This window comes from Pipistrellus hanaki, assembly GCF_964339955.1.
Source record: "Pipistrellus hanaki genome assembly, chromosome: 1".
Lineage (NCBI taxonomy): Eukaryota > Metazoa > Chordata > Mammalia > Chiroptera > Vespertilionidae > Pipistrellus > Pipistrellus hanaki.
This window is the reverse complement of record NC_140503.1, coordinates 38,133,611-38,277,789: the sequence shown is the minus strand read 5'-3', so window position 1 is coordinate 38,277,789 and position 144,179 is coordinate 38,133,611. Positions and strand designations below refer to the sequence as shown.

At 42.3% G+C, this 144,179-nt stretch overlaps 1 protein-coding gene across 10 annotated transcripts; it reads left to right on the top strand.

Annotated features, from left to right (window-relative positions):
- Positions 1-52,169: 52,169 nt before the first annotated feature.
- Positions 52,170-137,426, top strand: FRMD6 (FERM domain containing 6). Of its 10 annotated transcripts, none has more exons than XM_084887043.1 (15): positions 52,176-52,321; positions 53,644-53,741; positions 91,219-91,462; positions 98,076-98,166; positions 101,166-101,245; positions 102,228-102,304; positions 105,203-105,389; positions 109,186-109,341; positions 112,651-112,716; positions 113,481-113,549; positions 116,108-116,282; positions 121,019-121,354; positions 122,726-122,857; positions 124,855-124,946; positions 134,555-137,426. In XM_084887043.1, exons 3-15 carry the CDS (start codon positions 91,364-91,366, stop codon positions 134,837-134,839), a joined length of 1,845 nt encoding a protein of 614 aa, XP_084743169.1. In that variant the 5' UTR covers positions 52,176-52,321; positions 53,644-53,741; positions 91,219-91,363; the 3' UTR covers positions 134,840-137,426. The 10 variants fall into 10 exon arrangements, with proteins under 10 accessions (XP_084743171.1, XP_084743166.1, XP_084743169.1 ...); XM_084887038.1 differs by having other exon boundaries at positions 101,166-101,269; XM_084887042.1 differs by having other exon boundaries at positions 52,190-52,321; positions 53,655-53,741.
- Positions 137,427-144,179: the final 6,753 nt, after the last annotated feature.

Here is a 144,179-nt window from a genome sequence, read left to right as displayed (position 1 = left end):
GCTGCCAACTCAAGATAGATGAGAGTTAACACAAAACAAAAATCAACCCAAAACACAACCATTTTCTCCTGATGTTCACTGTATCTCCATCCCAGCCCCACCTTGCAGTCATTACACAGTGGTTGCTTTTTCTAGGTTGGTTTCTTTGCGTCGATTTGCATTACATTATTCATTCCATTTTTAGCGTGGGTTTGCACAGGCAGGCCTTGGCGACATCAAACAAGAGAAGTAAATCATTTTGTCTTAATGTGTTCTTGCCTGAAGTATTTAGAGTCTGTATAATTGCTCATGTCTTACCCCACAAGATATATGTTCTATTTAAATACATATATTTTCTTTCTCTCAATCTTCAGGATGCAGAGAGAGAGCATCTATCATATCGTAGAAGGCAATCCACTGAGGCGCCACACCTCCGTCTGCAGGAAAGGCACCCCATAGACCAGGCCTATACAGAAGTTACTGTCTTTTCTATGGGATCTGAGAGAGGCTCTTTCTCTCACTGGGCCCTCTGCAATTGGAGGTGGTACATGGGCCTGGCAATGATTGATAATGCGATGTGTTTTATTTATACTTGGGGAGACCTGTTCACTACATGGTCTATTCATCTGTAAAGGGAATTACAGTGGGTGGGTCCGGGGGAGCTAGAACCTCTGAGTCTCAGATCTCGTGTTCCTCCCGCTGCTGGTGCTGGGTATTATGAGCCACTGAAGGGTGATTATTAATTATCAAATGTCCATATGGTTGTTGCCAGAGTGTCAGAGGAATTGGTCTTAATTGAAAATTGGCAATATAGGCAGCAGTGAGGTGGGCCAGTTTCCATGGGATGGGGCAAGTGTGTTCCCTCCAGGGCAGGGTAAGAACCATCTCCTGCCACATTTTTGAGTTACAGTGAGGTGCCTGGAGGTCCTCTGGGAAGGGTCAAGAGTGTGGCATCATGCCAAAACCGGTTTGGCTCAGTGGATAGAGCATCGGTCTGTGGACTGAAGGGTCCCGGGTTTGATTCTGGTCAAGGCCATGCACATTGGTTGTGGGCACATCCCCAGTGGGGGATGTGCAGGAGGCAGCTGATCATTGTTTCTCTCTCATCGATGTTTCTGGCTCTCTATCCCTCTCTCTTCCTCTCTGTACAAAATCAATAAAATATATGTATATTAAAAAAATAAAAGAATGTGGCATCAGGTCTTCAAGCCCCTGGCAACACCTCCTTGGGCGCCTGGCTTTGAAAAAGAAAGCTCCTCCCATTCCACACACACACTCACTCACACTCACACACATACACATACAGACTCACACATTTCGTAATACACATTTATAAACATTCCCAAAGCGCATACATACATGCAGTCTCACATACATACTCACACATAAAAATACACATGCAGATACATATAAACACTCAAGCACAGAGACATACTTATACACACATATGTACATGCTGGCTGGGCACTGTGCAGACTTTTTCCAAAGAACTGTCTCTAGCCCCAGCCCTCTGCTACCACTCTGCCCTAATGATACACTGGTCTGAGCTAACTTCTAGGGGACCTGGCTCTCCTGGGCTCAGTCCATGAATTATTCCCATGCCAATAGCTCTAGCATTGAGTCTCTGAAAGGAATGATGAAAACCGGGAAGTGAGGGAATAACTTCCCTTTCTTCCTCAATAGAATTGTTGGACCCTGCCCTAGATGGTTTGGCTCAGTGGATAGAGGACTGGCCTGTGGACTGAAAGGTCCTGGGTTTGAATCCAGTTAAGGGCATATGTCCGGATTGTGGGCTTGATCCCTAAGAGGGGGTGTGCAGGAGGCAGCCAATCAATGATTATCTATCATCATTAATGTTTCTACGTCTCTCTCCCTCTCCGTTCCTCTCTGAAATTGATAATGTATATATAAAAAATTGTTGGACTAAATGAAACTACCGATGTTTGGTAGGCAGCTTGTGGTGGAGAGAGTATTATACATTCACAATTAAATTGAGCGGGACAACTGGGCGTAGTCATGAGGAGCACAAAGGGAACAGGCACTATCACAGAAGTTCTAATCCTGACAGAAACAACAGAGTTCAGCTTTCACTTTCTTTTTAAACCTATTTATTTATTCTGTTTATCATTACCTGATAATACGTGGCTATCATGGCCTTGTGAAAAATTTAGGCTATGCCAGTGTTTCCCCTGCACGTGGTCTGATCATAGGAGACAACTACCATGAACAGGTTGTGTATGGTCTTCCAGACTGTAAACTGTTTGGTGGGATTTTTCCTGACAAATGGTGCCCTATTACATAAACTGTCTTACATCTTGCCATGTTTCCCTCTAAATCACATGTCTTCAAGGTCTCTTGTTTTGTTTTGCTTTTTAATCCTCACCTGAGGATAATTTTCCATTGATTTTTAGAAAGAGTGGAAGAGAGGGAAATACAGAAAGAAATGTCAGTATGAGAGAAGCACATCGATTGGTTGCCTCCTGCACAAGCCCCAGCCGGGGTCCAGGCTGGAAGGAACCGCAACCCTTGACTGGAATCGAACCCGAGACCCTTTGGCCTGCAGGCAACACTCTATCCACTGAGCCAAACAGGCTGGCATCCATTGTCTCTTGAATAAGTGATTTTTATAAGAAACAAGTCAGCGACCTTCAAGGGGGCCCTTCCTACACTCCTGCCAAGTGCCACGCTGTACTTGAGGTTCCGTCAGGAATTCCTGAGCACGGGCTCCTGCTTTTCCCATCTCACAGTTACAGCACTCGCTCCGCAGTGCCTCTGGGCTCCCGCCTGTCTGCTGTGGCCATGTGAAGGAAGCATAGTCGTCTTACTGTAATTATTTGAGATTCTGGGCATTTTTCTGTGCATCAAATCCAGTAACACAAAACAGAAGAAAACCATTATGCCCCAAACCCAGCTATTTACTCTCCCACACAGCACTTTCTGGGAAAGGAGACTGTGGTAATCTGGGGAAGGGATTGGCCACCATCCTCAGCGAGGTCCCAGAGCCATGATTTACAGAGAGCACTCTGGCTCCCAATGGGGTCAGCCCAGCACGTGGGAACCTTTGCCCACTGATTAATACACCACAGATGTGCTCAGACTTTCTTCTCATATCCCCATTCCACCACTTCCTAGCTCTGAAACGTGGGTTCTAATACTTATTATCTATATGCCTTACTCTAATCATCTTGAAAATAGAGATAGTAAAAATTAGCACTATTTTATGGAATTTTTTTTTTTTTTTTTTTGTTAAGCCCAAGAGAGAGAATACATAAAAAGTCCTTGACACAGTGCCTGGCATATACTAATTCCTGAAGAAATATTATCTGCTGGGTGAGCTTTTCCCTCCCTTCCTTTTAGAATTCTTCATGGCTCCACCCGCTTGTGTCTACCCAGAGAATCACCCTTTCCAGCTCAGGCAAACTTGCAATAATGGGAACCTGCCTGCTGCCCCAGCCTGGATCTTCTCTAAGAGGTGCTCCCTGGATTTGCCCTCACCCCCCTTTTCTAGGAACCTCAGAGCTAGTTATTAGAGAGCTACCTCTCCACCCCAAGTCCAGCTGAAGCTTATCCTCACTCATTCATACATTCATCATTCATTCTTTCAAGACAGATGTATGCTAGTGCCTGCTCTGTGCCAAGCACTGTGATAGGTGATAGGGTAGGAAGAGAATCAGCCCCAGCTCTGAAGGAACCCAGTGTGCCGGGGTTCGGGGACCGGTAACCTGGCTATTACAATGCAGGGTAATAATTCATTTAGTCCAATAATTTTTTATATTATCAAATTTCAGAGAGGAAGGGAGAGGGGGAGAGAGGTAGAAACATCAATGATGAGAACTAATCGTTGATTGGCTGCCTCCTGCACGCCCCCTCCTGGGGATCAAGCCCACAACCCTGGTATATGCTCTTAACTGGAATCAAATACATGCTCTGATTAGAAGGTAAATCCAATGCTTCAAGGAGGGACATGCACACCAGCCTTACAGATGTTTCTCTATTTTTCTAGATCTCTCTAACTCTCTCTTCCAAACCTCCTAGTGAATTTTTTATGTCAGCAATTACATTTCCAGGTTGCCTTTCTTGTTCTAATTATTCTTTTTTCCCCCCTAGTAGTTCTTTAAAAGTGCATAGAAATCAGCCAGGGATGTACATTCGGACTGGGACAGATAATAATGACCTGAGCCGAAGCCAGTTTGGCTCAGTGGATAGAACATCGGTCTGCGGACTGAAAGATCCCAGGTTCGATTCTGGTCAAGGGCATGTACATTGGTTGCGGGCACATCCCCGGTAGGGGGTGTGCAAGAGGCAGCTGGTCGATGTTTCTCTCTCATCGACGTTTCTAGCTCTCTATCCCTTTCCCTTCCTCTCTGTAAAAAATCAATAAAATATATTTTAAAGATAAATAAATAAAATAATGACCTGAGCAGGAAACCCAGACTATCCCAGTCTTTCAGGGTCAGGTCCTTTGTATGATCCAGAGACAAATGGACAAGCTGATAAACAGTCATTCATCCCATCACTCAGTGTATCAGCATTATTGCTGTCTGCTGTTGCAGGTTATGGTTTAGGGTGGTGAGGGGCATGGTCTGTATTTCAAAGGTTTCACTGACAAATGAACAGTGAATGACATAACTAAGGAGTTAGCTTCACATGCATTGGTGTATGGATGGATCAGGGAACCACTGAGGAAGAATCTGGGAAAAGGAGAAAAGGCACAGTAGAAATGGCTTTTTTTTTTCCTGCCTAGTGTGGCTAAATAGTTGAGCATCGAACTATGAACCAGGAGATCATGGTTTGATTCCCATTCAGGGCACATGCCTGGGTTTCGGCTCCATCCCCAGTGTGGAGCATGCAGGAGGCAGTCAATTAATGATACTGTCTCATCACTGATGTTTCTATCCCTTTCTCCCTCTCCCTTCTTCTCTCTGAAATCAATAAAAAATGAGAGAGAGAGAGAGAGAGAGAGAGAGAGAGAGAGAGAGAGAGAGAGAGAGAGAGAGAGAGAGAGAGATGGTAATTTTACTGAGCTTCTAAGGATGAGATAATTCCTCAGGCAGAGAAAGGGCTGAGGAAGGGGCAAAGGGCAGACAGCATTCCTGGCAGAAAGGCGTGTATTGAATCAGAGAGGTATTAAAGGGCTTATGGCCTGTTTGAGACGGTGAGAACTTCTGTGACTGGAATGGAGTTTGCAGAGCAGGGAGGCCCGGGGCAAAGGCACTGCAGGAGGTGAGGCCCGAGAGGTGGATTAGTCTGGACTGTGCAGGGCCTCACCTGTCATGTTGAGGATTAGGGCTTTGTATGTGTGGTTCTCAAACACTCAACGTGGCCCCTTTGGAAAATGTGATGAAAATTTCGGGCCTTCTCACCCCCAAGAATGCACCTAATCGCAAAGTTGCAGGTTTCAAAGGCTCTGGAGCCCATTCCTGTCCCTGGAGCAGGCAGTAAAGAGCCCATGGAAGTTTCAAGCAGGGATGCCACCTTCAGACATAGGGCTGAGTTCTGGTTCTTCCTGGAGTGTGCGGCTGTAGTGTCATCTCCATGCCACCTTGACCTCCCCCCAGCCACCTCGGATTTCAGTGGCAGTCCAGGTGGACAGTTCTGTGCAAACACTGGTGTGTCAACATTGGCAGTCAGTCACCTGCTCTGTGGATCTCCACACAGGCCCTGTCCCAGGGCAGCCCTGACCTAGGGACCGAGGGGAGAGGGGTCAGTGCATAAATGCCCCAGCCCTCCCTTTTCCAGGCCACTGTTCCTCTAACCACTTTCTGTCTTTCTAGAGAATTTCAAAATCTCTCACAAGCTGATAGACCCCATCCATTCTCTTTTTACAGCATTTCTTTAAAAATCTTTAATGTATAGTGGCTGTCAAAAGGAAAAAGAGCTAAGTGCTTCTACTCAGTTGGCAATTACTAGCAAGACAGCTTAAATTTTTTTTGTACTACTTAGAGTAAAAAGTTTAAAATATAAACTTTAAAAAATGTTTTTATTGATTTCAGAGAGGAAGGGAGGGGAGAGGGAGAGAGAGATAAGAAACATCAATGATGAGAGAGAATCATTGATTGGCTGCCTCCTGCACACCCCACACTGGGGATCAAGCCCCAACCCAGGCACGTGCCCTGGCCAGGAATCGAACTCTGACCTCCTGGTTCATAAGTCAACACTCAACCACTGAGCCATGCCAGCTAGAAAATGTAAACTTTTCAAATAAATGTTAAGTTAGTAAACTAATTGTGGTGATCACTTTTAAGGTACATAAATGTTGAAGTACTATGTTGTACCCCTGAAACTAATATGAAATTGTTTAACTATAATTTAAAATAATAAAATAAAATAAAACACATTAAATTTTAAAACAGATATTAAATTGGGATTAAATAATGAAGAAATTAGAACCAAAATGGCTCAAGTCCCTAAAGCTGGGATTAAAGATTAAATAATTTAAAAATCAGTTTTAATTAATCAAGGGTAAGCCATGTGCCAAGTGTTCCATTATCACATTCTATTCAAAGGTCAAAACACTCAGAGTCTGTGCTATGATCCTAGTTTATATTAAAAAAGTAAACAAATGTTGAATTTTACTTTTGAAAATGTGTATCTCCTCCTGGTCCCAGGATTGAAATGGTGAAACATTCTGCAGGACTAGGGGACCAAAGGCTTCCAAAGTATTTGTTTTTCAAGTAGTTAATTCTTTTTTAAATTAACTTTATTGGGGTGACATTGGTTAATAAAATTATATAGGTTTCAAGTGTAGATTTCTATTATACATTATCTGTATATCATGTTGTGTACCCATCACCCAAAGTCAGATTATCTTCTATCACTATATATTTGGCTCCCTTTACTCTTTAATGAAGTGGTTAATTCATTGAAAAGAATGTATGACTATGACCTTGACTTTTCTGTCAACCTATGGAGAGAGCCAGACTTTCAAAATCCAAGGGCTTCCTTAAATACAGGCATATAAGAGAAATTCGATTTGGGGCTTGAGAGTGGGAAAATGTGCCAACACAAAATTATTGAGGAGAAATCAAGTAGTCTTTTTATTGCTTTTTGACTCTGTGATTCAGAAAACCCACTTTTTGTGGTCTTTGGGCATCTCCAGAGAATATCACAGCCAGGAATATCTTGGGAGAAGGGAAAATGGGAGAAAGAGGCTAGGGAGGGGCAGAAAGGAAAATGCAATGGGAAATTTAAAGCAAATTTTCTATTTAAATATTCTTAAAAGCATCATTGGGTATTATTTTGTTTTTATTGTTGTTGTTCTATTTTTTTTTTGCTTTGTCTTGTTTTATGAGACTTTCTCATAGACATTTATAGAATGATTTTGTTAAAACAACTCCAGTACTAGAGACAGAGGCTATATAAACATCTAATCAGTTTGTGTCAGGGTCTCAGTTTCTTCTCCTGTGGCTTTTGAGCACCTTGAAATCACCAGGACAGTGTTATAAAAGATTGATGCTTGAGTCTCCCTCCCATAGATTCTGGTTTAGTCTCTAGCATGACCTGGACATCATGATGATAACAATCTTCTCAGGTGATTCTAAGGTACAGACAAGGTTGAGATGGTTTTTAGTCACTGCCTCTTATATATTAACTAGAGGCCCAGTGCATGAATTTTGTGCATGGGGGGGGTAAGGGGGTCCCTGCTCAGCCCAGCCTAACCCTCTCCAATCTGAGACCTCTCTGGGATTTCCAACTGCTGGTTTCAGCATGATCCCAAGGATCAGGTTGAAATCGACAGTTGGACATCCCTCTCACAATCTGGGACCACTATCTCTTAACTGCTCACCTGCCTGCCAAGCTGACCACCCCTAACCACCTCTGCCTGCCAGCCTGATTGCCCCTAACTGCCTCTGCCTGCCAGTGTGATTACTCCTAACTACCCCTCCCCCCTGCTGGCTTGGTCACCCCAACTGCCCCCCTCTGCCAGCATGGTCATCCCTCACTGCACGTCCTCTCCCAGCCTCGCTGCCCCACACAGCCTGTTGCTCAGTCATTTGGTCATCCCCGCTAACCTCCTTGCTGACCTGGTCGCCCCATACAGCCTGTGTTTGGTTGTTACTGTGAGGGTGCCATGACCAATTTGCATATTACCGTTTTATTAGTATAGATGTGCACTCAAATCACCTGGGGATCTGGTTGAAAAGCAGATTAGAATTGAATAGGTATGGTATAGGGCCCAAGAGTCTGCATTGCTAACAATCTCCTAGATGATGCAGATGCTGTTGGTCGGAGGATCACACTTCTAGAAACAATGGACTAGAGATATCTGAAGTTTCTTTGAGCTATTATTGCTCATTCTATCAGGTTACTAGATTTTATGCGCGTAATTATCATTCTATTTGGACTCAGACAACTCTGAGCATTATGGCATCAGTAATGGGTAGACTATTATGCAGCCATGAAAAGTCATGCTTATGGAGATTATATAGGTAATGAAGAGGCAAGTTTATGTCATGATGAAAAATGAAGAATATAGTCACAGATAAAATGTTATATACTAACAAGTAGGTCAAACAAATAAAAAATGTATAGGAAAAACTGGAAATAGCCGAAGCTGGTTTGGCTCAGTGGTAGAGCGTTGGTCTGTGGACTGAAAGGTCCCGGGTTCAATTCCGGTCAGGGGCATGTACATTGGTTGCGGGCACATCCCCGTTGGGGGGTGTGCAGGAGGCAGCTGGTCAATGTTTCTCTCTCATTGACATTTCTAGCTCTCTATCTCTCTCCCTTCCTCTCTGTAAAAAATCAATAAAATATATATTTTTTTTAAAACAAAACTGGAAATAGTTGTCAAACATTAACAGTAATCTTGATGCTGATATTTTTCTTCTACTTATTTTTTGTAATTTTTTAGGATTCCATAATGAACTCCAATTATTTTTATAATGAACAGAATGGTTTCAAAATAAATGCCTAAACATTTGCAAGTTAAAATAATATGGTTATTATATTACTTTTATTATATATAGTTTATAGATATATATATATATATATATATATATTATTTAGCTTAATATAGATATATTAAACACTTTTACATATCTAATTTTATATTTACATATGCCTTTGTTTAATATTTTTTCCCAGATTTTGAGGAGTATAATTGACATGGAACATTATATAAGTTTAAGTTGTACAATGTGATTATTTGATATATGTACTTATTGCAATTTTTAAAAAATATTTTTTATTGATTTTTTACAGAGAAAAAGGGAGAGGGATAGAGAGTTAGAAACATTGATGAGAGAGAAACATCAATAAGCTGACTCCTGCACATCCCCCACTGGGATGTGCCCGCAACCAAGGTACATACCCTTGACCGGAATTGAACCTGAGACCCTTCAGTCCATAGGCCGATGCTCTTTCCACTGAGCCAAACCAGTCAGGGCCATATTGCAGTTTTGACTATCACATTTAAGTTAATTAACATCTCCATCATCTCACATAATTAACCTTTTTTTTGTGTGTGGCAAGAACATTTTAAGATATTTTCTCTTAGCACCTTTCAAGTATGTAATACAATATTGGTAACTATAGTCACTACGCTGTACATTACATCCCCAGAACTTATTCCTCTTATAACTAAAATTTGTATCTTTTAACTAACATCTCCCCATTTCCTCTAGCTACTGATAACCACCATTCTACTTGCTGTTTCTATTAGTATGGCTTTTTTAGATTCTATACATAAATTGCATCATTCAGTATTTGCCATTTTTTGTATGACTTATTTCACTTAGCATAATGCCCTCAAGTTTTATTCATATTGTTGCAAATTTCCTTCTTTTTATGGATGAATACTTTTCCATTATATGCATCATTTTTTACCTATTCATCCATTAGTAGACACTTAAGTGGCTTTCATAATATTTTATATTAATAAAGTATAGCTAGTATAAATCTTTTTAATACATAAGAAAATCTAAAAGAGATAGATGGAGGCTGAAAGTGTCCCATTGGTGATAGTGTGATTCTTTCCACTAAAACATTCTATCTCTCTGTGCAAAATATTATATTTGTCCCAAACAAGATGAACCCAAAAAAGCCCAACCCAAGACACATTATAATTAAAATGCCAAAGTTTAAAGATAAAGGGAGAATCTTAAAAGCAGCAAGAGAAAAGCAGTTAGTTACCTTCAAGGGAGCTCCCATAAGCTGTCAGCTGATTTCTCAACAGAAACTTTGCAGACCTGAAGGAATTGGCACAAAATATTCAAAATGATAAAAACAAGGACTTACAACCAAGGTTATTCTACCTAGCAAAGCTATCATTTAGAACCAAAAGACAGATAGAGAGCTTCCCAGACAATAAAAAGCTAAAGGAGTTCATCATAACCAAACCAGTATTACAAGAAGTGTTAAAGGGTCTTCTTTAGAAGAAGAAAAAAAAGATAAAACATATAATTAATAAAATGTCAATAAAAACATATCTATCAAAAGTTAATTTAAGTACAAATGGGTTTAATGCTCTAATCAAAAACATATGGAGGTTGGATGGATTACAAAACAAAACCCTTACAAATGCTGTCTACCAGAGACTCACTTCAGATTGAAAGATGCAGACTAAGTATAAAGGGATGGCAAAAGATATTTCATGAAAATAGAAATAAACAAACAAACAAAATTGACTTTAAAACAAAAGCTTTATAATAAGAAAGAAAAGAAGAACCCAGCAATTCCACTTCTGGGTGTTTATTCAATGAAACTCAAAACACTAAATCAAAAAGACATATGCATCCATATGTTCATTGCTGCATTAATTACAATAGCCAACATTTGGAAGTAATCTAAGTGTTTGTCAAATGATGAATAAATAAAGAAGTGATGTATATATTTAATGGAATATGACTTCATAGATGGACCTAGAGGGTATTGTGCTGAGTGAAATAAGTCAGACAGAGGAAGACAAACGTCATATTATTTTACTTAAATGTGGAATCTAAAAAACAAAATAAATAAAAAAGCAGAACAGAAATAGGCTAGATACAGAGAACATTTTAATGGCTGCCAGATGGGAGGAATTTTGGGGGGATGGGTGAAAAGGTGACGGGATTAAGAAGTACAAATTGGTAAGTACAGAATAGCCATGGGGATGTGAAGTACACATAGGGAATATAGTCAATAATACTGTAATAACTGTATGGTGTCAGATGGGTACTAGATTTATTGTGATGTCACTTAGTAACTTATATAATGTCTAATCATTGGGGCATACACCTGAAACTAATATAATATTGTATGTCAACTGTAATTTAAAAAATTATTTAAAGTTAATAAAATGTTATCTTTGTGTCTGATAAATAACTCAGGGAGCACCCCAAATTGTTAGTCATGTGAGACAAGGGAAAGAAGGTAAGACCAAGTACAAGGAGACCTGACGTCTTGTCTAACCTTGCCAGGTAATCAATTAGCTTTGTGACCTTGAGCACATGGCTTAAATTCTCTGAGGCCTCATTTTTCTTTTGTAAAATGGGTATTAATAGAAATGCCTACTTCATAGGTCACCACGAAGATGAAATGAGATAGCAGGCACTCAATAATTGATAACTTGTGTAACCTCTAAAAGTTTTGGTTTCCACTTCAAGGAATTAGAGAGTAATCTAGAAGGTCTCTAGGGATCTTTTGAACTCTAGCTTATGAGGTTAGAGAATTCTACTTTTTGAAAGATTACTTGGAATTTCTCTGGATATCAAATAAGGTCCTCCTGTATCTGGCAGCCAGGACAGAAACTGAATAACTCAAGGGAGCTCACAGTCAAACAATTCAATACAGTATGATATGTGCCATAATGGAGAGATATATAAAGTGCTATGAAGGTCAAAAAGTGGATGTCATAGAGATGCTGATAATGTGGGTCTTGAGAAGGAGGGGAACAAAAGGCACTCAGGCAGAGGGAAGCACATGTGCAAAGACTTGTAGATATGCAGACTGCAAGTCTGGTGTGGCTGAGGAGTATGGGTGGGGGAGCATAATAGAGATGAAACATGGACTGATACAGTTTAGGGAGGACTTTCTTGACTATAATGAGGACTTCATGATATAATCTTTGAACCAGGGAGCAATATAATCAGATTTTGATTTTAACATTAACTCTAATAGCAGTGAGGAAGATGATTTGAAAGAAGGCAAGTGAGGTGAGAGGTTATGACAATAATCTAGGCAGTGGTATAAAGAAACACAGAGGGCGTGTTAGAAAGACTGATAGGCTTTAATGACTGTTTGTTGGTGCTGACATGGGCAAGGAATGAGGAGAGGAGGGGTTCAAAGATGCCCGTGACCCAGACAGAACCTGCAGGAGGAGCAGGATTGGGGTGAGAAGTGCTAATACATTCAGTGTGAGATGGAGCATCCCGGAAGACAGTGCAGATTCACTGATAGGTGAACCTCTAAGGCCGGAGGGAGAGAGATTGCAGAATGTGTGCCAGTGGTGAAGTGATGGGTGGGTCAAAGCTTGTCTCTGAAAACACCAGCAGTGTTAGAGGTTTCCATGGCAGCATGTTTCCAAAAGTGAGCCAAGGGCAGTCTTGCCTGCATAAGGGCCTCTGGGGCTGGTTTCTACCCAGAGCCCTCGGAGACAGACTCTGGAGGTATGAGAGAGGACCAAGTCCCTCTTGGCTTTAAGAACAAGAGCCCTTTGAAACACTGATGGGAACTCTATATAGACACATTTCCATCCAATAGAAATGTATGAGCTACATTGTAGTTTTGGTTTTTCTAGTAGCCATATTTTTTAAAAAATAAAACAAAAAGAAGCTGGTAGGATTTGTTTTCATAATATATTTTAATTTAATACATACAAAATATTATCATTTCAATAATAATCAATATAATAATTGTAAATGCAGTCGTTTTTCATTCTTTTAATCACTCTAGATCTTCAAAATGCAGGGGAAATTTTATACTTCCAGCACACCCCAAATGAGGCTACAATATATGTAGTTAATTAGATGGTGTAGCCATACATACCTGTCTTCCCTCCCTGAAAAATATGCATACACACACAATTTTCTGTAAATTTGCAGGGATGCTCATAGCTTCTGAAACCTGTACGCTTGATTAAGAACTCTTGTTTTTAGGGTCTTTAGAGGTTTTAGAGACTGATTCCGAAAAAGAATGGCTTTCCTCAATATTGTGAGATTTAATTTTACATATTCTAGTCACGTAGGATATGAGATAGCATACACTGCAGAGTGAAAGGAATTTATTTTTGAAAAGTGAAGAATGAAGTAAGCAGACCGTTTTTGTTTTATAATGCTACAGTAGACTGTCGACTCGAGAGACGGATTTTTACATTCTCGGTCAGTTGCAGACTTGGTTTATTAACTCTGTGAATATTGTTTCTAGGCCAGACAGAAACAAAGCGTTATATGCACTGTTTTCCAGGTGGATAATTTTAAACGCAGTTTTAAATTTAGTGCATTTTTAAAAATTGGTTTTGGTGGTTTCCTTTCTCCTTGTCGTGGTTATATACATATTTCAAAGAAACGGCCCGAGGCACCAGTCCCTTTCCAAACCCCATATGTTGTTGCTGTAAAGCGGCACCCTTCTAAAGGACACTTCTTTCCGAATCTCAGACAGAATTATTTTTAGAGGCAGAATCATGTTGTATTGAAAGAATGACCCTTCCTGTAATTGGTCTTTGGGATGATTTGGTGGTGGCCTCGCATAATTACAGATCTGTGCCAACGGTCTAAGGGCCATCATCGTATCTCCAAGGCCTCTAAATCAAGGGTATTTGGTTAATTGCTCACAGGTGTTTTCTGATGTTTACGAATACACGCAGTCTATGAATTATACAAAACTTGGCACAAGGAAGGGCCATACGGTTGAGGAGTTTCTTAGATTTATCAGCTAATTAATCAGGCTGGGTTGGGACTTGGCTACTCCATTGAGGGAGTTTAGCGTTTGGATTAAGACGGAGGAGTAACCTGTACTTTTGAAGGAGAATTTTAGAGAAAAACAAAAGGAAACAGAAAAACTTGAGTGAGCTGCTGCCACTGAAAGCTGAGCCTAGCCTGACCAGCATGGCTGAGTGGTTGAGCATCAACCTGTGAACCAGGTCACGGTTTGATTCCCGGACAGGGCATATTCCCAGGTTTCTGGCTTGATTCCCAGTGTGGAGCATGCAGAAGGCAGCCTATCAATGATTCTTTCTCATCATTGATGTTTCTATCTTTGTCTCTCTTTTTCTCTGAAATAAATATTAGAACAAACAAATAAAAACAACTCAGCCTATTCTGGCTGCTTTGTGGAGTTAAGTCAGCTGTGCCTCCGCAAAGAAATGGTACTAGATTCTAAAATAAAATGGACTGTCGAATCTCAGCAGGAAGGCGGGGGTGGATTGGAAGAGATCAAACAAGGATCTTATATGATTATATGCATAATCCATGGACACAGACAATAGAGTGGTGGAGGCCTGGGGTGGGAGGACGGGTGTGGGCTATAGGGGTCAATAGGAGAAAAAGGGGTAATATTTTCAACAATAAAGGTTTAAAAGTAAATAAAATGGACTGCATTGGGGTACTCATCTTCATTTCTAGAAGCCACATTGTGATTCTTTGCTTAGTAATGAGCATTGTTGTTGGGGCCATCGCCTTGGAAAATGTGGAAATGCTGAGGAGAGGATTCCTGTGTTGGATTTGTTTAAAAATTCATCTTAAACATGTTAAAAATGACATTATTCTGTGGCATAGCATGAAATTCAAAAGAACATCCCAATAGTTACCCCAAATAATTTCTATGGCAATTATTCTTGGAAATAAGAACACAGAGGCCTGGTTCAATGAAATTCACCTATCGCAAGTTTGACCACATCGCTCTGCCCAAGAAGCTGGGTGGAAGGTGGTTTTCGGTCCAACAAGCCCAGGTGAATGCTTGCAGAAAGCCAGCAACCTCTTGTGCCCATGAAATAAAAAGCCAGGGCATTCTTCGTCCAGCCAGTGAATCTGGGAACCTTTCATTGAGGCTGCAACAACTGAGCCCAATTATGAAAGACTAGAGGCCCAGTGCACAACATTTGAGAAATGATAGGGTCTCTAGCAGCTGCCAGCTGCGGCTGCAGGCTGGGATATTCCCTCCCTTCCCACAGCCACCTTCCTTCCCTCCCCTTCATCCCCTCCCCTTCCTCCCCTCCTGCTCCCTGCTGCTAGTCACAGCCTGTGGGGCCCAATCACCCCGCCAATCTTCCCACTGCCTCCTGGCTCCCAGGTGCTGAGGGAGCCTGGAGGCAGCCCTATACCCCCACTGCTGCCTCTGGTCACCCTGTGATCAGATTGGCCCCTGCCTGGCAACCAGTGGCTCACACCCACCTTGGCCTGGCACCGCCCACTCACCTACTCCACCATCCTGCCCAAGTCCTGCTTTTGTGGGGGCGCATTGGGTCAGCAGTGCCTCCACTGCCACCCACTGCCAGCACCATGACTTCAACATCCACTGTGTTCTGTGCTGCCCCCGGTGGTCAGTGCATGTCATAGCAAGTGGTTGAACTCCTGATAGAACTCCCAGTCAAGGGGACAATTTGCATGTTAGGCTTTTATTATATAGGATGAGTAAGAGTTCATGCAGCTAAGAAAGCTTGATGTTCAGGGAGAATATTACCAGAATACAGAGAACTGAGTGGAGAGTGGATGGGTATGAGGTGGGGGGTATAAAGATGACAAGCTCCAGGGACACCTTCTCAAAGTTGGGGGAGCCTTAGTCCTGCTTATAATCCAAAGGGAAAGATCCAGTAGAGAGGAAGAGACTGGAGACACAAGCAGGTCTTAGAAGATATTGGAAGACACGGATATGAAGGAGAGAGTTTGAAAGAGAGGATGCCTCCGCCTCTGAGACTGGAGGGAAGGACAACAGGGTGAGGGTGCCTGGGGAAAAGCTTGTGAGCAAGTCGGCATTTGAGAAAGTTATGCTTTACCGACTTCCATTTTCTGAGGAAGCAGGAGTGAAATTATATGCTTAAAGCAATGGTTCTATTCCTTGGCCGTGCACTGGAATCATCTGGGGAGCTTTAAAAATACCGATGCTCAGATCCACTGCCAGAGAAGCTCGTATAATTGGTCTGGGATGCAGCCTGGGCACTGGGGTTTTTAAGAGGTCCTGGGGTGATTTTAGCAGGTTGGCATGGTTGAGAACTACTGGCTTCGACAGAGGAAGGGGGCTGTGGAAGTAGTGAAGAGGTTTGGAACAGCTGCTGAGGGGAATAGAAAAGGGAGCTGAGGATGAGCAAAATCATTGTGAGGCAATCTTAAAGACCAGGTGAGACTTAAGATCATAAATGTTTAACAGCCCCAATCTGAAAGAACTGGTTTTCCCCCAGCAGCAGTGTTATATCAGCAGAGGAGTGGGACTGGGGTAGGTTTACACAGGCTCAGGGGAACTGAGGCACGGGGTCATTTCCATGCAGTCTAGGCTGGGTTTGGACGGAAGGCAGAGATCAGCCCAATCCACTTCCACCGTAATCCTCAGGACAAAAAAAACAAAAACACACAAGTAAACAAACCCTTGGAGAAGCAAGGGGACCACACATTCCACCACCAATGTAGCTGGTTGCTGAATGACCTAGAGGTGACTGTCCATGCTTACTATGACTATGTATGATATGACATGTCAAGAACTCATTCCATGTTTATCCTTTTCTGAAAAATCACCTCTCGTGCCCATAAAATAAAAAGCCAGGACATGCTTTATGAGGGGTATGGCTTTCCCATGTGTCATAGGAAGCTTTTCCCAAATCATAGGAATGCTGTGAGCTGGCCCCCTCACTCTCCAGGGGGATGGGAGGCTGAGGTGTGACCTATTATTGAACCGTTTACATGTACACAGTGAGTCATTGTTCTGGCGGATGCTCTGCTCTGCACACACATTTCTACCTGCCTTTGGAATGTGGGAACATTGACCTTGTAGATGACAGCCTGACAGAGAAGTGGCTGTCAGAGATGTCACTGCCTAACAGCAAGGGGGGAATCCTGGAACAGGAGAAGGGAAGGGAAGTGGAAGGAAGAAAGAGCAACGATGGGGGGTGTAGAGAGGAGAGAGAGAATGGTGACCAAGAGGAACCAAAACCATTCTTCCACCCGCAGTATTCCTCAGTATGGGAATCTTGGTTGGGTAAAGCGCTCTGTGGTAGGACAGTGTTTCAGTGAGAATGCCACCATGAATATATGCCTATTGTGTAAAAAATATTTAATATGATTTGTGTATATGTTTGAGACCTTGGGCAAGTTACCTAACCTCCATGTTGTTACAGGGACTACATGAGTTAATGTAGCTGGAACATTCCTGGCACATCATAACAGAGCAATAAATGCTAATCGTTATAATTATTTTTATACAATTATTTTTATAGATATTAGGCAGCTCTGAACTTGAGGACCTTAAACTACCTTTCCTAACTTATTTTTCTTTAGCCTGTTTACTCTCTGAGCAAGGGGACAAAATCATCTTAGTCAATAGGTACATACACTTAAGAGAATTAGAACACTCATGCCCTTTAAACTAAAAAAAAAAAAAAAAAAAAAAAAAATTGAATGTACAAATGCATTATAATGAGGATCCATTTATTCACAAGTATTTTGTTGTTGTTGTTGTTGTTTTTGTTAATCCTCTCCCAAGGATATTTTTCCATTGATTTTTAGAGAGAGTGGAAGGGAGAGGGAGAGACAGAGAGAAGCATCAATGTGAAAGAGACATATCGATTGGTTGCCTCCCACATACACCCCGACCAGGGCCAGGAAACTTGCAGCCAAAGTACATGCCCTTGACTAGAATCAAACCTGGGACCCTTCAGTTGTGAGCTGATGCTCTATCCACTGAGCCAAACTAGTTAGGGCCACAAGTATTTCTTGAATGTGCCTGCACTGAGCCAGGATATACTGTCTTCATATAACTTATATTCTACAGAAGTTGGGCATTATATATAACACAAGAATAACATATCATTATACTACTAGTGTCCTGGTGCATAGGTTTGAAAGGAAATTAATTAGAAGGTGGCCAGTGGGGCAGGAGTGGGTAAGATGGGCAGATACACTCTGGAGCCAACCTCTCTCAGTCCCTCCCTGGCTGGCCCCACCTGGGTGCTGCTGCAACTCAAAGGTCATTGGCGGAGTGAGCGGGGTCCCTCCAGCAGGTGGGGTCCCTCAGCTTGGCCTGTAGGAACTGGGCCGAAACCAGCTCTCCAACATCCCCCGAGGGGTTCTGGGATTGTGAGAGGGCTGTTCTCAGGTGATGCACCTCAGAATCGGGCTCCCTCCTCTCTGGCGTCGCTGCCAAGTCACCACAGCTTGACAGCTCCTGTGTGAGTGTCTGCTCCCTGGTGGTCAGTGCTCATCATACCTACTGGCCAGTCACATGGTCAGACGGTCGCTTAGACTTTTATATATATATAAAATTATATATATATATAATTAGTTTAAAAATTCACAATTGTGGTGAGGATTTTGAAAGAGAACAACCAGTTGTTATGTTTGAGAATAACAATGGAAACTACATTAGTCTGGATACAAAACTTTTCTGAGAATTAACATTTTTGTTAAGCCCTGCCTGAGGATGAAAAGAGACTAATCATTGTCTGGGAGAGAGGGCAGATAGAGGGAAGAAGGAGGAACTCATCCAGATCACTTTACAGACCAAAAAGAAGGGAGGTAGGGTTTAGAGAGCTAGGGTTTAGGGAGCTAAGGAAAACATGCAAGAGAGCTGGACCCACATTTGGGACAATAGCACAAATTGTTCCTATTTACTTCTTTAGAAGGTCACTCTGCAGTGAGCAGAACAGATGGAAAGGGGCAAGTGTGGAAGAATAGAGACCAATAAGAAGTTATTAATGAGCGGCCCAGCAATGAAATGAAGGGTAAATGGGGATGGGAAGCAAAATAGGCAAAACCAAAATATATTGTGGAAAAGAAATTGACAGGACTTGGTGATGGGTCAGCTGTGAAGGGTGAAGGCTGAGACTTGTAGAGAATGACTCCCAGATTTCTAGCCCAAAATAGTAGGAAGATGGTGTAGCCACTGATGACGATGTAGGCTATAGGAAGAACAGGTATGGTGGGGATAATGATTACTTCTCATTGGTTTTCCAAATCATTTAATTGAAATGCAAAATATTTTAATCCATTGCAATCAGTAAAAAATTATTATAATACAAATATAAATATACTAGAGGCCTGGTGTATGAATTTGTGCATGGGTGGGGTCCCTCAGGATGGCCTGTGGTGATTGGACCCCAGCTCGCACCCTCCACCTCGCAGCCCCGCCTGGCATCCTGTCTTGGCCTAGCACCAGCCCTCTCACCTGCTCCACCATCCCACCTGCAGGGCAATCGATTGGGGCAGGATCCTCGGCACCTGGGAGCTGGGCGGTGGTGCCGCCCCCCACGATTGCCGCTGGTCATCATCAGCTGGGTGATCAGCAGGACAACTATGCCCCCACTTGCACCTGCCTTGCCCTGGCACCACCTGCTCACCTGCTCCACCAACCTGCCTGATGGTCCCCCTCTTGTCAGGGCCCATCATGGTCACCTGCTCCACCATCCTGCCTGAAGGTCCCACTCTTGTCAGGGCCCATCATGGTCAGCAGAACCTCCACTGCTACCCATTGCCTGCACCGCATTACCCACCATGTTCCACGCTACTTGCTCATGGTCAGCACACGTCATAGTGAGCAGTCGAACTCCCGTTCAAACTCCTAGTCAAGGGGACAATTTGAATATTAGGCTTTTATTATAGAGGATATTTTATGAAGAATTGACAAAAGTTTTCATTTGATGCAAATATGTACATTTATATTGTCAAGGAAGTCCAGATGATGCTTGGACTCCTGTGTTTATAGAATTTTAAGTAATTGACTGGGTGGTTCAGTTGGTTGAACTGTCATCCTGTACACTGAAAGGTGGGGGTTCGATTCCCAGTCAGGCCATATACTCAGGCTTCCAGTTTGATCCCTGGTCAGAGCACTTACTGGAGACAGCCAATTGATGTTTGTCTCTCATATTGAGGTTTTTGTCTCTTTTTCTTTCTTTCTCTCTCTCCCTTCCTCTCTCTCAAATTCATGGAAGACATAGCCTTGGGTAAGAATTAAAAAGAAAAAAAGAAACAAATACCTGATTTCTCATGGTAGTTATGTACTAAAACTTCTGGGTCTTGATTCTGTAAAACAAATCGTTTTCGAGTATTTATATTAATACACAAATATTCAAAGTATTTATATGAGAGCTCAGCAATATGAAGGAAGACTTATCCTATATAATAAAGAGGTAGTATGCAAATTAACCCTCACGCCATAAACGCCATCACAAGATGGCAGTGTGCACTGAAGGGGCAGAGCCGGCTGTTCCACATGCCTGCTGTCACAGTTCCTGCAGCCCTGCATGGGGGCAGGAGGTCCAACAGCTGCTCTGTGCATCTGCTGCTGGAGTTCCCTCAGCCCTGCTGGGGGGCCAAGTCCCCACTGCTGCTCCGGGAGTCTACCCCCGGGGGTAACCAGGCTGGCAGGGAAGGACAGTTGGGGCGATCAGGTCAGCAGGGGAAGGCAGTTGGGGGGTGATCAGGCTGGCAGGCAGAAGCATTTAGGGGCAATCAGGCAGGCAGGCAAATGGTTAGGAGCCAGCAGTCCTGGATTGTGAGGGAGATGTCTGACTGCCGGTTTAGGCCTGATCACATAGGCCTCAACTGGCAGTCGGACATCCCCCAAGGGGTCCCAGATTAGAGAGCGTACTGGCTGGGCTGAGGGACACCCCTTCAGTGCATGAATTTCATGCACCAGGCCTCTAGTTTTTAATATATGCATCGGAGGCCAGGGCTCAATAAGTGACCAACTGCCTCAGAAGCTCTTCCACAACCACCTACTATGGGCGATTGACTGCTTATTAAATAGCACAGCTGGGCTTTGAGGTATGATGGAGGAGGAAAAGAAGAAGAGAAGAACAAGGAAGACAAGAAGGGCAAAGAAGAGGGAGAAGGTAAGGGAGAGAAGGAAGAAAAGAAGGGGGAGGGAGGGAGAAAGGAAAGGAGAAAGAAAAGAGAATCCTGACTTTCACTTCTTATGAATTTGAAGCCAGTACATAAATTTTAAAAAATAGCATTTGAGAAAATTGTCATAAATATGACAAGAAAGATTTCTTCCCAAATCTCCCTCCCATCACCACCTCCCAGCACCTTCCCTAACAACTGTTAAAGTGCCAGAGACAGATGGGAGAACAGAGACTATTTCAGACTCAGAGCATAAAAGTTTATAGCTAATGGACAATTTACAACTGGAACCTAGGACACAGATCAGTCCAGATGTTCGAGGAACTTCGCACTTTGCAACAGCTGGTCCACTGCACCTACCGATACTACTACATCAACTATTTTGTATACGTTTTGGAATATCCAAAATAATCTCGACAGCTGGATTTCTCGTGTTTCCTTTAGGGATATAACATTACTCCATGAATAAACGTCAGGAGGTGAAAAGAAAGATGAACTTGAGAGAAATAGACCAGGCCTTTGCTTATGACAACTATTCAAGTTGTCCCCAAAGGGACTTCCTCTGTTGTCAAGCACGTCGCCCACATCCTCTCCCCTTTCCGAGGCGACCAGTCAACAGCTGCGTGATAAGGCAGGTCAGTTCACGTCTATGAGCCCCAGGCCCCTCATTTGTAAAAATGAAGTGACTGACCTAAACGGTCCCCAGGACACTTCGAGGTCTGTCCTGCAACTTGAACTTGCCTCCCTGGGAATGCTGTGTTCAAACCCCACGGGAACTGGCTTGACTTGCTCTGTGGAGGTCATCCAAACCCGGCTTCCACTCAGCTTGCTCTGTGAATTCTCCTCTTAAGTTGGCCTGGGAACGTCTCCTCTAAAATGTACAACTAGATGAAATAATTAGCAGCAATCGCGTTGCCAGCAGCAGCTTAAGAAGGAGGTTCTGTGAGGATAAAGGGAGGTGATCCTCCCCAGACACTGGAAAAATTCCACCGATCTGGCACGTGCGTGTGCCGAGACATAGGGCAGAGGGGTGGTGACATGGCCTTCTTCCCTGAGAAAGGTGTGTTTCCACAGTGGAAATAGATAAACCAGCCCCACTGTCCTTCTGCTTAGGACAAAGTTAGACACCAGTCAGCCTGGGCCCATCAAAGAAGGGCTTCTGCACCCACAGCAGGAGTCGTCCCCTCTTCCTTCCCAGGATGTCACCCTTCCCACGAAGCCTTGCCCATGCCACCAGCCTCCCTCTGGCTGGATTCCTCTGGCTTGCTGGGCAGTGGCTGCTCAGCCCCAGTAGGACCGGGCAAGACAGAGTAATGCCAGATCCAGGCCACTGCCCCTCCCACAGGCCTCAGCTATTGCCCAAGGGTTCCCTCTGGACATGAGTGACCACAGCTGCTACAGGCGAGGTCCCCAGGCCATCTTGCAAACAGACATATTGTTGGTTGCAAGCTGGCACCAGCCTTACAGAGCTGGGCAGTGCACAATTGTCCCCAAGTTCTGGCTTTCCCGGAGACAGTTCCCGAGGAGGAAGTAGTAAATGCAGGGGAAGCTGACTCACCAGAGTATGCTGAGAGTCGAGTCTGTTTGCTGCAATGGGGCTGGCGCATCACCACCGCCAGGGCTGGGATATAATTACCTTAAACACAGAGTGGCATCTAACCACGCCACTGTTGACGTGCCCAAATCAGCACTCAGAGGAAACTGCCGTTTAAACCTTCAAGTTTTGATGTTGCCTCCACATCGCATGTGACTTTGGTCGGGGTGGGGGGGGGGATAAGCCTGGTATCTTGTGATTGATGGATGACTCCAAGGCTCTGAAGTGGTGCGGTGGATCCGGTAGCCTGCCCACAATGGAGCCTCCTGTACTCACTGGTCCCGCCTGCAAACCAGCTTCCGGTGGGGTGGAGCTTTTCTGCCTGGCTTCCCTGCTTGTTTTCTCTAATAGTGATGAACTGGTGCAGCGGGATCCAAGGCCAGGCTATCGCCCAATAACACTGCTTTGGCTCCACAGCACGTGTAGATGCAATGTTTCACCCAAAGGTCAGGCACCCAGGTGATCACAGTGGCTAGGCTTGAATGTTCTCCACCCTTTAGATTATTTAAGAGGATGGGTGGGTCACCCGGCTAGCATGGCTCAGTGCTTGAGTGTCAACCTATGCACCAGAAGGTCACATGCCTGGGTTGTGAGCTTGACCCCCAGTGTGGGGCATGCAAAAGGCAGCCAGCCAATGATTCTCTCTCATCATTGATGTTTCTGTCTCTTTCCCCCCTCTCCCTTCCTCTCTGAAATCAATAAAAACATATTTTTTAAAAGAAGAAGGGTGGGTCTTCATGAAGCATAATAGAAAGGACTAAATCTTCTGGATTACTTACAGATTCTTGGATCTGTAAATGAAAGAAGACTTACACACCAACATAATGACTCTTCTGAAGACAGAAACCCACACAAGGAGAACCTTCCTTGCAGCCCTGCCTAACTAGGTCAGCGTGGAGATGGGGAAGCAGATCCTGTCAGGTTCGGCTGGCTCAGAAAGGCAATGAAGATGCTAAAGTTAGACCGGCGAGCCTCCCACCTGGACCCAGCTTGTGTGGTCACAGAGGCGAACGACAGAAACAGGGTGACCCTATAATTTATTGTGGAAACCCTGGCTGTTGTTTTTAGAAGGGAAAGGGATTATTAAAATGTAAACAAGGATGATAGGCATAAGCTGGGACGTTCTGGCAAGCCAGGAAGTATATCCAAGTCATGCTCCTGCAGCCTTCATCGGCAGTACCACATCTGGGTGAGCCATGGAGCCAGTGCAGCGCCAGCGCCACGCCCCTCGCTGCACGGGACCCTGGGGGTGCTGGGAGTGGCTGGGACAAGGGCGTTGTAGGTGTGGAGTGAAGGCCAGATTGCAATCAGGAAGCATTTCTGTGTAACAATAACTGGCAACTCCCCTTAACATATTTTTGCAAAAGTCCCTCATCTCCAAGGCTTCCTTACCTGTTTTTTGTTTCTTTCCTAATTATTCATTTTTGTACTTACGGGTGCATGCATAATTTTGTATTCTTTTCCTTCAAGGGCATCCCTCTTCTCACCCCCTAACCTTCACCCAAATTGTTGAAGCCTCAGATTCCACCCCTTGTGCTGGGGGCACCTGCTTAGGTGGGCAGTCTGGGGAGAGAAGCAAGGTTCAACGTTATTCCAACAGGGTGCGAATCAGGCCAGTTCTTACCCTCACCACGTCGATGCCAATGAAATTAGGATAAAATGGCCACAAAGGGCAGCTCTAGAGAAGAAAGTCAATCTCCCAGCAGCAGCTGAAGGTCACAGGTGAGAGAAAAAGGTGGCCATAGTCCTGACTCCCGGTCCTTGGTTATAGGAAGGAAAATAGGAGGACATGGTTCATTGTATGTTTGTGAGCTTCCAGTCTTTTTACAGTTTCCATGGGTAGAGTTATTTCTTGCCCTGGAGTGAACTTCTTCACTCTGAGTCACTCTCTGCCCCAGCTTCTGCTGCTGCCCAGCCCCCAACTCACACTCTGTCCTCAGGCTCCAGGGCATTTGCTCCTACTCAACAGCACCTAAAGGTTCATCCACACCAGCTGCGGGGGGCCTTCCATCTGATTCGTTCTCTGCACCGACTCATGTCTGTGGCTTTGTCATTTGGTGCTGGGTTTCCTTGGATATGTACGCTGCAAATAATCAATACTTGCTCCTCAAAATAAAAATTTTTGTAAAGGAGATCAGATTTTAAAATCAGCTGTCCTCTGTGCACCTGTGACAGCAGCACCTTAAGAGTATAGAATATGAGGAAGGAATAGGTGATTGGTAAAACAACACCAAAATGATCTTGCTGGCGTTCCTGATCAGACTCAGAAATGAAATAAGAGGCTGTTTTATCACCAGCTGGCTGCAAGGCAGACGCTGCCCTGGGAGCAATGCAGGCTGAATCAGTCCTCCATCGCGGTTCCTGACTGCCCATCAAGAAAATGCCCTTTCCGCCGGGCTCCCGAATTCCACGGGTGCAAATACTCAAACCCTTTAGAGTGTGAAAACTACAGCCCTGGCTGGTGACTCAGCCCTCTTTCAGCTCCGTCACCTTTCATATTTCTGCAAAGACCATGCATTTCCTTGTGCTTCTGGACGAGCGGCTTCTCTGTGTAGAATCCTCTTTACATACTCTCCACCCTGACGACGCCAAGTCATCCTTCATAGTCTCCCCGCCTCAGTTTCCTGGAAGACTCCCTGACCATTGCTGTCCTCGGCCCCGCCCCGTGGCACCTACTTCCTAACCCCTGCACCATCAAGATTTATCGAGGTTGCCAAAACCGGTTTGGCTCAGTGGTAGAGCGTCAGTCTGCAGACTGAAAGGTCCTAGGTTCGATTCCGGTCAAGGGCATGTACATTGGTTGCGGGCACATCCCCGATAGGGGGTGTGCAAGAGGCAGCTGGTCAATGTTTCTCTCTCATTGACGTTTCTAGCTCTCTATCCCTCTCTCCTCCTCTCTGTAAAAAATCAATAAAATATACTAAAAAAAATACATACAAAGTTAAATTTAAAAAATAAATAAATAAATAAATAAACATTACTTAAAATATATATATATATATCGAGGTGTCTGTTTCCCCCACGGGACTAAGCAATCTCAATGTTAGGGCTGTGCTTACCACGGTTGTAGTAGACGTTCAATAAATGCTGAGTGCGTGAACAAATTAATGAAAGTGAGAGGGCCTTGTAGAGCACCCCCAAGGCAAGAAATGTGGGTTAGTGGTTCTGGAAATAGATTCAAATAATTTCCTGTGACCATCCTGGTGTTTGCCACTGTAGAAATGGTAGCCCTCCTTGGGAACACCATAGGGAAATACTAGTCACAGATTCAGATAAATTTCAAGGTCCGGGAGCCCTGGCGTGATATACAAAAGGGTAAATTGGACTCTCCAGTTTCTGAGCCCTCCCTTTCAGGCTCTTTCATTCCTGCCCTTTAACACCGCCGCCTTCCTGAAAGCAAGATGCATTTGTAAGGCGAGTGTGTGTGAGCGAGTTATGGTGAGAATCTAGATCCCCTTCACCTGGGCCTCTGCCAGGCGCTGCTTAGTCAATGGATGTGAGCATCCCCATTGCTGCTTCCGTCCAGCCCCAGGAGCCCAGAGGGATGTCTTGTTCACCCTCTAAACCACATGTGTCAAACACAAGGCCCGCGGGCCAAATCCAGCCCGCCAGGCCTTGCAATGTGGCCCGCACCGCGCTGTCATCACTGCACTCCGCTGTCAGTTTATGACATTGTCAGTTTATGACTGTTCAGTAAACCATTCGGCCCGCGATTTAGGCTGGATTTTAGATTTTGGCCCCTTCTCTGATTGAGTTCGACACCCCTACTCTAAACTGTTGCACTGAGAGAACTAAATCTTTTATGCTCAGTAAGTTAGTAAAATTATTTTTTTTATCCAAATTAGAGCTGAGGGAGCATGGGAAAACTTATCTGGAAGCATAACTAGCCTTCTTAACACTCACTAGAATAATTGCTCACCCCAGCCTCGCACAAATTAAAAGCTGTGTAATTAAACCCATCGGAAAATGTTCAAGTTCTGCAGATAGCAGGAAAATTGTAATTTTAAAATTACACTCTGTCTAGAAACTATGCTTGAAAACTCTAAAGACAGTTGACACTCTCTGTCCTGCTGTACTAAAGATGGCAGCATGGTCTTAACTTTAAAACAACATCATTTACTGCCCACTGTGTCTCCAGCGTAGTATGAGCTAAAAGAAGTGAAACAGGGCAGTTTGAGGGCACTTTCATGACCAGAAATCAGTACTTTTAAGTCTTGGTATCTTACTCCCAACCTTTGGCACATTTAGAATGGGGTGAATTTATGGATGCTGGTTGCGGAGGTAGTTACATATATATTAGTTTCCCATTTAGCAGGAACTAATTCAGAAGATCTTGGATAATTTCTACTGTTGCATTGTTAGAGAATAAATGACTGAAATGAGCCCTGTAGCCCTTCTGGGATTCACCTTATCATTTTTCCTTAATGATGGCAAATAATAGACATATTTCTGCCCATGACAGGAAGCAGCACCTGGATAGCTACTCCCTGGACCCGGACTGGGATGTAATTTATTTAGGGTCACAGGGAGCTACATTAAAATCTCTTTGCTCCCCAGTATAACCCCCACCACATCCACCAGGTGGGGGACCTCTCTGATCTTCAAGGCGGCTTGTCCATGCCCAGTTCCAGGTCTTTGCAGAATGCTCCTTTCTTCTCTTCTTCCCCAAACGGAGCCTTCTATCAGCTCACCCAGCCTCTCTTCATCTGAGGAGGCTTCTCCATTCTCAGCTCATAACCATGTCCTTCTCTCCATTCCCCCAGCACTCACAGTTCTTAAAACTTAATTCTGTTCTCCTTTTCTCTTTCCTGAATCATGAGCTCCTGAAGAACAAAGTTTGTGCCTTATTTTGGAGGGCTGTCAGGCATTGAATAGGCAACTGATAATTGTTTGTTCAAGCTTCCCTCCCCCAGCCCCCCAAAAAATCATCTAATTCTTGGTGGTGTTCGAAGGATTGAGGAAGAGCAAGAGAGTATGATGAGTCAGACAGAATTTTCTGATCTCCCTTTGTTCCATTTTTGTTTTATGTTTTCCCGAATACAGGAATCAGAAGCCCTAACTGCCAGCTTATCAGGATTAGAAACAATAAATGTGAAAATGCCAAGTTCAGTGCCTTCTCTATAGTGGGCTCTCAATAAATGGAAGTTGCTCTTGGTTATATACCAAGGCCTGGAAAATGATTATCCTAATTTGTGTTAGCTTGTCAAACAGATGAAAGGTTTTCTAGATTTCTCTTATTGGAGGAAAATGCAAGTCTACTTGAACACAAGATCGGAGAACTATAGAGGGGAAGTGGGAAGGGCTGCAGTATGTTACAGGCTTGTCTGTGTGACTGTCTTTGCTCTTCATCCTGAGGGTCAGGACTGAGGTTTTCTGCATAGTAACTTTAGCAGCAGCCACATCTTCATGTCTGAAACATACCAAGGAGAGATTTATAAGGGAATTTGATATGTAATGATTTACCTTGAGTCAAATGGCTAGTTTTAGTTACACGTAAATATATATGCATTCTATCCGCTGTGTAATCATGTTCTTGATCCATCACCTCCTCTGTCTTTTCCTCAGTGGAATGAATGCCAAAATGTTTGCATTAAATGTAAACCAAACCAGGAGCTGTCCCCTTCCTGGGAGCACTCACATGCCTTCCCTCTCCTCCTCCTTCTCCTCCCCCTCCCCATGGGCCCTTTACCATTTCCTTCCTCACTCTCAAGCTCCAAGGGCCCTTTCTTGGCCACTATAACTTGTTTCCTAAGCCCATTTCTTCTACAAATTACTTCTACCTCTGTGATTTCCTACTAGACAAATGTTCTTAAAAAAAAAAAAAGTCAACCAGCTCTAGCTGGTTTGGCTCAGTGGATAGAACATTGGCCAGTGGACTGAAGGGTCCCAGGTTCGATTCCTGGTTTCAATTCCAGTCAAGGGTACATGCCATGGCTGCAGGCTCAATCCCCAGTGTGCAATGTGCAGGAGGCAGCCAAGATCAATGATGTTTCTGTCTCATTGATGTCTCTCTCTCTCTCTCTCTCTCTCTCTCTCTCTCTCTCTCTCTCTCTCTCTCTCTCCTTCCTCTCTGAAATTAATAAAAATATTTTTAAATAAAAATAAATTTTAAAAGTAACCAAACACACTGCTAGTTAATTAGCTCTAACTTAAACATGATTGGCCCTTGTATTTTCAGCTCCTCCACTGGTTTCCAGCAGAGAGAGAGTCTGAAGTTCCCTGCTGTCTGGAGGACCTGTAGCTGGGATTCAGGTGAGCACCCTGTGAGAGAAGAGAGTTCTGTTCAAGTCTTAGAATAACCTGGTGAACAGTTTATTTTATAAAGCAAATCTTCAAAGAGCCCAGCATTACTTATCCTTGTCCCCCTGTGGCTTCCCCATTTGTAAAAATGTTGGCAACGGTTTTTACAAGATATTATCCTGAGGGCTGTTAGATGCACAGGACACCGGGTTTGGAGTCAGAAAGACCTGGGCTTGGTCTTTCTGATCTGGGTTGTGCTGCTCATCCACTGTCACTTCTAGCAAAGAGCCTTTTTATGTCTTTTTCTTCTCCTTTGTAAAATGAGGGTAATTATCGTCCCTCTTTCATAGTCATTATGAAGATTAAATAAAGTGCCTGGAACATCACACGGAGAACTCAATAATTTTAGCTATTATTTGTAAAGTATCATAAGCTGCTTATTTTAAAAAACAAACAAACATACCATATAATTCAAAATCCAAATTATTCAACTGGCAGATAGGTTTGGGAGAGCATTTTCCATTTTAAATACATTTTGAATAAGCTTTATGCCAAATGAAAACTGTGCATCAATTTCTATGATATTTAGTTGACTCATTCAATTATATAAATGCCTATATATATGTAAAATAGAGGAATATGCTAATTAACCAGGGCACCATACCCGGTTGACCGGACAGGAGGAGGTAGCCCGCAGAGTGTCAGAGGGTAGGGTGGCAGGGGCCTCCAGGTGCCTGCGCTGGGGGAGGGCCTGATCAGCAATGGCCGTGGCTGCTTCAAGGGCCAGAGAGGGAGGCAGGGCCGGACTGGCTGTGGCCATTGCTGCTGCAGGGCCGGGGAGCGAGGCAGGGCTGGAACGGCGGCTTGAGGGTGGGTGGTGCCACGTGATTTAAAATCGTGCACTGGGCTCCTAGTGGAATTATAATCATCAGTATCAGGGATGTATCATATTTATCTGCATGATAACAGAGCTCCCTCTCTCTTGATAATTCCACTCTAAAATACAGATGACTAATTAAGTGAAAGGGAAAATTATTGAATTATCAAGCCCCGAACTAGTCAAACTTACAACTCTTTGAGATTCTCACCCACATTCATTTTCCTCAACAAGGTAAATTGAAAATTAAGGGTCTTAGCTTCTTAGGTATATGTTTATGAATGAGACTTATTCATAACTGAACAATAATAATTACAAGGTAGGATTTCCTTGTTTTGAAATGTTGCATACAGGGGTTAAAACACTTTAGAAGAAAGTCAAGCCAGATAGGACACATTGGTGCACAGATAACTGAGGGACTAATAGATGGAGAGGCACAGCCCTGAGGAGATTGGGAATCAAGAAAAAGCAGAAATGGGAGAAGCTGGGGCAAAGAGGGACTACAGCCAAGACAGAAAATGGCAGGATGGGCATATTGGGTCCTGGTTCTCAAAAGATCCTGCCATCCAGGTGTCCTGCCATCTCCAAGCCTGATGTGGGTAAAGAAAGTAGCTTTTGGCCTGCTCACCTTCTCTCTGTGCCCTCTCTCATATGGCCTCCATCATCTAATCCTGCTCCTCCCCTTTGCTCACTTTTCCATGCCTTACCCACCTGGGAGAGTGGAGCACTGAGGTTATTTATCATCAATCACAGAATAATGAATATCAGAACTGAAAGATAGCTGTGGCCTTAATTCCAAGACCACAGCCTGATTATGATGTCCTCCAGAACTGTTGATATGGAGATCATCTCATGAATTTCATAATAAGCATGCTTTTTAGAGAACTTTATTGATGTATAATTGACAACCACAAAATGTACCCATTTTGAGTGTACAATTTAATGATTTTTAAATAAATTTATAGAGTTGTATAATCATTACTGCAACCTAGTTTGAGAACATTTCAAACATCCAAAAAAAAAAGTTCTCTTATGCTTATTTTTAGTTAATCTCAATCCCTAACTCCAGTCCCAAGTGACAACCAATATTCTCTACAGATTTGCCGTCTCTATACATTTGAACAGAATTGTGCAATGTCGTTTGCATCTGGCTTCACTCACTTACCATAACATGTTTGAGTTTCACCCGTGTTGTAGCTTGCATCGGTAGTTTGTTCCTTGTTATTGCTTCATAGTACTTCGTTGTCCATGTACCACTTGATAGATGTTTGTATTGTTTCCAATCTTTGCTATTATAAGGAATGCTGCTATGCACATTCACATAAGTCTTTATGTGGATATGTTTTCATTTCCACATGGGTAGATTCTTAAGAGCAAAATTGCTGGATGGGATGGTAGGTTTGACTTCTTAAGCAACTTCCCAATTATTTTTTCAAAGGAAAACATGTTTTACATTCCCACCAGCAATGTAACAGTGTTCCAGTTTCTCCACCTCTTTGCCAACACTTACTATTGTCTTTTTAATTATACCCATTCAAGTAGGATCATAAGCATTACACAGTGACCAGAGTTCACTTATCAACTTGAAACAATCCCTTTGATATCTGTACAAGCAGGAAAGGAATGCTTAGCTGCTGTTTCTTGTTTGGGCCAATTAGAATAAGTTAAAAAAAATTAATAACAACCTATCACTTGATGTAGGCAGGGATAGAGACTTGGTCTTTTTCCTCCAGCCAACTGTCCAGCTGGTTCTCCTACACAAGTCCTCCTCTGCTCCAGCAAATTGAACTGGATCCCTAGGAAAAGTCTCTCAGGTCCATGAGGTTATTTCCAAGAAAACCAACAAATTCAGGGAACTTGTTTATTTTTTATTTTCTTCCCGAAACAATGGGATTTGATGATAGACAATGGATGCAGGCAGAAGAAAAGAAAGCAAAGAACCCAACTTCCCATACATTGAATAGGAGATAGTCATTTTCATATTGTTTTCATATCATAAAATGCTCACAACCCCTGAGAAAGTACTATAGCCACCATTTCAGAGGTGAAGGCACAGAAAGGTTAGGGAAACTGCATAGGATCACATAAACAGTAAATGAAGCTGGATTCAAGCCCATGTCTTCTAGTTCCAAGCCAATTTTATTTCACTATGCCAACTGAGAAATAAACAAAGAAATAAACAAAGGAGGAAAATTCGAGTGAATGGGGGGATTTCATGTAAATGAAATATAACAATTAGATTTTATAATGATCAATTATACCTAAACTAGAGACTATTTTATAATGGTCAATTATACAAAACTCGTGCAAGGGGCTCTGCTTTGTTCAGAAGGTTGTCCAGAAGGATATCCAGTTTAATTAGCATATTATACTTTTATTATTATAGATCATACTGCCAACAATGATCTGGTGGTACAGGCTTTCTGTTATTTCCACACTTTGGTGCCATATGAACATACCAAGTTCAAACTCTGGGACTAAGGGCCCAATTGGCAGCATTGAAGGAATGAAGAGTTGTATTCTGCTTGTTGAAAAGGCATTTTGATTTTTCTCCCAGCTGAGAAAAGATTGTTCATTCTGAACACTTGCCCAGATAGTGCAAGGAACATCCACAGAGACATTTTTATCAGCCAGGGTGAGCAACCAAGAAATTCCAGCATTAAACTGGTACATTGTTTGAGTACCCATTCTGCTTCCCTTGGGTAAGTGGAATCTTAACTGATGTCATTCTACCCACCACCCCCTAGTATCCCTGCCTGGTGGCTGTGACAGCAACTCACAGACAGAGTACAACACTAGGAGGAATTACAGGGAACTTGAAGGAACATTCTCAAAGAAACACCTTCACAGATTTCCCTGTGTAGGCCATCTTAATCTCTGAATTTAGGAGTATTTGATCTCTGAGTCTCTTACTCCGTTTTCCCCACACAAATGTTTACATGGTCATCATGAAAGAAAAAGAGATAACTCGTGTTTAGGATATCTAGCTTTAAGAGAGCAATGATGCTGTTTCCCTATAGTTCTCCTATTCCTTAAAGCATTTAATTAGGGGTTGTTCATGCTTAGGTCAGGAATGTGGTTAAGAGAGACAGGAGATAGGAAACGAGGATGTGAGTAATATACTGTGACGTTACTTTTCTCTAACAGCAGCCAGCACAAATGCTGGTAATTAGGGATTATTTGGATTTTTACCAACCAAGTCTTCGAATTTTAGGGCTTTAAATTAAATCCTGTCTCTGGCAGTAGCTTGTTCCTCAGCTCATATTATGTACTTAATAGCACTTACCTTTGAATGGGAATAAAAATACCAGTTTTATACCATAGTAGATCTAAGAGTGAGAAAAAATAGCAAAAGTGATTACAAGATATTTGCCAGAACAAATTCTTATTGGTGTAACTACTACAATCAGTAAGAATAATAGCATAAATCAACGCACTTCCCAAACCATGTTCCAATAGATGTTCACAGGTGACCTGTGGTGGGGAAAACCCAACTTCATAGATTTGGGAAACACTGAGTGAAATACGTGCGACCCCAAAGAGCCTTTAGTGACATTAAATGTGCACTATGAGCCTCCAAGTGGGGAGCCTCCAAAATGGGGTATTTCCTGAGATGCTTGAAAAGAACAACTTTTAATCTCAGGATTATTTTGCAAAACATTATGGGGAAAGATGGCACAAAATATTTGCAGTTGCTTTAGGAATATAGTTTCTTGTCAGCCTAATTTAAGAGCAGCAAGAATATATCAGATCCTTTGTTAATTGAAAAGAAAGGGGAAATTATTCCTAAAGGGATAGACGTATGCTCTAATTATATTTGGATGACCTATACCTAGCATGGTGTCTAAAACACAATAGGCATGCCATATACATCTGTTTGAGTAAATGGATAAATGCTTATCATATGTCCGAATTATCTCTGTCCCCTATTCTCAAAACCAATTACTTGTCAAGGTGAAGGCTTTAATCAGAGCTCTTAGCCCAGGAAAATTAAGTTGCCGAGCCTGCCTTTCGTAGGAAATGTAAAATCATGAACCTCAAATACGCTTGGGGAATCCAAACACATTTCCATTTACCAATGTCTATAAAAAATGTAGATAAAATGACTTAATTACATGGGTATTAGTTTGACATTTCTGAAAACACTGAGAAAGGAAATGGAAAGTCTCTCTTGTGAATTTGGAGGCAGCTTGCTGTAACGAACGAAAGCAGGCAGAAAGCCTGGTCTTGAATCTGGCTCTGCCACTCGTTAGCAATGTATAGCCTCGAGTCCATCTCTCCGAGCGTTCATTTTCTTATTTATAAAATGAAGGTGAGATTCAATGATCTGTGAGTTTCCTTTCACTCTAAAATTCTGAGTCCAGTTTCCAATTATCATTCCCCCAGAGGCTCCGCCCAGTCTTTGTGTTAAGCTTCGGGTCCTTTCCAGAATCAGGCCAGCAAAGACAGTGATGGCCCTGTGCATGGGCCCAGCGCCGTTCTGAATGACATGGGCCTGGGTGCTGGCAAACAAAATCTTTGGCATATAGGTAAAAGCTTTTGGTTACTCACATTTACACAGATTTATTTAGAAAAAGAGCTTAAATGCTCTCGTCTCCTTTAACAGTTTAATAAAGGTTATCACAGCACATGATATTTAGTTGTCAAGAACATATGGGGTGGGGCAAACATAGGTTTACGGTTGTTCTATATGGAAAATAATACAATAGCCGAAACTGGTTTGGCTCAATGGATAGTGTGTAGGTCTGCGGACTGAAAGGTCCCAGGTTCGATTCTGGTCAAGGGCATGTACATTGGTTGCAGGCACATCCCTGGTGGGAGGTGTGCAGGAGGCAGCTGGTCGATGTTTCTCTTTCATCGATGTTTCTAGCTCTCTATCCCTCTCCCTTCCTCTCTGTGAAAAATCAATAAAATAATATTAGAAAATAATAATACAATAATGTATAAATAATAATACAAGAATAAACTCTGTGTTTCCTATACTTACAAGTGTAAACCTACTTTTGCCCCACTGTGCATGCTCTGTGGATTATTTGGGTTTGAATCCTGGCTTTAGAACTGGTTTATATGTGTTAGGGAGATGTGTTAACTAATCCTATTGTGGTAAACATTTCACTATATGTGATGTATCAAGTCATCGCACTTGCAATGTTATCTGTCAATTATATCCCAGTAAAGTTGGGTGGATGGGGAGGAGATCTTAGGACAAAGGACTTCTGTATGACTTACTTACCTCATTTTTTCTAAGTGATGATAAGAAAAAAATAATAATGCTACCTACTTCACAGGCTTGTGGGACGCACAAGAACTAAATTAAAAAAATACTTAAAAGGCACTTAGAGAATATACCTCATACCTAATAACTGCTCAATTCAGCAGCTACAATTGATCTTCTCCAAATATGTTATCTGGAGAAATCTTTTTTTCCTGTTGAAGAACACAATAAAAAAATTCATCTGGTATGTGTGTTGCTCTTCATTATGACCTATTTATGTTCCCATCTGCAGAATAAGGAAGGAAGGCAGGATGCTTATCCTGACTGCTCCCCGTCCCTTCTTCCCTAGAGTTCTGTTCAGCTCTCCTGTTGACTAAATTGCTTTAATTCATCAAATTTGTCTAAGGTTGACTGTTGCTCTGTCTGGCTATGTGTTGTTGACCTGTTCTGGGCAGGGATGAAGCAGCAGCCATGTGAAATGCTGGCTCCTATTGAAGACATTTCGGGAAGTCCCTGTACTGTTTTTGTGAGGCTAAAGAGATAAAGCCTTGTGGTTTAAAAACTGCAAAAAATGCAGTTCAAATACAAATGTCCAATTTAAAGATAAGATCTAATGGGAAAAGGCCAGAATGTGGGCTGTGACCCCTGGAAGGTCTCTCATTGTGATAAGATACTCATTTCCCACGGCTCATGGAGTCCAGTATGCACTGTTCTACACCCTTTTCTCACAGTCTTCCCTCGTCATCTGCAGGGTGTTGGTTCCAGAACACCCTGTGGCTACCAAATACCATAGCTGCTCAAGTCTCTACGGCCTGGCTCCATGGTTGAGCGTTGACCTTGACCTATGAACCAGGAGGTCAAGATTGGATTGCCGGGTCAAGGCACTTGCCTGGGTTGCAGGCTTGACCCCCAGTGTGGGGCGTGCAGGAGGCAGCCAATCAATGATTCGCTCTCATCATTGATGTTTTTCTCTCTTCTTCTCCCTTCCTCTCTGAAAAATATATATTTTTTAAAAAGTTATACATGGATTTTTCAAATGCCAGAGGGTTGGTGTCACGCATCCCCATGTTCTTCAAGGATGAATGCTCATTGTTCTATGTGTCCTGATTCTGCACTCTGAGGATGGCCTGAGGGGGAAAGGAGAGAACCTTCCCCAAGGGGCTGCGAAAGAAAAGACTGAGGCAACTGTAGGCAAGAAAAGGCCAGATTCATTCTGAACTATCTGCTCATGTTTATAAACATTTAAAATAAATAGTAATTGCATTTTACATTAAAAAATACATTTTTTGGTCTTTTTTAATAATTAGGAAGAAATTTTATTTATATGATTATGCCTCCTTTTAAGGGAAAAGATAACATTTTAAATAACAGCCACTAAATAAAAATCCTTTAAAACTGTTTCTACTCTATAATTGATGTGTCCCTATTTAGCACATACATGGATGATGTTAAATATATGTGTCATTCCTTTATTTTAGAAACACACATTTGCAAATTTATATTTTGGAAGTGTAACATGTAAGAGTGACGCCACAGGCTAGAAATAGTTGCTGGGGTGAAAAAAACTGACATAAAGCAAATGGCATGTTATCAGCACAGAACAGCACAATTAGAAACCACATTTTGCTCTACCACACACACACACACACACACACACAAACGTGCAGTGCTGTGTAGCTAAAAACCAAACTTCCCAAAAGGGAAACGTAGAACATGGAAAACATTTTCTTCTTGTCAATTAGCATAGCCAGTCACAAAGCTAAAGAGATTTTATGTTGAAGTAGAAATTACTAAGAGTGGGGGCAATCTCAGGTGAAGATAAAGAGAAAATACCCAAATCAAGTTGATATCTTTATATCTTCATGAACGTATTCCATAAGTCCAGCTAAAAGTATTAAAAGGTCATTCTAATTTAACTCATGTCTCCCCAAATCTCCTGAAAGATTTTAAGGGGTGGCTCTCCTTGAAACTCAAGGAGGTTTATTTAAGAGTTCTCCAAGTTGCGAAAGTAATAGGGAATGCTTCAATTTAAGAAATCAAAAGTTTGCCAAATTCTTTGCTTGAGTAAGGAGCCCAGTGAGACAGCGTGGTGGCCAATCTTCAGTGCCATTGGGAATAGTAACTAGGTCCCTACCACCCCACTCAGCCGGGGAGGGACCTCCCGCTGTGGGTGGTTCTACATTGTTGGAATTCCTCCTGGAGACTCTCATGGCTGACAGCCACTGCCCCTGTCCCCGGAGCCACAGCTGACAGAGGAGGAGGCTCTTGTCACATGCCGGATTTTACAACCTGGCTCCAGCAATGACAAACAAAAACATAGAGACTAAATGCTAAGGTAATTCCAGTGACTGCCAGTCACTGCCCCATAAATAACCTGAACTGTCTTATTCTCTCCTTTGTGCCATGTGTATGGCTCAGATGAAGTCACTGGAGACTGGAAGGGAAAAAGCTGATTTACTGATAGAGGCAGAAGGTATACAACTTCCCTGAGAATTTTTATCAATCTTCCTTTAGTTTGATCAATTTAAACACAGGCAAACTTGAGCTGTTAAGAGTAGAAGGGGTATCATCCAGTGCTGCCCTGTGACACCTTCTTGACAAATAGCCTCACGCAGTTCTTTATAATTGTTCTTACATGCATCTGCCACTGGGAACAGGGCTGAGAATTTTGTCCCCAGCCCTTCCTGTCCTGTATGCAAATCCAGGTTTGAATCCATTTGAGTGAGCATATAACTTGGGTACTTTTCAAAGTACTCTAATACCAGACCTTGTTGCCTGAAAATCAGACATTCTGCTAAAAAAGTGGACATACTAGTGTCAGATTTCTTTAAAAAAAAATTTTTTTTTAAATATATTTTATTGATTTTTTACAGAGAGGAAGGGAGAGAGATAGAGAGCTAGAAATGTTGATGAGAGAGAAACATCAACCAGCTGCCTCTTGCACACCCCCTACCGGGGATGTGCCCGCAACCAAGATACATGCCCTTGCCCGGAATCGAACCTGGGACCTTTCAGTCCACAGACCGATGCTCTACCACTGAGCCAAACCGGCTTCGGCTCTTTTTTAAAAATTTATTAAATCTTGGTGTTTCCATTATTTTCATGTGACTTTTCTTTCTTTCTTTTTTTTTTTTTTTTTTTTTAATGATTTAGAAGCTCCAGTATTAGTGGGCTACTTAAATTTGGGTACATTGCTTGTGCCTTGGTTTGTCTATAAAAATAGAAATTCTGATGGTTCTTGTCTCACAGAGTGGCTATTATGATTGCATAAGATAATGAACTTAAAACACATGATCAACAAGCAACCGTCGTTATTTTAAGTGCATTGCATTCCTATGAACTGCTTTTTTGAAGTCATTCACAGAACAAAATGGTACCTACCCATGAAACCTCCTACTTGCCTGTGAGGCTTCACCTCGCAAAGCCCTGAATGGGTCAGTGCAGTGGGGATGAAATATACAGATGTATATTAGGCAGCATTTAACAGAAAGAAAAAAAAAAGCAAAAAAAAAAGCTAAGAAATGGGAAGATGTAAAATTGGGATGCTTGCTCATCCTATTCAGTCTGTATCCCATTTTCTCAGATCTGCCCTTCAGCATATTTATGGAAATGTTAAGACTGTGATTCATTTACACACGATTACATTGATGTGGAAGTTTCAGAGGACTATGTTATTCATTAAGACTGGTAGGCGCCATTGCTTTATCTTTAGTCGCATGGGTTCTTATTGACCAAATTAATCATCACAGTTTTAGTCACTACATTCATATCACAGAAAATTAAAAATAAGCAGCCCTTCCCTAATTGGAATTGGATGCACTGATATCAATGTCCTGTCGTGATAAAGCGATTACTAATCACATCTTAACGCATTCTCCCCCATTCCACCCCCCCTCATTTTTTATTTTTGTAAGAGAACATTTATTGGGTAAATTAGACAGTAGAAAAAGTAATTCCTAGAAGAAATGGGCTTAGGAAACAAGTTATAGAGGTAAAGGAAGGGCCCTTGGAGCTTGGGTGTGAGGAAGCTAATGGTAATGTGTGCCTGGGGCTGGGAAGGAGGGGGGGGGGGGGGCGGGGCAGGGCACTGGCTTGCTCTTTGGAGGGAGAGCATGGGGGAGGGGGAGAGGAGGATGACAGTGGGGGGAGGGGGAGGGACCCGCCCCATTTTTAGTCATTGGAGGGAGATGGTAGAGTTATAATACTTAAAGTATTTTGGGGGCTCCAATTAAACATTTCAAAAGTATCTGTAATCTAGCCTCTTCATTTATAGCTTACTTTAGCATAAGCATTAATAATTTAATTTAAAAAATTAAAAAAAAATGGAGCAATTACCCATATAGTCACAAGTGGGTGTTAGAATGATTTGGGGAGTTTCTGTTATTTCAATTTTTGATTCTCTGCCCTGTTACCAGTTGTTTTTTTTTAAACAAACAACATATATTTTATTGATTCTTTACAGAGGAAGAAAGAGGGATAGAGAGTTAGAAACATCGACCAGCTGCCTCTTGCACACCCCCACCGGGGATGTGCCCACAACCAAGGTACATGCCCTTGACCAGAATAGAACTCGGAACCCTTGAGTCCGCAGGCTGACGCTCTATCCACTGAGCCAAACTGGCTTCAGCTGTCATCAGTTCTTAAATGGTTCTGATATATTTAAGTGTTTGGAAGCCACTACCTAAAAGAAATCAGCTAATAAGTCTAAGTGGAAATCAGGATATATTTGAGAAAGGTACTTAATAATGTACTTTTTTTAAAAGATAACTTTTATTTAGAAGAAGTAATTCACTAAAAAAATGGGCTTAGGAAACAAGTTATAGAGGCAAAGAAGTGTAATGATGTACTTTTTATATCTATTCTTCTTGGGTTTCATGAAAATATGTATATACTTAATACATACACACATATTCATATATTAAATGCTAGTAATATGAATAATGAAAATATAAAGATGAGGAAATGGCTTGTCAATTTGAATGTGATAAATATGATTTATGAAAATTATTTTTCATAGCCCTATCAGTCCTTTCAAAATTTATTTCTATATGTTTGGCAGTAACTTAGAACACACATTGTTTAATCTATTAAACACGTTTCTATTACACTACTTTAGAATAAAGTTTAGGAAAATTTTAAAGTAATTACAATTCTTATTCATTGTGAGAGCTAATGACAGGTTAAACTATACAGTTGATAATTTATTAACATAACTCTTCTTTAAGACTAACCTTAGTTCAATAAGTTGACTCTTCGCTTAGTGAAAAGCCTTAGTGTTTCTTTTTTCTTCAACTTCACTAACATTTACGTACCTTGGACTGAGATGTGTTCCAATACTTCTGTTGACAAAGAGGATGTGTTTCACCACATCAGAAGTTTTATAGCCAGAGGCAGGAATTACACCAATGGGAAAAAAAATGCTTTTGTCAGATAATGGGACTATCCTATTTATTTTTACCAGGTGATACAGGAAGACATAATATGTGCATCAAATGTCTTGGGGCCAACAAAAAGACCCAGGTACACTTAGGGGGAGAGCAGATGGAGGAACCCAGCGCAGATATTACACATAGTAGGCCCCAAATGAGCCTTCATCTTCAGAAACTCTCTTCAACAGACTCAGCCAGCATCCCCAGATGAGACCCTCCTTTTAACCCAACTCACAGGGCACCTAGATGTGCCCGTCAAGTTCTCCTTTAGACCAGTGGTTCTCACCTAGCGGCAATGACTCTGCTATGAGATGCCCTGCACCGTAGGATATTTAGCAGCATCTCTAGACTCTATCCACTACAAACAACAGTAGCTTTGGGTGTCCCCACCCCCACCCTTTCCCAGGCACTTGTGACAACCAAATGTGTCTTTGAACAGGGTCACGTTCCTTTGGGGACAAAATTACACTCCCTTGAGAACCACTAGATTTGATGTAGCAAAATATGGGTTTGAAAAGTAACTTGTCTCACAAATATCCCACCCCCCTTAAAAATGCTGAAATTCCTTTACTAAGGTCACATGTCTTTCCACAATCATAGATTACAAGGCTTAAATGGTGGGTACCAGTTTCAGGTAACTTTGGTGGGAATACATGTCAGGTAAAGTGAACTAGTGGTTTTCAGAACCTTCCCAGATCTGCTCAGACAAAAAGATAAAAGAGCTAAAGCCCATCCGAAATGCCGACTTTTTAAAAAGAAGACTAAAGACAAACTTCCAAACCTTGATCACCTTACCTGAAATAACTTATCCCTCCATCGAACATGTACCTCGTGCCTCATCAGGCAGTGTGAAATGTACAGTGATGCCAGCATTCTGTAGATGGTAAGAAGGGTCTAGGAGATTGCTAGATATTGGATATTTAGAGGCAGAATGGACAATTAGATGGAGAAAACTTAAAGCCCTCGTGAGAAAATGCCTGATCAACTCTGACCAGAAGCAAAACAGTGTAGGGAGAAAGGGCATGAGGTTAGAGTCTGAGTTCCTGAGTTCAGACCCATCCACCACCACTTAGGTTCTTTAAGGCACCTGTAAACCAGAAATAATGGCATTTGTGAGGATTCAAAGAGGAAATACTGATAAACCTTTGAGGCCAGTGACCACCACTGAGTGGAGCTAGGTTGGGCCTTGAGCATGGCAGGGTTTCAGAGCTGGACCAGGGTCATGAATAGAGCCACCAAAGTCTGAGCCACCACTGTAGTGAAAGGGAGAGAGCGCCAACAAGAAATTAATAAAAGGTTAACTGAGCATCTGTGACTACTCCACCGCCCCAACTGTTGTCCTGGGAATGTGACTAACCAACCGCTTTATTTTCTTTAGTCATCCTTACTGACTCTAAAGCAAAATGCACTAAAATGCCCATGGCATTGACCTGAATTTGGGAACATTAAGAAACTATATTGGAAGGGCATGAGACTAGGAGGGAGAGTGTATTCAAAATGGTGAGCCCAGGTATTAAATGCACAAGGAAATAAGTGAAGCCAAAATCAGCTCATAAACTGAAAGATCTGGGAGGGGTTCAGTGACTGAGAGTCTCAAGGTCAAAACACAGCTCTGGTGGGAAAGGTAGGAGGACGGATGTGGGGGACAGAGCAGTGACCAGTCCACGTGTTCACAGGTGGAGCAGCTTTGGGCGACACAAGGCTCAGCTAACCTTCGCATGGAGGTGGGGGCACTGAGCCGATGGGAGAAAGGCCGGTTATTTTCCTCTTGATCAACTCAAACCACTCTGCTCCCAAGCATACCCCATCAAAACGCTTTGTTGGCAAGGAATTCTATGATCTATGAATTGTCCTGCAACAGTCTTCTTAGTATCTCAAAAGGCTGTAGGGTGAGTAGTTAAAGGTAGGGGAAGGCTGCAAGGAGAAATACAATATACTTTAAGGAATATCAGTCGATACAGAATAGTAATAATTATAGCAGATATTTATACTTTAAATCTAAACATTGTATGAACTGGCTGTACATAGTGCCCCATTCAAATTAACCAAAAATATTCTTAAGGGATAGTTCCTTTCTCATTATCACCTGGACGTCTATCCAAGAAGCACCTCAAAATATGTCAGTCCTTTCCCATTGTCACCTCAGTGCCTCTCTTTTCTGCACCCCACCCTTAGTATGCTCATGTGCACACACACACACACACACACACACTCCCTACACATAATTTTGGGGATTTATTCATTTAATAAACATGCACCAGATGCTGTTCTAGATGCTGGGAAACACAGCAGTTAAAGAGATTGGGCCTGTGCTCACATGAAGCATGAACTAAAGGGAGAGACAGGGAACACTTGAGATCTTGTTTCCTGGCATGTGCTGTCAGTTTGGCTCAAATAAACTCTTATAAAAATTCAAAACAATAATAATAATAAAGGGAGAGACAGTTAACAAGCAAGTGGACATATTCATAAACAATTTCAGATAGTGAAAAGAGCTATGAAAGAATAAGCAATGTGACAATAAACTATTTTATATTGATTTATATATCATATTAAGTCTATATGTACATAAAAGTATCATATTTTAGAGATAAATCCCTATTATCCTTTAAAAAATTAAGGGGTAGCCCTAACTGGTTTGGCTCAGTGGATAGAGCGTCAGCCTGCAGACTGAAGGGTCCCAGGTTCAATTCCAGTCAAGGGCATGTACCTTGGTTGGGGCATATCCCCAGAAGAGGGTGGGCAGGAAGCAGCTGATCGATGTTTCTAGCTTTTTATCCCTCTCCCTTCCTCTCTGTAAAAAGTCAATAAAATATATTTTAAAATAAAAATAAAAATAAATTAGGGTGTAAATGATAAAAATTATTATCCAATCACTATAGAACTATTGGCTGAACAGAAAATCACTGATTTGCTGATTCGGTATTTCTGCTCAAGAGATCACATAGGCTGCTTAGCTCAATGATATATGAATCACAAATACACAATAACATTTTGAAAAGAAAGCATGTTTAAGAAGGTCTTACCTCCTACCACCCTCGTTTATCTTCAAAGCCAGAGAGCTCCCACACAGCGCTTTCCGCTCCAGGCCCCTCAACCCTGAGCATCTGGGGCTGAGGGCCTTGGACAACAACCTCGCAATCCTTAATTTCCAAATCAGACTCCATGGTCTAATTACCAGTGTTCTTTCTTCAAAGAACTAGAGCGTAAGAATTCTGTGTAGGCTAGTAGAACGGATCATTAGGCTACCCTTGGGAAAGGGAAATGTGACCGCTGCCTTGCCTATAGAAGAATTTCCGAAGGTTTTCTGGCATTTGGCTCCACAGCCAGGCCAAACAAGAGTGAATGTAGATTTTGTTTCTAACCTAGGATCAGGTGAGCGCAAAACAGAGACCTAGTGTGAGTGTTCATAAGTATTTTTTTTCTCTTTCATCCAGTCAGTTAATATAACCAGCACATCAGAACCTTGTGTTATAACCAGAATCCCAACCACCAAGAGATGCTTAGAGTATCCCTTGGAGACCCCACTGCCAGAGTCCTACAGCCTCAGAACTTCCTGTGAAATTCCAAACTAGCTCATCCTCTTTGCACTTTTCTTCATCACTCTCTTTTAAGCAACTAAAAACAAGCTTACGTGCATGTTTGTTATGCGTACAACCTACTCAAGGTAATCAAATTCAAACCGAATGGAAGACTTCATAAACCCTCTTTATAAATGGGACTTTTGTTGTTGTTCTCAAGAAAGCCACATGGGCCCGGCTGTAAGCCTGCGTTCTGGAGGACGGATGTTCACCTCTTCCCCTTCGGTGTGCCTAAGGTCCATATAGATAAAATGTCATGAAATACTTTAGAGAATTTCAGTGACATCATGTTATTGTTTGTGTCAGAAAGTGACTCTTCTTGGAAGGTCATTATCAGATAAATAGAACCAGAGTGTGCCTGGGGCCTTTGACCAACCAGCTTATCTCCAGATTCCTACTTCCTGTCCTTTCTCTTCTATCTCCCCAAGGAATCTGAGCTGGAAAACCAGCTCCACCCATTGTATAAACACACAACGGGCACACACATACTGCAGTTTTACTGTTGAGGGGTCAACCCCTTGTCTCATCCCTTCTGCTAGACATTTTCCAGTATGAGAACCCGTCTACCTGTCCTCAATCTTCTTTCCTATAATGGGAAGCCCCATGCATAAGGCAGCTGTACAATTTTCACACTAAATTCCTCACCACATTTGAGTTAGCAACAGTATCCCTCAACCGAGCACTTGCCTTTGACACTGTGCCGTTTTAAAAACAGATTTTAACACAGAAGTTATTTTTCATATGCTTTTATTTATTTCAGAGAGGAAGGGTGTGAGAGAGAGAAACATCAATGATGAGAGAGAATCATTGCTCACATGCCCTCTACTAGGGATCAAGCCACAACCCAGGCATATGTACTGACCTGGAATTGAACTGTGACCTTCTGGTTCATGGGTCAGTTGACCCTCAACCACTGAGCCACACCAGCTGAGCGTCACCACGCCTTTCAACACCAAGACCTTAGTGCAGGCATTATCCAGCCACGTGCAGCTAACATCTTAGCAGCACCATTTAGAATTGTGTCTCCTCATGAGTGAAGGGCCTGGCCTGGCCCACCCAGTCTTATCAAACCCTCTGTCTGGAGTATTAGCGCCCTCAGAGAACTGGAATATGATGTTTATGATGAATCTAAAACTATAATAGAATGGAAAGAAAGTTTAACATGCTATATTGAAACCAAACTTTGTCCCAGGAGAATCAAGTTATCCTACTTTTAAATATTCTCTCAACATTTGATGGCCAAGAGAGCTGAATTTAACTTTTTTAAGTGTGTCCCTGATTTGGGTAAAGGTAGATCTTCCAGAGTTAGATTTTGCTACATAATATTAATCCCGGTGCTGTGTTGGCTCTACACAGCACAGGGATGAATGATTCGTATTCCTAGTTAGGGATTCGTGGTACACAATAATGAGACCAAGTACATGGCTGATAATAAATTCTCCTGACTTTTCTTGAGCCTTAAATCTCTTTTTGTGTTTATATTTTATAGAACACAGTAATATACCAACTGTGAATAATAAAAAGTGCACTTTGCTAGTAAATGTTAGACTACAAAAAACTAGGACTTCGTCACTGCACTATGAAGCTTCCATAAGCGATTATTTTGTCTTTCAAAGTCTATACATTAGCTAAATGGACATTTATGACCTTAGAATAAGACTTAAATGCGTATTGTGTTTTTTTTCTTTTTTAAAAATATATTTTTATTGATTTCAGAGAGGAAGGGAGAGGGAAAGAGAGATAGAAACATTAAGGATGAGAGACAATCATTGATCAGCTGCCTCCTGCACACTCCCTACCAGGGATGACCCATACCTATGCATGTGCTCTGACTGGGATTGAACAGTGACATCCTGGTTCATAGGTCGACACTCAACCACTGAACCACACTGGCTGTTTATTTTGATTTCTAAATGAATTTCAGTAATTGCCAAAAAGAAAAATGAAACTAATTTCTTTATTATGTTCTTCAGCCAAAATAATAAACAGTATTTATTTTGGGAAAGTATTCTTTAAAAACCAGTATGTCAAATTACTGACTTCTCTCTCTTGTTAACATTAAAAAAAAAAAAAAAAAAAAAAAAATTAAAACCTGTAAAGAATTTTTGTGAGATTATTTGAGCCAAACTGTCAACATATGCCAGGAAGCAGAACCTCAATGAATTGAGATAAAGCTCCGGAGATTGTCAGATTATATCTGTATTTACACATTGCAATCAAAGGAAAGGGACATAGGTGTGTTATATGAAATCTATGGGTGATAGACTAGAGAGGCGGGAGAAAGCAAAGTGGGGAAACCCCTGGGATTGGATAAAAAGTAAAAGGATAGACTCATTCTTAGGTGGGTGTAGGAACAATTAACATGATAATGAAGGAATTTGTGGTATCTGTCCTGGCACCTAGGTTGTGCCCCAAGGGGTCCAGAAAAAGGGAAGTTACAAGTTACCCAGACTTTTCAAAGGGTATGTTATTATAGATGCAAAAAGACAGATAGGGACCTGGCTGGTTTGGCTCAGTGGATAGAGTGTCGACCTGTACACTCAAGGGTCCCAGGTTCGATTCTAGTCAAGCACATGTACCTTGGTTGTGGGCACATACCCAGTAGGGGGTGTGCAGGAGGCAGCTGATCCATGTTTCTCTCTCATCGATGTTTCTAACTTTCTATCACTCTCTTCCTTTCTGTAAAAAAAAAAAAAAAAAAAAAGAAAAAAAAATATATATATTTATTTATATATATATATATATATATATATATATATATATATATATATATATATATATATATATATATATATGACAGATAGGCTCAGTTAAGGTAAAGGTTGACCTTGTCAGTGAAGATACTGGCCTAGGATATAACTAACTACCCAACATAACTGCTTTTATTTTTTAAAAAATATATTTTATTGATTTTTTTTTTATAGAGAGGAAGGGAGAGGGAGAGCTAGAAACATCGATGAGAGAGAAACATCAATTAGCTGCCTCCTGCATACCCCCCACCATAGATGTGCCTGCAACCAATGTACATGCCCTTGACGGGAATCAAACCCAGGACCCTTTAGTCCGTAGGCTGATGCTCTATCCACTGAGCCAAACCGGTTTTGGCCATAACTGCTTTTAGTTACAGTTTAATTTCAGACCATCCTTTGTGGTTACTTAGGTCTGAGCTTGCAAGTCCACCATGCAGGCATCCCCTGAGCTTTTCAGGTTAGCATGTGGCCTTTTTCGTCCACACTGACTAGAACTTACTAGTATATTTTAGCATTAAAACATACTCTGAGTCCCAAATAACCTTCAATTATGTATAAGAGATGAAAAAGAACTAATGTTTTTTCTTCTAATACATTGAAATAACCTTAATTCTCAACATACTATTTGGTCTTCGGAAAATACTTGTAAAAGAATGTGAATTATAGCAGTTCATATCTCTTCATTTTCTATATAATTGTGTTCCTTATTTCAAAATGTGTGTGCATATCACCTACCAAGGATTAAGCCTCTTGAATTACAACATGAGGTTATAATAACGGATTTTGTAATCAAAGAAAACTTGATAATTTCAAGAGAAACATCAAATATGCTTTATTCAAAGTAATAGCTACACATTTTATTTATATTTAAAAGTAATAGCTACATTAATAGCTACACATTTCCCCCATCTTTTAGGTAATTTGTGGATACCGTCCCAATAGAACTCTTGTTTTGAAGCAAACCATTCAGAGACCCAATTTTCCACTTCTTTGTATGTTGTGAAGTGCTGCTCAGATCGGAGCAAGTGGTAATCTGAAGGAGCAAGGTCTGGTGAATACGGCGGGTGGGTTAATACTTCCCAGGCAAGATCTATTGAAAAAAATCTGCATTACTAACTGGTACACCTAATACTTTAAAAGAGTCTCTGTGCACTTGTTTATTCTGTGCCTTTTACATGAGGTACCATAACCCATGGTTGCCACATGTGACTCATGTTAGAATTATCTGAGATCTTGAAAACATTCCCAAGTCAGGTCACGTCCCAGACCAACGAAATCACATATGTGGGAAACAGGCATCCATAGCTTTTGAAAGCCCCAAATTCCAATATACAAAGAAGTTTGAGAACTGCCACCTCAACCAACTGGTTCCCAGGCAAACTTTTGTTTACCCTTCCCTTCTAGTTGACAGGGAATGTCTGATATCCTCCAGGAAGGTCCTAACCCTTCCCACTATTTCCCCTGCAGATTTTTTTTTTTTTTTTTTTTTTTTTTTTTTTTTTTACCATACCAAGCATTAAAGTCTATTATAACTATTTACTTCCACACCTGGTCTCTCAAACTACTATAAGACGCAGCAATATTTTTATTTTTGAGTCCCAGAATCTAACTCTGTGCCTGATATATGGGTGTATTTGATAAATTCATGGAATGAATAACTTCTTACTAAAGAGGTCAAAAGAAAAATTATAATTATGACTAGAGGCCCAGTGTATGAAATTCGTGCACTTGAGGGGGGGTGGGGAAGTCCCTCAGCCCCGCCTCCACCCTCTCGCAGTCTGTGACCCCTCACTCCTTACTGCCCACCTGCTAGCTTCTTCTAGCTCGGCTTGCTGCTCCTTAGTGCTGCCACAGATGCAGGAGAGGTTCCCACCACTGCCGCTGTGCTAGCCAATTGTGAGCCCGCCTTCTGGCTGAATAGCGTTCCCCTTGTGGGAGCACACTGACCACTAGGGGGCAGCTCCTGCATTGAGCGTCTGCCCCCTGGTGGCCAGTGAGCATCATAGGGACCAGGTCATTCTGGTCGTCCCCCCTTAACGGCGCTTAGGCTTTTATTATATAGATAGTTATATGCCATCAAAAAAGTGATAGTTTAAGATGTGTTTAGAATGATGTTTCACTGATGGGCATTGTTTCATATTTAGGAAAATATCCCATACCAATGAAAATAAGACTATCTCAATGTCAAAAAATTATGAAATATATATATATATATATATATATATATATATATATATATATATATATATATTTTTTTTACAAAATTACATTTTTTAAACACAGAAAGACATTTCCTGTGATAAATATCTAAAACAACCCATTCTTGCCTTGCCAGTGTGGTTCAGTAGAGGAGCATCGAACCGTGCACCAAGAGGTCACTGGTTCCATTTCCATTCAGGGCACATGCCTGGGGTTGTAGGTTCAATCCCCATTAGGAGGCTTATAGGAGGCAGACAATCAATGTTTCTCTCTCATTGATGGTTCTATCTTTCCCTTGTATCTCTCCCTTCCTCTCTCTAAAAAAAAAAAAAAAAAAAAGAAAAAAAAAATCAATAAAAACATATTTTAAAAAGTAAAAATAAAACAATTCATTCTTGCCCTGGCTGGTATGTCTCAGTAGTTAGGGTGTTGGCTCCAGGACCTGAAGGTCTCTGGTTCTATTCCCAGTCAAGGGTGAGACTATGAGAGGCAACCAATCCATAAGTCCCTCACCTCTCTCTCTCTCTCTCTCTCTCTCTCTCTCTCTCTCTCTCTCTCACACACACACACACACACACACACACACACTCTCTCTCTCCCACTTTTCTATTCTCTGAAAATCAATGGGAAAAGTATCTCAGGTGAGGATTAACAACAACAACAAAATAAAATGAAACAACCCATTCTTTCTCAGTTCCGCTTCCATCTTAAATGGAATTATGTTTTCTTTCATTTTCTTCACCCCCCCCGCCCTCCCTCTCTGTCATTGAGTGACAGCTGCCACGGGCACACTCCCAGGACAACAATGCAATAAAGGTTTTTTTCCAGCACCACTTACCAAATCCTGGCCCCACTCCTGGGGGAGGACCCGGGAAAGTGATAGTATTTGTTGTTTTCCAAAGCAATCCTTTCAGAACTTTATGATGTTTCAGGGGTTTATACAACCAATTGTAAGAGTTTTAAAGTACTTTGTTTCCTAAGTATTATGTAACAATCTATGTTCACTGTAGTATTCACACTGTACTACAATGTTAATACTTAGATCCTCTGCTTCCTCATCTCGGTAATATGATGACTATGATAAAAATATTCACATAGTAAAATTTTGCCACAATCTAATTATAGACAATAAGCCCAATCATGTTTTTAAAAAGGCTGTTTAAAAATATTTTGCTCCTTGGGTTGCCTAATTTATTTTATATTGCAGCAATGTTTCCCAAGCTAACAATATGTTGTTTTTTATTCGCTAAATTTTTTTTAAAAATGTGAGGGGAAAAAGTTCAATCCTCCACTTTTTAAATGCCTTTATGGTAATCAGCTACTATTAACCAATGTTTAATTTAGGATTTTAATTAACTACAACTAATTTAAAAAGCAGAAATTGGAACATAGTTCTTGTCCTTTCCATAATGAAGTCATGACTCCAATTCATAGGTGCAATATCCTTAGAAACAACTCTACTTTATCAGAAATAAGCTCCAGCCAAAACCGGTTTGTCTCAGTGGATAGAGCGTCGGCCTGCAGACTGAAAGGTCCCAGGATTGATTCTGGTCAAGGGCATGTACATTGGCTGTGGGCACATCCCCAGTGGGGGTGTGCAGGAGGCAGCTGATCATTGTTTCTCTCTTATTGATGTTTCTGGCTTTCTATCCCTCTCCCTTCCTCTATATAAAAAATCAATAAAAATATATTTTAAAAAAGAAAGAAGCTCCAAACGTAATACCAATTGTGAAAAGAAAAGATCACTGTTCCTAAAACTCAGTTCTGATGTCATGGTTCCTAAAATGTATATGCTGTGAATGAGACTATTCCAAGGGAGCCTCTGTAGTAAAGAACACAAAACTGAATTTCTTTGCCAAGAAAACAAGGTACACAGACTGGCGTACTTTAAACCAGTGATGTTCAACCAGTGTGCTGCAAGAGTTTGTTAAACCATGCAATGCCTGACTATTTAGTCAGGGGCATCGGCCTCTTTTTTCCTCAAAATGACAACAGCCAACACAACAATAGCCATCTGGTGTGAATGAATCAAAATTATACCTTTCTTGTTTGTTTGTTAGATCGGCAAAAAAATATATTTTTTGGTGTGCCGCATTATTTTAGTATTTCATTTATGTGTGCCATGAGATGAAAAAGGTTGAAAAAAAAATCACAGCTTTAAACCAAGAAAGGCTAGTTTTACCTATTTATGTTTTGACCAAAAGAGCAGGGCAGTTTTAAAGTTAGCTTCTATCGGCATAAATCTGATTGTAGGTAGTGCCCTTTCTCAGGTCCTCCTCTGTCTCCTTGTCTCCCTTCCAGTATGTACCCTGCACATACCCTCTTTCCCTCCTTTGGTGAGGGGCCCTGTGCGGCATCACTGACCCCCTGGCCAGGGGTTACAGGGTCCACAGCCAGCCCGGGAGCCTCAGTGGTCGCGGGCCTGGGAGCCAGGCCACAGGCTGGGTCTCTGTCCCATGGTCCCCAGGTCCCTAGCTGTAGGTCCCAGTGGGCGCAGGCTCACAGGAGAGGCTTAGCTCTCCACTTTCCCAGGACCCAACAGATGGAAGAAAAAAAAAAAAAAATCCTGGATTTCAGCGCCATAAAAACATCTTCCACCGGCCCTTGGCGTCATCCGTCTCTCTCTCCGGACACCATCTGTATAATTCAGAGGGGTCCCAGGCACAGAAAACACAGCAGACATGGGCTGTGTGTCCACCTGAGGAACCTGAGAGGCTGAGCTGACCAGCTGGGGGCTAGGCTTCCGCGGCGGCAGCGCCCCATCGAGAATAAAAAAACTCTCCAGGGCGCGGCGTCCCGAGTAATGAATGGGTGGGCAGGTGGGTGCGGGACCGGGGGGCAGCCGGGAAGCCAGGAGTCACGAAGCCTCCTCCTTCGCTGGAAACGCCTCCCCTGCGAGTGGCCTGCCTTCCATCGTTCATTCCGAATTAGGAAGAGGATGCTGAGGCCAAACAGCCGTCCCAGCCGGCCGGGCCGCGCTGGGGAAGGGAGCGTCCCGGGGAGCGGGGCCCGGGAGCCCGAGGGCGCCGCCGGGCCGGGAGGAGGGGAGCGCACGGGTCCCCTCGCGCCCGCCCCCTCCGCGCGCGAGGAGAGGCCTAGATCGCCGGGTCCGCACGCCTCCGGCGGCTCCCCCCACCCCATCCCCGGGACCCCGGAGGGGCGGCTCCCCCCGCCTCCTCCCGCCCCCGGCCCGCGGCACCCCTCCGCGGGGCGCTTGGTTGGGTCCGGGGCGGGGTGGGCGGGCGCTGCACGTGCGGCCGCGATCTCCCCGCTCCGCTCCCGCCCCGGCGCCGCGGCCTCCCCGCCCAGCTCGGGGCGGCGGGGCGGGGCCTCGGGGGGCAGGGCGGAGGCGTGGGCGGGGGGCGGGCCGGCACCCCGCGCTCCCCTGCCTGCCCGGGCCCAGGGGCTGGGAGATCGGGGTGAGCGCGGCGCTGGCAGGAAGGGGGACCGATCGCTGTTGTGAGTCCAACACCCGCTGCTCCAGACTTTTCTTCCAGGTACGAGCCGGAGCCCGGCGCCCCGGGCCTCCCCGCTGCCCCCTCCCGGGCCCCTGCGCCCCGGCGTCCGCGGTGCCCCCTGCCGGCCGGGCGGCGGCGGGACGGGCTTCGGGAGGCTTTCAGAAAGTCGCGAGCTCTTGCGAAAGCCGAGTCCCCTTCTTCGCGTCTTTCTTCTCCTCCTCCGGGCTCCCCCGGCCCTGGGCGCCGGGCACCGGGCTGGTAGGTCGCCTTCTGCGGGTCAGAGAGCGCCCCCGCCGGAGCGGGAGGTCGGGGCCCCGGGCAGCTAGGGAGACGCGGGGCTCCGGGGGCTGCCCGGGCGGCGGGAGCGGGAGGGAGGCCGGCCGGGCTGCTGGCTGCGCCCTGGGCTCCGTGCGTCGAGCTCGGCTGGCTCCCCGGCGCACCCCGGTGCACCCCGGCGCCCTGTTCTGGGGGCGCCTGTCCGTCGCGCCCCGTCTCTGGGGCTAGCCCCCGAGCCCTGCGTTCCCGGGTGCGGTGCCCGCCGCCTGTTGTGCGCGCCGCGGGGCCGGCCGGGCTGCCGGGCTGCGGGGCTGCGGGAGGGACCCGCGCGCAGCATCTGTCCCGCGGGCGGCCCCTGAGAGTGCCCAGTCCCGGGAGGGAGCGGGAGCTTGTGCTGGAGCCTGGCTGCGCCAGAAGGGGGCCTCGGTGGGATGCGAGAGCGGGGCGCAGCCTGCAGGTTGTGGGTTCCCGGAGGAGCTTGTGGCGGCGCGCAGGCCCGGCCCCGGGAGGCGGAGGGGACCCCTGCCTCTCCCCCAGGATGGCCGGGGGCTGTCGGGGATGGACCGTGGGGGCCACCGGTGTGCGGTCCACAGGGATTGAGGCAGCACCGTGAGTCCCGGGACGGCTGAATCCAATGGCGAGGGCGTTTTCTTCAAGGCACGAATAAATGGAAAGCTGTCAAAATAAGCATATTTTAAAGTTTGAGTGAGAGCTGGCAGGTTTTCAGGCCATGCAGTTGTTTGTCCAGGGAAATAGTAGCTTCTTGACACCCCTTTTCGGGTATTTTGTTTTTGTTTTTGTTTTTTACTTTTTAGCACAAATCTGTTTGCCAGTCATTTCCCTCGGGGGCTGTGCATGGCCCACACGGGAGGGGGGGGGGGTTGGGGGGGGGGAGAGACACTTCAGCAATGTTCTCGGGTTGCCTTTGACTTCCAGCCCTTGCTCTCTCTCCAGTTTTGTTTTGTTTTGTTTTTAAATGTTCAGAAAAAGTATCTCTTGGCGGGTCTTCCACGTATGATTCAGTCTCTTCTCTGGAACCCGCCGTTTTTTGTTTACAGGTTTTGTAAGCATCTCTTTAAATTTAGTTTTTTTGCAGGAAATACTCCCCTTCGCCACAGGGTGTAGTTTACGGATTAGAAAATACTGCTGGAGAAAGCTGCTAGTGGCTTCATTTTCCAAGAATGTAAGTCATTTCCTTTCTGTGATTTCAGGGAGTTGATATTTCACAGCATCAAAACTTTGTGGGGGAAAATTTTTCCGTAGTACATCTGTCATTAGAAACACTTTTCTTTCTTTCTTTTTTTGACTTTGGGATTTTTCTCCTTTTGAGCAGCGCCTACATTTAGGCTCCGCAGGGAGCAAGGATAAGAAGTTTTTCAGGATCCACAGCATTTTGAGACCACTGTAGAGAGTCGTTTTAACAACCGCGGAGACCTACAAACAGCCTGCAGGATGGAGAGGGGGGGAGGGGAGAAGCCAGAGGCAGGGAAACAGATGCTGCCTGTGCTGTTGTTCCTTGCAGTATAAAACCTCTAGAACGGAATCCTTTTCCTAGGATGTGGTTTTGAGAAATAAAAGTACTGTGTTATGTTAAAAGTGGAAATACTCCACAGTGTGAGACAGCTGACATTTTAGTGTACTTGTAAACATACTGGATTTATATTTCATATTAAAACGGGCCTTTGGGGTTATTGGATGAAAAGGGTCCTCCAGGGGATATCTCCTATCAAGTTATCTGCAGGGTATCTTCTCCAGAAAGCAGACTGACTGTAATATGAACTAATTTCCCCCTCTGTCCCCTGCGCCCTCCCCCCCTCCCACCTTTGAATTGCTTATAAGAATGCCTGCGATCTGACTCTTATGGACCACAGCTAGCCAGTGAGCCGAAGCTCTTGCAGTGCTCAAAACATTTTAAGGAACAAGAACTCTCTCTCTATTTGCACCCCCTCCTTTTAGGAGGTCAACAGAGGTAACCTGCCAGTTTCACATACATAATTTCAATGGGGAGGTTGAAGATGCTCCTAGCTCCGTAGGAAAACCATACAACAGGCCAGGGTACGACTGCGTTTGAAAGCAACATTTCTGTTAGGTGATCATTTTTAGCTACAAGATCTTTAAAAACTCATTCAACTAGGCTAGCTGAAGGTGGGGGGAAGGGACACGGTTGCAGAGCTTTGCTGGTTTCTGTACTTTGTTCCCACTTTTAACTTCACTTGTAAAGGTTTTGGCTTTCAGAGCCAATGACATAAGAGGCCGTGTAGCCTTCTTTGTGGCGGATGCTTGAAACGAAAGTTTCAAACGGAATTGTTTTTGACTGAGCTGTCAAGTTCAGAGGTTAGTGTAAATGAGTCCCGTCGCACAACGAACTTTTTTGATAAAGGCATTCTTTGTAGTGTTCAGCTTGGATGTTGCACGTTTTGATTCCTAAGGCCACGGGTTTACAAAAAAAAAAAAAAAAAAAAAAAAAAAATCTGAAACCTGCAAACAATTATTTTATTACATGAAAGCCAGTACCAAGAAAAGATTAATTCAGTCCAGATGTAAAAATGTATGTGAGTTTTAGGTTTGGATGATCTCAACAAGTTCCCCCCTCTGCTGATGAGGCTGCCTGGATCCCAGATGGCATGCACAAAGTGTCCTTTCGGTGGTTTTCTGGGTTCAGACCTAGACGTCACGGGCCTGTTCCGCAGTCATTTTAAGATTGTCTTAGGCATTCCAGAGAACAGAAAGTTTTCTGCGTTTAGGCAGAGATGGGTTTTTCCAATTACTCACTAATACAAACCTCATAAATGCTCTGGTTTGGTAGAGGAAGCCTATTTCGTAAGTGGGGAAACGAGGAATTCAGTATTGTGTATCCTGATGGGCAAAGCATAGGTTTGCTTTCAGTTATGCCAATTTCAGCTCTCTTCTTTTAAAGAAAAGAAAAAGAAGTTTTGCCCAGGCTGGTTTGGCTCAGGGGATAGAACGTCTGCCTGCCGACTGAAGGGTCCCAGGTTTGATTCCAGACAAGGGCATGTACCTTGGTTGTGGGCACATCTCCAGTAGGGGGTGTACATCAGACAGTTGATTGGTGTTTCTCTCTCATTGATGTTTCTAACTCGATCCTTCTCCCTTCCTCTCTGTAAAAAATCAGAAAAATATATTTTTAAAAAGAAGAAAAAAGTTTTAAGTGTATTTACAACCTTCAGTAGAATCCTACTGGAACAAAAATTGTGTTTTCTGATACAGCATTTGGTCCTAGTATGATGATCTTCTTATTCCCCTCTCCTCTATGCCAACAAGAAACAATACACACAATTTATAAGAAAAATGCCAACATTTTTCAGCCTGTACTCCCAGCACCAGAGTTATAAAGGGTGTGTGTTACATACTTAAAATTATATATATTTTGGGAAGTCTTGGTATGATGATATAATTACACATTTTGGGAGTTTGATTACATTGTGAATGTGTATAAAGCAATCAAGTGTAGGAGGGGGTGGAGAGGAAAGATGTAGTGAAGGGATTTTAAGATGGTGAAATTTTAGTTAAACTGTATCTTCCCTACAACACAAACAGGAAAAATGGCATTGTTGGCCTCTGTAGTTAAACTTTGATATAGGGGTAGTTGAGAAGGCTTTTGAATAGCACATTATCCTGAGGAAGAGGCTTTGGGGGCCTGTAAAAATAAGAGAAAAAAAAGTTAAAGGGATAATTTGAGAGGAAGGAGGAAGTAGAATGCTGGGCATTGAATTGCAAGGGAAATCTAAACTTAGAAGGATGAGTATTTAAAACAAGGCTGAAGTCGGGAGAACTCTCTATTTAAAAGTGGGAATTAAAGATTAAGATCTCTTCAGCTGAGAAAAAAAGGATTAGAATTAAGGTTCTCTATAAGGACTGTATACAACATGAAATAGTGCTAAGTGATACTTACCATGGAAACTGTGCCTGCATTGGTGCTGAACCACTAGTTTGGTGTTCAGTAGTGTTCAGGAGCTGGATGCTTATGATTGTTCTCCCACCCCACCTCACCCCACTCCACTTCCCACTTCAAAGAATGGAAACATTTTTTTCTTTTTCTTGGCTAAGCTCTAATGATTCTGCAAACATTTAATTTGTGCCCCACCATTGGGGAGAACTACAGTGGCCTGCCCCCATGCTCTGGGACCACAGGAGCTCTACAGAAGTAATGGCAGACGTTGCCACGGAGTTCTGAGCGAAAACAAGCAAGCTGTGCTTCCAGTTAGTTTATAGGAATTAGTGATACAATTACTTCTAATGCAAGTTTGCATACTACCACTTTTTATGTATATCAAACGGAGTGATCGATCGTGCAGTGTACCACGTTGATCAAAGAGGGATTATTGAACACTGGGAAGGGGAAAGAAATTACTGATCTGACAGCTGGTTGTATTACCCGAGGAAGAGAAAAGGGTGGTGCTGAAACGAATTCACAGACGAACACATACAGGCTGAAGGAGAAGGCGGGGTTTGCAGGAGCTTCCTTGGAGTTGTCTGTAAAAATACAGCATCTTCTTGAAGGCCTTTCCCTGCCTGTGGAGTTGGAGCTGTACAGCAGGAAACTAGGTGGAGATCCGGGCCTTACCTAAATAATTCTGTTAATGTGATAATTAGGATAATTCTGGCCAAAAGCATCTATTAAGAACCTCAATATTCTGAGCTGATTATCCTGAGGTATCATATCCTATATAATAAAAGGCTAATATGCAAATCGACTGAACAGCAGAATGACCATGATGTGCACTGACCACCAGGGGGCCGGTGTTCAACACAGGAGCTGGGCTCACAGCTGGCCTCTCCTGCCTCTGCTGCAGCACTAAGGATGTCCCACTGATGTCCTGGATTGGGAGAGGATGCAGGATGCACTGGGCCTCTAGTTTTTAGATATTTTCTAATAACTTTGTGCCTCTCTCTATATCTATATCTATATCTATATCTATATCTATATCTATATCTATATCTATATCTATCTATATATCTATCTCTATCTCTGTATATAATAGAACTTCGAACAGTAGTGTTTTACTTGTATATGAAGACAGGAAAAAGCAATATTTTAGACTAACTTTTTGCCATAGTTTCATGTGAAGCAGGAAATCATAAAAATCAAGCAAATTCTGTATTTATATATTAGGATATTAATGAAGTTTCTACTTAGCTTCTCAGATGGTTCCCTGTCTACTTAATACTAAATGAAAAGGGATTATTTTTCTTCCTGTAGGTAGCTGTCTAGTTTTAGTAAATTGCTTTTTTTTTTTTTTTTGGTGGGTGGTGGGGAGGGTGTGTGTGTTCCCATGGCATAATTTCTTTGAATGACTTGTTATTGACTAGTTACATACACCAGAAAAATGCACACATCAGAAGTGTAAGCAAAAAGTGATCATCCCCAGGCATCCCTCATTCAGATCAAGAAACAGACTATTTCCAGTCCCAGAAGCTGCTCCTTAGTCAGAACGTCTGATGCAGGGGTAGCCCTATTCTGACCTTTATTACCAGTGCTTGGTTTTCACCTGTTCTTGGACTGCATTGACATGAAATCTGATACGAGTTCTGTTTTTTGAGTCTTCTTTGGCTCAACATAGTGTCATGTCCAAATTGGTGCAGGTAGCAGTAGATTTTTTTTTATCTCTGTGAATGAAGATACCCAGTTTATTTATCCATCCTATTGATGGGCATTTGAGTTGTTTGGGGCTGAGTAGTTGGGTGGGAACTTTTGATGGCTAAAAAAAAAAAAAACCAACAAAAAAACCTTATTGGTGTTGAAGGAAGAGTATAGTCTTAAGATTCAAAGAGAAAAAATGCTTCAGAAAAGTGAGGGGGGTCGGGAAATGCAATATCACGAAAACACTAAAGGCTCAACTCAGTCCACAGAATCCTAGTGTTTCAGGGCCTCAGTCTGCAGTACCCCACTGCATATGCCAGATTTCAGTTGAGAACTGGGAAGAGGGAGGGCACCTTCAGGGGTAGCTTGCCCCATCACCCTTAGAGGGATTGAGGTCCCTTGAGATTGAGTGGCTCATACAGAGAGGCAGTCTGTCTAGTCTTGGCTAGTGCCATCTGAGTGCTGAAAGCCAGCTCCCAGCTGTGTCCAGGAGCCTGGAGGACAGGGAACCCTTCCCTGGTTCACACAGGTGAACTGTGGGCAGACAGACGTAGACCTGCCCAGAGAAAATGGAGGGGCAGCCCAGCGAGGCAGAATTTTACCTCCTCAAGCCTGCTCTACCTCCACCTCCACCTCCATCTACAACCCGTGGGACTTATTTCCCCCCTCTCTCCTCTCCCTCTCTCCTAGGGCTCTCCAGTGAGACCTTCATTGATGAGTGCCAAGTAGATGGTTTCTTGAGGTCCCTCCTGACTCCTGTTTCATTGATGCATAAATGATCTAGGATGTGGACCCTAGAGGACCGCTTTCTAAATACTCTTAAAATAGCTCATTTTTAGCCGAAACCGGTTTGGCTCAATGGATAGAGCATCGGCTTGGCGACTGAAAGGTCCCGGGTTCGATTCCGGTCAAGGGCATGTACCTTGGTTGCGGGCATATCCCCAGTAGGGGGTGTGCAAGAGGCAGCTGATCGATGACTCTCTCTGGTCGATGTTTCTAACTCTCTATCTCTCTCCCTTCCTCTCTGTACAAAAAATCAATAAAATATATTTTTAAAAAAATAGCTCATTTTTAAATTAAATTTTATTTTTTTAAATATATATTTTATTAATTTTTTACAGAGAGGAAGAGAGAGGGATAGAGTTAGAAACATCGATCAGCTGCCTCCTGCACAACCCCCACTGGGGATGTGCCTACAACCAAGGTACATGCCCTTGACCGGAATAAAACCTGGGACCCTTGAGTCCGCAGGCTGACGCTCTATCCACTGAGCCAAACTGGTTAGGGCAAAGTAGTTCATTTTTAAGAAAATGTTGCAAAAAAGATTTTTTTTTTTTTTTTTTTTTTTTTTTACCTCTTCCTGCCATTATGCCTCCTCCCCTTCCCCCTGTCCATCTTTCCAAGTTATTTTAATTCTTAAATATCCCTGGAAACATCCGGTCTCTACCTAAAACAACAGTGACATTCTGGTGCTGTAGGCTGAGGCAGTCCCCAGGAAGCACTTGCTGTAAAACACAGGATTATGACTTCGCTGAGAAATCTAATAGATAAAACAAAGTGCTCAGGAAGGATAACGGTTGCTATAGATCATTTCTTTCATGCTTCCCTAAAGAGGAAAAGGACGTTTACATGGTTCAGAATTTCAACCTAGGCTCATTAGAATGGTGAAAACCAGGTAAAACAGCAGACGTTTGATAAATGGGTAGTAAATAGATTCTGCTCGAATGAAATACTGCTTATACCAGCAGAAACATAGCATGTTCAATCTCAGAAAATATAAAAAAATGTGTTCACTGTAGGGCCACAGTTCTGACAAGTTGCTCACTGAAGTGACTACAGAAAAGAGGCATGGGCTATGAAGACGACACGGGAGAGAAGCAGTGAAGTATGACAGTCAGAATGAGGTCTTTTAGATCAGTCCTCTGGGGCCCAGATCCACACTTTACTGTCCTGCAGTGTGCAGCCTTGGGGAAGTTCCTTAACCTCTCTGAACCTTTTTCCTCATCTGTTAAATGGAGACAATAATAGTAACTACCCCACGGCATTGTTTTGATTATGAAATGAAATAGTAGTGCAGGTAAAGCAACTAGCATGGCCTCACACATAGTAAAAAGTAAAATGTTAGCTCTTATTACCTAAGACAGACAGGAATGATGTATAGAAGGATTTCAAGTTTTCTTGGGCTTCCTCTAGGCTCTTGTTAATAAGAGGCTGTTCACAAGATTTTATTATAAAGGGTGGGGCAAAAGAAGTGTTACAGCTGTGAGTATGTGAAACACAGAGTTCATTCTTGTATTATTATTTATTAATTATTGTAATATTTTTCCATTTGAACAACTGTATTCTGGCTTTTGCCCCACACTGTGCTCTGCTCATTGATGGCAGTAAGTAGGCAACAAAACCTATCGTGTTTCCCCGAAAATAAGACATCCTCTGAAAATAAGACCTACTTACAGGTTTTCTTCTGAGTGAAATATAAGGCATCCCCCGAAAATAAGACCCCCCCCTAGGCTAAACATGAGAGATTTGGTCCACTGATTCTGAAAGAAATCACAAGAAATTCACCAGGAAATTCAGGAATTGGATTGTTATGATGATGTTCCAGAAGATGATGACATGATTGTCATTGAATAAATGAGTAAATTCTTGATACTGTAGGATTCACAGTTTGTCTGGTTTGTGTTGACAACTATCGTACTATTGTACTGTGCACAGGTAATAAATTTCCTTTATTTTCATTTAACAATAAATATGTACCATATTCTTCATGGAAAAATAAGACATCCCCTGAAAATAAGACGTAGCGCATCTTTGGGAGCAAAAATTATAAGACACTGTCTTATTTTCGGGGAAACAGGGTAGAATTTCTCAGTTACACTCTGTATTGCTGCACCAAGAGCAGCTGGCCCATTTCACTGACCGCTAATTGATCAAATTATTTTTCCTAATTCTCTTTTAATTCCTAGCTGTCTCAGTTGCCCAGCTTCTACCTACTAGATAATTATTTCTTTCCAGATGCCAAAAAAGTAATTCTACAGATTTAGAAATTTTCTTTATGATGATAATGTTATGCAAAGTAGTTTTAAAATTAAAAGAGTACCAGTGGCCCATGTCTTTTGCTCCTGTACCCTATATATTTTACAAACCCTTTAAGAGAAAGCCACTATTATTGGTACAGTATAAGGCAATTCCTCTCAGCTCCCTTCCCCATCATTAGCAGTTTGCATAATATGGGTCAGTCCCCTTCATAATTTTCTGTTATGGGGCCCAGAGCTTAAGATTTTAAACCGTTCGTTCAAAGGAAATTAATAGTCTGAAAGTTTCAAAGGAAGTGTTTAAGGAAAACAAACTTAAGCACATTAGAACGCATTTACATCTAAACAGCATAATTACAAGCTCAGTCAACATAGGCATAGGTTCGGAGTGATCAGATGTGTCATTCTGATCTGTTCATGAAAAGGGGGATCTATCCCAGATAATCCTGTTCCCTGCTATGTGTTGTGTAATACCTTGAACTTTTAGTAAACTTAATGCTTTAAAAATGTTCACTTAAGTCCATCAAAAAACTGGTTTTACATCTTGTGACGTATCCACGTCTACGTTGAATACTTTGTGCAAGTCCTACCAATGTGTTTCTTGTCCCAGTGGGAAGACATTGGAGGGTCAGACAGGTACTAAGTGGAGTCCTGGTTTTAGGGAGCTTATCAGTGAGGGCCCAGGTAGAATGCTCCCAGCTGCCCTGGGGCCTCTGACTTTGTGTTGGGCCATGGGCTCAGGCTGAGACATATTTACTTTTCAAGTACAAATGAGATTTTTTAAGAACAACAGAAATGTTTATGACCTGGTAAAGGTCCCAAATATTAAAAGAAAACTATGAGATTGGAATTACTAAATGTTTCATTAAATTCATTTATTCCACATAATGTATGCCTCCTATGTGCCAGGCAGTGATCTAGGCCCCAGAGATACACCAATGAACAAAGTAAAAAAAAAAAAAGTTTTAGGACCTTACATCTGAAAACTAAGCAAATTTTGAAACAGTAAGCCTAACAAAACAAATCTTATATGAGTATAGGAGGTAGGAAGCAGGAGCATTGGTAATTTGAAGTACAGCAGATTTTCAAATAACGTTTTGTTTCATGTCATTTCGTAGTAATGTTGATGAGATGCCATTGGGATTTAACTTGTTTATATCAGTTGTCCTACAGTAAGTTGATTTCATTATAGGTCTTTGCTTATATGTGTATTGACAACATTCAATGAGGACTTCCTGTAGTGTGGTCAAGTTGGCCTCACTCAGGTGACCTGAGGGAGGAAGTCAGCCATACAAAGACATCTGGGGAAGGTGTGTTCCAGCAGAGGGACTATCCAAGGCCTCAGGTGGAAGTGAGCCTGGTGTGTTCCAGGACCAGTTAGGAAGGCCACAGAGTAGTGGTAGATGAGGTCAAAGAGGTTTGAGAGCAAATCATGTAGGGCCTGAATGGGGAGCCATGAGTGAAATGAGGAATCACTGGGGAGTTGTGTGCAGCAGAGTAAGGTGATTTGACTTTTATTTTAATAGAATCGCTGGCTACAGTGTTGAGATAGGAAAATGGAGCAGGTGGTCAAGGGTGGACCTGGGATACAGGTTAGCAGCTGTTGCAGTGATCCACTGAGAGATGCCAATAGCAGAGGAGGAAGGGAAGAGAAATGGCCAAGACTTATTTTGTCAGTTGTACCTGGCCCACTGTTTGAGGAGTATGAGAAAGAGAGATCAGAGCAAGGATAACACAGGGGCTTTTTGCTTAATTATGGAGTTGCCATGGACCGAGATAGGGATCTCATGAAAGAGCTGGTTTGGAGAACAACTACGAGCTGTTTTAAACATGTTATGTTCATCTTCCAAGTGGAGAAGTTAAGGAGGTTGTTGGGTGTAGGAATCAGGAGTTTAAAGAAGAGGTCTGGGTTGCAGATATACATTTGATGAGATAACTTGGGGAATGTGTATACACAGGGAAAGCAGTCCATGGATCAAGCTTTGGATCATATCAGCATTTACAGTCTCTGGAGAAGAAAAGTAAACTCATAAGAGACTATCTTAAGCCTAAGGACTTATGCACACATTTCTAACATAGTGGACAGAATGGTCTCCATGTCCTAACTAAAGTGTCATTTTTAGAAGATGTTGTTAATTCTGCTCACCCACACTCTGGGGAGAAGGAACTATGACTTATTTTTCTGTGATGAGGTACTTGGGCTGAGCCAGAGGTGCTTCAGCCTTGAGAGGTTGAGCTGACAAGGAGGAAGTAAAGAAGACCGAGAAGGAGCAGCCAGGGGATAGGAGGGAAATTAGAAGGAATTCTGGAGGATAAAGTAAGTGTCTCAGGGAGGAGGGAGTGAATGAATCAGTAGTGCCATGGGCTGTTTAGAGATCAAGCAGGATGAGGACCGAGAGGTGCTTGTTGGGTTTAGCAATGGAAGTCATTGGTGGCATTGACCTGAGCCATGACAGAACACCTGAGCTGTATCAGTGGAGGATTGGAGACAAAAACCTCATTGGAGTGGACTGAAGAGAGAATGTGTGTGGTTGAGTATCGATCCATGAACCAAGAGGTCAAGGTTTGATTCCCAGTCAGGGCACATGCCCAAGTTGTGGATTTGATCCCCAGTAGGGGGCGTGCAGGAGGCAGCTGGTCCATGATTCTCCCTCATCATAGATGTTTCTGTCTCTATCTCCCTCTCCCTTCTCTGAAATAAATTAAAAAACATTTTTTTTTAAATAAGAGTTTATGAAACATAATTCTGATTTTCAGTTCAACTTCTCATTAATATTCATTGGTACATTTAACATGTCTGATAGATGTAGGGTGGGACTTTGGAATGCTAGGGGCCTTGAGTGTCTTCAGCAGGCTCTGTCAGGGATGGGCAGCCTTTCAGCTTTCCCTGAGTTATTATTGGTAAACTCTAGTGTGTGGATTATGTTTCTTCGAAATAGAAAAAATACCTACAGCAGGTTCTCCTCCTCCTCCTTCCCCTCCTTCTCCTCCTCGTCCTCCTCCTTCTATTTTTTTAAATTGCATCCCTTTGGATAAGAACTACATAGTGGAAACACTGTCCCTTTGTTAAGACTTTCCTGTTTGTTTTGTTTTCTAGTTCAAGCCACTGATCCTTTATTTGAAAAGGATGCTGCAGAGACATGTGCTTTGAGTTGGCTTCTGTGCCCGCAGTGGCGATGGGTTTGAGCCGAGGAGTCCCCGCACACCTGGCAGTGCCCACAAGCCTGGGCGCCTTCATTCACACAGGGGACGGGTGGCTCAGGGCTGGGGCTCTCCAGAGCCAGAGCAAATGAAGTCACAGACACATCGGCTGCTTCATCTTTCTTTTTAACTTTTTGGATGACTTTCGTGGCGAATATTCTTTCAGAGCATGTGATTAAGCAATTTTCATAGCTCTGTATTTTATGTCATAATTACGCACCAGGACTTTTCCCTCCTGGGAATTACCTTGGAGTTATAATGCTCACTTTCTATACTACTATCATCAGAACAAATCAGCAAGCCTCTGATACTAATTACCTTTTCTTTCCCTAAGCTGATTAAAATGCTAGCACATAGGCCTTTAATGCTTAAATATTGTTTTTGGGTAGTTAAGAGCTTATAGCGATCGTAGAATTAAAACTTTGCTACACGTGGTTGAGTGTTGTTTGGTAATGAAGTATAGTAATCGTTTTTAGAAAGTTGATAATTATGGAAAAAGGCTGGAAAGAGCACGGGCTTTTCCTGGGCAGTGGATTACGGCACGTTTTTTGAGAAGTGGCATACACACACCATGCCAGCATTCTCTCAGGTACCACTCTGTCAACACTGTTTTATTGGTATCATTCCGAATGTTTTCTCAGCTGAAACTTGTAAGTCACTCCGCAGCCAGCGCAATGAACGTAATTGGCTTGTAACAGAAAGACGCGAGGCCAACGTGAAGTAATTTGGCAGCGCTGAGCGTTTTACACGGTAAACACTGGGGTGTGCGGAGGTGTAAAACGGAGCAAATTTTGAAATGCATGTGAAGTCTTTTAAGTCTGTGAGTGCAGGATGAAGTCCAGACCTCTCAGTGTGGAGTTCAACATTCCAGACCAAGCTTGCAAGGCTGTGGCCCACCGGGAAGGTTGGCTGCAGACATGTTTTGGTTTTTAACACGGCGTTACAAACATTTATTTGCCAACATTAAAAATTGAGGAATTTTATTTTAAGAGGTTTTTTTTGTGTTAATTCTCACCTGAGGATATTTTTCCATTGACTTTTAGGGAGAGTAGAAGAGAGAGGGAAAGACAGGGAGAAACATCGATGTGGGAGAAACACATCTATTGGTTGACTCCTGCACGAGCCCGCACCAGGGCCCCGGGCTGGAAAAGCCGGCAGCCAAGGTACTATGTGCCCTTGACCCGAATCGAACCCGGGACCCTTTGGTCAGGAGACCGACATTTTATCCATTGAGCCAAATCAGCGAGGCTACATGGAAAGTTTTTAATTTTACTCCTCCTTTTGAAAAGCTGGAAGGTGTGACAATGATGTTTTGGAGCAATAAACCAACTCCCCTTTTATGTATTTTTAAAAAATATTTTTATTGATTTCAGAAAGAAAGGGAGAGAGAGAGAGAGATAATAGAAATATTAATGATGAGAGAGAATCATTGATTGGCTGCCTTCTGCATGCCCCACACTGGGGATTGAGTCTGCAAACAGGGCATGTGCCCTGATCGAGAATTGAACTTAAACCTCCTGGTTCATAGGTTGAAGCTCAAATGCTGAGCCAGCTTCCCCTTTCATATGGGGGGGAGAGGGAGGGAGAGAAAGAGTGAGTTAGAGAGAGTTAGAGTTCTGTAGTTTCCCACAATCCCCAGCAGAAATCCTCTGGCTCCCAGCATTGAGACCAAGTGGCTGTTGGCACTTTGCATCCTGCGGGCTTCACTTCTTTGTTACCTGCTCCTGCGGGCAGGCGAGTGTGCTATCCCGGTGTTGTCCTTACTTGACTTATTTTCCAGCGTCATTGCAAGCCTCCCTAAGTCTAGCCCAGTTGTTCTCCCCATTGTCCCATCAGGCACATACACACTTAGTCTGGCTCACACATCCTGTCCTTCCACTGACCTGAGCTGCATGTTGCCTGTGTCACTTCACCGGAACGCAGCACATGCTCCTGTACACACATCTCTTTATATATCTTTTCTAGCTCCCCAACTATATTATAAGTCTCATGAGGGCAGTGATTGTATCTTATAATTTATCAGTGCCTAGCTGGTTTATTTTAGATTTACCAGATTGACCATTGTTTAGAATTAGCTTCCAGTGGCCAGTAATCTGTTTTTATAACGATGCTATGGAAGAATCTATAATAATAAAAGTGTAATATGCTAATTAGACAAGACAGCCAAACAACCTTCTGGATGTCATTTTGGACGAAGCCACGGGGGTCAAGGCAGAGGTGGTTATGGGTTATCAGGGAGGCAGGCAAGCAGTTAGGGGTGATCAGGCAGGCAGGCAGGTGGAGTGGTTAGGGGTGACCAGGCAGGCATCAGAGTGGTTAGGGGCATCAGGCAGGCAGGCAGAGTGTTTAGGCATCAGACAGGCAGGTGAGCAGTTAGGGGCATCAGGCAGGCAGAGAGGGGTTAGGGGTGATGAGGTAGGCAGGCAGGTGAGTGGTTAGGAGCCAGGGGTCTTGGATTGTGAGAGGGATCACAGATTGCGAGAGGGTGCAGGCTGGACTGAGGGACCCCCTCCCCCCACCCAACGAATTTTGTGCCTTGGGCTTCTAGTTGAAAAATAAAAACTTTGTGTAAAATATAATACTTCCTCAATAGATCTTTCTTAATTTACTGCATCCTTTCCTTTGTAGCTTCGTAGTAACATCCATGTAATCTAAGTATTAATTTACTAAAGACCTCATTTTTGCCAATTCTCTGATTCGGTTAGTGGATGAAATTTCCAAATAAATGAGGTATTACTGCATACCATTTTATTATTTTAGATATGCTTTTTTCTAATGGCTCATGCTTTCTTAAATGTCTTATTTTCCCCCCCATTCATTTGACAAACAGTTTTCTACAGAACACCTGGAGAAAGTGTGAACTTGACAGGCATGGTAGTAACTGCTTTCCTGAAGCTTTTTACCTTTTAGCTGGAAAGGCAGATATTAATGACAGGGTATATCATTGTTCAGTTTCAACAATTATTACTAAAAAGTAGGCGGTGTTCTGAGCCCTTAAGAAAGAGCGCTCTGGTCTGAGGGTGGGGCTGTAAGAGTATAAATTCCAAACTCCTTGACTTTCTCATGATTCCACAGCAGTTCGGAAAATATTCGGAATGTAAAAATTTAACCTTAGAAACAAACAGATTAACAGATAATTTCTATAACAAAATACGTGTTTTAAAACTTTCCCCAATAATTTACCATTGACTACTATACTCATTGCATTATTGATTAAAAAAGAATTATAATTTATAGCTCTAGAGTTTAGTGCCGTTTGCTTGTTACCTGAGTTGCACTCTGTTTAAATATGTGAACAAAAGGGAGATTGGGCTAGAAATTTCAGATATAGCTAACTTGCAAATAAACTTTCATTTTATGAAACTATAATCTTTAAAAAAGATGTTTGCAGTGAGGACTTTTCTTATGGCTATAAAAAATAGCTTATAAAAAAATAAACTTATGTGACATGTGTGAGCGAACCAAAAAAATAGAGCGGAATTTTGTGTGGGTGCATATATTTTATCACAACAATCAGAAATGCTTTAAGTATTCCCCCCCCCAAAAAAATAGAATTCTATACTTAACTAAACCCACCTAAATATAGTGTTAATTTTTTGCATAGTTTAGTGTCAAACTGAAACAAAGATCAGCTGCAGTCATGCCATTTTTGAAATTTCTGTTGAGAAACTCATGTTACATGTAATTATAGAATGAGATTCACAAAAATTAACATAAGTAAGGAAATTTTCAAATAAGTCCAAGATTTCCAAATGTGATTTTATGGGAATTTAAGGAAATGAGATCAGGGAATAGTTTTTAAGAAATGTCAAGTGTCATACATTCCAAATAAAATATTTTTAATCTGCAAAAAAAGGATGTTGAACTGATGATTTGTAATATACTGAAGTATTTTACTTTTTACCAGTGCCTAGAGAAAGGGAAAGAGAAATTCCCATGAATTTTATTTATTTATGTATTTATTTATTTTTAATGAATTTTAGATGTAGAGTAAAACTTAGCAGGGAAAGCTATTATAAGTTACCTACTTTATAATATAACATTTTCTTCAATGATTGCCTTATGGATTTTTTTTAATTTAAACTTATTTTTATTTATTTATTTTTTATATATTTTTTTATTAAATTATTATTTTTGTACATATACCAATGCCCCCCTCCCGTACATACCTTCCCTCCCCAGAGTTTTGTGTCCATTGGTTGTACTTATATGCATGTATACAAGTCCTTCGGTTAATCTCTTATCTCCCCCAGATCTCCCCAACCTCCCCGCTGTAATTTGACAGTCTGCTTGTTGCTTTACTGTCTCTATATCTATCTTTTGGTTCATCAGTTTATAATGTTCTTTATCATCCATAAATGAGTGAGGTCATGTGGTGTCTCTCTTTCATTGACTGGCTTGTTTCACTCAGCATGATGTTCTCCATTATGGATTTTTTTTTTAACTAGACTTATATTTCTGACCAAGAAATTTTTAGGGAAATTTGTGTAATCAGTATATTATTGATATAGAATCTAAATTAATATATAATTTGTTTTCTACTGAGGAGACTTTGAAATGTATTCTCAATCGCCAAGGGGATGGGAAAGGGTCTGAAATTTTGTTGGGGACTCGGCGGGGGGGGCTGGTTCATGGTCAGCTGAGTTCCATTTCCCAGTGCTTGAATCCTGACATGCTTCAGTGGTGACTCCTGATTACATATCTTTTCCTGGTATGATGTTATTGTCTATGTTACAGAGGTTAGTCACATCTTCCCAGGTGGTCAATAAGCCGTTTGAGGACACACCGAATGTTGTTTGTTTATTAATGTATTCTTTATTTTATTTTTTCCCCCATCACCATTTATCCCCTCTATACCCTCTTCCACCTCCCCTCTGCCCCCCAACCATCTCCCTCTCCTGAATTCTAACATGGTTCCTAGAAAACGGTCGGCTCTTGACTGTTAAACCCAACAGTACGACAGCTTTATTTTATTCTGATCGGGCTAAGGTGACAGACTCTTCATCTAGATTTAGAACTAGAGCAAGTCAGTGAGGCATTTGACCCATAAAAGAAGTGACAGAAGTGTGCTTAGGAAAACTCCGATGCCTATCTACCAAATGAAATATAACTGTTCCCAGAACAGTAATATATATTCGGATTTAACATAAGCATGGAAAAAACACACTTTGTTGCTTAAATATTCAAAAGGCTATGAAAGATACAAATGTTGTTCCTTAAACTCTCAAAAGACCCTAAGTAAAAATTGGAGTTTTGCCCTGGCAAGGTGGCTCAGTTGATTGGAGCATTGTTCTATACACCAAAAGGTTACAGGTTCGATTCCCGGTCAGGGCACATATCTAGTTGCAGTTCAATCCCCAGTCAGAATGGATGGGAGGCAAAAGGTTGATGTTTTTATCTCACATTGATGTTTCTCTCTCTTCCTTCCTCTCTCTAAAATCAGTTAAAAAATATATATCCTCTGGTTAGGATTTAAAAATAATTTTTACTAGATTGGATTTTAAATATTAACATAAAACATAACAATCTACTAGTAAATTATCTGTGATTTTTGTTGTTGTTAATCCTCACACAAGGGTATTTTTCCATTGATTATTAGAGAGAGTGGAAGGGAGGGGAAAAACAGAGAGAAACATTGATGTGGGAGACACATCCATTGGTTGCCTCCTTCACCCACCCCTACGGGAGCTGGGGATTGAGCCTGCAACCGAGGTATGTGTCCTTGACTGGACTTGAACCTGGGACGCTTCAGTTCGTGGACCAATGCTCTATCCCAGTGGTTGGCAAACTCATTAGCCAACAGAGCCAAATATCAACAGTACAACGATTGAAATTTCTTTGAAGAGCCAAATTTTTTAAACTTAAACTTCTTCTAACAACGCTTCTTCAAAATAGACTTGCCCAGGCTGGGGTATTTTGTGGAAGGGCCACACTCAAGGGGCCAAAGAGCTGCATGTGGTGCTCGAGAGCCGCACGCAGTTTGCCCACCATTGCTATCCACTTAGCCAAACGGTGGGATTATTTCCTTCAACTAGATTTTCCAGCATAATTTATATGTATAAGGCATTTCATAGTTTTAAAAGGAGTTTTTATATATGGACAAGATGTTTTGTAGTTTTAAAAGGAATTTGGAACTACAAATTTTTTTTTATTTGATCCTCAAAGTAATAGTCTGTATTTTACAAATGAGGTTAAATGACTTGTATGATTTGACATCTTTATTTGACAGTTTGTAACAAAACCAGAACATGATACTCTTATAACTGTGGGCCTGTGCTTTTTTCTTGCCACCAGTCATAGTTAACCTGTCGATAAAATATTTCCAGAGAATTAGCAAAGTATGGTGCAAAACTGATTTTTTTTTTTAGTGCCTTTTAAAGTCCATTTTAGCTTTTCACAGATACTGAATCAACTTGTGTTCCTTAAGTAGTTTACATTGATTATACCAGAGGATTTTTGTGTCAGTCTGAACTACACAGGGTCATCTTTTCAAACATATTGTACTTCCCATGATCATGCACTTAACATGGCACAAAATTCCAAATTATTAGATTTTATCTGAAATAAGATATGTTTAAAATTTCACACTATCAATCCTTGGTTCAGAGCAGCGGTTACCTTGAAAAAGTCTCTTAATTGTAGGCTTGGTTAGTGAAATCAATAAAATAAAGGTGCTTTGCTCTAGCTGGTTTGTGCTCAGTGATTGGAGCATCAGCCTGAGGACTGACAGGTCTTGGGTTCTGTTCCAGTCAAGGGCTCAGGTTTGATTTCGGTCCAGGGCAGGTTCCTGGGTTGCAGGCTCTATCCCTGGGCCTGGAAGAAGCGCAGGCAGGAAGCAACCAATCGGTGTGTCTCTCCCATCAGTGTTTCTCTCTCTTTGTCTCTCCCCCTCCCTTCCACTCTGTAAAAATCAATGGGGGGGAAAATGTTTTCGGGTGAGGATTACCGCCCCCCCCTCCCCAAAAAAGGTGTTTTTAAATGATTTCACATTAGAACTTTGTAATTTTTAAATTGGAATGAAGAGGGCTCTAAAGCTGTAATGAAATAGTGCCAGTGTTTTATAGAAGTGTATTTTACATGTGGATTTTGCAGATGAGACCAACGTTAGCATGAGAGCATCCTCAATTCATTCCTTCATTCAACAGTCATTAATGTGCCAAGCATTTTGCTGGAAATTCAATGCTGAAACAAGGCATGGGCCTATGCCAGAGTCTGGTTGATGAGGGGGGACAGTCAGACAAATGAACGATTATACCATGTGACAAGTGAAGTCCTACTTATTTAAAACTCTGCTATTCAGTTTGTGGTTTTTTTTTTTAAATATATTTTTATTGATTTCAGAGAGGAAGGGAGAGAGAAACATCAATGATGAGACTCATTGATCAGCTGCCCCAAAATGCCCCATACTGGAGATTGAGCCCACATCCTGGACATATGCCCTGACCAGAAATTGAACCAGAGACCTCTTGGTTCATGGGTTGACTGTCAACCACTGAGCCACACTGGCCAGGCTTTACTTAGTATTCATTAAAGTTATAATCTTCTAAATCACCATGAATTCCTACATTTTAATTCCGAGGTTTGGTTTAAACTTTATGAAGTCATGGTTTTAGTCAGCTTAGCTGATATTTATGACTTGTGCTTATGAACTTGTCATGCAGCAAAGAGCTTGAGGTAATGTGTTATTTAATATATAAGGCACTTAAATGAGCATATGGGCTCATTAAAGTTTTTTTTATATCAGATTTTTTATTATATAAATTATATACAATAAAAATAAAGTTCACAAATTTTAAGTAGTTTGGTGACTTTTGACAAATGTATATAATCATGTAAGCAGTGTCACAGACAAGATATAGAACATAGTTATCTTACCAAAAAATTTTCTACAGACACTTTTTGGTCAAACCTCTTCTCCACCTTCACTTCCTCTTTTCTTTCCTTTCTTTTCCCCTTTACCCCTCCCTCGACCTCCCCATTCTTGACACTACTGCCTCTTATAGAATCCTATATAATAAAAACCTAGTATGCAAATTTTCCCCGTGGGCAGTCTTTCCACTGGGAATTCGACTGCTCACTATGACGTACACTGACCACCAGGGGGCAGCACGGAACATGGTGGGCATCAGTGATACGGTGCTGGGAGTGTGTGGCAGTGGAGGCGCTGCCAGCCCCGATGGGCTCTGACAAAAGTGGGACCGTGGCAGGATGTTGGAGCAAGAGAGCGGGTGATGCCAGGCCAAGGCAGGGGCGAGCAGGGCCTGATCGCCCTGCTGATTGCCTGAAGACAGTGGCCAGCAGTGGCGCTGAGGGAGCCGGGCAGACCCTGGCCCCAAACAATCACCCCACAGACAATGACCAGCAGCCAGCAGGCCCTGATTGCCTGATTGGGGCTGGGCCCAGGCTGAGAGGGGAACTGGGAGTGGATGGCAGGGACCAACCTCCCATGGCACCCAGGCAGGGGGCTGCGACCTCTCGCCAGCTACCTGGGGATGGGGGTGATGGGAATGGAGATGCGGTGAGAAGGTGGGGTGTCCCCTGAGCTTGCTGTCACTCCTCCTGCTACCCTCCCCCAGGATGCCAGGGCTCATGCGCCAGGGGAGCCCCTGTGCTCAGGTGCCAGGTGCCCGGGAGGAGCCCACGCAGCACCAGCATGGCATCTTCCAGGTGAGCCGGGCCACAGCCATTGGGACCGCAGGGGACAGCCGGGCTCCCCATGGGTTCACACAGGAGCCAGTCTGCGAGGCCAGCTGGGGGAGAGGGTGCTGCCCGCCTGGCTTTCGTGTGGAGGCCAACACTGCTCCTGCAGCATCCAACTGCGCTTACCACATCTCTGCATTGTGACTCAGGCAGAGGGGGCATGTGGGGGCACCAGGGTCCCGGTGCAGCCCAGGGCCCAGAGGTCAGCTGGGACCTGCCCTTCCATGCCAGATGCTGCCATTTTGATTGCCAGCCAAGTCTAGGGACCACACCCATGCACGGATTTTATGCACCGGGACTCTAGTTTCATATAAATAGAATCATATAACATGTCATCTTCTGTGCCTTGCTTTTGTATCTGGCTTCCTTTACTTAGCATAATATCTTTCTTTCTATTTCTTTCTTCCTTTCTTTCTTCGATAAGTACATTTTGTTGCATTATCAGTAGTTCCTTTTTATTGTTGGGTAGTCAGTTTTCACAGTTTGTTTATTCACTTACCTATTATTAATGATTATTAATAGATATTTGGATTATTTTCAGTTTGAAGCTACTAAGAGTGGAGTTACTATGAATATTCATGTGTTAGTCTTTGGTAGACATATTTATTCATTTATCTTGGGCAAATACCTAAGAATGAGATATCTGAGTTGTATGAGAAATTAATGTTTAACTTCTTAAGAAACTGTCAAATTGTTATCCAAAGTAGCTGTATCATTTAACTTTCCCCCAGCAGTGTTTAAGAGTTCCAGTTACTCCAAGCTCTCACCAAGATGTGGTATTACCAGTCTTTTTATTTTAAGTACTAGAGGCCAGGTGCATGAAATTTTGCATGGCCTGTGATTAGGGCCATCTTCCCCGGCTGCCCCCAGCCTGCTCCACCCCCTCCGCCACCCACCCTCGACTCCCCATTTGCCAGAGCCTGTCGGTGGGTCGGAGGAACCGAAAGGTCAGCCATTCTGTTCGCCACCCACCCCGGTTCCCCATTCCCCATCAGGCCATCAGAGCCTGGCTACTGAGGAAAGGTCGGCTGTTCCTGCCCACTCGCTGGCCCCACCCCTGCTGCGGGTTGTCCTCTGTATGTTGGGCGACTGGTGGGGCGAGGGCCTTGGCCTGGTGCCACCCACCCCTGGTTCGCTGTTCACCATCAGGCAATCGGAGCCTGCCGGCCGGGAAAAGGAAACAAGAGGTGGTCAGTGCGCCTCACAGTGGCTGGTAGAGTGGGTGTTCTGGTCCTTCTGCCTTGCCGTTAGGGTCAATTTGCACATTACCCTTTTATTATATAGGGTTATCATGGTATCTCACTATAGGATTTTTCATTTTTCTATTGACTAATGTTGAGCATAATTTCAAATGATGATTTGCCATTTGTATATTTTCTTTGACGAGGTTGTCAGGTCCGCACTGAAAGGAGCTAGGCCAAGAGGCGCAGTGAGAGTCTAAGGAGTTTTATTGCGTTCTCTCACAGCAGGCGGAGTCGGCGTGCCAGTGTCAGCCCTGAGGGATGAGGAGGTTCTTATAGAGTCAGGAAGTGGGTCACCAGCAAGTCAAGCCTCGGGGAGGGCACAAGTTGGTCAAGGCGGAGAGTGCTCAGGCCGGTCAGGCAGAGGGGAGTTCTTATCTTGCTTCTGCAGGCACTGGGTTGTCTGCCGCAAGCTATGGGAAATGGCTTATAACAATATATATTTCAGAAAACACGTCCACGCAGGAGAGAGTAAGGGTAGTTCATCCTAACACAGTGACTGTTTAAATCTTTCCTCCATATTTTTAAGAGATGTCTTCTGTTAGTTGTAAGAGCTATTTATGTATTCTGGGTTGAAGTCTTTAATCAGGTAAGTTTTTACCTTGGCACCTTTTTCAAAAATCAAATGACTGTGTATGGTTCTAATTCTGGATTCTTCTGTTCCATTTATACAATATTATACTGTTTTGATTACTATATGTACCCTTTAGAGCAGTGGTTCTCAACCTTTCTAATGCTGCGACCCTTTAATACAGTTCCTCATTTTGTGGTGACCCCCAACCATAAAATTATTTTCATTGCTACGTCCTAACTAATTTTACTGCTGTTAATGAATCGTAATGTAAATATCTGTGTTTCCCAATGGTCTAAGGTGACCCACAGGTTGAGAACCGCTTTTGGCGGGATAGTCCCGATTTTTAACAATTTGTCCCGCCCAAAGCGGGACATCTGGTCACCTTACTTTAAGTGTAATATTAGCTGTGTATATTTTGTTTGTTTGTTTTTATTAATCCTCACATTTTCAGAGAGAGTGGAAGGAAGGAAAGGGGGAAAGAGAGAGAAACATGGATGTGAGAGAGACACATCTACTGGTTGTCTCTCAACTGGTTACCTCCTGCACCAGCCCCATGAAAAGCCAGTAGATAACTTATAACTTTGCAAACCTTATCTGAAAACGAATTGTTATCCAGCTTTCCTTAGAAAATCCATGACTGGGATCAAGACCATGTTTTCTTAACTTACGCTTCCAGCTGTGAAGGCCATGGAGGAACATTGGCACTCCTGAGTACTTTTTGAATATTTGAATAGTTTTGCCTTTGGACCTGAGCTATGCTTCCGAGGCAGATGCTGGTAGGATCTAGCCATTTGGTGTTGGGAGTGAGGGAGTAAGATGCAGTGATGCACCATTGGTGTTGGCAGCTGACCTGGAATGAGGCTGCTCCTCTGATTTCCCCAGGAGAGAGGTCTGGAAGCCAGCTCTGGACTGGCCTCCCCAGCATGGTTAGAGCTGAAAAAAGCAGGGCTGAGTAGGGGATGGTGGTTTCTGTTTTTTTGTTTGATTGGTTTGTTTGTTTTTAACTCTAACCTTCCAAGATTGAGCTGTGGTTCCATTTTTCACGGAGGATTAGCCCTGTTAGCACAGAGTTAAGGTGTAATTCTGATTTCCTTCATCCACACCCTTAAAAGCCAGACTTCAAGTCTCCCTCAAAGCCTTAGAGGATGACTCCTATAAGAAGGAATGCTGTCTTTTAGCAGTATGCAGGGGAGATGTACATCAGAGAACCAGAAAATCCAATGAGCAGGCAGGTCAAAAGGAGGCGACTTGACTGGGCTATTCCGTGATTCAGTATTGGGTTTTGTTGACTTCACACACCAGCGAGCCCACAGGTTCACTGTTAAATGGCTTTTATTTCTATTATCTTGGGAATGTACATAGGTAACAATTGAATTGACCTTGTTTTGTATCTTATTTCAAAACCCCTGTTGAGAAGAGTTCCAGAAATAAGACTTTGAATTGGTATATGGGAAATAGAATGTTACTGCATAAGTACCACTTGAAAATGAGGTTTCACACTTGGTGGAATTGTATGGTACGTAGTTATCTTTCAGAAGTAATCTAAGGGAATTAAATACTGGATGGCAGGTAGGAGAGAACCAGCTTCTAACTGAAGATTCCCCCAGATCCCAGTAATGTTCCCCACGTGGCCTTAGCAGATTGGATTCATGTTTCTCTAGAACAGTGTTTCCCAAAGTGTGGTACCCGTACCCCCAGGGGTACAGGAAGAATTTGGTGGGGCTACACGTTGCACCGGAGTTTGGTGGGGATATGCACTGCACCGTGCTTAGCTGCGCCTAATTCTACATTCTCATGAGTACGAGGGGTACTCAGCGTTATGAAAATTATAGAAGGGGTGCACATATGTCAAAAGTTTGGGAAACACTGCTCTAGAATAACACAAATTACCTCTATCTCTTTAGAATAGATTGACTAATGATTTGATGATGTCCCAAGGGAATGGTGTGTGTATATGTGTGTGTGTGTGTGTGTGTGTGTGTGTGTGTGTGTATGTGTATGTAGGGTTGATCCTTAGGACTGTTGGTCTCTGGTTAATCTTCATCCAATTCTTTGTTTGAATATATGTGTCTTCATGAGTTGGAGTTGATAGTACATGACAGTAACAGCATTAAATATTTTGTGAAACTATAATTCAAGAAGCCATATATAAGACAAACATTTTCATCATTTTTCTCAAGGATTTTTAAAACTGTAAGAATAAGTTCTAGGGTTTTCTTATGATTAAAATAAACATTTTTTCTCTGACTTTTAAAATGGATATTTTCAGATGTCTTCATAAGTTCATGAGACAACTTGTCTTTAACTTATGAATTCACAGCAACCCCCTGGCCCCCAAAGGGTGTTAAATGAGGACTTTTATAGTAATAGAAAGCCATGTTAGAATGTCCAGAGGAGTCTTTTACTTTGAAGTCTATAGACTGTGCTTTTGATCTTTTCCTGTAAAGAGTGCCAGCACCTTGAGTCTCCCTTCACCCCATTGTACACATTTGGCACATGCACAATATGTGTATGTGTGAGGGTGTGGTCCGCTGCCAGCGCTACTTTTTTGGGTGTGTCCAGTTATCAAAATAATTTCAGCCCGTAATTCTATGTGCGTGGGGGGGGGGGCGGGGGGAGTAAACATTGGATTCCTTGCACCTTAAAGTTTTTTCCTGGCTTCATGAACTTTTTTGTGTTTTGCATATAATTCTATAACTACCGGAGGAGGCAGGTTTTATTAACAGTTGGGTATGTTTACTTTAGTATATCATTTTAGCATGTTTCTTGACTATACTATTTAAATACATAAAACATGAACTTTTTTAAAAGAGTCTAGATTGAGTTTCCTACCTGTGGGAATTTTTGAAAAGAACTTAGAGAAGAAAAATCCTGGAAGGAGCAACGCACGGGTGCCTGCCTAAAGCTAACTGCTGTCCTCTTGCCGGTCACTGGCTCAACGGGTCGGTTTCTTCACCGATAACATTACGGGGTTGGACCAGATCATCTCTAATATCTGATACAGTGGTCCAGTTTTGATTCCATGGCACTGTATTATATTACTTTTCCCATTTAGTAATAAATCGAAAGCCAGGGATTAATATATACACATGCCATTAAATTGTAAAGGCTCCCATAAGAATTCATTAACAACACCAAAATATCTTAAGGCTTTTTTGTGTGTGTGTCAGTTTCAGGGCCATGGAAATAATTGTGTATTAGGCAAAATAATACTTTATAAGGATGATTTTAATGGTTAAAGTTGATTTCATATCCTATCTTTTGTATCTTTTGAAGTTTAATCGGTAGTATCTGGTTACAAGCATTTTCAGCATCAATACATCTGACTTATTTTATTTTTTCAAGTTGTAAAATATACACATAGAAGAATGGTTATTATGTCCCTGTACATTTTAAACAATAATAGTAATAAAAGAACACCATTGGATTTACTACCAAACTTAATAAAAATAATATTTCTGTAGCATCTTTGAAGTTCCTGCCTTTTTCCTAAGACCCCTCCCCCAGTCGGCCCCCCCAGCACCACTATTGCAGTTTTGAGATTAATCATCCCTTTGCCTTTCTTTATAGTCTTACCATATATGTAGCCCTAATTGAATCATCGTTTATAGTTGCCTGTTTTTGAACTTTCTGTTCATAGAAAAGAATCGTACCGTATCCATATCTTCTGCTTCTTGTTTTCTTTGCTCATTGTTTTTGAGATTTGTATTTGTAGTATGTGCTGTGGTACTTTAATGTTGACTGCTGAATTGTTTTAATGTGCCATATTTTAATTATATATTGTACTGCCCATGGACTTAACCATTTCCGGTTTGTACATTGCATCTCATCATCATTGTGTTGTTAAGAGCCATTCAATGACATGGGAAAATTCTTGTGCAATGTTACAAGAAAGCTAGCAGCTTTCCGAATGTTTAATTCAATCTTTGTTAAAAGCATTATGCACTCTTTGGGAGGAAATGTTTCATGGGAAACATAAGTAAAGTTAATGTTAATATTTTAGATATTACTGCCAGATGAGAATTTCACAGCAAAATCGTTACCTAGAAAACTGTAGTTCCTGTGTCAGGGAGTTGAGTGCAAGTCCCATGAATGAAGGAATCAAAGATTTCTTTGTGGAAATTAGAAGCAGATGCTTCTCAGTTGAAGGATTTTCCCCAAGAACAGCACTTTTTGTTGGCGATGTATTGCTAGAAATTCATCTTGGTTGAAAGGAATTTTTGTGCCTGATATGACTTTTGAATACAGATGGCTGTAAAAAAAAAAATAGTTTCTCTGGTTTATTTATTTATAAAAACCATACTACAAATTTATCTTATTTTTTAATCATTTTAAAAATTTTCAATTACCGTTGACATATATTATTATATTAGTTTCAGGTGTACACCTAGTGATTAGACATTACATAATTTACTAAGTGATTATCCTGATAAATTTCACACCTATCTGAAGACAAACATAGCTATTAGAATATTATTGACTATATTATATTCCCTGTGCTGTACTTTACATCTCCATGACTATTCTGAAACAACCAATTTGGACTTTTTAGTTCCTTCGCCTTTTCATCCATTTCCCACAACACCACTCACATCTCTTGTTTGAGACTCTTTGTGCTTCCTGGACTTGTATGTCTATTTCCTTCATTAGGTTAGGAAGTTTTCTGTCATTATTTTTTCACCTAGGCTTTCAATTCTTTGCTCTCTCTTTTTTCCTTCTAGCACCCCCATGATGCAAATGTTGGTATCTTGAATTTGTCCCAGAGGCTCCCTATACTATCCTCATTTTTTAATTCTTTTTTCTTTTTGCTGTTCTGCTTGCGTGTTTTCTGCTTCCTTATCTTCCAAATCTCTGATTTGATCCTCTCCTTCATCTGCTTCACTGTTGATTCCCTATAATGTATTCTTCCTTTCAGTTAATGTATTTCTGACTGGTTCTTTTTCATGGTTTCAAGTTCCATTTTTATGTTTCCTATCTTTCTATTGAAGTTCTCACAAGTTCATCTACTCTCCCCCTAAGTTCATTGAGCACCCTTATAACCAATGTTTGTTTGTTTTTTGTTTTTGAACTCTGCTTCTAGCAGATTGCTTGTCTCCATTTTGTTTAATTCTTTTTGTGGAGTTTTGTTCTGTTCTCTCATTTTGGATATTGTTCTTTGCCTCCCTGTGTTTGTGTCTATGTGTTAGGTAGAGCTGCTAAGTCTCCAGAGTTTGGTAGAGGGGCCTAATATAGCAGGTGTTCTATAGGATCCAGTGGCACAGCCTCCCTAATCACCCAAGCTGGGTACTTGAGGTATGCCCCCTGTGTGGGCTATATACCCTTCTCTTGTAGTTGAGCCTTGATTACTGTTGGCATGTCAGTGGGAGGGATTTTCCCCAGGCCAGTCAGCTGCAAGTCTGGCTGTGACCACTGATCAGCTATGCAGATCAGGACTTATTTCAGCAGACCTCTAGTGCCCACTGAGTCCACCCGTTCTTGAATGGACGGTACCAGGCAAGGCCAAGCTGCTCTGGTGCTGGGCCTGGGCCACTTAGCAAGAGATATGGGGCCCTCTGAGGCCAAATGCTGCTTATTTGAGAGGTTTTAGAAAAATCTGAAGTTTGAGCCACTGCAGGCCATATATTATACATGGAAAAGCCATTATAAACAGCTTGGGTGGGCCTGAAAGTTGGGTGGAGAGGGCCTCAGGGAATCTCCAGGGCAGGGCAAAGAGTGTGAGCCAGGTTGATGAAGTCTCAGATATGGCACCTGCCTGCCAGCTCTGTTGGGGAGGATTCATCAAAGGAGCAGTGGCCTCTGCCAGCACTTCTTTCTGGGAGAAACTACCCCTCCCCCCCCCACACACACACCTCTGGGGTCTTGTCCTGAGTGCCTTTAGAGCTGCTGCCCCAGCACTGGAGCTCAGAGGACAGAGCCTGAATAAGTCCATGCACTGGTCCTTTAAGAGGAAGTGCCTGGGACTTCAGCAGCCTCAGCCTCCCTTAGCCTCAATCCCCACTGGGATTTTTTATCCACCATATGTGGGACCAGCCTATTCCCCATCTTTGCCCTGCCTACCAATCTCATTATGACTCCTCCTTCAATTTTCTAGTTGTAAGACTTCTGTTCAGCCAGATTTCAGGCAGTTCTGAATGACAGTTGTTCTGTAGTTTAACTATAATTTTGAAGTGGTGGTGGGAGGAGACCAATACCACATTTACCTACCTGCCATCTTGACCAGAAGTAGTTTCCGTGGTTTAAAACTCATGAATTTTATCATTGCCTTTATTCTTGTTGTCTACCTAGCATTTTCCCTCATCTCCCAGCTTTCCAAGGTTACCCAGGTTTTTGTTTTGATGGCCACATACTTCAGGAGAGTTAATCCCAACTCTAGCTATAGCTCTAGAGGCAGTCCCTGGGCTACAAAAGCTGACCTAACAATTCCATGCCCCAGTGATGGGCGGCTTAAGATCTGATCCATCCAGCTGAAACTGGTTTGGCTCAGTGGATAGAGCGTTGGTCTGCGGACTGAAAGGTCCCGGGTTCGATTCCGGTCAAGGGCATGTACCTTGGTTGTGGGCACATCCCCAGTAGGAGGTGTGCAGGAGGCAGCTGATCGATGATTCTCTCTCATGGATGTTTCTAACTCTCTATCCCTCTCTCTTCCTCTCCGTAAAAAATCAATAAAATAAAATAAAAAAATTTTTAAAAAAGATCTGAGCCATCCAGCAGGGCGGGTTTCAGTACTCTTGTTGATGTGACCACTCTCAGAGGCGTCAACCTTCAAGTACAGTGATTTCAAGGTACCAAAAAGGAAAGTAGGATGACACCGTGAGCTACTACATCAAACCACAAGCCCACCCATCCTTCTTCTAGGCTTCCGGCTCCTTCGGTTTTTATAAATTTCCCTTATATCATTTTAACTAGTGTAACTACTAATAGTTGGCACTTACATAGGGTTTGCCCTGTGCCTTACAACCTCCTGTTAAACAGATATTGCTGTTATTTCCATTTTGCACTTATGGAAGCTGAGGTGTGGAGAGGCGAAGGAACCGTCCGAGGTCATGCAGCTAGTAAATAGCTGACTCAGAGGCAAACCCGAGCAATTTGGCTCCAGAGTCTCACTTGGAATCTACTGTTTTTGTTCCTTTCAGCTTACCGCATCCCAACCAATATATCTTTTTCTATGTTTGCTTTTACACCAGTTGGCTGAACCTGATATACATGGAGACTTTCCTAGAAACTATGTTGTTGGCAGTGTTGGAGAATAGTATTCTTCCATTGTGTCTGTCCACTAAATTTAAAGATAAGAAAAAATATACTCCCTTTCCCCTGTAAATAACATGCAGAAACTATTCAAGAAGCTGTAGGATGGGGGAGTGCTTCTTAAAGAACATGATTTTAATCTTTATTGCCAGGAAACGTATTCACATTTCTGATGAGTTTCCAAATAATTTATTCAGCATATCTTATTGGGTGCCTCTTACAGACCTAGGGCTACCCCAGGATTAAAGGCATAAAGATGCTGGTGGGTCGTGTACTTGGGGAGATTCCAGTCGTCTGTGGGGAGACAGACTTGCCAGCAAGTACAACGCTGATAAGAGGGCAGGAGAAAGCATTAGACAGGAGACTCCCAGCAAAAGCCTATTAACTGTCCTTTCCCCCGCCCCCTCCCATTATTTCCTGCTTGCCTAACAAAAAATAACCTATCATGTATGCTCCACTCTTCCTAAATTATCTGCAAATCATGCAGTCACCCAGTTTTACCTCACAGTCCTTGACATTTTCACATGCATGTGAATTCCCTGTGCACATGTATTAAAATGTGATTTTCTCCTGTTTAAAAAACAACAACAACAACAACAACAAAAAGAGCGCAGGGGAACTGCCCCTCAGCTGCCCACCGATGGGGAGGCATGCTTCGGTGGCTTGAGTGCCCCAGGGTGTACCAGTGTCCTTTGTTCTTTGGGAGGTGGGAGGTGGGTGGTGAGATAATAGGCCAGGGAGGATATTGCGGGCAGAGAAGCAGCGTGGCCAAAAGCATAGGCATGTGAGAGCAACGCTTGTTGGGGAGACTCTGAGGGAAAGCGTTGCAGGAATGCAAAGCAGGAGCTGCAGAATGGTCACCCTGAGACCCGGAGGCTGGAGGGGGCCCGGTGGTGAAAGATCGCTCTGTGCCTTGGGGGGTAGGTGTTACCCTGTGCCAGGGCTGTGGCACTGAGCATGTGAGCGGGTGTGACATGCAGGTGGGAGGTGCAGCTGCACGAGGTCACGCTGCCGGCGTTGTGGGGTGGCAGACTGAAAGGACAAGACAAGCACACTTAGAAATCCAGGTGAGAACATGGTGCGGAGCTATGGGAGAGGAGAAGGCCACTAGGATGACAGACTAGGCAGAAGGATGGATTTTTTTAAAAAAATATATATTTTATCGTTTACAGAGAGGAAGAGAGAGGGATAGAGAGTTAGAAACATCAATGAGGAGGAATCATTGATCAGCTGCCTCTTGCACACCCCCTACTGGGGATGTGCCCCCAACCAAAGTATATGCCCTTGACCGGAATCGAACCTGGGACCTTCCAGTCCGCAGACCGACCCTCTATCCACTGAGCCAAACCGGTTTCGGCAGATTTTTTTTTTTTTTTTCTTACTAAGATTGTTACACAAATAGCAACTAAATCTATCCCAACTTTTTCGATCATTGAGGATCATTTTTATGAGCCTTCCTCTCCTTCGCCTTCCTTGGGGCTTGTGTTTGGGAAGATTGTCTAGCAAAATAACTTATGTCAGTTGTTTTCATTTTTTAAATCCAGCAGTGAAACTAAATGTGCCATCAGAATAAGCATTTAAACATGAGATGAAGTTACTTCGGCAAATGATAGTTTTGTTTCCCGTGGGGTGTCACCATGGGGAAAAATGCAGTTTCATCAGGCATTTTGAAATATTTTCTAGTAAAATAACTCGGGAGACCCCCATTATTTCTTTTATGAACTCCAGCATGGAAGCCACTGTAATTGTTGATTAACAGAGGAATGCTTATTGCTGTCCAGTTTAGAGAGAACATACCACAACTGTGCTTTGGAGAAGTGTGTTTTTATCGCAAATGTAAAAAAAAAAAAAAAGGGTGGTTTCATTGCCCGAGTACCACTGTGTTCCTCTCACAGTGAAGAACGGGAGTATGGTCATCGCAGGAGAAAAGCCAGAGAAGGACAGCACCTGGGAGCCTGGGAGTCAGAGTCCCACAGAGTGCACACTGTTGCCGCAGCTAGAGGAAGGGATTGGTGAACTTGAACAAAACTGTGGGAAAATGCCTTTATTTTTTTTTTCCAGCCACTATAATATATGACAAATGGACAACACAGTAAAAGCACATTCTGTAAAAAAAAAAAAAACCTCTGTGGCCTTTACTAAGACAGCACCGCTCACCCACAAATTAGAATTCAAGATGTGATATTCTCTTGCTGCTGAAAATTTGCCATGAATTAATTGTGTTTTGTTTGCATTACATGAATTTATGCATTTCCCTATAAGTCACTTGCAGCAATTCCCTTAGAAAACAGTGGTGTTTGAACAGCAAGCAACTCACCTGAACGTTTCAGTTATTCAGATGTTTTTCTACCCAGAAGGTTTTTGCCATTGATGTATATTCATCAGAGTGATTATTCTGCTTTGTTGTTGTGGGAGCCCCTTTCACGTCCTGTGTGGTTCAGGGTTCCGATTCAGGGTTCGGGTTCTGGAGAAGGCCCACGCAAATGGAAAGAGACTAGAAAAGCATTAATTTGGGAAATGGGGGCCGGCGGAAGCCAAAGAGGGATCTACTCAAGCCTCTGGCCTTGCTATCCCTTTTATTGAGACTATTGGATACACCCATAGCCCTTAGGTAATTCCAGTAACGGGCAGATTATCTTTTTCAATAAGGATTTACATGATTATTTGGTGGGGAAGTTGCCTCAGTTACCATTGTCTTAATTAGATAGGGAGCGGTTGGCTCTGATCTTTCAGAGCTTAAAGGTTGACCAGCCTTCCACACCTTTCTATTAGTGAGACGGTGATCGGTTTTCCGAGTGTTGAAACTTTTAACCTTAGAGCATTATGGGTTTTTTTCCACGCCAATGTCCATCTTCATAGCCGGTGATAGTAAACTTGCAATGAATCAATGAATAAGTGTGTCAAGCAGTAAATCCGCTTCTTGTTTGAATAAGCTCTGTTACAAGTGGCAGAATTGGCGGAAGAGGACAGGTAATTCATTGGCCACCAAATGGGGTTTCCTGGGAACGGTTTCTGGCTTCGGACACAGCTGGATACAGGAGTTAAAATGATGTTATCAGGATTCTTCCTGAGCTTCACTTTCCTCTGTGATGTCTTCCTTCTCCAGGAAAATTCTTACCGTGGAAAGATGATTGCCAGCAACCCCAGGCTCAAATTATCCACACAAATGGGAATCCAAAAAGGAGAGCAGCCCTCTCCATCCCAACATTTGTGTAACAGATTTCATGGAGGAATTCCGACTTTGCTTGGTCTATATGTCCACCCTTTACACCCAGCACTGTGACCGGGAGAATAGGGCACCTGTTGGGCCAGCCCTGGGTCACATCCGTACCCTCCATCATCTCTCCGCCCACTCTGATTGAGAGCCGCCCTGGAAACCTGGAGGGGAGAGGAGCACTCTTCAATAGGAAGATGGTGCCACGTAGATTAAAACAGATGTCGTCTACATTCCGTTCTTTGGTCGGCCAGCACACATTTGAACACACGTAGTCATACACACTTTCTCTTTTTCATAAATTTCATAAATAACATTTCAAAGGAGTCACCACCTAACAATGTAACTGTCCCATTTACAACATACAATACATTTAGCTTCCCCACCCCAAAGTAGACCCCCCAAAGTTTAGCTGCAACACGATTATAGTAATTAGTCATTAGCGAATGTTGTAGTTCGTTATTAATAATTATGTATAACAGGATATTGTAAAAATTAAGTCACGGAATTTTTATTGAAACATTTCTTATATACTGTTATATTGGCTGGGCTACAAAAATATTCGTTGTGGGCCCCATGTGGCCCGCGGGCCAGGAGTTTGACATGCCTGCTACAATATCGGTTCTTACTATGGGTGATTTTGCACCTGTGAACATTTGGCAGTGTCTGGAGGTATTTTGGATCGCCTTGTAATAATCTTCTTACCAAATTATCATCCTTTCAAGTTTTTTTAGGTTGACCATCTCAAAGTTAAGAATTCCCTCTGCCTCCATTCAAAGTGAGATTATATTATGTGGGTAGGAAATTTCTGTTGACTTAATTAAAAACAAAACAAAACCTCTTTATTGGAGAGTACTTCTACATACACAGGAGTTGCAAAGATAGTACTGGGAATTCCTATATACTCTACATGTACCCCCATGGCTATGGTACATTGGTCACAGCTAATGAACCAATCTTGCTTTATTACAGGGAGAGGGGGGCAAAAATAGTTTTACAGTTCGAGTGGAAAATAATACAATAATAAATAATATAAGAATAAACACTGTGTTTCCTGTGCTCACAACTGTAAACCTACTTTTGCCCTACCCTGTAGGATGAACTGAAGTCCATACTTTTATTCCAAGGTGACCCAGTTTTAAAGGTAATTTCCAAAAAAATGGAAATCACCACTGAATGTCCACACTATGTAGTGGCTTCCTGATTCTTAAAAGAAATGAAGTAACTTTGTAATCAATGGCGATCCTCCGGAAATAAGGGCTTTATAATAAATAATATGACTTTAAAATCCAAGTGTGGGAATCTTATAGCTTAACATTTTATTTGTAAGTTGGTTATTAGTAAAGATGGCAAGGTAGAGTTTGATCACTAGTAAAGCTGTTTTGTTGTTGCCTGGGGAATATGATATTATGACATATGATACTATGGTTTGTTCTTTGTAGATAATCTACCCTAAGAACATTGGGCAGAAAAAAGGCTTCCCTGGAATAGAAAATGTGCCCCCTCTTCTTTCTCCCCCTTACCCCCCAGGAAGGAGCTGAAATTTAGGACACAGAATAAGTGGCCAACGGATAAAAGGCTTAATTCCACAATTCAGATTGGTATCAATTTATTCTAATTATTTTCCCCAGGACTGTCCAATTTAAGATTAAATTTTATACCGGAGCATATTAGAGATCTGGTAATTTTGCTATTTCAGTTGAACCTTTTAATCAGCTTTAATGCAGTCCTGGGTAAATTAAAAACTTAATCCTATCTCTCTTTTAGGGCTTTTATAGTTTGCCATCCTCAAAGCTTTCTAGAAAAAGCAGCAATGAAGCATTACTGCTTCTTTTTTTTTTTTTTAATATATTTTATTAATTTTTTACAGAGAAAAAGAGAGGGATAGAAAGTTAGAAACATCAATGAGAGAGAATCATTGATCAGCTGCCTCTTGCTCACCCCCTACTGGGGATGTACCCGCAACCAATGTACATGCCCTTGATGGAAATCGAACCTGGGACCTTTCAGTCCACAGGCCAACGCTCTATCCACTGAGCCAAACCGGTTTTGGCGCATTACTGCTTCTTAAACACTCTGCTTTTGTTACATTTTCTTCAGTAAACCTCTTTTAGTCTTTTGTTTTTACTGCATGATTTGGACCAAGAAATAAATAAAAGTTGTACTCAAATGAAATTTTATTATTAATTAAGCTTTGGAAACATCCCAAACCTCAGAATATATTTTTCCCCTACGTTTTTCTTTTCATTCTAGAAAGTAGGTCAGTAGAAATACCGCCGGTTAATTGGTTTAATTAGAAATGGAGAATTATAGGAGGAACTCAATTGGAAGTGTAGATTTAAATAAGAAGAAATATACTGGGATTAATATCACAAGTGTTTGAATTTAAATAAGATGCATTAAGAATAGTTTATCATTTCTTAAAAGATTTTAATAACAAGAGAGGATTGTAATGTATTAATACAGATGGGGAAATTTTGCCATGAAATATAATACTTGACAAGGAAATCATTTTAGAACTGTGTTTCTTAAACAGTACGCCTAAGAATTTTATTCTGTACGACCTTAATGGATATGTGGTGGGTTGGGGAGTATTCTCTGCCCAAGTAAGTTTGAGAAATATTAAGTTGAACAAATTTGAAAAGTTGCCTGCAGGACTTACCAGAGCTTTCAACGATTTCTGAATTTCTCTGAGAGAGTACATACAGGGTACCCTGCTTAGCCAATTTATTTATATATTTCTGCATCACCGAGTAACATTTTTCAGGAAAATGTTCTGAGTATACATAGACATGTGACCTGTTTTAGGAATTTATACTTCAGATGTGTACGTCCTGATGTGTACTATGGAGGCATTATATCCAACCCTGTGCTTCCTTCTGTTAGCTGAAGTGTGATTTCCAAATGTGACTGTATATCAGAAATAGCTGGGGAGCGTTTCTAAAAGATGAAGGTTTCTGAGCCCTGATCCTGACCCTGGAGATCCTGATTGAGTAGAGACGTCCCTGTGCCCAGGATCTGTGTTTATTGCAGATGTCCAGGCAGTGCTGGTCCTACAGTGGCCGCTTTGGAACTGCTGAGCTCAAAGAGTGCATGTTTTATTTTATTTATTTTTAAAATATATCTTATTGATTTTTTATAGAGAGGAAGGGAGAGGGATAGAGTTGGAAACATCTATGAGAGAGAAACATCGATCAGCTGCCTCCTGCACACCCCCTACTGGGGATGTGCCTGCAACCAAGGTGCATGCTCTTGACCAGAATCGAACCTGGGACCCTTCAGTCCGCAAGCCGAGGCTCTATCCACTGAGCCAAACCTGTTTCGGTAAAAGTGCGCATGTTTTAGATCGGCGATGGGATTCGGGTGCAGTGAGTTTGTAGCCATAGAACACGTGGGCCAACCATCCCCGCGTGGAGAGGATGCAGCAGGACCTCCAGGGACCCCGTCGGGCGATGTGCTGGCTACAACCTAATGGAACACAGTCGCTACTATCCTTTAGGAAAAGCAGAATATTTCTAAGGGAGCTTTTGGTCACCATCCCAGGGAGGGAGTACTGTAAATAAGATTACTATTTGTGTTTACTTAGTTTGAGGCGCTCCCTTTTGGATAGTATATTATTTATACTTCAGACATCTTTTTTTTAATTGATTTTAGAGAGAGAGGGAAAAGGAGATAGAAACATCGATTAGAGAGAAACATCTGTCGGCTGCTTCCTGTACACCCCTACTGGGGATGGAGCCAGCAACCTAGGCATGCACCCTGACCGATTGGGAATTGAACCAGTGACCTCTTGGTTCATGAGTCAATGCTCAACCACTGAGCCACCCTGGCTGGGCATTTATACTTTATTTTATTATTATTTTTTTTAAATATATTTTATTGATTTTTTTACAGAGAGGAAGGGAGAGAGATAGAGAGCTAGAACCGTTGATGAGAGAGAAACATTGACCAACTGCCTCTTGCACACCCCTTACCGGGGATGTGCCCGCAACCAAGGTACATGCCCTTGACCAGAATCGAACCCGGGACCTTTCATTCCGCAAACGAACACTCTACCACTGAGCCAAACCAGTTTTGGCAATACTTTAAAAGGAAATACTGGTTTATGTTTATTTATGGTGTCATCTAAGAGTATATTCTCTCCCACCCTCCTGCTGATAGCAAAGAATATGTTCTCTCCCACCCTCCTGCTGATTACAGATGGACATTTAACCTTAAGATGCAAATAGGCCAAGATTCTGTCTCATTTTATGCTTTGATTTATGTGATCACTGATAATAGCTTTTTCTATTAAAACTATGTGGTTGTAACTCTCTACCTGTTAAAACAGTTCTCTATTCCTGGAAATTCTCTTTTGCTTCTCACAAATTTAGGAACAATGTACATGTAACGGTATTAAATAAGAAACACTATAAATATTGCTAATGGTTTGAGAGGCAATGATTCTTAACATATCTTTGTTGACTAGTGTTATATTAGCAATGGATGAAATATTAAACACACTCCTTAAAAGTAGGAAATACCCACCACTTTTAAAATTATCTTACAAGGCCCTGCCAATGCAATGAGACACGAAACAGAAATAAAAAGACCTTCATTGAAAATTGGAGAGAAAATTTTCATTACTTGGAAATAAATTTGTATAAATTGAAGATCTGAGAGAAGTTAAAAAATAAAATTAATATGTTTAATAAACTGATTAGAAGTCAGAGATTTCCAAAACCCACATTTCTTTTGCATACAAACATAGTTTGATATACTATACAGTTTTGTTTCTTTGTATTTTATTGGTTAGTGAGATAACAAATAGAAAAATTGTTTGCAATGTCAATTGAGAGAATTAGGAGAGAGGGCAGTGCCATAAAAGGGAGAAAAACGTTGCAAGGAGGGCATAGTAGCCGTGCTAAATGTCAGAGAGGCATCCGGCACAGTGACTCCTCAGATATCGCTAATGGTCTGGAGCAGTGGTCAGCAAACTCATTAGTCAACAGAGTCTAATATCAACAGTACAACGATTGAAATTTCCTTTGAGAGCCAAATTTTTCAAACTTAAACTTCTTCTAACACCACTTGTTCAAAATAGACTCTCGCCCAGGCCGTGGTATTTTGTGGAAAGAGCCACATGTGGCTTTCGAGCTGCAGTTTGCTGACCACGGGTCTGGAGTCACTGGCTTGTTTGTTGAGCCGGGCGGGTGACGTGGAGGAGGTGAAAGCCAGACCAGAGTGACTGAAGAAGGAATGGCATGCAAGGGCCAAGACGTTTATTTGACTTTGTAATGGAAGAAAGGAGTTTTAGAATTTTGTCGTTGTCGTTACTATTTTGTCATTTTGCTTCTTGTGGGCGCCCTTTGTTATCTGTCCTGGGAGGCTGAAAACACCTCAGAGGCGGCTCTGCCTCTGTGAGCCCTGCAGTGCATGGCTGTTACGTTTAATTCATGATTGTGAATGAAAGTTTTAGGGCAGTCGTTAGTGGGCAAGATGTAGGATGAATTTCAGGGAGTTCTCACTTATTCTTCTAAGCAGCTCTATCTTTAAAAAAAAATATTTTTATTGATTTTTTTACATAGAGGAAAGGAGAGGGATAGAAAACTAGAAACATCAATGAGAGAGAAATATCGATCAGCTGTCTCCTGCACACTTCCTACTGGGGATGTGCCCGCAACCCATGTATATGCCCTTGACCGGAATTGAACCTGGGACCTTTCAGTCTGCAGGTCTATCCACTGAGCCAAACTGGTTTAGGACTAAGCAGCCCTAGCTATGAGACACGCTGTCCCTGTGCTGCTCCTCTCTCTGGCTCTCATCTCACCGCCGTTATTCACGCCTGATGGGGCTTTTTGTTTTCTAGCTGTGAACCCTCCGTCGTGGCACCTCATGATGCTTCTCCTGCGGAGTGTGTGATGAGGAGCGGCGTGCGGCTGTGGAGTTCTCGGAAGCAGCGGCGTTGGTGGGGACGCGGAGCCCAGCGCTGACCACTGGAGAGCCCCCACACGATGAACAAACTGAACTTCCACAACAACAGAGTCATGCAAGACCGCCGGAGCGTGTGCATTTTCCTTCCCAACGACGAGTCTCTGAACATCATCATCAATGTGAGTGGGTCCCTCCTTAGAAACGTTTAAATAATTGTGTTCCCACCAGTGACCGCATTCTAGTTATGACTTGGTTAGTTAAGGGGTGAAGCTATTACAGAATGAGACCATTAATAATCTGGCGGGGTGGGTGCTAAAGTAGTCCACACAGGTATGAACTCTGAATTATGGGTGAAGTGCAGCTGGCTTCAATATTCTCTCACTTGGGGTAAAATTAGAGAATTTTGGCTACTATATTCTAGCAAAACCAACACTGGTATTTTTAAACGTTTTATAGAAATATAATTTTTATTGATATATTAGAGGTCTGGTGCACGAAATTCGTGCATGGGGGGCAGGTGGTCCCTCAGTCCGGCCTGCACCCACTTGCAACCCAGGACTGCTGGCTCCTCATGCTCACCTATCTGCCTGCCTGATTGCCCCTAACTGCCTCTGCCTCAGCCCCCACTGCTGCGGCTTCATCCGGAAGGATGTCTGGAAGGTCGTTCATCAGTCCGGTCTAATTAGCTTATTACGCTTTTATTATTATAAAAGATAATATGAATTTTCTTTTTAAATACTTTTGAGTTGTACCTACACACATGAAATAGTAATAAATTGCTAGCTTTTTAATGTGTTTTGGTGAATGTTTTAATAGTAGCCTAAGTCTAGCCAATTCCATGAATAGGTTGTGCTTATGAACATTAAACTGTTGCTTGTGCTTCATGAATCAAAGTTAATTCTCTTTAGTTCACCTGGAGATTAAGGAATATGACATTTTTTTTTTAATTTTAAAAATTGAGTTATAATTTACATGCAACAAAGTATAGGAATCTTGAGCATGCAGCTCAATGAATTTTTATAAGTGTATACATCCTTGTAATCATCATCCAGCTTAGATATAGTACAATTCCAGCACCCCAGAAAGATCTTTTGTGACTCTTCCTAATCAATAATCTCTACCCATAGGGTAACAACTGTTCCCACCTCTATCACAATAAAGTATTATAATTCTGCTTGTTTTTGAACTCCATGCCACAGAAATTATGTGCTACTAGAGAGGCCTGGTACACGAATTCATGCACGGGTGAGGTCACTCGGCCTGGCTGGTGATCGAGGCCTTCTAGGGGGCCAGCTGGCAGGGGGAAGGGAACCTGGGAGGTAGGCCAGTAGCCCCTCAATCGTGGCTGATCGAGGGCTGGCCATGGGGAAGGGCCATAGGGAGGGGCCTTGGGAGTGCACTGACTATCAGCGTCTGCCCCCTGGTGGTTAGTGCACGTCATAGCAACTGGTCAACCAGTTCCAGTTGTTTGGTCATACCGGTTGCTTAGACTTTTATATAGATGTACTCTTTTGTATCTGGTTTCTTTCACTCAACATTTGACCTGTAAAATTCATCTATTTCATTGCAAGTAATAGTAATTCTTTTTCATTGCTGTATAATATTCTGTTGTGTGAATATGCTAATATCTTTAACTATTGTTGATGGGTATTGGGCTATTTTAAATTTAGGACTATTATGAATAAAAATGTTACGAACATTTTATGTGTATGCACATATGTACACATTTCTGGGCTTATACCCAAGAGTGGTATCGTGGATCCCAGGGTATACATATGTTTAGCTTTGGTAGAGACTGCCAAACAGTTTTATGGTAATCAATAGCATGCCTAGCATTTTTCATTCCCTCTCCTTATTATCAACTTTCATTAATTGTATTCTAATGGAATTAAGGGGGAAAATTGCCTTAGCATATGCCTTGAATTAGTTCGGGTTTTTGTTGTTGTTGTTTGTTTGTTTGTTTTTGCTTTATGCCACTATATTTTAAACCAATTACTGTATAAAAGAATATTTCTAAATGTTATACTGAATACATATGGCATTTAAATAGTCTCACTAAGCAGTTTAGATGGGAAAAGGTTCTTGCTTATTAACTATTTTGGCTTTATCCTGACAATCACTACAGTTTCTTGATTTACTAATGCAACCTTGTTTTTGCTTATAAGGGTTGTCTGAAAATCAAACCTGCCTGTTGAGTTAACTTTATCATCTGTTGGGCAAAATTTGTATTGATGAGGTACTCAGCGTACCTGAGCTGTTTTTGATGTGTGAAATGACAAACTATTATTTTTGCAGCATTTGGTTTTTAAAACCTAATAAAAATTGGCAATATATATTTCTATTTCACTGTGGGCACTGGCAAAATATATTAAAATGTAATTTATTTATATATGTGAGTATGCTATTTCAGTTCCTTTACACAGTTATATAAAAATGTACCCACTAAATTTTAAAAATATGCATACTCATATAGCATAAGCACTTAAGATACTTCTCTCAATTCCATTTCTATCATTTTACCTGGTGGAATATGTATACATGAGTTTTTTTTATATACACACATACAGGAGATGGAACAAAACTTCACTGATCTCAGTTAAGTGGAAGGAAGACTAATCTGACTTCACAAGGAATACTAAAAGCTGACTATAATTTTCTAGGAAATTAATTTGTACTAAAATCTCAGGTGAGGAAGATAATTGTAGAGAACAGATTGGAAGATAGTCAATCTGTTCACTGTTATACATCAGTGGCTTTAAAATTTTAATGTACATCAGAATTATTTGGTGAGCTTGTTAAATATTCAGACCACTAGGGGCCCAATGCATGAATTGGTGCGCCTTCAAAGGAACTGTGGGCCTTGAGGCTGCAGTGGGCACAGGGGCAGGTCTCAGCCCATCCTTTGTGTCCCCGCCTGGCCCCTCCTGCCGCAGCCCCTGGTCCCCTGTCTGCCGGCGGCTCTGCTCCCTCCACTGCCGCCTCCACGTGCTGAGAGCGCCGCCAGCCCCACTTGCAGCCACTGATGGCACAGCACGGAGCGATTGGGGCCAGCACCAGCAGCAGGTGCGAGTGAGTCCGGCGCCATCAGTGGCTGTGTATGGGCTCAATCCCCAGTAGGGGGTGTGCAGGAGGCTGCCGATCAATGATTCTCTCTCATCATTGATGTTTCTCTCTCTCCCTCTCCCTTCCTCTGTGAAATCAATAAAAACATATTAAAAAGAAAAATAAAGATGGAACCTGCATAAAGGACGGTGCCCAGGCACTCTGAGCTGTTTGCTGTTTCAGTTGGGGCGCCTTGTTAATGAAACTCACAGGGAGAGTCTGAGCTCTGCTAGGCCTGTTCTTCTTCCAGGGGGTGTAGATTCCTTTGCCACGTCCATATTTCTCTCCATCGAGCCATTGGACCCCAGGAGGGAGAGCTGGGCTACGGAGTGTGGCAACTCCTCACTGCCAGCAACCCCATTGGAGGTTGCCAGAAAGTAGCAGTTGATGTCTTAGAGTTGTGGTATCACAAATTAAGTGTAACAAAATCTATTTCATGAATGGTCTGCTTTTTCATCATTTGTAAATAGTGTTTTACATAAAGACAGTTTACTCCCTGACAGGCATAGTTGATAGGATGTTATCTTCTGCAGGTGGGGTAAGTTTAGTGTCTTGATGATTCCGAATTCTCCATGAGTTGAACTGATAAGGGGCCGTTTTAAATGATTTTAACCAGCAGATAAATGTTAAATATGGAAACTTGGAAAACTTGGGAAATAAAATCATGCCAAATGTAAGGACCACAAAAGCTTTGAGTGGTGTAAATTGTAACCAAGAGCTTCCACCTCTTCGCTAAGACCAGAGCAAAGAGCTTTTTTGGTTTCTTTTCCGGAACATATTTACAACATTTCTGCCCAAAACAAACCATTGATGTTTAGGATCAAATACTGTCTTTATTAAAAACTTCAAATGGGCCGAAACCGGTTTGGCTCAGTGGATAGAGCATCGGTCCGCGGACTGAAAGGTCCCGGGTTCGATTCCGGTCAGGGGGATGTACCTTGATTGTGGGCACATCCCCAGTAGGGGGTGTGCAAGAGGCAGCTGATCGATGTTTCTCTCTCATCAATGTTTTTAACTCTCTATCCCTCTCTCTTCCTTTCTGTAAAAAATCAATAAAATCTATTTTTTTTTAAAAAAAAAACTTCCAATGGTAGAGTATACCTTTAGATACTGCCTTAATTCTTACTACCGCATACTCTATAGCACTTTTTAAAAGTTTCCATTGCTCCTGAAAATTAAATAATGAAAAATTTCACAACAGCCAATGTGTTGTCATAGAAGACTGATACCAAGCCAAGCTTGCTCTCACCGCAGGTGAGACTACAGAGCACAGCGTTGCTAATTGCAATTTTTAAACAAGAACACTGTGCTTACCTGCTAGTTATTAAAGAGCTTTATCAGCAGGCTCCAAGTGCTTGATTTTAACATGCAGAACAATAGTGATAATAATTATAGGGGAAGTACGGAGGAAATGTACAGCATTATTTGAACAGCAGATACACAATACAGCCTAGGTTATGCTCACGGACAGTTTGTGGTTTAAGAATTGTTCTGTGAACTTTTCATCACATTTTTTTTTTCATCCTAAGTACTCTGTGTCTGACATTTTTAGCTACAGTCAAAACTAAGAATTGGAGGTGCCCTACACTGTATGACATTCTGAGTCTCAACTGTGTAGCATATAGTTCAGTTTTATGTAACAACTGATATTTTTTCCTTTACCAGTCTGCTTACTGAAGCTTATTTTTAAAGTGCAATTACGGTGCTAAAGAACTCAAAATCCAAAGTCCTTTTAATGAATGAAGAGGATGATGGTTTCCTACTGGTACATGTGTCCTCCCAGTGGTGTTGGGTTTGCATTCATACATTTTCCCATTTACTACATGGTCTGCCTGCTCAGTGGTCAGAGAGCAGTCTGGAGTCGTGGGACAGAGCTAAAGGAGCCCACAGGGAAATCACACTCCTGGCTTTTATTCATCAAGTATTTATGGAGAGCCTACGGTATGTCCTGGATATAAATAGGACATCTTTCCTAAGCCCCCAAATTTGTCTCTGGCCTTAACATACAGACCTTTTGCACTTTCCAGCGGATAAGGTGTTTTAGATTAATTGTAATGACTGTGGAAAAGAGTAGTGAGCCTAACTTTCCTTACCCCATTGGTCATTGTCACCATTCTGAACTGTTGGGCTGTCAGTTATTGAGGAACCTCAGCATGTTTTTATTCTCCGACTCCGAATCTGAGTTACATATTAAAGTAATGATAAAAAGTCATTAATTCAGAATGAACCAATTTAGAATTTATAGTAATTATCATTGAAGACAGAATTTGCAAGTTGTAGAACAAACGAAAAGTGAAGTGCCACCCATAATGGAAATATCAATAGCTGAAATGATAAACTGTCACGTTGCACATGTTTTAACATACACATATAATAGTGTTACAGAACACAGATTAACGGAGTTGTGAATTGCTGCCTTTGTCACTTGACCTTAAGCTTTCTGGGTCTTATTTTTTTTACTTCTATAAAATGAAGTAATGACCAATAGGGTCTCTTAAAGTCAATTCCAACTCTAATGAGCTTCAGTCATTCTGAATTCAACCAGGTATACTCAGCACAATTTCTATCTCCCAAAACACTTCATTAAATATTTGAGAAGTCTTAAAACTATATCTTGTAAGGATTGTTTTATCATTCAACATGTGACTTTTCAGAATAATTTACTCCCAGGGTTTCAGATTAATGTGGTTTTATGATATTTGATTTATAGTAGAATTCAGAAAGGAAACCTGGTTTAGGTACCTAAAAGTGTAAGACAATAAAATGATTAATTAAGATAAATAAGAGCTAGGCATTCATGTATTGTATAATATATGAGTATTTTGCTTAGGCTGTCACAAGGAAAACTTTCCTTATAAAGATACTTGCTAAATTTGATCATCTGAGTAGGCTGTTTTGGGTTCCTTCCTAAATACTTATCGCATACCATAATGGGTTTACACTAAGGCCTTGCCCATGTATCATGAAATTTATGAGTTTCCTACAGATTGCATTGGGACTTTTATTACCATGTTGTAAAAATTTGTATTGTGATAATCATTATTGAAACTCAGCCATGGATTAAAGTGGACGATTTTTTTATATATCTATAATAATAAAAGCATAACATGCAAATTAGACCAGATATCCTTCCGGACAAAATCAGGACTGTGAGGGAAGCCTGGTTCCCAGGTGCCTGCCAGTGGCCAGAGGGAAGCCAGTGCCGACAGCTGGGGGAAGGCCTACTCTTAGACAATTTTATACATCAGGCCTCTAAATACATATACATATACATATACATATACATATATATATATATATATATATATATATATATTTTTTTTTTTTATTTTTATTTTTTTTTTCAGAGAGGAAGGGAGAGGAAGAGAGAGGTAGAAACATCAATGATGAGAGGGAATCATTAATTGGTTGCCTCTTGCACACGCCCTGCTGGGGATCGAGCACACAACCTGGGCAGGTGCCCTTGACCAGAATCAAACCTGGGACCCTTCAGTCTGCAGGCCAATGTGGTAACCACTGAGCCAGACTGGCTAGGGCAAACTAGACACTTTCAATAAACTTAACATTCTTTTGCTAGTGTCAGCTTATCCTTTCAAGGAATCTATTTAGGATGCATTAAATTGCCCAATTGTGGTTCACTGTGTGGATGCCGTTGAATTATTATCTCAAGTTGTATTTTTCCCCCCGTAGGTTAAAATTCTGTGTCACCAGTTGCTGGTCCAGGTGTGTGACCTACTCAGGCTAAAGGACTGTCACCTGTTTGGACTCAGTGTTATACAGAGTAAGTCTTACCCTCATCTCTCATGGATTCAGCCAACTGTCCCAAAGGAAGTGACATTTTACACCTGTCACTTAAGTTGGGCATATGTTATGAAATTGTGATTCAAAAAATACCCATAAACTGATCATCATTTTGTTGTCTAGTATTCATTTTTTAATGAATAAAGTCTTGTGTATTTTTTTACAAGATTTTGAATCTTAGATCATGCATTTATTATAGTTTGAACTTAAACATTCTTTCCTCTTTAGGAGTCTGGATTTCATGTCTTTGCTCTTTTATGTTGTAAAGCTCGATTTTTGTTTCCCTGCACAGAGGGAGCAGCTGGAGCGAGTAGGAAATTAGCTTGGATATTTTAATGATTTAATTTGTTTTATAATTTGGGGCATGAAAAAAAATGTAGACACAATAAAACTGACTTTCCTCTATTCAGATTCACTTGCTAATGACTGTATAACAAAGTGTCCTATTAATTTCTTCTAATTCAGATTCACTTGCTATTGACTATATAACAGAGTGTCCTATTGATTTACTCTTATATTCTGTTTGTTCCTCCTTATCCCTTCTCTTGTCTCCAGTCGGAATCTACAACTTTGAGAGACGGGATCGTTTTCCTCTGTGGACTTCATGTGGAGAAGGTGGTCGAGGAAAGGGCTTCTCTGCCCTGCCACCTTAGAGTTTAGGTCCCAGGGTTTATCTGCAGCCATTTCTTATAAACGTTCTTTCAAAGAGTAATTTAAAATTTCTCTAGGTCCTGGCTGGTGTTGCTAAATGGATAGAGCTTCCGTTAGAACTGATCAATGTTTCTCTCTTACGTTGAGGTCTCTCTCTCTCTCCCGTTCTCTTTCTAAAATTTAAAAGAAAAAAAAAAATCCCTCTAATTTAATCTTCTGGATACCAAAAACCTTTCATATCTTTGTTCAGTTTTTTGAGGAAAAATTTTTGTGGAATGTTTTTGTATGTACAGTTGGCTATAAATTATTTTTTGCTACAGGAATTAGTTTAATGTTAAGGCTTATGATATCTTGAGAAAATGGTTAGCACCATAAAACGCTTAGATCTGTCAGATCGGAAAGTGTGTGATGATTGACTGGTAAGCAAGGCTCTGCTCCTCCCGAACATGAGCTGTTTTCAGTGTTTTTAGGTGAGGCCGGAGCAGGGAACATGTCAGGAACCCACGAATCAACCATTTGCTCTTCGCTTTCTTCCCAGGGTGGTTACTGCAATAAAAACACAAACGCGCAGCTCCATCCCAGCATTAGGACACACCTCAGTCTTTCTTTTAAGAGCCTGGGAGGATATAAGACGCCCTGTGGATTCTGAATAACTTCACGTTCACTTCGCTCTGAGGGTCATTCTTCTGACCGCACAGGCAGACTGTTGGTCTTTGTTGTTGAACAAAGTCAGTCTAATAAAACCAGTTTACAGCTTCCTTCGGATTCATTCGAAAGAAGGATCTGGAAGGTGTTCTTTGTAAAAGAGAGACTGTAACATGGTGAAAGGACCTTGGGACAGGAATCTGATGACCTGGTTCTAATTCTGGTTCTGCAGCTTGCTAACCATGTGGCTTCAGACATGTCGCTTGCCTTCCTCCGTTTCAGTTTTCTCGCTTGTGGAATGGGAACTGCTGTGCCACCTGCTTCGCAGGACTGGTGTGTGCGCTTCAGATTTCTCAAAGAACAAAGCTCCGGCCAGACTGTCCGATGGCAGGGGCAGGGGCACTTGGAAACTAGGCATGTGCTGTGGTGGTGAGCAGCAGTCTCAGTTCTACTCCCTGGGCTGCATCTTCAGACGGGAACTCGAGCCAAACAAATCAGGTTCAGCGGGAAGGTTGTCTGATCTTGTCCATTTTGTGTTTAGTCAGTAACACAGGCGAGAGGAGCCATGGTTGTTAGTCAGTCTGATAAGTGGATTGAAGAAGCATCGCTCTCTTTCTCGGGGAGCTTTTTCCTACCCCGTCATTCACATTGGTCGGTTTCATGTGGCCAGTTATAGACAGAGAGTGGCTTCCCCCTTCCTGTTCTCTTCTGGCACTTTTCCCGTCGAACCCCAGCATTCAGCCAGGAGCGACAGTGTGGCCAAGTGTGTCCTCCTTGGAGGGGTTCAAGAAATGCACTTCCATTCCAGAAGGAGTACATTTTTAAGTGGAGCTTCCCATGAGCCTGCCCCTTTGGTGAGGATGAGAGAAGAAAAAAAAAAGATTAAAAACTTTTGTGCAAGATAGGAACGCTGAAGGCTTTTCTTGTGAAATAAATCTCCCTTAAACCAGTCTCTTGGAGAAGTCTGAAAAACTCCTATATTTTTATTAGCTTGTTTTCACATGTTTAGATCATGTTGACATGGGTTTTTAGCAGTCTGGTGTTCTGTGTGTCTTGAAGAACTATGTTGGCATTCATTCTTGTGTTGCCTAAGATCCTTCTCATCTTCCCACAAGATCAATCTTAAAGGCAGTGTGAATAATGCTCATCATTCTGTCACACTGTGTTTTACGGGGAGAATATACTCGGGGACTGCTCTTCATAAAGCAGGGGCCAGGCCCCCCGCTTGGAAACGTGTGGTTATTATCAGTGTTATCTGATTTCTTGTGCAGCAGTGAGGATGGCATTTCTGCACCATTTCATTATTGTGCCGTGGAGGGAAGCGCCTTCTGAGAGCTAGACAAAAGCACGTTTTTTGTAAAACCAAGTAATGTCCAGTATTGGAAGTTATGACCCTCAAAACTAAGTACAAGTAGGAAACCGTATTTCTTCTAAGTATTACATATTTTAATAGTTTGTGTGCTGTATTACAATAAGCAAAGTAATTCATAAAGGCCCTCATTAATGTCTAGCTCGCAGGACTTATGTCTTCGAATCTTGTTGCGTTTTCTCGGTAGTATGTGAATTCAGAGTGCATTCATAAATCTTGAGGCTTTCTTTGAAAAACCTGTTTCTTTGTATATTCTTTTCCTTTAAAAAAAATAAACATTTTTTTTATCACCTGTCTCCTTGTTTAACGTGCAGATAATGAGCATGTGTATATGGAGCTGTCACAGAAGCTTTATAAGTATTGTCCAAAAGAATGGAAGAAAGAGGCCAGCAAGGTACGACCATACGAAGTCTCTTGGGTGAGATTACATTTATGAGCAAAATTATTTTGATTTTTTTTAAAAGGTTTATTTGAGCTATTCTACATTAAAAAATATTGTAAACGGCATTTTATGCAGTAGAGAATGGGAAAGGGAAATGCATTTTTAAAGATCCAAAATGTCACATCGATGAAGTATTAATAGCATCCAACTAGATTTGGGATATCTGTTTAAGTAATGCTAGATAATAACTTTTCGATAACCATGGGATAATGCGTTGAAACGGAAAGGTACATGTGCTCTTTTGTGGCTGTGTTAGTTGTACAAACTGATGTTCTAAGGAGGATTAACAACTTTTGAATCTACTTTTACTGCCCTTCCATTTAATACTTTGTTACTTGATTGTGCTGGTGCCTCTCTTCAGTAAACATGGAATCTATTGACACGGGGAAGCCCTCACCGGGGATTTACCTCGTGTTCTCAGGATCGCCCTCCTAAGTCAGGAATAAATCCCCAGTGTCTGATCCTAGAGCCTCCAATTTGTACTTAAGAATTCCTGGAATAAACTGGAAGGCCACTTCAAAGCTAACTACAAAGCAGGGAGCGCGAATGTCTAAATAAACAAACAGCATATTAGGATTTGGTATGTGGAATGTCAGAGGCACAAGAGAACATTTGTAATGAGGAGCAAATGGTCACCACAGGGGACAGCGCTGAGAAAGGAGCTGGATCCCGGCTAGAAATTTCCACTGGCGTTTATTTTTATCTCCCCTTCTGTTGTCATTGGCATTACAGTGAATGAGTATCAGATACAGTAATGATGCTTTATGACTTCCTGGTTTTGCCTGAGTCTGGTATCCATATGGGACCACTGCCTGCAAGGCCACACTCACCAGGGGTAGATAAAACCTTTCCGTGTTTAAAAAGTAGCTTGTAAATAGTGGTAAGTTATTACTTTTGAAAAACAGCTTGATTTTTTTATGTGACTTTGTTTTAGGGAATTGACCAGTTTGGACCTCCTATGATTATCCACTTCCGAGTACAGTACTATGTGGAAAACGGCAGACTGATCAGGTATGAGGACAGCGAGAGAGTCTGAACCTGTCTTTCCCATGCACTCATCTTCCCACACAAACGAGCATATATATATATATATATATATATATATATATATATATATATATATATATATTATTGATTTCTGAGATGAAGGCAGAGGGAGAGAGAGACAGAAACATCAATGATGAGAGAGAATCATTGATTGACTGCTTCCTGTACACCCCTTACTGGGGATCGAGCCTGCAACTGGGATATGTACCCTGACCTGGAATCAAACTGTGACCTTGTGGTTCATATGTTGACACTCAACCACTGAGCAACACCAGCTGGGCTGTCTCATAGGTTTCGTTTTTATTTTATTTTAATTTTTTTGTTAATCCTCACCTGAGGATATTTTTCCATTGATTTTTGGAGAGAATGGAAGGAAGGGGGAGAGACAGAGAGAGAGAACATTGATGTGAAAGAGACATATCAGTTGGTTGCCTCCCACATGTGCCCCAATCTGGGCTGGGGATTGAGCCTGCAACAGAGGTACATGTCCTTTACCAGAATCGAACCTGTGACCCTTCAGTCCTTAGCCCTGCCTGACGCTCTATCCATTGAGCTAAAGTGGCTAGTGCAAGGGATTTTTTTATTTTTTAAAGTCTTTTTGCATGTGCATGTATCCTCAGGTCCTCCAATAAAGGTACAGTTTACACTCAGTAAATACCTGTTAGATAAGGGAATGGCTAGCTGACTCACATTCTCTGTACTCCCCATTTTCTTTTTTCATTTTTAATATATTTTTATTTATTTCATAGAGAAAGGGAGAGAGAGAGAAAAACATCAATGATGAGAGGGAATCATTAATTGGCTGCCTGAGACTCTGAACCTGTCTTTGGATAGAGCCCGCAACCCAGGCATGTGCCCTTGACCGGAATCAAATTGGGACCCTTTCGTCTGCAGGCCCACGCTCTATCCACTGAGCCAAACCGGCTAGGGCTGCACTCCACATTTTCAATAACACTTAAATCACCAAAAAGATACTTCAAGAAGGAACTAGCACTTTTGTGAAGAGTAGAGAAATGGATGAAAGGATTACATTCCTCTTTGTTGAAGTGGGGGGGGGGGGGGGGAGATCGAGGGCAGCAGCAAGAACTCTCTCCTATAAAAACGCATGGGTGTTTGCAGCCTGGTTTTCTTTTCACTGTGAGGGTCTTACTCTGTTCTTGGCAGTAGCTTTAAAGCTACGGTTATGCCCAGTGGAGTCATCCTGTGAGAATCTTAGATGCCGTTTGGTGAGGGCAGGTAATTGATTCTTTGTCTGGACGTGGCTGCCTGAACAATAATACTATGCCCGTGATACGCACTCAGAGTTCACTATTTTAAAAGAAGCTTAGGAGGAGTCAGTGCTGGAAACGTTCAGAGGTGATCTTGTCGGCTGATAGAAAAGACTAGAAATGTGAACTCTTGAGTTTTACTTATTTCCTATTAAACTTTGAGAAACCCCTTGTAACAGACAACAGATACATTTGGCTAGTGAGTTGCATGTGAAAATTCGCTCTTAATATTGATACCATCGCCATAGGCACATTATAAAGTAAAATATATTGGTCCATAAAGAATTTTTTAAACACTGAGAAAGTTTTTAATTATCCTCAGTTTATATAAAGTTCTTACTCAATTTACCTACTACGTATGGAATGCACTTTACTCCATTTACCGATGAAGTATGGCATTAACCGCCTGGGGCTAATGAATGTTTAATTTATCCCAGTACTTCTGCCCTTTCCCCGCTGGGATGAACTAGTCCAAACACGGTGTGGTCAGCATTATAAAAAGAAGTGCTCTGAAAAGTACTCTTGTGCCAAGGGGAGAAAAAAATTACATAAACAGCTTTATTTTTATTCTCTTTTGTTTGTTCCAGTCAAATGCTTTATTTTTAAACTCTTCATAACGTAAACACGATCTTGGTTCCAATAAACCCGTATGTTTTTATTATCATCCGCTATTGTACTATGAATCTAAGGTAAAAACACTCACCCACAGTAATAAAGAGGCCAATAAGCACATTAAATATACACCTACGTTCTTTCTTGCATTTCTGCTTTGATCACAGAGGCGTCCTGTGTGCCTGTGACATCTTTTGGAGCTAGACCACGTTTCCCCCAGTCAGCACTTCCTGCTCCACATGTCTAACGGGGACTATATTTATGTCTGACCTCAGTGTATTGTAATGAGCGCCCTGCTAGTATTTCCACTTTTGAGGAGTATCGTGGTTGTCATAACATGTGCCTATTAAAACACACCCATTAAGTGACACCCACTTAATAACAATAAAAAAAAAAAAAGATTTAAGGGAAACATTTTTCAGTTCATTCATTCTGAAAGGGGGGGGGGGGGGATCACACCATTTGTAGTTAATTTTCTTTTTTTCTAGACAGTCTCATAAACATTTTTAAAGGGACCGTAGAGCATTTGTAATGTGCTCAGCTGAAAAACAAAAAAGAATAGCAAAACATTAAAGCCAGGGTTGGGTTGTCCCCTCGGATTTGTCCTCATTTATATGATGTGTACAGCATTTTTGTGACAAAATTATCTTACTACAACAAATACCTAGGCTTCTGTTATCATCCTTGCTTCATGAAATATTACAGTGGAAGGATTCAGACCGTTTTTTCCAGTCTCTGAATGAATCGACTGTTCCGGGTCTTAGGAAATGTGATTTTTGCCGCCGGGGAAGCCTGACTTAGAATTCAGGGAGGCGGCGATCAGGGGTTCCTACAGCCTCCCCTTGTTCCCGTGAGCGGGAAGGCGCGGGGAGCAGGGGGCAGACACAGAGAGCCCTTGTCAGCAGACGGATGGCAGGATCTGGGTTCTGTTTACATGCCATTGGATCATACCATCAAAATGTGTTTTCTTTTATTCTCCCAGTGACAGAGCAGCAAGATTCTATTATTACTGGCACCTGAGAAAACAAGTGCTCCATTCTCAGTGTGTGCTCCGCGAGGAGGCCTACTTCCTGCTGGCAGCCTTCGCCCTGCAGGCTGACCTGGGGAACTTCAAAAGGAATAAGCACTTTGGAAAATACTTCGAGCCCGAGGCTTACTTCCCATCGTGGGTAAGGCGCTGTTTTCAAACTCTACAGTGTTTTCTCTTAGCATGCTTCTACGTCATTGTGCTGCGACCCACATTGCTTCAGGAAATGGGAACCCGGATGTTTTGTGGCCAGTGAAGCCCTTCATGATGCGCAAAATATAAGTCTAACTCTTGCAGGGGTCCTCAAACTTTTTAAAGTGGGGGCCAGATCACGGTCCCTCAGAGAGCTGGAGGGCCGGACTATATGAACTACTAATTCCTACTGTAACACCTCGGCTGCGCTCACTGCCCAAAAAACCTGGCGGGCCGGATCAGACTCCTCTGCGGGCCGCATGTGGCCCGCGGGCCGTAGTTTGAAGACCCCTGCTAGAGCATGATACACACTCTGTCTTCGTAGACGCGGCTGGCTTGCAGTCAGTGCGGAAGGAGATTGCTCTCCATTCTAAACATGCTGGAGCGTGGAGGGTGCCAGCCAGCATTTGGTGTTTGCAGGGCCTTGATCTTCTTTATTCTTCATTTGAGCAGCATTTTCTCCTTTCCAGTCAACCCCACTGTAAATTGAAAATATGGTTAAGTCAAGAGGCACTCAATACGCCTAACTGCCTAACTTATTGAACATCAGAGCTTAGCCTGGCCCACCTTGAGCGTGCTCAGAACACTTCCACTCACCTACAGTAAGGCCGAGTCATCCGACACAAAGCCTGTTTTGTAACCTCCTGAGATTTTTTGAATACTGTACAGAAGGTGAAAAACAGAACGGTTGCTTGGGTCCCCAGCATTAGTGAGCACAGCTGGAGGCTGAACACAGCCCTGAGTGTGTGTGAAGCCTTGAACTAAAGCAAAAAAAAATAAAAAAATGCTGGTGACTCAGTGGGCACAGAGTGTCCATTGTTTACCCCTGTGATCCTGTGGCTCACCACCACTACCCAGCATCACAAGAGAACACTGAACTGCAGATCACTAGCGGGGGGAGGACTTCAAAATTTGAAGTTCAGTCTCTGCTGAAAGCATATTGCTTTCATACCATAGTCAAGAAATCGTAAGTCAAGCCATCATGTGTGTGAGTCAACTCCTTGCTCTGATCACCATCTCCTTACTTCAGCGAGAAAATGTAGGTTGTTCCAGCAAGACTTATTCAACTCTACTTTCCCTACCCCAGCCAGTCTGCTCTGTCCCCGTCTTTCCTCCAGGTCTCTGCTGTAACTGTTTTCTCTCACCTTTACCCTCTGCTCTTCAGTCAGAGCATACATGACATGCTTGGTTTGCATTCCCATCCTCAGGAAGGAAAGAAAGGAGGGAGGGAGGGAGGGAGGAAGGGAGGGAGGCAGGGAGGGAGAAAGGAAAATGCTGCCTCTCCTGCCTTCCCTTCTCAGTAACACTTCTTGAAAAAGTGACGTCTATTTGATGTTCTAGCTTCTTTGCTTCCCACATGTACTCCTCAACCCACCTCCACCTGCCTGCTCGCCCCACCGCTCCATTCATGGGCTGTCCCTCAAGTCATCAGTGACCTTTAAATGGCCAAAGCCAGTGACCACTTTCACTTCCTGAATTTCTCAGCTGCCCTTGACACGTCACCCCTCCCGACCACGGGAGATTTCATCCAACTGAATGCTTTTAACAGCCACCTCTCCCCTGTGTCCGTGAGAGAGCCGTTCACCCGGAGGCATCTCAGATTCAGAATGTGCAGAGTCAGACTCGTCTTCTTCCCACCACCTCAGTTCTGTGATTCCTGCCTCCGTGTTCCTAACTTCAGCTGGCGGCACTGCCGTCCACCCAGGCACCCAGGAACTTGAGGGTCACACAGAGCTCCCTCCCTGATCACCCTTCCTTCTCCCAGTCCCATCCAGTCAACCAGAACGTCTTCTTACACAAACAGCTGATAACCCATCACCCAGCTTAAGAACTAAAATTCTCTTGGATTTTTGTTAACTGCCTGCATGTCTGTCTATCGCATCCCTTCCTCACCACTGTTCCTCCACCTCCCAGCTCTCGGGAGTTCTCAACAGCCCTGCTGGGGAGGCTTGCTTTTGCTTCCATGGAGGCCTCCATGGCTCCCCTGTCACCTGCGGAGTGCAGCCCGCTCCCAGGCATGCCTGAGGAGCTTTGCAGGACGTGGCCCCTGCCCGCCTTTCCAGGTTCCTTTCTGACTGTCCCACGCCTTGAATTTTATCAGTAGCCTCATCCTGTAATTCCCATGTCTCCACACCTGAGGTGCCTCACACTCGACCTGTCTTCCTCCAATTCTTTCAGCCTGTGCAGCCCCTCTCCCTGTCTCACCTCGCTCCTTCCAGCACTCAGCTCAGGGGGAGCTTCCTCGGGGCAGACTGGCTGGTGCCAGCACCCCTCCTCTGTGCTCAACAAGACCCTGGGTGGGGGTGTTTTGCATCTTATTTTCAAATGTTTATCTTTTGGCCCAACCCCAGTTAAACTTAGTGTTTCTTGGTATGTTCCAAAGGACAGACATAAATGTAACCTTCCCTGTTTGCTCAGCGCTTCATGTTGAGGTGCTCATTGTAGGTTTTGTTGACCGACTGACAGTTGATCGGTAGTGCTTCCGTTGTTGGAAGAGAAACCGCAAAGGGTGTCAAGCTTTTACATAGCCATGCCTGTTGGGCCAAAATTAGCCTGCTTTTACATTCCCTCGTTGTCATCACGTGCTCACTGAGCCTTGGGCATTTACATCGGAGCTTCCCAGCAATGTGCCGTGGCATCCAGAGTGCCCAGGTCCCAGTGTCCTCAACCCTTGGGGTCACCAAAGTCACTGCTTCAGTGCCCCTACAAATGCTATTTTCTCTGTGTTCTCTGACCTGAACAAGGTTGGCAGGTACTGACATAGATGATGTTCATGTAAAAGGCATCTAGACAGAAAAATGTGCAATTTGAGTTCTCAGTAAAACTTGAAAATTGGCCAGCAATGTATCATGCTTAATTCAATAGAAAGAAACAAAACGTCAGTATTTATAAAACAGTTTACTAGTAAAACTAAAAATGCTCTAGTTTTGTTTTGTTTTTTATTCTGGTGATTTTAAACATTACTCTGGTTTACGTTGCGTAATCCCACAATTGATAATCCTTATGAAACCAGGTAGGACCTTTAACTATTCGACACCTCTGTCTTAGCCTGCAGCCGCTGGATGCTGTGTGCTTTTGACATCTAAAAGCTCAGACTACTGTCTGATGAAAATATAAGCCACAGTGAATTACAATGAATGTATGAAATAAATTGCTTCCTCATAAGTGTTCTAAGAGACTGTTCATATCAGCCTCTTGTGCAAAAACCACATGTTTCAGAGAATTTCCCGCAGTCCCCTGCCTTCTTTTGGATTAACATTCAGAGTCTCCCACGCTGTGGCTGTGATTTTGGAAGAGTTACGTAGGATCCAGAACCCGAAGATGTGCTGACAGGAGATGTATTTCATGGTACCAGTAATTTTGCAAGGAGAAGCAATGATATGCGTACAAAATTTTGCAAGTTTGCATGGTTTTGTTTTTGGTTTGATTATTTTTTTATTTTTATTTATTTATTTATTTTTATTTTTTTATTTTTTTGGTTCTTGGTGAGTGGAAAGCCAAGAGAACATATTTTTCCTATTTCTTGTGATTTTTCTTCAATACTGCAGCTCCATTGTCTTTGTCACTTTGAGTATTAACTGATTCAGCCTAGTCCTATCACCGATGAAAGCAGAGTTGAAAGGGGGGATTTTCTAGTGGATGTTAGCCAGTTTACATGGTTTAGTTAGGTCCTTGCCCTTCTGTCACTCACGGGAGTGTGCACCTCCCGACAAATGTCACATTGCATGCCCTTTGTATTCCAACAGGTTGTTGCCAAGAGGGGGAAGGACTACATCCTGAAGCACATCCCAAACATGCATAAAGATCAGTTTGCACTGACCGCTTCCGAGGCTCATCTGAAATACATCAAAGAGGCCGTCCGGCTGGACGACGTGGCCGTTCACTACTACAGGCTGTATAAGGTACAGGCGGCTGCGCTGCTGCTTCCGCAGAAAAACTCCTTCCCCGTCACAGGGGGTTTTATTGAACCCCTCCTCTCACTGAGAAAAGGCTTTCAAAGGTTTCCTGTGACCGCTGTTTGTCACCGCAGGCCCTCTCGGGGCGGGTGATGCTTTCTCTCAGCCTGGGAGAAGGGTGATTCTAATGTTGTGATAACACGGAGCTGGATACTGTGAGCCTGGCTTTTCAGTGAAAAGAAACACCAGGGCTGTTTTCCTCCTCTCCAAATCTGTACTTCTGTCTCAGGGAGTGACCTTGGCAACTTCTTCGATCATTAGTTTTTAATATTCCCCAAAGTGAAGTCATACAGCATCGTATCCATTAGTGACCAGAGCCTCACAACATCAGCTAGTGCTTAGTGAGTCCTGTGTGTATGGGGCACCCTTTCTATTTATCCTTTTAAAAAAAATCCTCACAATTCTGTAAGATAGGAACTATAATCTACATTTTACAGATGAGGAACCAGACTGAAGGCCACAAAACTAGTAAGTGGCAGAGCTAGGATTCAACCCGGGTCTATTTGAAGTCGGAGCCTGTGTGCTTTCTCCACTGAACTCTCTGATGTTTGTCACTCCCTTTTGTGTCTTCTGTATGCCTAGCCTCATTGTTTCAGAGGTCAGAGGTCACACACCCAAATAACAGTTGGGGCCAGGCTCTGCAGGGAATCCCTCACACTACCTTTATGGGATCCTGTCTTCTCTCCTCCCTACTCGTGGCCGTATTTCACTCCTGAATCCCCACTTCTGTATCCAGGGGTATATTCTCCAACCAAATAGGATGAAGCGGTACAGAGTGTGGTCTGTCAAGCCTTACTTGTGGGATTGACTCCTAGCTTCACCTCTTACCGTGTGGCCTTAGACAAGTTACTTAATCTCTCTGCTTCAGTTTCCCGTAGTTAGATGGGGATGGTAATGGCCTACCTCTGAGGTTCATTGAATCGGTAAAGGACAATGGATAAAAGGTTCTTTAAGCAGTTGTTACCTTTGTCACTGTTACTATGCTTGGTATCGCTCCATATTCTTTGCAGTAAGATTAGACAATTGGATATACTGATGGCCAGCATATTGTCTGGTTCAGAAAACTTAGCAAGGAACCAGCGGGTGGTGTTTCTTCTCTCTTCCATGTTTCAGAGGTTCACTGTGAATGCCCCGTCATCCTGGAAGGGCATAATTGAGCTCTATCATATCTTTTTGGCTAAATTCCTAAAGGACTTAGCTATCTGTTCGTTTTTTTCCTTAAATTTTATTTGTGACAATTTATAGGAGAAAATTCAAATAAATGACATGTTGGACAATCAGCTTATAATTTTAAACTGTATGAGAAGTACTAATAAGGCATTGAAAAGACTGTGGCTTTGGAATCAGATATCCTGTATAATAAAAGACTAATATGCAAATTGCCCCCTCAACCAGGAGTTCAACAAACCCCCCTAAAGCCTCTCCCCCCCCAGCCAGGCCCGCCCCTGCCCCCAATCGCCCCTCCCCCTCCCTTTGATCTGAGGTGGGGCCAGCCTGCCAACCTCCCATGTCCCCTTCCCCTGGCCAGCCTGGCCCCATCAGGGTGAGCTGGCCGGACCCAACCCCTGCACAAATTTGTGCACCTGGCCTCTAGTCATTTAAAAACCCTGTATTACTACTGATTATTACTGGATCCTAAGTAAATATAACTGTAATACTGAGCCATCTATTAAGTGGGAATGATTCCATACATTTCCAAGGTTGGGGAAAATTCTATGAGATAATGAATCTGAAATAACCAGGTGGAGTGTCTAGTACATTAGTGATTCTTATTTGATAAGGAAATTTAGTATTTAAAAAAATCCTATTGGCCCTGGCCAGATAGCTCAGTTAGTTGGAGCAGCATCCCCTAAGGTTGTAGGTTCAATCCCTGGTCAAGACACATACAAGAATCAAGCAATGAATGCATAGATAAGTGGAACAAATAGATGTTTCTCTTGCCCCTCTCTCACTCTCTTTCTCTTTCTCTTTCTCTCTTTTTCTAAAAATAAATTTTTAAAATCCTATTAAGAGCCATTTAGTGAAGTAGATATCCTCAATTTATCTTGTGTAAAAATCTTTCAAACTTTCTTAAAGTGCGGTACTTCTACATGGCATGGAAAATGACTCTAGTCTGCTTAAAATGAGATAATTAATCATAGTAATGTAACTGAATGAAGTGGGAAATAGATATTATTGCCTCATGGGCAGAATTTTTATTCTTTGGAGAAGTCGACTGGCAGCCACTGAAACCACTTCATTTAAGGCCTGGTTACAAAATAGAAATAAGGTAGATGGAGAATAGGAAATGTCCTGAAAAAGAAAAAAAGAAAAGAATTCTGTGCTCCCTTTTCAGCACTGCACAGCTGATGTTTTTATGAGCACGGTCTTACTTCAGGAAACAATGAGAATGGCCTTGAAAGGGAAATTGGCCTAAACTCATAGTGATGGATTAGTTTCTCTTACTGTCTGTGCTTTTCATGATGTAAAAATATGTTGGTTGGACCAAAACAACCCAAAGAGTAAAAATAGGCTATGTCTTCTCTTTTCTGAGCCTGGTAAGGCTGCATTTTCAAAAAATACTTCTTAACCATGTTCATGGAGGAAATGGCACTGTAATAAAGATCTGTACATATTTATTGTTTTTTCCTGAGAAATCTTGTGGTGAGAATAGTTTAGTTACTTAATAATATTATGTCTCTTTTATTTTATACTTTATATTTTATATATACTTTTACAGATGAGCACTTACAAAGATGTGGCCCAAGTTCTAAGTACATTCTTTTTTGTTTTTGTTTTTTTTAAGTGTTTATTGTTGCAAGCATTTTTTCCCCCTGTTGATCCCTTCTAGCCCACCCACTTCAGGCCTTCACCACACTCTTGTCTGTGTCCTTGGGTTATGCATAAATGCATACAAGTTCTTTGGTTGACCTCTTCCCACCTGAGTACATTCTTAATTGGAGAATTTTTTTCCTTATGTAGTTATACTTTATAGTTTGTGAGTAGCTGGTAGAATGTATGCCATTTTGGTAAGTAATAATTGAACATTTAAAAAATAAGTACTTTTTTTTAAAAAACAATTAACCGATATAAAACTTTTACAGCTTTATTATTTGTTCTCATGAGACACTCTTAAGTATTTAGGCTTGCCTGTCATCTTAGCTTCTGAGCTGGGAGATTTACCCAGTTTTTAACATATCAAGTCTGGTGCATCTCAGAATGTAACTATGATTTTATATCCAAGGTTACATTTTCGTAAAATTGTATCCCCCCCAGGATAAAAGGGAGATTGAAGCGTCTCTGACCCTCGGGCTGACCATGCGGGGAATACAGATTTTCCAGGTGAGTAAAGGGGAGAACTCAGTGTCCAATAGGCACTGCTCTAGCTCACAGTGGTCCTGTGATAGCTTCGCCGGCCCTTTTGTGGCCATGGATTGGTTGCTGCTTCCCATTGGTGTGCACAGATGTGGACGATGTGGGATAGACAAAGGGATCCAGTCTAACCCATGTAGTAACAAGTCTTCCAGAACAGAAAACAAAAAGCCAAAGATTGGCCCCAGTTCATCCCTTTTCCTGTGTGTGTCCTTGACGTTAAATATACTCTAGTGTATTTTTGTCCTCTGGAGCATTTATAGTTCTAAAGATGACATATTCATTTTCTGATAAAGCTTGTCCCTTGAGTAAGTAGGTGAGATGGTGCTACAGCCATTGACAAGGGGGAGAAAGAGCCTCTTTCTGGGAGAGCTAGGAGAGTAGCAGGATATCTTTCTTTCGATGTAGGCAAAATATCCAAGGATGAAAGTCTGAGTATCTTGTCTCAGCTCCCGAATGCCTGAGTCTTTCGAACTTTTTATTTAAATTTAGCGATAGGCCAAAAGAGGAAAGATTGCCTTGAAAAGGCCAGTTAATGATGTAGTCACTCAGGAACCGGAAACTGAATCGTATCACTAATCTTTTAATTATTGTCTGCACATCTCCAAAGAGAGATGAGGACCTCTTTCAGATTTTAATTAATATATTTTAGTTTTCTGGGAGATAAATTAGAGCAATTTCAGTGTCTGTCAGTTTCATCAGTAACTCTATATGCATTATAATTCTTCCCACAGAATTTAGATGAAGAGAAACAATTACTTTATGACTTCCCCTGGACAAATGTTGGAAAGCTGGTATTTGTGGTAAGTTTAAAATAAACTGGCTAAAATAAATTACTCAGTTGTTTGTTTTTGCAATTTTGTCGTTTCTTGTTTTTTAAGACAATATTATCCCAGACCCAAAAGTTGATATTTTTAAGAAGTCAGCAGTGAAAATAGATCTCTTATACCCTTATGTCACTCATCAGTAGTAAAGCTAAAATTAAAGAATTTTATAGCAAAATAAATTAATAATTTTAAGTTGTGTGCCCGGTCTTCACCACACTACCCTACGTTACTCTACTTGCAAAAGAAACGTAGTGAGAAAAGTACAAGATGAGTTCATCAAGTAGAATTGTTTTTAAAAGTGTACGGCAGAGGGATTAGAAAACAGAGAACCATAATCACAGGGTAAGGTCTCTTCGTGTGGGGCCGGCCAGTTCCTTTGGAAGTTACTTCCTTTGAAGAAGGAATAAAGAGTGATATAAAAAGATGTTTCTATTAATATCTGACTCTTTGAAACTCATCATTATAAAGAAAGGTCTATAGTTCTTACCAGGAAAAATACCTCTATTTTTAGAATATTGAGGATGGTCGCCTTTTTTTCTCAGAGCAAATTCATGATTTTTCCAGCTGTTTCTTTACTTTGCTAGCTATCTCCATTTCTTAATAGAGTTCAAAGAATTACAGTTAATAGTGTGTCTGTCTAATAGTCATGAAAATCCACAATTTCCTTTTGCTCAGAAGCTCCTGAAAAAATACACAAAGGGAGGAGGAAGATAAGGACTTGTGCACATGGCCGCCTCTCCCCGAAGGAAGATGGCCTATATAAATAAAGGGTTGTATTGCCAAATTGCACTGGGCACTGATTCCACGCTGCCCTGTGAGTCAAAAGACCTGTTCCTGGCTTTACATTACTTTAATTACTTGGGCACAGTTCAATCTGATTTCACTTTACTCAGTGTTAAGCACAGCCAGCCTGCCTCCTCCCCACTGGCTCTCCTTTGTTCCAGCTCTTTGTGAAAGAATCTGAGCTGTTTGAAAATGAGTGCATTATTGCCAAACTTGCTCCTTTCATGTCCCACACTAAGTAGTCATAAAATGCATTTCTGAAATGGAGTGTTTTAAGGGTCCTAGACTCAGTGAATCTAGTTTTGCGTCATACTCATTTAAGGAGCGTGTTGACGTTATAGACTTTTGTGCCTCGTCCTCCTCTCTTACTAGAGATTTTTGATTCGGTGACTGTGGGTTGGAGAGGAGGAATCTACTTTGACAGACTTCCCAGATGCAGCCAGCCCAGCCCTGCCTAGCTGTGTGCCCTTGAGCAAATTGCTTAATCTCTCTGTGCCTTAGTTTCTTCAGTTCAGATTGATGGTGAGGATTAATGAGTTACAAATGCTTATAGTTTGTTAAGTATCAGTTATTACTGTTCTAGTATTGGGATCCACTGGTGGTCTTTTAAAGAAGTCTAGAGGTGAAAAATTCTATCGCTGTCTGAGTTACGCAAACCCATCCTGATTTGTACCAACTTCAACTTAGAGTATGTCTCCCTCTTTGCTGCACTTCTCCTCTCCCGCTGAGAATCGTTGTGTCTGGAATACTCCTCTTTGTAGTTCTGCTGCTTTCTTCATTGTTAGGAAAGTGAAAGAAATTCAGAATATTCCAGAACTGTAAGGAACCTTGCCAGACTCTCACCCTCATCCTCCAACTCTATGTTAATGATCCCAGACCTAAAGAATGTGATCCCTTATCTCTCCAGTGATAGACACTTGTATCTCTTCTTTCTCTTTCTCGACCCATCCCACCACTGTCTCTGTAACTTCCGGCTAGAGAAGTTTTATATATATATTTTTTAAACCCTAAATAGGTAGTCAGTATTTTTCAGCATCATAATTCTATTTATTTCCTTCCCGGAATTTATCATAAGCTATAATTATTCCGTGTGTGTTAATTTACCATCTGTCCCACCAGAACGTGTCTCCACGAGGGTGGGGAGCTTGTCTGTCCCATTCACTGTGTCTGTCTAGTGCAGGGTTCGGTACACAGCACGTGTTTCACAAATATGTGAATGCTGCATCCTGCTCCTGGAATTTGTCTGCTGAGTTAAGTGTTGGGATTCATTTGAGGAGGCTGCATGATGGCCCCTTCTCTTCTCCATCATGTAAATGGCCTGACCAGCCAGAGACACCTAAGATCTTCCTCAATTCTCGTACCCAGTCAGTGGTTACCAGGAGACCCTTGCCAGACCCTTTTCTGAATTTTGGGTAACCCTCTGTCTGTGACAGTTTTGAAAGGGAACACAGTGATTTATGTCTCAGCAAATTTTGAATAAAGCTTTATATGGTAAGTCCTCACTCAAAGTCATCCTCAGGTACTGCAACTTTAAGCAAAAGGATGTACCGCACAACCAGTTGTACTGTCTGCTAATGGACAGAAACAAGAGTCGCATTCCCATAGCATCTCCTCAGCGCTGTGACGAAACGTTATCCGAGGCCCTGCTGCCCATCCTTTTCTGAATCTGCAGTTTTCCTTAGACAACGAAGGGGGCCTGGGCAAATCAGAGACGTCGCTTCCCGAGTCTAATTTATGTTTTCCCTCCCCAGGGTAAGAAATTTGAGATTTTGCCAGATGGCCTGCCCTCAGCCAGGAAGCTCATCTACTACACGGGGTGCCCCCTGCGCTCCAGGCACCTCCTGCAGCTGCTGAGCAACAGCCACCGCCTCTACATGAACCTGCAGCCCATCCTGCGCCACATCCGGAAGCTGGAGGAAAACGAAGGTACCGCAGGCTCCCGGATGGGGGGGCAGGGGGTGGCTTTGCCGCCGTAGCCCCCGGCTCTGGAGCTGCCATGAACTGGGCGTTAGGCTCCTGCGGGTGGGACGTGGGGGCCAGGTCTCTCCAGATTCAGCACAGCATCCTCTTTCCATCCCAGCGCTGTTCCAGAAGGCAAAGGGGTAGCTGTGGTGCCAGCAGCTGTACCCATCCCAGATGCCGAGGTGATCCCCATCATTTAGCTGCTCCGTGTGTAGTCTCTTTCACCTGACCCACGCTTGGCTTAAAAATTCTTGTGAAAAAGCCACCCTGTGAAGGTTCAGGCCAAGGTGTGTCTACACCTCAGAGCTCCGTGTAGACACGGATCCACCTTGGTTCTATTATCTGCAGGCAATCTGCAATGGCTCCCAACGAAGTGGGGCACAGAAATGGCTGTAGTCTCTCTTCTTGACTGCGGAGAGACCCCCACGTCTGCCCCAGCAAGAGTGACAAAGGAGGGAGAAATTTTCATCTGAGGATTTTATCAGCCAGTCCTGTGGGGGCTGGGCTGAGACATAGACAGAATAGAGCGGTCTCTGAGGAGCCCCAGAGTCCTGGGCCAAAGGAGACACAGGGTGGTGAAGAGGGAGGCAGAGAGGGCCTCTAGGGGCTGGCTTCAGCTTTACAGTATTAAGCTCGTGGTTAACTCTTTATCTTGAGTTATGGCACCTGGGGTCACTACACTTAACGCTCCAACTTCTGATCCCCCAAAGTGCTACTTTGCATATTTGTTTATTTTTTAATGCCTTCCGTTTTATTTTGCAAATCCATGTTGTACTCATTCTTGGTAATGCGATTAGAGTAGTAGATTGTGGGGGTTTGCATGATCATTAGGATGCAGATTCACATCGGAGGTCCATGTCTGAAACAGATGTTGACCTCTCAGATCCAACCTTTCCCACAGAAACAAGGCAATGCCTGCTCTCTCCGGGCAAGCAAAAAACCTTGTAGAGGTTTGCACATCTGATTGATATCTTTCCCAAGCTGCCTCTGTCTGAACGAGACCCCATTTGGAGATGTCCCTGTCATTTAATTAGCGACTAGAACGTGAATCATCTCCCACTGTCTGCCACCACGCTGCACCTGCCTTTGGAGAGAGTGGGTAAAAGTGTCAGGTGTATTGGCTTCCTCTGCTGCCAGGCTGCCAGTTCTTCTCCCGGTGACTCATCGGTATGACAGATATATCTCTCCGATGCTGACATGAATATGAAAGAGGATTCAGACAGGAAAAGGTGCCAGAGGAACTTGCGAGAATGGGGAGGAGACTTAGGGGGGTGCAGAGCCCATTGTCTGCCAAGTCAGCCTCGTTCCTAGTGGGTGCCTTGTGGGTTCATTTATTCCACCAGCGCCTGTTAGTAAATTCTTTTTTTAAATAATATATTTTATTGATTTTTTACAGAGAGGAAGAGAGAGGGATAGAGAGCTAGAAACATCGATGAGAGAGAAGCATGGATCAGGTGCCTCCTGCACACTGCCTACTGAGGATGTGCCCACAACTGGGGTGCATGCCCTTGACCGGAATTGAACCTGGGACCTTTCAGTCCACAGGTCGATCCTCTATCCACTGAGCCAAACCGGTTTTGGCAGTAAATTCTTGTTTAGGGGCCTGTAGGGGCAGCTCTTCAGAGCCCAGAAGAGGGAATGAACCATAGCGTCTAAGGTAAACGACCCAGCATGGTACCGGGTGCATTTGCGGGCTTACATGTACAGGGCAATGAAGGAATGGAAAAATTGTAAATTGGGTCTTTTATTCGGGCAAGTGTAGTAGATTTGGAAGGGAAGTCTTTTTTTTTTTCTTCTTCTTCTTCTTCCAAAAAAAAAACACATTTAATTTCTTCTATTTAGAGATCCCTCCAGGGCTGAGGAAACACTGGAACTAAGTTCCTCTGGACCAGCCTTGGCCTGAATCCACGTATCTCACCCGCACTTAAAGCCCCTTTTCAGAATTGGCTCAGCAAAAGGAGCAGCACAAAAAGCGCCTTATTTTTCTTAATTACATTTCGTTTAGAGTCACCTTGTCTGAAATACCGTTTTAGTGTTTTATAGCAGAAAATAATCACAAGAATTCTTCCATAGTGTATAAAAGAGAAGAAGTGCCTTTGTCATTGGAAATATGTTAAGCCAGCTTTACTCAGTAGCTAGAGCTTATTCTTAAGCCATATTTACAGAAGACACATCGACTACATTCTATTTTAAAATCATGTGTGAAAACCTTTGCGGTCGCTGGGCTTTTCCCACAGGGGATAACAGCACACTGGCATGTCGACCATCTTCGCTGTGGAGGCCAGTGATTGCTAGGGGGATGAGAAGTTGTGTTTTGCATTTCTTAGAACAAATTTCTGCATTACTTCAGCATTTCCCTCTGTCTGTAACTGAGTGGTGTGAAGCTTCTTAAATGTTTGCAGAGAGTCCAAGTGATATAACACTCATTTCAAAGGAGCCTCGTGGTGCACTCTGATAGGAAGTGTATGTACACTAGGCTCCTAGCAGGAGCGCAGACTGGCAACTGCTTGTACCACAGGGACTGTACTAGTGAGTATGGGAGACTAGGATTGGCCCCAAACCTATTGGGAGGCTGGGGTTAAAAAGACTATTTGTAAAGATGTAGAAAAGCTTTTATTTTTAGTTAGTTAGTTAGTTAATTGATTAGTTTTATATATATATATATATATATATATATATATATATATATATATATATATTTTTTTTTTTTTTTTTTAATTGATTTCAGAGGAAGGGAGAGGGAGAGAGAGAGAGATACACCAATGATTCGAGAGAATCATTGACATTGATCAGCTGCCTCCTGCAGGCCCCACACCGGGGATTGAGCCCACAACCCAGGCATGTGCCCTGACTGGGAATCGAACCATGACCTCCTGGTTCAGTGGATGTTCAACCACTGAACCACGCCGACTGGACTAGAAAAGCTTTTAAATGATCAGATCCACGATTCCCAATTGCCTCAGACCTCCAATAAATACCCTATAGAACTTTTCCCCTATTTTTGTTTTATTACTTTTTTCCTTCACTTGCCACCCTTCCGAGGGTCACCTGGCTATCTATTATTTTGAAAGTACAGTAAGTAGTAATTGTATGAGAACTTTGCAGACGCCTTCAGCTTCAGCTCTCATCTTCATGTCAACCCGTTGCCTGCAGAAAGCAGGAATCATTTAGAACCCAGGCTCACCTTAAAAAATGGGTCAGGTGCACTTTTGTCTCAGTGGTGCGTGTTGGGCTGTGTTGTCCGGTCCCACTCTGCTTTCTCTGTGGCTACACACACGTGCCTCGGTGTTTCAGCCGATTCCTTCGGATTGTCAGGAAGGGGCTGGCGCCCAGAAGTGCATGCCCAGCCTTCCCCTAGCATCTTTCCCGTTAGGCCTCCAGCAAAGCATATCATCATCTCTTTCTGCTGATGCCCACTCCCTCTCGGGAGCCTGTGGCGACGATACTTCAGAGCTGGAACCAGACATCAGCCGTGCGAGTATTTTAACCTAACCAGGAAACAAGACAATTAAATCCGTGATCAGCCCCCTGAGGACCCAATTAGTCTCCTTGTTAGCAGCTTCTGAGATAATATCAACTTAATGTTTCCCAGATGCACTCTCCATTGTTAGCATTGTTCTAATGTGTCATTTCTCATCGTATTAAAAATACAAGGAAGCTAAACTATCTTTTTATTTTAAATTTCCAACGCGAAGCACAAAGATAACAGTTTTGTGTCAGGTGTGCCCCTGCACCTCAGCTGTAACCTTGTGTTTGACTGTGGGGATGTGGGGGCCAGGTCTCTCCATCTTTTAGCACTGCAGAAAGGTTAGCTTTCTATGCACCTATAATGTGGTTTATATATTTTTTATATTTTTTAAAAATATATGTTTTATATATTAGGTTAGCACTTGATGACAGGGACTTTCAGTGACGTGTCTCCACATTAAAGAACAGCACTGGCACGCTCAGGAACATGTCTACCCATCAGAGGCCATGTGACACACCAGCCGTGATTACTGTGTTTTCTAACTAGATGAGAAAGTCTCACTAATTCAGCCTAGATGGAGAAAAGCAGTCTTCGCTAATGTAAACCTAAATTTTAGAATCACCTGAAAGAAATTCTCAGAAGAACCGTTTTATTTTAAATTGTATTCAACAAGTTAGAGCTCAACAAACAGTGGACCAAATGAACAAATGAAATGAGTGGCAATTAGCATAATTACGTTTATTCAACAGTCTCCTGTAGTAGTGCTTCTGAAATTACCTGTGGGGAAGGACCAGGTTTTTTTAAATTTCTAGTCCACTGTGGACTGATACTTCTGCAAAATACAAAAATCACCGTGGTGGCAGCCATGACAATATCAGATTGCTCAAATGTTTATTCTCAATTAAACTTTCTAAATGTTTATTCTCAATTACTGGACTTATTTCACTGTGGGACCAATGACAGTCTGCTGACACGAGGCGGTCGGTCATGGAGCAGCCTTCTTCTCTGGAGTTTGAAGCTCTAAAACCCTGAGTAATTCAAGTGCTCCCCTCAAACGTGTCACCCTGGCTTTTGTTCACTTGGCAGTGTTCTTAGGGGGAGAGCCTGTCAGGAGATTCTGAGAGTGAACTTGTACTTGATCTTGGCCTGATGGCTGACCCACTTAAGCTCGCCATCCGGTCCCCCTGTCTTGGTTGAGTGTAATGACCACCGGTTGTTTCTTCCCGCGCAGAGAAGAAGCAGTACCGGGAATCCTACATCAGTGACAACCTGGACCTTGACATGGACCAGCTGGAGAAGCGGTCCCGGGCCAGCGGGAGCAGCGCGGGCAGCATGAAGCATAAGCGCCTGTCTCGTCACTCCACCGCCAGCCACAGCAGTTCCCACACCTCGGGCATCGAGGCGGACACCAAGCCCCGGGACCCGGGGCCGGAGGACAGCTACTCGGGCAGCGCCATCCACCGCAAGCTGAAGACCTGCAGCTCCATGACCAGCCACGGCAGCTCCCACACCTCAGGGGTGGAGAGCGGCGGCAAGGACCGGCTGGAAGAGGACTCGCAGGACGATGGTAACCTTCCCCCCGGGCCCTCCACACCGACAGGACAGCCCCCGTCCTAATGGCTCATTTCTTTTTCTCTGCTAGTTGTTTTTCGGTTCTACAGAAGTGATATTTGCACAACAGCTAAGAAGTAATAAAATAGAGAGAGAAGTGTCATGCCACCTTCCCCAAGACTTGATTGGGTTGTTTGTGAACAAAACATCCCTCTAGTCATGAAACTTTGCCACCACAGGGTTGGGTTGTTGTAGATTCTAGGTTTTAGGATTTTATGAGGAAAAGTTAGTCCCACAGCCCTTGGGTCTGCATTTCTGATTTCCACATGAAATAAACATTAGTTAGGACTACAGATTGGATTCAATGATAGTGACATAAATGCCTTGAACTTAAAAAAAGTTTTGAGTCCAGGCTATTTGATTAATTAGTATTGCTTAAATACTTCTCATATCACCAGAACACTGGGGAGTATAAAAGAAACACAGCATCTGGCCATGTAACTGTGGTAAGGAAATAAGATAATGATATACAGCCTATATCAGCCAAAATTAGCATTTGTTTACATCTTTTTTATTATTTTTCTGCCTCAAATAAATGCCATAGCATTCAGGTTTGGGGAAGAGAAACTGACTCCATTAAGGAAAGCTGCAGAACATGTTTGGTTACTATAGAATTCATATAGTAATCAAACTGAGTCACTAACTTCCCTGAGACTAGGCAGCTATGGGCAGTGGGGAGCTCCATGAACTATTCATTCTCTGTCAACAGTCTGCTTTGGCATTAGCCAAATGACCCATCGGTTTCCATTTGCCCTGTGACTGAAGCATGGTAGGATAGGTTTTCTTTTTTCTTAAAGAGTAAACAACAGTTGACAAATCATGGTGTTGGAAGACCTGTGGAGAACACAGCAGTCTTTTGAGAAAGAGAACAAATAGCATCTGGTTGAGAATTGTCCCAAGAGTAGACTGCTGTAGAGCCTCATAAGCCAACTTATTTTCAAATATGATAACTAGAGGACCAATGCACAAAGATTCATGCAAGAATGGGCTTCCATCCCCTGGCTGCCAGCACTGCCTTTGCTCTGGCCCAGAGCCACCTTTCTGCCTTATCACGCTACCCAGAGTCCCAGAGTGTCTGGGACAGTGTGGAATGCCTGTGTTATTGCAATGGCCACTTGGCACCTGTGTATGCAAATCAACTCACCATCTTTGTTGGGTTAATTTGCATACTCACTCCTGATTGGCTGGTGGGCATCATGAAGGTACTGTCAATTTGCATATTTCTCTTATTAATGTAGATCATATAGTCTCCCTTAGAATGTGGCTATGCAGTATGGTGATCATTTCCCTTTATGCCGCTACATGTCTTTTCCTTTTTCTGTGTCAGAAATAGAGATGTTGGTTGATGACCCCAGGGACCTGGAGCAGCTGAACGAAGACTCTCTGGAGGTCAGCCCGGACATGTGCATCTACATCACGGAGGACATGCTCCTGTCGAGGAAGCTCAATGGACACTCTGGTGAGCTCTCCCAGGGAGTTTCCCTTAGCAGTATGGGTTTTGTTTTTAGACCTCAGTTACCTTCTGTTTCTGTCACATGTCATGAATTAATCTCTGTTCTTTAGAGAAAGATGCCTTAGTATATTGGTTGGCAAACTCATTAGTCAACAGAGTGGCAAACCACAGCTTACGAGCCGCTTGTGGCTCACGAGCCTTAGTACAAGTACTGTCCAAGTGGCCTGGGCACTTATTGTTATGCCACTCAAAGCTTTGATTGAGTGAGAGACCCTGTTAGGGCTGGAGTGACTGCTATTGCCCTGTCAAGACCCACAGTCCCACCCTAGCTGGTGTGACTCAGTGGATAGAGCATTGACTTGTGTAGTGAAAGGTCCAGGGTTCAATTCTGGTCAAGGGCACATGCCTGGGTTGCGGGCTCGGTCCCCAGTGTGGGTCATGCAGGAGGCAGCCAATCAGTGATTCTCTCTCACCATTAATGTTTCTATTTCTCTCTCCCTCTCCCTTCATCTCTGAAATCAGTAAAAATATATTAAAAAATAAAAAAGACCCACAGTCCCCGATGCCGAGCCTCCTCCATGCGCATGGGGCAGGGAATCAGATGAATAAGGCCAGCACAGTCCCCCCACCCTGGCACTCACTCTACAAGAGCAGGAGGGACCATATGGGAGAATCCCACTGGCTGGCCTAGCAGCACCCTGGCCTTCAGGTGCTCTGCCAGGAACAGACCTGCGGTGGTGGCAGGATCCTCTGCCTGACCAACAAAGGCCAGCGCTCCCGGCACACTCAGCTTAGTTCTTACACCCAGCTTTCCTCCCTTCTGTCCATTTGTTTAATGGGTTGAGTTTTTCTTACAAGTAACATTTCAATGTGTATTAAAATAAATTCATAATTATATGCACATTATAGGTGCACAGACAGCACACTCTCACTCACTGTGAGTGTGTGCATGTGTGTGTATGAAACAATGTACACGAAAGTGCTTGTGGGGAGTGGGTGCAAGGGAAGCCTTTAACACAGGAAGTTATTTCTATAGGTTACTAGCAGCGGCTGAATGAGAATCACATTCCAGTTTTGTTTTGTTTTTAATAAGCTTCCAGGTACTTAAATTACTCACCTGTTTGCAAGAAAAATGTCAGTGATCTTCCCATACATTCCCAGCTCTTGTTGGCAGTTTTACCTTCTGAAACATTTCTTGGGGATGCTTCACCCACACACCGCAGTCTCATACGGAAGTGTCAGCCCTGGATTTGCGTTTCCAAGTATCAGCAGGTTGCCCCTGAGCACTGGGGTGACTAGGGACCCTGCCGATCTTCCCTGCGGCCTCCCATTTCAGGTTCTCACTAGTGAGGGGGATTGGCTGCAGGAGGTATGGGCCACAGTGTCCCTGCCAGTTAAGAAGAGTGTGTTTCCTGTGCAGGCCCGGCACTTCGTGCTTGTCATGCACATGCTCTTTGATCGTCATAAAACTATTGGTAGGTGCTGCTGTCAGCCCCTGTATATGAGACTCAGGGTGGTTAGGTACCTGGCCAGGACACATAGCTGATTACTTGTCTGGGCCGAGGATCAACCCAGAGCCCTCACATTACCCACTGCACATCCAAGTGGACCAAACTGAGAAGTCACTGTCCGGCTGGGATTAAGCTCCGAGCTGGTGTTACGTGGAAAGTGGGAAGATTGCAGGAGAGCTAGCAAAGACACTCCTCCATCCTGCGGTCTTTGTTTTTACTTCTAACTTCGTCATAGATAGCTTCGTGAGAAGTTTATTTCAGAAGATTCAGGCTCTAAATTTCTTCCTATACTCAAACCCCACATTCATCTCAACCTATCCCTCACCCCAGTTTCCTACAAGATACAGGATCAAATGGGTTTCTCCTACCAAAGACTCACTGTGAGATTTTTCCAATAATGGTTAATATTTCATCTTTCCTTTTCAGTAGCAGCAGTGTATGTGTAAAAAATAAGGTGAAATCTTCATTGCTTTTTTTTCTGTTTTACTTTAGGGCTGATTGTGAAAGAAATCGGTTCTTCCACCTCCAGTTCCTCTGAAACAGTTGTCAAACTTCGTGGTCAGAGCACCGATTCTCTTCCACAGGTATGGAGGGAACTGAGCACTCTAAATAGCAAGTCAGCGTGCAAATTTATCTATAGAGGCGAAAATTAAAAATCCTGAGGAAATGATTCTTACCAGATACATGCATTACGGTTTCATTCTGAACTGACTTCCAGTTGATTTGCTGGTTCCATTTAGCTTGGAGTGGATTTGATTTTGGATAAATTATGCACCTGTGTCACACTCCAGGTGTCCAGACCTCAGGCTGACTGTGTGTGTGTGTGTGTGTGTGTGTGTGTGTGTGTGTGTGTGTGTGTTGATGGACCACAACAACGAAAGGGTCAGGTGTGCTGGGTAGAGGTGTTGCTCCACACTCTAATTCTCCCGTTCAGAGTAAACTTTCAAAGTATGCTATGGGAGGATATTTGATAACCTGCTCACACTAATGCTAACCTAATCATACTCTAAAACTCACGGTTGCAGTATTTGGATAAAATGTACAACTCATATTGACCTCTATTTTCTTTTTTTTTTTTATTTATTTATTTATTTATTTATTTATTTATTTATTTATTTATTTTTTACATATTTTCTTGATTTTTTTTTATTGCCCCCCTCCCTCCCTCCCTCCCACACATCCCCTCCCTCCCCATAGTTTTATGTCCATTGGTTGTACTTATATGCATTTATACAAGTCCTTCGGTTGATCTATTATCTCCCCCTAATATCCCTACCCTCCCCACTGTAATTTGACAGTCTGCCTGTTGCTTTACTTTCTCTATATCTGTCTCTTGGTTCATCAGTTTATAAAGATCTTTATCATCCACCGATGTGTGAGGTCATGTGGTGTTTCTCTTTCGTTGATTGGCTTATTTCACTCAGCATGATGTTCTCCAATTCCATCCAGGTTGCTGCAAATGATGAGAATTCCTTCTTCTTTATGGCAGCATAGTATTCCATTGTGTAGATGTACCATTGTTTTTGGATCCAATCATCTGCTGACGGGCACCTAGGCTGTTTCCAAATTCTGGCTATTGTAGATTGTGCTGCTATGAACATAGGGGTGCATATATCCTTTCTGATTGGTGTTTCTAGTTTCTTGGGATATATTCCTAGAAGTGGGATTACTGGGTCAAATGGGAGTTCCATTTTCAGTTTTTTGAGGAAACTCCACACTGTTCTCCACAGTGGTTGCACCAGTCTGCATTCCCACCAGCAGTGCACGAGGGTTCCTTTTTCTCCGCAACCTCGCCAACACTTGTCGTTTGTTGATTTGTTGATGTTGGCCATTCTGACAGGTGTGAGATGGTACCGCATTGTTGTTTTGATTTGCACCTCTCGGATAATTAGTGACTTTGAGCATGTTTTCATGTGCCTTTTGGCCTTCCTTCTGTCTTCTTTTGAAAATATTCTGTTTAGGTCCATTGCCCATTTTTTAATTGGATCATTCATCTTCCTTTTATTTAGTTGTATAAGCTGTCTGTAAATGTTGGAGATTAAACCTTTATCAGTGGTAATATTTGCAAATATGATCTCCCACACCGTGGGCTTTCTTGTTGTTTTATTGATGGTTTCTTTTGCTGTAAAAAAGCTTTTTATTTTGAAGTAGTCCCATTTGTTTATTTTCTCTTTAGCTTCCATTGCCCTAGGGGCAGTATCAGTGAAGAAGTTATTTTGGCATACGTCTGAGATTTTGCTACCTGTGGATGCTTCTAGTATTTTTATGGTTTCCCGTCTGATGTTTAAGTCCTGTATCCATTTTGAGTTTATCCTTGTGAATGGTGTAAGTTGGTGATCTAGTTTCATTCTTTTGCATGTGTCTGTCCAATTTTCCCAACACCATTTATTGAAGAGACTGTCTTGACTCCATTGTATATTCGCGCCTCCTTTGTCAAATATTAATTGAGCATAGTGATTTGGGTTGATATCTGGGTTCTCAATTCTATTCCATTGATCTATTTGTCTGTTCTTGTGCCAGTACCAGGCTGTTTTGAGAACAGTGGCTTTGTAGTATAGTTTGAAGTCTGGTATTGAGATCCCTCCTACTTTACTCTACTTTCTCAGAATTGCTGTGGCTATTCGGGGTCTTTTATTGTTCCAAATGAACTTTTGGAGAGTTCTTTCTAGGTCAGTGAAATATGTCGTTGGTATTTTAATGGGGAGTGCATTGAACCTATAGATTGCTTTAGGAAGTATGGACATTTTGATGATGTTGATTCTACCAATCCATGAACATGGTATGTTCTTCCATCTCCTTACATCTTCCTCTATCTCTTTTTTCAGTGTCGTGTAGTTTTCCGCAAATAGGTCCTTTATTTCTTTAGTTAAATTTATTCCTAGGTATCTTAATTTTTTTGGTGCGATGGTGAATGGAATTGCTTTTTTAGCCTCTGTTTCTGTAGTTTCACTGTTGGTGTATAGAAATGCCATGGATTTCTTGGCATTAATTTTATATCCTGCTACGTTGCCAAATTCATTTATTAAGTCAATTAGTTTTTTAATGGAGTCTTTTGGGTTTTTTATGTACAATATCATGTCATCTGCAAATAAGGATAACTTTACTTCTTCTTTTCCAATTTGGATGCCTTTTATTTCCTCCTCTTGTCTAATTGCAATGGCTAGTACTTCCAGAACTATGTCAAACAGGAGTGGCGAGAGTGGGCATCCCTGTCTTGTTCCTGTTCTTAGAGGGAATGGTTTTAGTTTTTGCCCATTGAGTATAATGTTGGCTGTGGGTTTATCATATATAGCTTTTATTATGTTGAGGTATGATCCTTGTACTCCCACCTTTTTAAGAGTTTTTAACAGGAAAGGGTGTTGGATTTTGTCAAATGCTTTTTCTGCGTCAATTGATATGACTATATGATTTTTATCTTTCAATTTGTTTATGTGATGTATCACGTTTATTGATTTGCGGATATTGTACCATCCTTGCATTCCTGGAATAAATCCTACTTGGTCATGGTGTATGATCTTTGTGATGTTCTTCTGGAGTCGATTTGCTAGAATTTTGTTGAGGATTTTGGCATCTATGTTCATGAGGGATATTGGCCTGTAATTCTCTTTCATTGAGTTGTCTTTATCTGGTTTTGGTATTAGGGTGATGTTGGCTTCATAGAAGGAGTTCTGAAGTGTTCCTTCCTCTTGGATTTTTTGGAATAGTCTGAGGAGGATAGGTTTTAGTTCTTCCTTGAATGTTTGGTAAAACTCTCCTGTGAAGCCATCTGGCCCTGGGCTTTTGTTTGCTGGAAGCTTTTTGATGACGGTTTCAATTTCTTCCCACGTCACTGGTCTATTGAGATTTTTAGATTCTTCCTGATTGAGTTTTGGCAGTTTGTATTTTTCTAGGAATATGTCCATTTCCTCCAGGTTGTTTAGTTTGTTGGAATAGAGTTGTTCGTAGTATTTTGTAACAATCTGTTGTATTTCGGTGGGGTCTGTTGTTATTTCACCTCTTTCATTTCTGATTTTGTTTATTTGGGTCCTCTCTCTTTGTTTCTTGGTTAGCCTGGCTAGAGGTCCATCAATCTTGTTTATCCTTTCGAAGAACCAGCTCTTGGTTTTGTTGATCTTATGTATTGTTTCTTTGGTCTCTATGTCATTTATCTGTGCTCTGATTTTTGTTATTTCCTTCCTTCTGCTTACACTGGGCTTTTCTTGTTGCTCTTTTTCTAACTCTTTGAGTTGTAGAGTTAGTTCATCTGTTACCATTTTTTCTAGTTTTTTGCAATAGGCTTGTAAGGATATGAACTTCCCTCTCAAAACTGCTTTTGCTGTGTCCCATAGATTTTGGATTGTTGTGTTTTCATTGTCATTTGTTGCCAGGATGTTTTTAATTTCTTCCTTGATTTCTCTGGTAACCCAGTCCTTGTTTAATAGCATGTTGTTTAGTCTCCATGTATTTGATTTCTTTGGATTATTTTTATTGTAATTAATTTCCAGTTTTATGCCACTATGGTCTGAGAAGATGCTTGATATGATTTCTATCTTCTTGAATTTGAAGAGACTTTGCCTATGTCCCAAAATGTGGTCTATCTTTGAGAATGTCCCATGTGCACTTGAGAAGAATGTATATTCTGTGGCTTTGGGGTGGAATGTTCTAAAGATGTCAATTAATTCCATCTGGTCTAGTGAGTCGTTTAGGATTGATATTTCTTTGCTGATTTTTTGTTTAGATGATTTGTTGAAGGGTGACAGTGGGGTATTAAAATCTCCTACTATGATTGTATTGCTATTAATCTCTCCCTTAATGTCCTCCAGCAGTTTTTTTATGTATTTGGGTGCTCCTGTATTGGGTGCATATATATTTACCAGGGTTATTTCTTCTTGTTGGATTGTACCCTTTAGTATTATGAAGTGGCCTTCATTATCTCTTGTTATGTCCTTCACTCTGAGATCTAATTTGTCAGATATAAGTATTGCTACCCCAGCTTTTCTTTCCTTTCCATTTGCCTGGAAAACTTTTTTTCATCCCTTCACCCTCAGTCTGTGTGCATCTTTTTTTCTGAGGTGGGTTTCTTGTAGGCAACAGATGTAAGGGTCTTGTTTTCTTATCCAATCTGACACCCTATGTCTTTTGATTGGAGCATTTAATCCATTTACATTTAAGGTTATTATTGATAGGTACTCATTTGATGGCATTTTTATTCTATACCCATGTTCCTTCTTCAATTCCTATTTCTTTATTTTTACAGTAGACCCTTTAGCATTTCTTGCATTGCTGGTTTGGTGGAGATAAATTCCTTCAGTCTTTTTTTGTCTGTGAAGCTCCTGATTTCCCCTTCAATTTTGATTGATAGTCTTGCTGGGTACAGTATTCTTGGATTCAAACCCTTCCTTTGCATGACTTTGTATATTTCATCCCATTCCCTTCTGGCCTGATATGTTTCTGTTGAGAAATCAGTTGCTAGTCTGATGGGGGTTCCTTTGTAAGTAACTTTCTGTCTCTCTCTGGCTGCTTTTAAGATTCTTACTTTGTTGTTGTTGTTTGCCACTTTAATTATAATGTGCCTTGGCGTCTGTCTTCTGGGATTCATTTTGCTTGGGACTCTGCGAGCATCTTGGATTTGTGTGGGTTTTTTCTTCTCTATCTCAGGAAAGTTTTCTGTCATTATTTCTTGAAATACTTTTTCCACGTCTACCTCAGTTTCCTTTCCTTCTGGAACCCCTATTATTCGAATATTATTTTGTTTTGTAATGTCCCAAAGCTCCCGTAGGCTCTCCTCCTGCTTTTTAATCTTTTTTTCTAGAAGCTGCTCTAATTGGGTATTTTTTTCCATCTTGTCTTCTAGCTCACTGATGCGGTCTTCCGCTTCATCTAGTCTACTCTTGATGCTTTCTATTGAGTTCTTCATGGTAGCGATGTCATTTTTCATTTCTTCTTGGTTCTTCCTCAATTCCTGATGGTTCTTCCTCATTTCTTCTTGGTTATTGTCAAATTTCTCTTCCATTCTTTTTAGCCAACCAATAATCATTATTCTGAACTCTTGCTCTGGTAGGCTGCTTGCCTCTGGCTCGTTTACTTCCTTTTCTGGTGATGCCTGCTTTTCTTTCATTTGTGGGGTGTTTCTTTGTCTTCCCATGGTATCTCTTTTCAGGATGTCTGGTTATGTGGTGTTCTTTCTCTTGCGTTAATTTATAGGTGCAAAATACAACACTACCAGGTACAACACGAGAGGCACTTAACAGGAATGTATTTACAATATTAATAACCTCTAATAAAGGTAACCCCTAGCGATAGGCAAATTAGGGTATAGGAGAGAAGGAAGGAAGGAAGGTAAAAATAAAATAAAGAAAAATTAAAAAAAAAAAAAAAGTCAAAGAAGAAATAAAGTAATGACAAAATGAAGTTAGAAAACAGGGAGAAAAAGAAGAGAGAGTAAGAGAGAGAGAGAGAAAGAGAGAGAGAGAGAGAGAGAGAGAGAGAGAGAGAGAGAGAGAGAGAAGAAGCAAACTAAAAAAATGGGAAACAAACTATATATATGTGGAGAAAATTGCCATAGATCAACCACTGAGCCCAGCCAATGCCGGTAACAATACTTGGAGATTAATACAAACTACAATACAATATCCACTATTATTAAGTAAGGTTATGATATACAGAAGTCAAAGAAACAAACAAAAACAGAGGATTTAAAAAAAAATACAAAGCAACAATAACAACACTGGAATAAGCATAACAATTTCACTGAAAAGCACAAATATTCACAATAATCAACCTTCACTCAAACAATGAGAAAAGGATAGAAAGTAGAACCGTTTTTTTTTGTGTTTTTTTTTTTTTTTAACTAGTTAATATAGTGCAGAGAGTGATATTTATACACTTGTATCAGGGGTTGGAACTTAGGTCTATGAGTATAGTGAGAGCTTTAGCAGGGGGTATACAGAAAGAATAGAGGAAAAACTAAAGCCGGAAAGGGATAGGATAAACTGGAGACTAAAAGGTTAAAGTTTAGTAAGAAAGTGATGGGGTAAAGGTCGAATTGAGATAGGGTTGAATGATGCTATAGTAGAGATTAAAATAGAATGAAGTTACTCCCAATGTAAAATAAAGACGAAGTAAAATGGTACTGGGGAGGAAAAGAAAAAGAAAAAAAAAATTGCAAAATAGCAGTAGTAATAGTGAAGATAGAGATTGAAAAATGTAATAATTGAAAAGGTAAAATCAAGTAAGGAAAAAAGAAAAAAAAATCGTTTCTGAAGTAAAAGATGTAAAAAATGAAAATTAAATAAAAAATGTAAAAAATGAAAATAAAATAAAGAATAGTATAATTAGCATAAAATTGTCCAGTAGAGTTCAATCACTTCCTCTGTTATTGTATTTGGTATGCCTGGTTCTTGGATCAGAGAGTCTTGCAGTTCCCAGCTTTCCACTGCACCTCAGTTTTGTAAGGTAGTCCTTAATTTTAGGTAGGCTATATCTTAGTTATTTGTGTCCATTTATTTTTGATTAATTAAAAGAAAAAGAAAAAGAAAAAAGAAAAAAAAAAAAAAGGCAGTTTGTAGTTCAGCCCTTAGGTGTCAGTGTTACTGGTTTGACCTCCCAGACTTTGGTTGCTCTGGCCTTCTTTCTCTCTGGGGGCGGGCCCTCGCAGCTCTCCTGGGCTACAATATAGGCGGGGCCGCGGCCGCACTGGGGGCGGGGCCTCGCGGCGCTTTGGTGCTACAATATATCAATAGGTGGGGCCGTGGAGCTCAGGGCCGCACTGGGGGCGGGGCCTCGCGGCGCTCCGGGCCACGGCGCTCAGGGCCGCTCTGGGGGCGGGGCCTCGTGGGAGCAATGGGGCTATCTCAGCCTGAACTCTCAGCCTAGCCACGCAAACTCTGACCTTTCTGTGGGTGGTTGAAGAGCTTCCTTGAATCCACGCGCTTGCTCCGATCGGGGCGCCACAGGTGCTCGATGGACTCCTCGGCTGTGGGTTTTCCAGGCCTCAGAGAAGCTGCTCCCTTCCTGGTAGGGTGGCGCCGCCTTTGCGCCGAGCCCGGAGCTCCGGGAGAAGTCGGGAGTGCTGGCCGCTTGGTCAGGAAAAATTGTCCAGCGGACACTTCCTTACCTTCCTAGAGTGATCCGCTGCCCCTTAGCTGCTAATCAACATTCCCTGAGCGACTCAGATGTTGCTTCTATCTGTTTTGGGACCGGGGTCAGAACAAGTCCATCTGTTCGGTCGCCATCTTCAAGCTCCGCCCCCTGACCTCTATTTTCTGAGTGCTTGCTATCTCTTTCTTGGGTTCTCTCTCTTTTTTTTTTTTTTTCTTCTGTGTATTTCTTTTATTTCTGCCCCCCCACCCCACCCCTGCATTCTGGTAATTTCTGTCTATTGCCTTTTTCTCTCTCTCTTTTTTTTTTTTTTCTTATTTGCCCTTTCTTTTTTCATTTATATAGTTATAATGTGAAATGACATTTTACACTTGATCTTAGCCAAAAGGCCGAGAAGCGATTGAAATGACATTTTATTAAATATTTTTCTGAGTCCAGCCAGTGTGGCTCAGTGTTTGAACATCAACCCATGAACCAGGAGGTCACAGTTTGATTCCCCGTCAGGGCACGTGCCTGTGTTGTGGGCTCAATCCCCAATAGGGAGCATGTAGGAAGCAGCCGATCAGTTATTCTCTCTCATCGTTGGTGTTTCTGTCTCTCTCTCCCTCTCTCTGAAATCAATGAAAACATATTTAAGAACAGATATTTTTCTGAAAGCTCTACTGCGTAACTTCCAAAGCAGTATGTGCCACATGCTTAGGAGGAATGAACTCCAAGGTCCCACTGCCTGGGTTTGCACCCTGCTGGGCCACTAAGTGTTAGTTCTTATGGTACATACATGTTTGTGGGGCACCGCGAAGGATCAGAGTCCTCACCTACAAAGTGGGGAGAGCATTCCTGTGCCCGCCTTGAGGACGTGTGGTAGTGACCTACAGAATTCTCCGTGTGAAAGCCCACGGGCGCCTGGGAGGACATGAGTACAAGGGATGGTCACCTCCAGGGAGTGCTCCAAGGTGACACTTTCTGGTGAAATATTTCTGGGCTCGGACCCTCTTCTCTCCTCCTGGTACTTTTGCCTCTGAATTTTCACAGCGATGTTGGCCTTTGTGGTGTCCCGCAGCATAAGTGAGAGAACAACGCCTCGTTTCCATTAATAACCCATTTAGTATCTTCCATTTATGTAATTATCCGAGCCATTTTTCACACTATTTATGTGTTCAACCGGTGCCACCTCTTGGGATAATGAGCTCCAGGCGTCTGTGACCCGCTGCGAGGAGCCTTTGGCAGAACTCGGCCCCTTGGGGTGCTCAAGAGCTGCCTCTCCGTCCTGGCACCTGCCTCCCAGCCTTCCCTGCACCGGTTATTCTTCCACCCTAAGAATTCTGGCTTTTCACAAAAAAAGGTTCTCCAGTCTTTGTTCCTGGGGAAATAATTAATTTGTTTTTCCATTTCCTATTAACATAATAACAGACCTCAGCATGAAAGCATTGGCACACCGAACCGCCGTATTCTAAAGAAACAGCCTCTTTACCTGTGCAGCCTTATTTTAAGGCAATTGCTTGACTTCTGAGATGCTCGAGAGAGTTGGGTTCCTGTTGCACTCACGTCTCTATGCCTTGGATTATTCATTAGTAAAATTGGGGAGAATAAAAGCACCCGCCTCATAAGGCTCGGCTCATAGCAAGACTGAGTTGATAATACACGTAGTGTGTTTATATCCGGGCCCACCACCACCTACTAAAGGCTCAGGACACGTTAGCTGCTCTTCCTGTTATTGGTGATGCTGATGTTTTTATTCTCAGGGGTTCTGGTGTTTCAGATTAGAAACCTCTTTGACATGCGGGGGTTCCTTAATCCCGAGCCACATGGGACTCTTTGGCCCCTTGAGTGTGGCGCTTCCACAAAATACCACGGCCTGGGCGAGTCTATTTTGAAGAAGTGGCGTTAGAAGAAGCTTACATTTTAAAAATGTTGGCTCTCAAAAGAAATTTCAATCGTTGTACTGTTGATATTTGGCTCGTTGACTGACGAGTTTTGCCGACCACTGCCTTAACTCTTTAAATACAATAGTTTCGCAGCCTCTCTCTTTAAAACGGGGCGAATACCGGTATTGCTAACCTTTCCCCTTGAGCCTATCCTCTTAAAGCTGTTTCAGACTTCCCTTGTTTTGCAGACGATATGTCGGAAACCAAAGACTTCCACGGACCGGCACAGCTTGAGCCTCGATGACATCAGGCTGTACCAGAAAGACTTCTTGCGCATCGCCGGCCTGTGTCAAGACACTGCGCAGAGCTACACCTTTGGCTGCGGCCACGAACTGGACGAGGAAGGCCTGTACTGCAACAGCTGCCTGGCCCAGCAGTGCGTCAACATCCAGGACGCCTTCCCCGTCAAAAGAACCAGCAAATACTTTTCTCTGGACCTCACTCACGACGAAGTTCCAGAGTTTGTTGTATAAAGTGCGTCTGCGTGCAGCTCTGCGGCGGTCCGCCGTCCCCCGGGGGCCGTGAAAGCCATGAGTTCCCTCCTGTTTCTCGTGCCATACGTCCCTCCCCCAGAACACAGCTCTCGCTTTATATTTGCAACGGGAACAAAGCCTCGGGACAACTGCACTTTAAGTATCACACAGACGCGAGAGAGAATGTACAGCAAGATAAGTGCCTGGAGCTCAGGATCCTTTGGGAGGAAAAGTGCTTCGCTGGTTTACCACGCCTTCAGAACGTTGGACCGCGGTGTGTTTGCTCACCGTTCTGTCCTTTTAGTTCCGTCACACGGAACAGCATCATGGTTTTTTATTACGGGGATGGTGTTCGGTGTGTGTGTGTGCCTGTACATATTTTTTTTTTATCACTCCCTCATGAAAAGCCCATGTTTTGAGGGAGGAGAAAAGAGTCTCCTTTTTTCTGGAGAGACTGTGGCCTAGCCCACACTCATCGCCGCCTCCCTGGGGCTGTCCCAGCGTGAACACCGGCGAAGCAGTCAAGATCAGTGCGTCTAGCAAGCCAAAGAGATGTACCCGACGGACGTGCAGGCCGGGGAGGACCGGCAGGTGAGCGAAGCGGTACCTGAAGACGGACTGCGTGCTGCGTGCGGCGCCTGTGACTCCTCCGTGCCCAGTGCCACGTCCCCCCCTGCCCTTCCAGAAAGGAATGGCGCAGCTGTGTTCATGTCACAATGTATTCTGTAGAGTTTCCAACTCTGTTTTCTGTTAAAACTACGAAAATGTCTTAGAAAATGTCCGTGCTTAGTGTTTGTTTTTTTTAAATAAACCAAGAACAAATGATGGGAATGCTAGTTTCTGCTTCACCAGAACTGCCCTAACTCTCCCCAGATGTTAGTATACATAGATACATACATGAGAAGGTGCGTGTTTTTTATGTGTGTAAAGCTTCCGTGACTGTCTTACGTTACGTGGCCGGTCTTGTTGAACAGGAAGGATGCGTTGTTGAATGAATGATACCTACAGACAATCCGTTAACTCATGTAGTTTAAAATGACTATTTCTCATGCGTCTTTTGCCGTGATCCTCAACCCTGGTTGCTTAATAGAATTATTTGGAGAGGTTTTTTTTTAAAAAAAATGCCTGGGTCCCACCTCCAGTGAATTCAATTAGACCCAAGCAGACTGCCTTTTCCTGAAAAGTTCTCCAAATGGAGCCCGTATCAGCAGAGCTGAAAACCACGGATCCAGAGGATGTCTTTTTAATGTTGACATAAAAGCATCCAGAATACATTAGTGTTTGAGAAAGGGCCATTTCAAAGACAGTTTCTGCCACTGCCCTTAGGGGATAGAAGGAAACCGAGTCTGGGGAATGAACTCGTCAGCCTTCAGATGCAATGGCCTTGCTCGCTCTTGACGAGAGAACTTTAGCACAGTGTCTTTCTAGGAGATGTTTTTAATGATTTCATATTTAAAGCATTTGTTTACCATATTTTGATATACCATTTTTCTACCTACCAGGTTTTATTAAAAAAAAAGAAAAAAAAGAAGCGACACTATTATTTTTAAAGAAACAGTCATATTTTTATACAAAGTTAAGTTTTCAGGTAACAAAGATATAGACTTAGGAGATGGCAGAACATGCGGTGTTTGTTACCCATGGATGGGAGTCAGTATTACAGACACACACAGGCGCACACAAGCCTGGTCAAGTCAGTCTAACTTGACACTTCAGAAGAAAAAGGAAAAATTCTGTAGAGTTCTAGAGTCATGGAATCATTATACTTCTATCCAGTGTTTTGAAAGAACCAAAGTTTCAGATATCAGAATGTATAAAAGTATCTCAGCCTCTGTATAAAAGGGTGAAGGTGCAAAAGGATCATCTAGTGACTGTTTTCCTTAGACACCATCACGAATTCACCGTTTCCTGTGGATGCTGGAGGGACAGGTCCTGGGGAAGTTGGTCTGGAAAGAGCCCCGGTCACTACCTGCCCTGTTTCCTCAGCTCTCAGTGTTTCTTGCAAAAGATCAAGGAAAAAAACAAAAAACATAAATGTATTTACTAGGTAGCGCTTTTTACTTTATTTTCTCTCAGCTTCCAGCTGAGCCACGTCTTCAGGGTTCTGCCAGCACAGTTGGTAGTTTTGCACACCTTCTTTCTAATTGGATTGATGCATCGCCTTGTGGGTTTTCAAGAATGAAACATGTTGAGGACACTTTTGTTTTGTGATCCACTGTTTGCAGCAGAATTATATATATATGTGTGTATATGGAAATCCATTTTGAATACCTACATTTTTGTATTTGGAAATTGTTTTAAAAAAAACACAAAAAAAAAGTATAAAGCTGTTATTTATTCTGCGTTTGTTAATGTCCATTGCTGAGTTCGTGTACCGATTTGGTATGCACTGCTTCTGCATTTGTATTTGCAACAGTGAGCTTTCTATCTGCACAAATTGTAAAGAATCCTTTCTGTGAAAGGATCGACATAGCGGGATGATACCAAAAGAGTGTAAAAAAAACAAACTGCATTATTTTGTAATTATTCTTTTAGGCATTTCATGGTAAGATCAACAGTCAATAAAGTTACTTTTTATTTGTCTTTGGGTGATTTTCTTGTTGTTTTTAGTTCTCAACTAAACAAGAGGTGTTTGAGATTGAATGTTTCCTCTGTGTCTTCTTCCTTCCTGTGACAGAGCACGTTACAGGACAGCCTCACGTTCCCGCGAGATAGATGCTGAGCCCTGCCTGTGCCTGGCCTGCTCCGCCCGCGCTGGAAGTGCACTTGTTAGCGTGTAGTCCTCGTGTTCACAGAAAGCAGGTACTATCGTTGTTCTTAAGTTAGCGGTGAAGCAATCAAGGCTCCAAGTGGTGGAGTCCAGTCAGAGAGGCTGGGACAGCCACTATTCAGTTCCAAATTATGGGGCTGAAAAAAACTCTTCTTTAAATATGTATTTTTTAGTTTTTTTAAATTAACTACTATAACTTTTGCCCTTAAAACAATCATCATTGGAGTGTTGGTTTTAACTTCAAAAAGCTTAGTGGTTGCATTTACCTGTTTATTTCTAAAATATGTCTTTATTGGCTTTAGAGAGGAAAGGAGAGGGAGATAGGAATATCGAGAGAGAAGCATCAACATCAATTGGCTGCCTCCTGCATGCCCCTACATGCTCAATGGGATTGAGCCTGCAAACATGGGCACGTGCCCTGACAGGAATCGAACTCATGACCTCTTGGTGTATGGCTCGACATTCAGCCACTTAGCTGCACCAGCTGGGCAGTGTTTGCATTTAAAAGCAAGCATTCTTAAGACTGAGTGTGAGGGATATAAGCATGAAGGACAGAGCCCAGAACTTCGAGTCCATGGACAGGATTCTGAAATGCCCTAGCCCTCCTAAAAGAAAATCCATTACCTTCTTTTTGCTCCTGTTTTCTTGGTTATAAAAAAAGGTGGGAATAATAATTCAAAGAACTGTTGAGGATTGAATAAAATAATAGGTATAATATGCCCTAGATGACTACAGTGAGAAAAAAGGAAGGTTTTCAAATCTGACAAACATTGAACTTTTATAGAATTGAGACATTGGGTCACCTGGAAGCATAAAATCCAAAACACAAGCTTTCTAGTGCAGTGTTATGAATTTTGCAGAGTATTTGGTAAATTGTTAAGTAAATTGGAGGCAAGGGGGGAAAATAGATGTTTGCCTACTATGTGTCTGATATTACACACATCATGACTAATCCTCACAACTAATCCTCTCCCATTTTGTAGCTGAGGAAACTCTTAAACTTGTCCAAAATCCTACAGCTAGTAAATGACAGAGCAGAGTTTTTAACCCAAACTTGTCTCCCAAAGCTTTGCTTTTTGTATTACATACCATGTTACCCACAGCTCTAGAGAAAACTTTGAATCTAAGGGGGAAGACAGACTTAAAATTTTGATGGTGTGATAAATGAAATGTCTGTTCATGAACTATTTTTTTTTTTAGCACCCACTCACTCTGGCAGACACTCAAGGTTTATATAGGTTTTAGCACAGGCCGTGAAGATGTAGGGAGTGGGAACAGGAGTGGGAGGATCAGAGAAGGTTTTACTTGGAAGAAGAGCCTTGAACGGGGACTCTGGCAGGATGGGGTAAGGTACCAGCTATCCAGGCAAAGGCTCAGAAGTGGCCATAACTGCTCATTAAGGGACCTGTGAGGACCCACAAGGGACCCGTGACTCGCTGAGACTCTCTCCAGCCTCATCATGAAAGGCCTTGTGCCCCCAGATGAGGACACAGATTTTTCTGGATGGGAGGATCCACTGAAGAGGGTGTGAGAGGAAAGATGTGTCTGGGGCTTAAGAAATACTGGGAGCAGTGCTAGCCAAAGTGGGGCGAGAGGGGGGTGGGGGGAGAGGGGGGTGGGGGGAGGGACAGCAAGACTAGAGAGATGATGAAGACCTGAACTAAGGATGTGGCAACAGGGAAAAGGGGGATAATTCAAGAGCTATATAAGGCCGGGACCGGTTTGGCTCAGTGGTAGAGCGTTGGCCTGTGGACTGAAAGGTCCCGGGTTCAGTTCCGGTCAAGGGCATGTGCCTTGGTTGCGGACACATCCCTAGTGGGGAGTGTGCAGGGAGGCAGCTGGTCGATGTTTCTCACTCATCGACGTTTCTAACTCTCCCTCTCAATTCCTCTCTGGGTAAAATCAATAAAATATATTAAAAAAAAAAAAAGAGCTATATAGGAAGCAGAATTACAGGACTACCACACACACACACACACATACACACACACACACACTCAATTGTTAACCTCCTAAGCTAAATATTAGAGACATAGATGCGCAGTTTTACCATACTTGGAAATGTATGTCCTTTAGTTACTGCTTTAAAGCACAAATTAAAATCTTCCCTACATAAATATCTTGAATATTGGCACAATAGCTACCACTTCTCTAGTCTAGCAGTGGTTCTCACCCCTGGCTGTACATTAGAATGACAGGAGAGCATAAACAGCAATGCCTGGGGCCTAGAACAGAGCTGATTTTTTTTGGTCTGGGACGGGCATGGCTCTATAGAAGTGTTGCAGGTGATGTTAATATGCCTTAGGGTTGCAAACCATTGATCATAGGTGCACCCAAGCGATACAGGTTATCTGACCTATCATGACGCATACTTGGGATGGGATGTATCTCCAGAGTATCCTAGTACATTGCATTTTGTGGGACTAATGTTTTTTTCCTCCAATATGTCTGTCAGAGAGTGGATCAGTGTTCAAATGAGGCACTAAGCTCACTGTTTTAAAAAAGTCCAAATACACCCTCATGTTAGAGACCTGGGAGTTACATACATATGATTGTTTAGAGGAGTAAAAAGGGAGGGGTGCTACATGAGTATAGTCAACTGCTTTAGAACCGCCCTGTCACTTTTATTTTCCTCATCATTGCTTTGATGCTTCATACAAGTTCATCCTTCATTATACAAGGTATGATGAAAATAAGCTATATTTCACCCGGCCCTTGATTCTTAAGAGCTGTATTTTGAATTAAGGGAGGAGCCTGACCTCTGAAAAGTTCTGCTCAGAAAGCTTGAGCCATGGTAGATGATGGACTTACATACGCTCAAGAGATTAACTGAAGATACACATGGCACAGCTGTAAGTAACCAACTCATTACCTAGGATGTGTGCTTACCCATCTGGTGTGGACTGTAGCAGTTAAGGTGTCTTTAGTTTATTTCTGTCCTTATAGCAAGAGATGGATTTCAATAAGTGCTTGCTGGATGCACTGATTTTAGCTGTTTTGCCAGTGTTCACGTTGTGACAGCCCCAGTGAGGCAGCAATGGGTGTGGATGAGGCCAAGGTCTCTCCAGAAAAAAAGAGACTTTTTTTTCTCTTCCTGAAAAACATGGGCATTTCATAAGGGAGTGAAAAAAAATAGAGAGTTCCTGACGTAGGAAGGGCTTATGTTCCAAGTTTGCTTCTAAATTTGCTGTCTGATATCTAGAACACACATTCCCAACTTCTCTAACTACCTCAACAAATGCCTGTTTGGCCCAGAGGGATTATGAGAGATCATGCTTTCTGTGCATCAGTAACCATCTCCTAAAGAAGTGACCCAGAGAATAAATAAGATAGGTGGAAGTACCCCACGACCAGACAGAGATGAAGGCATCCCTAATAGACCAGTAGTTCAATCTTTGGGGTTTACTTCTCAGAGTTCATCCATGCCCATCTACAAATAACAGTAGAGAAAAGCCTCAGGCAAGCCATGCCAAAATGAAAAAGCTCCATGTCAATTGCTATCACCGTGGGGTTCTAAGATGGCTGCTCCTCGTGTTTTCTCATCCAGACTCCAGATCCCAGTCCGAAGCACTCAGCTAGGCCCTGCCATCATGAAAGTGGTCAGGAACTAAGCCAGCAGATCTGGTAACAGGTCCCTTCTGGTCTGCAGGTGGAGGAAGAGGGTGGGTCTAGGATCCACCCGATTAAGCAGAAGCCAGGCTCTCCTTTCATGACCCCACGTTGCTGCGGCTTCAGGGTCTAAATAAGATGCTATCAGAGCGAAGTATACTGGGGCCTTTAAATGCGACACCAGTATGAATGGGGAAGATCATAAAACTCACTGGAGAAACTAAAAAAAAAGAGAAAAAGACCTAAGTAAATTGAAATACCATGTTCCTAGAATAAAAACTCAATAACGTAAATGTCACATTTTTCCATCAATTTTAATTAAGAACCCAATGAAACATTTTAACAGTGATGGAGTAATAGAGACCTCTAACCTGAGGCAACAAAATGTATGCTGTATATAAAATGTCTTTCAGACACTTCACAATAGGCAGTGCATCAGAGCAAGCTCCATAAAGAGAGGAGCAAGATGGGCGTCATCGTTGTCCTAGCTTACTGTCTGGAGAGGTTGCAGGGCACAATGAAGGAAGAGGAACCCAAATGGACCCCAGTGGTCTCCCTGAATTGAGATTGCAGAGGGGCGGATTTAGGGAGACCAATGTAATGAGTTCACAAGGTGGTGTACCAGAGAGAGAGAGAGAGAGAGAGAGAGAGAGAGAGAGAGAGAGAGAGAGAGTGCTGTGCAGAGCAGGAGGGCGCGGGAGAGGAGAAACAGAGAGAGCACACATAGGTTCTTCTCAAGTCCGTGGCTGAGTGCTGATCAGCATACACATGTGAGGAAAGCATTTGGAGCTGGGGAGAGAACTTCGAGGAAGGAGTGAAACAATCCCTGGAGCTCACATAGGACCAGAAATTGTTTGTTTCCACCAGTGAAAAAACTTTACACTCTGTGGGCATCTTATGAAATTCTCAGAAGGGCATTTTCCAAGACTGACAGTTGTACTGGTCCTGCCTAACAAAGCTGAAAAAGCAAGCCTTCTTATATTGAAAGAAATGCTGTAACTTAACATTAATTTTATACCAAAAAAATAATTTTATACCCAGCAAAAATCTCTTTCCAAAAAAAATTGAAAGAAAGTCTTTTTGAGGCCTGCAAGAGTTGAAAGAATTCAGTACCAGTAGATCTACACAAGAAATGTTAATACACGTCAGACAAAAAATATATATGTATACCACAGGAAAAACTTTATGTGCATAAAGAATAAAGAGCCTGAGAAATTATAAATACATAGATAAATATAAAACACAATTTTTAATATTTTAAATTCTTTTCAAACTAATTGATCATATAAAGAAAAATTTAAAACATTGTATTTCAGAGTTTATAATATATGTAAATAGTAAAATGTATTGACTGCCTTAGCAAACAGGCCAGTTCAGGGAAATGAAGTACTCTACTGTTAATTCTTTTTTCTTTTTTTAATTGATTTTCTACAGAGAGGAAGGGAGAGAGACAGAAAGCCAGAAACATCGATAAGAGAGAAACATTGACCAGCTGCCTCCTACACACCCCCTACTGGGGATGTCCTCATAACCAAGGTACATACCCTTAATCAGAATCGAACCTGGGACCCTTCAGTCCGCAGGCCAAAGCTCTATCCACTGAGCCAAACCGGCTTTGGCTCTACTGTTATTTCTTGTACTATATTTGAAGTGATATAAAATTACTTGAAGGTGGACCATGATAGTTTAAAGATGCATACTATAAACTCTAAAAGTAAAGAGGCATAAGAGATAAAATTAAATAATAACTAAATCAAAAGAAGGCAAAGGGAAGGAGGAAGAACAAATAGGACAAGTAAAAAAGAAATAAAAAGTTGGTACATTTAATCTCAACCATATCAATAATCAATTAAATGTAAAATTCACACAGACATTTATAAGGAATAGCCAAGATTTTTTTTGAAATATAACCCAATGAGAACATATTTACTTTTCCAAATGCAGAGCACACTGTAGAGTGTCTGTTATTAATGATACTGACTCAAGGGTTGGCAATTTTTTTCTCTCAAGAGCTAAATAGTAAATATTTTAGGCTTTGCAGGCCAAGTGTTCTCTGTTGCAACTACTCAACTCTGCCTGTAGAGCATGAAGCAGCCAGAGATAATATGGAAACAAATTAGCATGACTGTGTTTCAATAAAACTTGAATTATCAGTCAGGAGGCTGACTCAGGCCACAGATTGTGTTTTGCCGATCCCTGATCTAGAGCAACATAATAGACCAGGAGCAGACAGTATGTGAGAGGGGATCTAGGTGGCATTTCAAATCATACGGGAAAGAATGGATTACTTTATCATTCAGAAAAATTACCTATACTTTTGAAAAATAGAATTAGATCTCAACTTTGTACCATTCACAAGTATAAGTTAAATAAAGAGCTAAACATTAAAACTATAAAAGAATTACAGGGCAATAAATAAAAATACGTTTACAAACTTAGAGTGGAGAAAAGAGAAACATGTACTGTAGTCTGTGTCAAATAAATTCTAGCACAATCTTATTGTGGCACAGCATGCAGCAGAGGTTTAGAAGCACAGACATTAAAAGATCTTTATCATATGCTGTTAAGTATGAAAAAGGCACAATGCAGCACACTAGTTATGAAAAAAAGATAAACTATGTAATTATATGTGTGTGTTTTAATGTAATTAAGTGGATGAAAAATGACCTTGAAGGACATATAACAAATTAATTATGGGTAACTGAAGAAGGGAGTGATTAAAGACAGGGGAGGAACGGGGACTTGGTTTGTTTATTTGTTTCTTTGTTTTAACTCCATATTCTTCTCAGAAAAAAAAAAAACAGAGACAATGTAGAGAAAACAACCTATTATTAATATTCCCAGAGATATAGAGAATACTGCTCTCAGAAAATTGGAAAACTCTGCTGGTAAGATCTCTTCAAAATATGATAGGCAACATTAATGTTCCAGTGGAAGAGTTGGAAGATAAAAGAAATCTCT

Coding starts and splice junctions, on each gene's coding strand:
- FRMD6 (XM_084887040.1), top strand. CDS start 91,364: ATGAACAAACTGAACTTCCACAACAACAGAGTCATGCAAGACCGCCGG. Junction 105,390..109,185: donor AGGCTTACTTCCCATCGTGG/GTAAGGCGCTGT, acceptor GTATTCCAACAG/GTTGTTGCCAAGAGGGGGAA. Junction 121,355..122,725: donor AGAGGACTCGCAGGACGATG/GTAACCTTCCCC, acceptor TTTCTGTGTCAG/AAATAGAGATGTTGGTTGAT.